Raw genomic sequence first — 140,540 nt, forward strand, 5'->3', positions numbered from 1 at the left:
AAACAGCCATCGACGTCCCACTTAGAGTTATATTGCAGAGGTCGCGAGCCTTCTTTGAGAGGAAGGTCTGCCCTGTTCATGGTGTATTTGGGTTTATCAACCTACAGGCCATGCACCTGTGCTGGGAGCCAGCGTGGTGTAGTGGTTAAGAGCAGGTGGATTCTAACCTGGAGGACCGGGTTTGATTCCCCACTCCTCCACCTGAGTGCTATTATTATTGTGTCCGTTTATGTTTACTTATTTTTCATTCTTTTAATTTTTCTTCCTTTCCTGTAGTTCTTGGTTGGTAAAAAAAATTATTTCAAAAGAAAAAAAAATATTACCAAACCAATGCCCGGGTGGATCTCTCTTTCAGCCTCGTCCGTTTTGCCAACCGGAGGCCCAAATTCAAGCAAATGTCTGTTTATTGACTATTATAATCTGGTTGATAACCATGTTGGTCTGGAACAATATTTTCCTTGACTCCTTATATCCCGATAACCCAGGTTCATTCTGCACATTCTCACATAATTTGGTCCAGTAAATTGTGAGCATGCACCGAGAGGCATTACACCACCTCAAGGGAGCATATGGGGTCAAAATGTCCCCAGAACATGCATTTAGTCACAATGGGGAGGCAGGGGTTCCACCCCCACAGCCCTCCTCCTTCCCCTTCCGACGTGTGGCATGGACCATTACTGTGTTCAGATTTGTGAGTTGGGGCATGTTCTATAATGTGATGGTGACTTTGGGGATAGCCCTGGAGTGCAAAAGCATTGTTTTGGTCATGGTGGGGGGGGAAGACAGCCACGCCCATACTGGTGTTAGGGAGTGGAGTGGAAAACTCCAGAATTTTGCACTGGACTTCATTTTTTCCCTAGATACGCGTGCACCAACCTTCTGCCTTGAAGGCAAAAACGCAGCACCCATGCTCAAAACGTAGCTGATTTTAAACAATCAATAACCTGTGCATGAAGACTCTCGGCCATGTTTTATCCCAGCAAGCCAGTAAATTGTGACCATATGCTTAAGGCAGCAGCTTCATGCTACCAGATGCAAAGCCGCTCTGGAAACCACTGATTTAAAGCAGCAAACTACAGCTCATTGTTCATGCCAGCATATGGGATTCCCAACTCGAAAGAGACGGGCTTTCGGAATAGAGCTCTCTCGGGTTCTGCTCATCTTATTTGCAAAAGAGAAAATAAAAATGTAATCATCTCTCTCTCTTTTTTTTGCACTTTGTATACCTCTCCACCCCCTCAAGAACTTAGGGCGAGGAGGCAGCGCATGGATGATTTAAAAGGTGGAATAAAATGAGAATTGCCTTGGGTTTTGTGCGCTCAGGAAAATGCTATGGCAAAGTTTGCCCTGGTTCACCTTTCGTTTTCTCGTCTCCGCACCGTTCCTGCATCAAGGCCGTTGCTTCAAACTCCACATCCCTTGCATTCAACGACTGTTTAGCACCTCGTCAATAAAGGCCACGCTTTGTTCGCCAGCTCAAAAGAATCAGAGATCTCCTCCACTGCCACAAAACCAGTGGGCATCTTGAGTACCACGTTATCTTATTGTCAGGCTGGAGCCTGGCAACCGGCAGAGGAGCATTGGTGGGGCGGGGGGAACTTACAAAACTGGCCAAAGTACTTCCTTTTTCCCCGAGAAGAGACTCACAGCTAAAAGACTCTATCTCAACTTCTCACCGTGGGTTCATCTTACATTCCTGCTTTTTGGGCTCCCTGTAGTATGGGATAGTATTATGGGCTAGGGATGGGGGAGGAGGAATGGGGATTGATATGCTGCGGTTGTTTGAAGGTTCTGGCAGAACCAGCTTTTTCCCTCTTACCCAAGCACTAATAAATGCTTCTTAACAGGGGCATAGCTGCAATAGAGACATCTGGGGCGGCTTGCCCCGGGCACTGTCATTGCAGTCATATATTGGGGGTGGGGCGTGTGGGCTACAGGCATTTTGGGTGGGGCGGAGGGGCAAGAGGGGGTTCTCGGGCAGTTCATGCCCTGGGCACAGTTCCCCCACCCTTCGTCACTGCTTCTTAACCTTCAAACAGAGACTGATTTGGATCATAGGTTCAGGGTTTGACATTAAGTTGGCTCTATAATTAATCCACCCTGGCTTCCATTATCTTTGTCAGTGGAGCTACAGATGGCACCAATGGGGCTGGGGATCAGGATCAGACCCCTGGTACAGAGTCTGATTTGGATCATAGGTTCAGGGTTGTACATCTTGGAGAAACGGAAAGCCAGGACGGAAAGGGTGAAATGGTTTTTGATGACGCAGGAAACCAAAGTATCCTACATGACCGAAGCCCTGACAAAATGGCCTTGAAAAACCTACTTTAAAAAAAATTACAGCAAAGTTAAACCAAAAGCTATGCAGCCAACAGAGCTGAAGGGCCTCCAGCTGCAGAGGCAATCTACCTCTGAATTCCAGATGCTTAGGATGCAATGCCTCCGCAACCAGTTTTTAAACTATATACAGTTTGAAACAGGACAATCTGCGAGTTACTCTTGGTTCAGTCACGCATGCCTTTGGTTTGACTCAGAAGTGTGGAGTTTACAGGGGACTGTGGTGGTAGAAAGTGCCGTCAAGTTGCAAATGACTTATGACAGCCCTGTAGGGTTTTCAAGGCAAGAGATGAACAGAGTTAATTTGCCTGCCTGTCCCCGTATAGCAATCCTGGAATTCCTTCATAGTCTTCCTCCCAAGTACTAACCAAGGCTGACCCTGCTTGGCCTCTGAGAACTGACACAATCGGGCTATCCTGGGCAATCCAGGTCAGAGCACTGCGGAAAGTAGAGGAGAGGTTTGGATTTATACCCCAATTTCTCTCCTGTAAGGAGACTCAAGGTGGTTTAGAAGCTCCTTTCCCTTCCTCTCCCCACAACAGACACCTAGTGAGGTCGGTGGAGCTGAGAGAGTTCTGTGGGAACCGTGACTAGCCCAAGGTCACCCAGCAGGAATGAAGGAGTGCGGAAACACATCTGGTTCACTCAGGTGGAGGAGTGGGGAATCAAACCCAGTTCTCCAGATAAGAATCCACCTGCTCTTAACCACTACACCACTTAACCACTTAACCACTCTTAACCACTACACTCCAGGCCCACCCGCCCAACTTCCATCTTGCCTCCTTGCTTTCTCCCAAAACAAATGCTCTTTGTCTCAATTTCTGATATTCTCCATCTGTTTCACAGGTTTGAGATTTTGTCTCCGTCTCCAGGTGATTGTTCCTTGCCAGCCAAGGAGGCTTTGATTGATAGAAGCCTGGTGCCATTTTCATTTGACACCCAGCAAAGAGGGATGCCCTTGAGTTAGCCATTCTCTTTCTGCGCTGGTGCCAATTAGCGAGAAATGGTCAAAAAGGAGGTTACCTTTTCCCCGTGACTTTTTTCCCCACTGGATCAATGTGAAAGAACAAAAGCAGGGGAAAAAGGAAGCTGGCAGAGGTGTCTCGAGGAACGTTTGGAGCCGGGGCCAGAAGCCTCTTGGAAGTTAACTAAATGACTCTCTCCTGTAACCTCCTAACAATTTGTTACTCAAAGGTCCGTTGCCTCTACACATGGAGGATCCATTAAACCATCTTAGATATTAGTTGATAAGTAAATCATGCTTCGTTTCAGGTTGCTGCAATTCTCTTTGTGTCACACTGCCTATTAAATGTTTCATCCTTTTTCTGCCTCGACTTCATATTTGTGACTTTGCTCTCAGTCCTGTTACTTCTTATGTAGTATTTCCTGTATTGCGTAACACATCACATCTAATATTTTATGTTATTGTTACAGATGTCTGTAATCTGTTTCCTATCATGTTACTTGTACTATTGACAGCATTCAATGACACTGTGGAATCTGCCTCAAGTCTCAGAGCCGAGCGGTGTGTTATGGCAGCCACTGGTCTGACTTGGGGCTGCCACCATTTTAGAAAAGAATATGGCCATTGACAAATTCAACGAGGCTGCTCCAGCATTTGAAAAGCTGTGGGGGAGGGGCAAGATTACTTGATCCCATTGCTCCATGCTCATGGGATTTTAAATGGATAGAGCCTTCTCAAAAATTGTGACAGGAGCTGGACATGTGGCCACTGTGGCATCTACTTTGGTCTTTGGTGAAAAAGGCTGACATTCATTCATTCATTCATTCATTCATTCATTCATTCATTCATTCATTCATTCATTCATTCATTCATTCATTCATTCATTCATTCATTCATTGCACTTTTATCCTGCCCAATTCCCTATAGGGCTCAGGGGAATTGGCTCAGGGGAATTAAATGAAATAAACAGACGTGAAATAAGTTGATCCATTGCAGATACCCTACTCTAGAGCAGTGATCTCCAACCTATCCAGACTGTCGAATGACACTTAGCAAGTCAGGAAGAAGAGAAACAAGAATGATGACTAATGATTTTTCCCCATCAAGCCAAATAGAGATCTGGGAACAGCCAACAGAACTCGAACATCTAGAAGTGCGCCATAATGATGGGTGAACAAAGGGTCAGTACCATGGAAGAAGAAGAAGAAGAAGAAGAAGGAGGAGGAGGAGGAGGAGGAGGAGGAGGAGGAGGAGTTTGGATTTATATCCCCCCTTTCTCTCCTGTAAGGAGACTCAAAGGGGCTGACAATCTCCTTGCCCTTCCCCCCTCACAACAAACACCTTGTGAGGTAGGTGGGGCTGAGAGAGCTCCGAGAAGCTGTGACTAGCCCAAGGTCACCCAGCTGGCATGTGTGGGAGTGTACAGGTTAATCCACAGTGGGATTTATACCCCACTTCTCTCTATCTTTTAAGGAGGCTTAAAGCGGCTTACAAACTCCTCCCCTTCCTCTCTCCACAACAGACACCTCGTGAAGTAGGTGAGACTGAGAGAGTTCTGAGAGAACTGAAACTAGCCCAAGGTCACCCGGCAGGCTTCATGTGGAGGAGTGGGGAATCGAATCCAATTCTCCAGATTAGAGTCTGCCGTTCTAATTTCCAACCTCTCTCAGCCCCACCAAATGTACAAAGTGTCTGTTGTGGGGAAGGGGAGGTAATTGTAAGCTGCTTTGAGGTTCCTTAAAGCTTGAGTAAAGCAGGGTCTTAAAAAACGTCTTTTTCTTGTAGCTTTCTGGATTCTCCGGTATCAGCCAAATACCAGCCAACAGCCCGATTTAAATACCTAATAATACCCAAAATTAATGAAACCATTGCTCATCCGGTATTTAGCTTGGATGAGTCCTAGATCCTGTGCATTTATATGGACTTCACGCCATGTGTGCATGCAGGACTTCTTAACAAGGCAGCTGCAGCACCGCAGCTGATAGTCCTCTGATCTAGTTTTTAATTATTCCTTCTGGGAATTGGGCTTGTAAGGCTGTCCGCCTGCATCTCAATCAAGCGCAAGGGAGAACAGGAGCCAGGCTTGCTGCCCATTCACAAGGACCTCTCCCAGGAGCAGTGTGTTGTGGGTATGGGGAATTGGACCAATCACAAGTGCCCAAAGGCCCCGGGGATATGGAAATGGAGTCCCGTTACAGCCAAGGAGGAATGTCCCAAGACTTCAAAGGGTGCTTGATTCTCAGCATGCCAAGGGTAGGATCCATAAGCAGATTTACCTGGTTTCCATCAGGAACCAGACATTGCTCTCCCTCCACCTACAATTTACCTTAGCATAGTACAAAACTATCAGTACATATAATTAGCCAGTTATCTGCTGACTATACTACTGTGGATCACTTATCACATACAACCGTTTCTTAATCATTGATGAGGGAGGAAAGACCCCATTAAGAGCACTGTGCATCACAGAGGCCAAGAAGACCCTTCTCAATCTTGCCTAGAGAATGCCTGCCCCCCCGCCCCCCCAAGAGATTTCCCCTTTCGCTCCATTAATGGCGCTCTTCCGCCACTTCTTTGATCCAGGCAACAAGCAATAACAGCCTTTTGATTTCTGGATTTTGCTTTAGTTTTTAGTCTACTGTTTGGGCATTCAATGCATAAAACTGTCCTTCAATGGAAATTTAGTGTTTATATGCAGACACTGTAATTGTGAAGATATTACTGCTGAACACAAAGTTGAAAGGGAAGAAAATAAATATTTCTATTAATAAATTCCTCAAGGGGGCACAGGAGGGGAAAAGAAAACCACTGGTGCCATCTCTCGGCCTTCACAGGAATTGAAGAACGATCAACATTTGGGACTACGGATAAATATGGCCCACCATCTACCCTGAGCGTACATGCAGTTAATTCAGACACTGCCCCAGAAATGCTGAATTCTGCAATCCAATTCTGTAAGCTGTTCATTTTTTTGCTGGTGTGCTTTTAAGATTGTACAATTGGTGCAATTTGTCTGTTTCTACTGTAGGAAGATAACATTTTATGGATATGCATCGACACCTTATCCAAGGCTTATTGTGATGACTCAGCGATCTACCCTGGCGATCCTTTTCCATTTGCAGCCAGCCAGCTGGATGCTGCTCCAGCATTTCCAAGTGGGGTACAAAAGAGGAAGAAGAGTTTGGATTTGTACCCCACCTTTCTCTCCTGTAAGGAGACTCAAGGTGGCTTACAAGCTCCTTTCCCTTCCTCTCCCCACAACTGACACCTTGTGAGGTAGGTGGGGCTGAGAGAGCTCCGAAGAACTGGGACTAGCCCAAAGTTACCCAGCAGGAATGTAGGAGTGAGGAAACACATCTGGTTCACCAGATAAGCCTCTGCCACTCAGGTGGAGGAGTGGGGAACCAAACCCGGTTCTCCAGATTGGAATCCCCTGGCTCTTAACCACACCACGCTGGCTCACTTACAAGCATCTACCTCTTGAGTTCTAAAATGCTTGGGAAGAATTTGGTGTATACAGAAGTCCCATTTGGCTCAACCGAGAAGCATTTTCCTGCAGAATATTTATCTGGAATGGTGTCATAGATTCTGTTGCTTTGAGAGCCATTTTGGGGGGACTTAAAACATAAAGAAATAAAAAATTTTAATCAAGAGGGCTATTGCAGATTAGTCCTGCCCTGAGTGGCCTAGGATAGTCTGAGCTTGTCAGGACCTGGAAGCTAAGCAGGGTTGGCCCTGGTCAGTATTTGGATGGGAGACCACTAAAAAAAATCCAGGGTTGCTACACAGAAGTAGACAATGGTGAGCCACCACTGAACTTCCCTTGCCTTGAAATCCCTCAGGTGACCATAGGACAGTGGTAACTTGATGGCAAAAAAGGCGGGAGAGGTGTGGGGCTTGGCCAGGAATGGTGTGAGGTAGAATTTTTCTCAAAGTCACCCCTTTGGGTCTCCAACAGCTAAAATGGCTTCCAACATTCCCGCCCTCACAACATCCTGGTGAAGCAGGGCAGCTTAAACAGTATGTGTGATTGATCCAAGTTTGCCCAGCAAGCTGCTGGAGCAGAGCTGAGTTTCAACCCAGGAGTTCCCAGAGCCTAGTCTGATACTCCGACCACTATACAATCCTGGCTGTTTTTGGCCAACTCAACCAAATACCAGTAAGCAGACATACAGCAGAGCATAAGCTTCATTTCTGCAAAACGTATGTGCAAAACTGCAATTAAAAAGACAATTTCTAGCCCTTTCCCAGCTAGGCTCCCCTACCTGTTTTCTTCACGTGGAGGCATCGTCCTCCTCCTAATTCAAATTCTTAACAAGATCATCCTTCTTTCTCTCCAATCCCTCCTAGAACGCAGGAGCCATTAATCTGTCCCCACCTTTGAACTCATTTTGTCTGGATTTATTAATAGCTTCGGAAGGGCTCTACCTGATTTCTGTTTAACCTTTCTGCTAATCACTTTGCCCTTTCAGACAGGAAATAATTTGCAATAGAGGTAACTTTTAATTTGCCACCCCCTCAAGTCCCACCGATGGGGAGGGGGGAACAGAGCATCCTGAATCAGTGGTTAACTCACCATTCAGGCATATATAGGGTTTAGAAAGTTTGGAGTCTGAAACATTTAGTCCAATGACAATGCTTCATTCAGGGTTTTCTATATCAGAAAACAAAGCGTGTGAGACTATGGTTTTACATGGAGGGTGGGAAGAGAAGGGGCATGGGCTATTCTAAGGCATTGTTCCGACAGAAGTATAACTGGATAAAATTTGCACTATCCAAAATTAGGGCATACAAGGGTTCAAAGACAAGTATTTGGATGTGTGACCTCCCATGAATATCGGGTATGACACAGGGACAGACAATGGCAAACCACCTCCACACATCTCTTGCCTTGAAAACCCCACCAGGGGGTGCCACAATCAGGTGTGACTTGATTGTTAAAAAAAAGATATTGTAAGCATCAAACATGTTGATCAAAATGTGCTTTTGTTTGTTGTAACACTCTGTTAAGGCCTTTATATTTGACTGGATCTTATTAAAAAACAAAAAAGATGGAAAAAGAAAAGGACAGAAAGACTAACGAGGGACAAACCAAAGAAAAGGAGGATGAGCACAGGAGGCTGTTTCCGAGAGCTCAACAGCTCACTCACGCGGTTGATTTTAGATTTTTTTCAGAACTGGTGGGTCTGCAGTCCCCCTGTCAAATTTTAAGGTCCCCAAGAGCTCAGAAAAACTTGGTCTGCAGCCGGCAAAATAGCCTCTATCAGCAATGTGCACTGCAATGATAACCAATATCTCTACACCTGTAGAATGAACACACAGGTAGTAAAGGTTTTATAGCCACCCAGGTGGCCTGGTCCATTTAACTGGAGATGCCAGGGATTGAACCGGGGACCTTCTGCATGCCAAACGGATGCTCTACCACTGAGCCACAGCCCCTCCAGCAATGTGTAGTTTGGGAGCACTTGAAGGCTCAACCAGAGTGAAATGCCAATCCACCCAGAGTCATATTTGACTGAATCTTATCTGCTCCACCCAGCTTCAGCCTCTATCAGAGAGTTCCTGCTTTATTGCCTGAAGTGATATGGTCCAGGAAAAAGCCCTTCCCATAGGATTCCAAAGTATGAAACAGAAGTCTTTGCGTAGACAGATCTGTTGCAGAATCTCTGCCAATTAATCTCCCAACCTGTCTTTCACCAAGGCTGGAATTCATGGCAGCTGGCCACTGCTTCAAGAACTTTGTCCTGGATGAGCCTCTGTTGCGAGTGCCAGTTTTGGGGAACACCTCCACACTCCCTCCTCTACCGATCAACCAATACTTACAACTACAAAGACAGCCCCAAACAGTGCAAGAAATCCCCTGAAAAAAATAACAGGCTGCTTTATTGAGGATCAAAATGTGAATGGACAGATCTGAGGGAGAGTAATACACTTAATCCAGAGGGGCCTTCAGACAAAGCCAAGGGCCTTTGCCTCCTGAAGCCTTTTAAAGTGACATGATGCACCTTAAATAAATTAAGGGGACTGCGGCACTCTTCTTTCTTGCTTTCACTTCATGCTCTTGGCAAACTCCTCTCCTTTCTTGATGGAACCTTTCAGTTCCGAAATTGCGTCGGCCACCATCTTCTCTTCAAAAGGAGAGATCTTGCCGATACCCAGGTTCTTCTCAATGCCGTTTTTCTATTGCGGAAGAAAGTTGCAGATTAAGCACAGGGAAGCTGTAGAAGTATAGGTAACCTGATCTGAAGGGACCATGAAGCTACTTGTCCCTGATCTTCTAAATGCTTGGCCAGAACCTCTTCTGCCAGGTCCTCTTTTCAGACAGACAAGCTTCTAGTCCTTGTGGCTATAAAGGTACATTCAAAGCAGTGTTTGCTGTATTTCAGAAACCACAATGGTGGTTGCAAGGGATCTCTGTTGACTAGGAGGAATACACATGAAACAACCTGAGATCCTTGATCCAGACCTTTGATATCCTAAAGGTGATTGCCCACTCAGCCTATGTAGAAGCTACCTGATCTATCAAGGTCTATATAGTCTTGGCTGACTGCCAATGGATCCCCAGGACCTCAGGTGAAGGTCTTTTACTTCACCAACGACCAGATCCTTTTAACCAAAGATTGACTGTAGGACCTTCTGCATAAAAAGCAGATGTTCCACCATTAAACTGTGGTCCCGCCTCCTGAAGGCTTCAAATCCTGCCTTTTCCAATGACTTGGGAAAACCCCAAGTGGGCACAATGGTAACCGCCAAAGACTGAGGTACAACAGAAATTATGCAAAAAGCACCGTCATTTTTGCAGGTTGCAAAATTTTGCTTTTGGGGGAAAATCTGAAGTAGGCATGACAGAATTTCCCCACAGGACTTCCATGTACAGTTTGCATTGGAAAGCTCTTCTAAACTTGTCAGCCGGGAGTTTGGAAACAAGAAGGCAGCATTTTGATGAGATTCCAAAAGCATTTTGCCATGGGCCAGACAAGCTGAATCTACCCCCAGAGTCTCGTACCCTTGCACAATTCAGTTATGCCTTTCTAGCATTCTGCAGATAAACATAATGCAAGCAATGATTCACTCAGCTTACGCACCCCTAGCAGCAGCGGTGTGGAAAAGTACGTGCATTCTGTTTCCTCCGATCGGACAAAAGCACATTCGATAACCCCCTCCTTCCCGTTCATGGCGTCCAGGACGGAGAACACAAACCGGGCGCCTGCATATGCCATAGACAGGGTGGCGGAGCCTAGAAGGAAAAAGGATATTCAAGGAATGCTGCCTCTCCACAGTCCAATTCTGAAGTCGCTTTCCAAGAATAAAAAAGAGAACACCCTTGTGGTTGAGTCTGAAGCACCGAGGCTTCCCAAGATATGGATTGCAAGTGATTCCAAGATACAAAGCATGTCTACTGACTCGCCTAACCTGTGTCATCCCTCTCCCCCAAAAACAGCACTGGAATATTTTTACAGGGTTCCAGATACTTTCTAAATGGATGATTGTGATCCAGATGCACGGAGGCGGGATGAAGTCTCACTGAAATCAAGAGATTTGCTCTTTGGTACATGTTTTTCTCTCTCTCTGGCTTCCACACAACACGAGAACAGATACCTCACTCTGGATTGCGCCACATGGCTTCTAGATAGAAAGAAGGATTTCTGCCTTGTAAAGGGTGCGAATTTTAAACCACATGTGGCCAGCCAGGGTGCCAAGAGTGGCAAAAGTTGATGCTTGTGGCTCAATGGCTGGATAACTGGAGGCTGCGTGTGGACTGGAGGCCACGCTCGCACTTTTGGCTTGATGTGGCACAAGAAGAACACAGATCTTACCCCAACAAAGACATTGCTTATTTACCTTGCATAATTATTCCAGTACTGTGGAACTTTCAGGTGATCAATAATCTATTGGCCCTGGGATAAACTCAAGTCTGCAGATGGCAGACAGCAACATTAAAAATTACGGTCAACCAAAAGGAATCTTTTCAGCCATCCCTGGGATGGGGATCTACACCTCAGGGAAGTTGGCGGATTCCTGCACCGTCAGCACCTGCTATTTCGTGGTGGAAATCGTCTGTCAATCACAAGCCCTATTGGGCAAAGATCTTGCCCACATGAGGCAGGAGCCACACTGAGGAAGGGAGCTCAGAAGAGTCATAAGTAGCTTGCCAAAGAGCCACCAGTGGCTCCCCATGCCACTGAATGAGTTATCATCGACTCAAGCCAAACAAAAGCAGCATCTAAGATAGGCAGAAAGCGTGGATAGTGGTGGTGGCCCATCGGTAATACTAATTCCATTACCTGCAGGGTTTGCTGTCAGACTGTTAATTCACAATCCTGCCCCACACTGCAGTGCTTCCCAACTCAAAGAGTGCTCCACAGAACGAGGCAGAGAACCATCATCTAGAACCAACCTGCACCAGCTTTTGCTTTGACGACTTCTGTCCCTGCCTCCTGGATCCGCCCTACGAGCGCCGCCAGCTGGTCCTGCGGGAACTCCACTTTGGGGGTGCACTGCAAAGAAAGGGAACGTTAGCAGCCAGCCCCTGGTAGCCTTCATGTCTGCCAGAGTGCTATTCAGCAGCTGGGATCTAAAGTTCCTGTCCCTGCTGCGCTCCCAGCACCCTTTGACAGGCAGCAGTATGCCTACAACAGCTCAGAGCTTTGCTGCGAGGATAGTACAGAAGCCCGCTCAATATATTACCAATTTGCAGACTTGGGAACGTTTAGTCTGGAAAAGGTTGAGAGGGAACATAATTGCTCTATTTTAAGTGTCTGAAAGGCTGTCACTTAGAGGAGAGAAGAATGCAGTGGGTAACAGATACTGCTTCTGCACACTTCTGATTTTCCAGAAATTCTATTATATGAAATCCAAACTCTCTTCGCTCACATCATCTCCACAGATTCGCTTTCAAAGATGGCATCCTCCGTGCTGCCTTTCTAGCACCTGGCCTTACCAAGGCCAGAAACACTGATCCCGGAAAACGCTGGAAGACTTCAGAACACAGACCTGAGAGATAAGCGGGATGATGGTTTTGCCTGCGTGGCCGCCGATCACAGGGACATTTACACGAGCCGGATCCAAACCCTGCAGAAGAGTCACGTTTTAGAAATGCTGTCAAGTCAGAGCCTGTAACAATCCAACTGGCTAGCTGAGTCATTGGCTGCCTTAACCAGCAGTGTACCAATTGGGCTCTGTGACCAGGGGAGAATCAAGAAGTTTCCTTTTTAAAAAAAGCTCTAAATTTTTATATGGGCAAAACTGCATGTGCTCAGGACCCCAGACATTTTTTTCAACAGCTGTACTATTCCAATCAGGAATAGAAACATTAACTAAGCACTTGGGTTCATGCAGGGCCCAGGTCAAGCTGAGATTCCTTTTCCAATGGCGTCCGAAAAGAGAAACTTGAGAAGCCCATCCTTTCCTCCTAATCCTTTCAAATGTAAGCGGCATCTAAACCACTACGAAAACAGGCAAACGGAACAGTCTACAAAGAGCTATGCTGGATATTCTGAACTTACCTTCAGCTCAGCCACAAAGGTGTTTGCTCGGACAATGTCCAGTGTTGTAACACCGAAAATTCTGTTGGGGTTGTATACTCCGTGCTTCTTAAAAACCTCTGATGTGATGGGGATGGTGGAGTTGACCTGAAAGAGTACAAACAAGTAATGGTCTGACACATGTCATGGAATCGCCGGGCTGGCGGCAAAGTCACACCCACACTTGCTGTTATCTGTGTAGTCTTGGGCCATCTTTGTTTCAATTGATGCTTGTAACTAGAAAACCACGCATCCCCCCTCCTCCCCAGGACTCAGGGTGAGTTCTATCGCTGTCACTGAGTTATTATTAGTATTATTTATTATATTTCATAGACCACCCAATCCCCGAGGGGCTCTGGGAAGTGTTCAACAACAAATCCAGGTACAATACAACAGTAAATATTAAATACGAAGTACAAACGTTAAACATTAAAATCCCTTAAAATCACAAGCAACAGCATCATTAAACCTACATTAATTAAATTGAATGGATAGCGTCCGATCCTAAGGCTGGGAGGGGGGCCAGCAATGCCAAAGATGGTAAAAATATAGTGCAGAGGCAATGCCAGAGATGGTATGAAGGTGTGGTACAGGGCATCAAAACGCATAACAATGCTGTCTTCACACTGTCTTTTCTTATGCTGCCTATTGTGGGAACAGGTGGGAGGGGAGAATACTAGATGCGGGGAAACTGGAGATATATGCTAGCTGGAAAGCCTGAGCTAAGGTCCAGACACAGTTCAATAAAGCTCTTGAACTTTTCCTAGGTCTCAATTATTGACTGGAGTAACAGACCCCCACGACACAGTAGCATCTGTGCCAAATGCTTTTTTTAACTAAACATTCATGAAAAGCGGCTTGGGTTCCCCGATTCCAGTGGGAAGAGAGTTACATTTTTCTTACCGGATTTGCAATAATGCAGATCATGGCTTCGGGGCTATGCTTGGCACAGGCTGCTGCCAAATTAGCAACAATAGTGGCATTTGTATTGAAAAGGTCGTCACGGGTCATGCCTGAAAATCGGATTGGGAAGCAATTAGACATTTTCTGGTCTCTGAGCCTACCCAAACAAATCATATCACAAGAAAAATATTGTAGCTGACTATGTCCACAGCTGGCCGTTATATTGCATCAGCTTGCACAAAAGACACATCGCATTTAGGAAATCAGACAAGAAATCAATTGCTTTCGCACGTGCTGAATAATGCACTTTAATCCATTCTCAATGCACATTAGGGAGTGCAAGTGGATTTTGCTTTTTACACAGTAAAATCAGTGGCAAAGTGAATTGAAAGCGCATTAGCCAATATCTGTGAAAGCACTTTAAAAAAAAATAGGCTACAAAGAAAGGCTAATGCATCTTGGGGATTTAATATGTATTTGAGAGGCCAGAGCAGATTTTGAGAACAGGATGCTACACACAAGTCAGATTTGTTTAAATAACAAACCAGGGGGCATTCATTGAAAATGCTGGGAGGAAGAATTAGGACTAATAAAAGGAAACACTTCTTCACGCAACGTGTGATTGGTGTTTGGAATATGCTGCCACAGGAGGTGGTGATGGCCACTAACCTGGATAGCTTTAAAAGGGGCTTGGATAGATTTATGGAGAAGTCGATTTATGGCTACCAATCTTGAACTTTTTGATCTGAGATTGCAAATGCCTTAATAGACCAGGTGATTGGGAGCAACAGCCGCAGAAGGCCATTGCTTTCACCTCCTGCATGTGAGCTCCCCAAGGCACCTGGTGGGCCACTGCGAGTAGCAGAGTGCTGGACTAGATGGACTCTGGTCTGATCCAGCTGGCTTGTTCTTGGAGTTCTTAAACACATGTCCTAGTAAAAATGCCTCTTGATGTTGACAGTATAGCCACGATCAATAAGGAGGCTATCAAAAGAGACCTACTATTCAGAATCCTGGCCCTACTCCTACAACAACACAGAGGGCTGCAGTTGAGAGGAAAAGCAACTGTATTCCAGGCAGCAGATTTCAGGGTCATGCCCTGGCATACCCAGTTCAAAAATCTCTGGTAACAGCGTGGAAAAGACCTCTCTCTTTTGGAGAGCTGCTACTAGTTAGAGCAGATGGGTCAGCGCTCTGGCTCTGAATAGCAGCTTTGTGTTTTGTTTCACATTTCCAGATCAGCAACCTCAAACTGGGACACCGCTTTATCTAAAACAGGTTCCTTGAAAGGATTTCTAACATACCCGGCTTCCTAGGAACTCCAGCAGGGATCACGACGACTTCACAGCCCTTCAGAGATTCTGGCAGCTGTTCGGGTCCCAAGAAACCTGAAGTGACAAGACAAATAACAAATCTATGCTGTTCTACTGCTAATGAAAACAGTTAATGCTCAGGGGGAAGAAAACAGTCTCGCATTCCCTCATTGGATTAAAATGCTTGGCCAGTCAACTGAGAGTGCATTTTTTACCAGCCCTGCCTTAGGCAACAAGATTATAACTGCCCAATTATGACAGCTGAATATGATCTCCAAGGAACCCTTTGGTTCAGCTGTATAAAAAAGGGGGGAAAGCAAATGGAAGCAGACTGTGCATGTTGTACCTTTGACTGCCGCTCTTGTTTCGATGTGGCTGAGGTCAGCTGCGACGCCAGGAGTGTGGGCGATATCATAGAGGTTGAGCTGGCTGACCAGGGGGCTGTTCTTCAGCAACAGAGACAGAGGCTGCCCAATGCCACCAGAGGCGCCAAGCACGGCCACCTTAGCATTGTTCTAGATTGGAAGAGGAGAATAATAAAACAGGCTTAAAGACAGAGCAAGTGTGTTGGGACACATTCCTTTGTGTGTGGCGTAGTGGTTAAGAGCAGGTGCATCCTAATCTGGAGGAACCGGGTTTGATTCCCAGCTCTGCCGCTTGAGCTGTGGAGGCTTATCTGGGGAGCTAAGATTAGCCTGTGAACTCCAACACACGCCAGCTGGGTGACCTTGGGCTAATCACAGCTCTATGGAGTTCTCTCAGCCTCACCCACCTCACAGAGTGGTCAACCAATTGCCTATGCTGGCAGGGGCTGATGGGAATTGTAGTCCATGAACATCTGGAGTGCCATAGGTTGGCCACCCCTGCCCTAGAGGCTAAAATGACTGAGGCTATTGTACTTAGGTCACGTTATGAGATAACCAGAGTGACGGGAAAAGACATTAACGGTAGGAAAAGAGGAAGACCCAGCATGGATTGGCTCAATCAAGGAGGCCAACAGCCCTCAGTTTACAAGGGCAAGGCAGTTAAAGACAGGGCATTTGGGAGACCATTAACTGATAGAGTTGCTATGAGTCAGAAGTTATTTGACTGCACTTAACACGGAGAGAGAAACTGGCAGGGTGGCAGTTACAACACAGAACAAAGACTACAGTTCACAACCCAGGGCATCTTTTAAAAAGGATGGTGGTGTGGTTGTTTAGATGAACCAATGGTCTCACTCAGTAGACTGCAGTTTCACAGATCGATTTGAATTAAACTGTTTCCACATCACAACTCATTGTCGTCACCCTCAACTCCAAAAAAACCAGGGCTGATTCCGCATGGGCCAAAAACAGCAGTGTGGAAATGGTGTAAAAGGGTTTAAAATGGTGTAAAAGCGTTTATACTGTTTTCACACCGCTGTTTTTGGCCCATGCAGAATCAGCCCAAGAAACTAGACAGGGCTTCAGAACCCAGTGAAGTGAGCAGCAAACCCTTTATTGCCTACATGTTGGCACCAACATCTTAGGCTATACGGCAGAATATGTATCGTTCTGTCTAATTCTGCTTTTCAGTCACAAGGGCAAACCTCTATCCCTTTTCACGCAGCTTTGGTATGTTGCTGACAGTGCAGCTCTAGAAGCTAAAATGAATACTTTGTACTGTACTTTGGTCTCATTATGAGAAGATAAGAGTTGCTGGGAAAGACAATGCACGCTGATAAAAGAGGAAGATCCAATATGAGATGGATTGACTCAGTCAAGGAAGTTACGGCCCTCAGTTTGCAGGACCCGAGCAAGACAGTTAGCAATAGGATGTTTTCAAGGACAATGATTAACAGGGTTGCCACAAAGTGACTTGATGGCACTCAATGCTCGCATTTTCCCAATCTATGGATATTAACGTGTTTTCTCAATGAACAGATACTAATGGTATAACTGCTATTTTGTAGGGGTGTGTTAAATTTTTTGACATAAGAAGGACAGTTTGGATTTATATCCCCCCTTTCTTTCCTGCAAGGAGACTCAAGGGGGTTTACAATCTCCTTTCCCTTCCCCCCTCACAACAAACACCCTGTGAGGTGGGTGGGGCTGAGAGAGCTCCGAAGAACTGTGACTAGCCCAAGGTCACCCAGCTGGCATGTGTTGGAGTGCACAGGCTACTCTGGTTCACCAGATAAGCCTCCACAGCTCAAGTGGCAGAGCGGGGAACCAAACCCGGTTCTCCAGATTGGAGTGCACTTGCTCTTAACCACTATACCATGCTGGCTCTTGAATGAGACTGTTCTCCAAACAGTTGGAATTAACTATTTTAGAGTTCTGAAGCACCCTTTTATCAGGCAAGAGGAATTAAAAGAAAGGGAAAAGGGAGGGAGAGGCACTACTTCTGGTCCAGATCTTAAGGCATCTTGTCTGAATTCTGTACAGAATATGTTGCCGATATGAATAATTAGGCAGATGCTTGATGGAGCTGCTACTTTTAGCTTTCTGGAGTGAAGGAAAATTGGTAGCTCATAAAGGTCTCCCTTGTACCAAGCCAACAATTTAATGATAACTCAAGGCCATCAACCTCATAAAAGGTTCCCCAAACGGTCCCTTTCTTGCTAAAGTTGGTCATCAGCCAAAGAGGGAGACTGTGAGATTGCCTCATCTATCTTCACTCCTGTAATGAAATCAGCAGTGAAATTATCACTGTCCCCCTCGCTTACCGAGAGCAACGGGCAAGAAATAGCTTAGCTAAAAGGTACCATGGAAAGTTCTTTAACAACAGGCTTGGGCCAGAAAATCAGGAAACTTAATCCTAACTGGGATGGATTCACTTCTGCTACTCCCACGAGCTGTGATTCTACTCTGAGACCTGTCATTTAAGTTCTAGAAATCAGTGCTGGCATTCCACTCTAGGGACAGTCATTCCAGTTCCACAGTACTGATTCTACTACTGGGAACATCATTCCACTAAAGGGGCTGTCATTCCAGCCCCAGAGCACTGATTCTGTTCTCAGACACCACCATTCAACTCTGAGGGTTGCAGAGACCTTCATTCAAAATTCATTACACATTTTCATTGCAATGTCTGCATGCTGTATGTATTTCAGGGGATGCCATGCCAGCCAATTAGCACTCTCAGCTATCATTATATCTGGTGGGCAGTCTGGTATCTCCCATTGTTCCGAATGGGCAGTCCTGTTATTCATTTTAGTGCATCTGCCTTTGGACTGTACAGCAAACGCTCTTAGTGGAAGAGGAGATCTCATGCATCAGTTCCATAAGCCTCATCCACACTCATCAACTGTACTTTTGCAAGCCACGCTGCAAGAGACGGTTGCAAATGCAGAGGTGGAAGGCTTGAGTTATTTCAGGCCCCTCCTGCACATGCAGAATAATGCACTTTCAATCCACTTTGCAATTGGATTTTACTGTGCGGAATAGCAAAATTGACATTTAAACAATTGTGAAAGTGGATTGAAAGTGCATTATTCTGCATGCATGGAAGGGGCCTTAGAATTAGACCTGCTCTCCAGACTACAGAGATCAGTTCCCAAAGGGAAAAAAGCGCTTCAGAGAATAGACTATGGTATCATGACATCTTCCACCTTCTTTATGACAGTATCCTTGAATCTCTATGAAATTCCAAGGCTGGAGTTGACAACTATTACAAAATCTAGATAACAGAAAGGAAAAAAGGTCATATTAGGGTTTCTACACAGCTGCTGCAACACTTTTTAAAAGTCAGCCGCGCCTTAGCAGATTCTCTGCGAGTTCCCTGTACAGCGCCTAGCACACCAGCGGCTGGACACGGTGCGCATGCGCAGTAAACTTCATGCAACAGGCCTGGTCACGGCAATCTGCCGCCTCTTCTCAAATATCAGCTCTTCTTTCGCTTCCCCCTGGCCCAGATACCTGCGAGGAGGTAGCGAGCCCCCTGCGAAGTGCAGCCGAGGCAGGGCGGGTGAAGCGGGCGAACATGACAGGACCGGGCGACGCTCTCCCTTATCCTCCTCGAACGACCTCCAGGCAAAGAGGGCACGGCCAGGCACCAGTGCCAGAAATCTCGCGCCAAGTATCGTGAGAACCTCACTGAGCCATCCCCCCTCCTCTTCGCCGTTTATCCTCTCGCATTATTTTCTCGCGAGACCTCCCTGTCTTAACCCTTTTCGTTCCTCACGAGATTTCATTGCTCCTCCTGAAATTGAAGCGTAGTTCCCGCGACGCCTCCGCAATGTGCTGAAGAAATGTTGTCATTTTTTAGTTTTCCATCATTTAAAAGTAAAGAAGAGTATTGCGAAAGTTTTAGTTAGAGAAAGAAAACCAAATCGTGTTTTATTGAAACAAAAATCCCCAGAGCTGATTTGAGCTTCTCTGGAGGGGGCCATACATACTCTCGCGAGACTACAATTATTCCCCAACTCAATTACAATTTCCTCAATTAAAATTATTTATCCCCTCGCTTACTAATAATATGATTTTTTAAAACAAAAATCTGACTACAGGCAACTAAAATCAAAGGAGGAGGAGGGGCTTGCTTTTCTCAACTCTCACCAGTGTGTATCTCAATGCAAACTGAAGGACTGCGACACGAAATATCGCGAGACAACCAGTACTGTACGGGCGTTTAGACACAGTACCGCGATACATGTCAAATTTGAGAATCCCTGCGTGACGTCAGGCCTTGGTTACCCCGGGGTATCATGCTTAGCAACGACATGGTGATCGTGTGGATGCGGGATGGCCGGGGAGGCTGTGGAAGATGGATAGTCCCCATTTTTCTGACCTAGGACCTGCTCGGAGTCTTAGGAACCGGCCTCCGAGGTGATTGTGATGAAAGCATTGTAACAGCAGATGGCGTCATAGTGTATCATGGTTACCATGGCGACTGGAATTCAGACCCGCACATTCGAGAATCATTCCTAAAGGGTGGGAAAGTTTGTTCTTAATTCGTTCATTCATTCATAATAATAATCTTGTTGTATAATTCAGAAGTACACAATTATTTGTATAGTTCAGAAGCGCATTATTTAGCTGTAATTTTTTTTGCTGTTAAATGGGAGGTGTGTTATTACCCATGGTACAAAGGGTTGATGAGCTTTCAGTTATATTGCTTTATTACTTTATTACTTAAAGTTATAACTTAAAGTTATATTACTTTATTACGGTATCAGGTGGATACGAAATTGGCTAGCACCTACCTGACCATACTATTTGGATTGTCTTTATTAGCGTAGTTTAGTTTTGGTCTTTGGGTTTTTGTTATTCTATGCCTTTCCCTACTCTGTTTTGTACTCTAAGATAGGCCAGTGTTTTAGCTTCTGGATGTTTTGTTCTGGATGTTTTGAACTTAATGCTTCAGTGCCCATTAGGCATGCCAGCCTCCAAGTGGGCATCCCATGGAAGTAGAGCTCATCTTCAGACTACAGAGATGATGTCCCCCAGTACTGTATTGGCCTGTCTGGGTTGTTGCTGTTAATCGGTATAAACACAGCTGCTAATTTAAGTGGGTCAAGTGCCACATAGGCCCCCTCCGCACATGCAGAATAATGCAGAATACATGCAGAATAATGCACTTTCAAGCCAATTTCAATGCACTTTGCAGCTGTGCGGAAGAGCAAAATCCACTTGCAAACAATTGTGAAAGTGGATTGAAAGTGCATTATTCTGGATGTGTGGAAGGGGCCATAGAGGTTTTTCTGCTATAACCGCTGCAGCTATTTAGAGGATGTTATGAGTTATGGACCTTCAATAAACTCCCATGTTTTAACTGCTTGGCAGTTGCCCTTCTGAACATATTTCATCCCTGGAGAAAACGGATGCCTTGGAAGGTGGACTCTGGCATCGTATTCCACTGAGCTCCCTGTCTTCCCCAGGCTCCATCCCTAACTTGGCTTTTACTACCCCTCCCCCATCCCCTGCTGCTGGCCCAAGAAGACTAGGCAACCATCATGCATATCAAAATGGTTAGGGAATCAGGTATAACTAGCAAGTAAGAGAATAAACTGTGCCAGCGTGGCGTAGTCATTAAGAGCGGTGGTCTCTAATCTGGAGAATCAGGTTCGATTCTCCCACTACTCGTGAGCGGCAGAGTCTTATCTAATGAACTGGATTTGTTTCCACACTCCTATACGTGAAGCCTGCTGGGTGACCTTGGAACAATCACAGTTTTCTCTGGACTCTCTCAGCCCCACCTTCTTTACAAGGTGCCTGTTGTGGGGAGAGGAAGGGAAAGGAGTTTGTCAACCGCTTTGAGCCTCCTTACAGGAGAAAAAGGTGGGGGATAAATCCTAAACTCCTTCCTCTATTCCCTCATCAACATCACCCTAACTGCAATATTGGGATTATAATACTGACCTACTTTGCAGCGCTGTCGGAGGAAGTACAGCGAGATAATTTGTTTGCAATATTTTGGACATTGATAGTGCTGTATAGGGCAAGGCACTGCTATTAGTCAATGCTTTTCTTTTATTTTCAGGCAGAGTAGGAACCCTGACCTCTGTATTTCTGCTCAGCTTATGCTGTCTTGGTTTTCAGACTCCAAACTCAGACTGGAAAGAACGGCTTCAGTTTATGGTTGACCCCACCCCTCAAATGCAGATGTGCCTGCTAGAGAATGTGCAGATGTTCTACATAATTTTCATCCAGCAAGATGGCGGGAGTGAAGCTCTGTGAACCAACTGAACTGTATAACATACTGAACCAGGCAGTGAAGCATTCCAGGTTGACAGAGCCAAACTATTTATGTTTGTTGGGTAAGTTAATGGGCATGGCAAAGAAGATTTAAAAGGGGCTTGGACAGATTTATGGAGAAGTCGATTTATGGCTACCAATCTTGATCCTCTTTGATCTGAGATTGCAAATGCCTTGACAGACCAGGTGCTCGGGAGCAACAGCCGCAGAAGGCCCTTGCTTTCACATCCTGCGTGTGAGCTCCCAAAGGCACCTGGTGGGCCACTGCGAGTAGCAGAGAGCTGGACTAGATGGACTCTGGTCTGATCCAGCTGGCTTGTTCTTATGTTGTTATGTTCTTAAGATGGTATGCCTAGAGTTGTTATGAAGATAAAATGGAAAGGGATGTTAGAAGCTGCTTTCAATCCCCACTGGGGATGGGGGCAGTGGTGGGATCCAAAAAATTTAATAACAGGTTCCGATGGTGGTGGGATTCAAACAGTGGCACCACCACACACACGAACCTCCAGTCCCTATTGGGCAGGGAGGTTGCTTTAATAACCCCTTCTCGGCACTCAGAAAAAATTAGTAACCACTTCTAGAGTGGTGAGAACTGGTTGGATCCCACCTCTGGATGAGGGGAAAGTAAGGTATAAACATCTAAATAAAGGTTAATAAATAATAGTGAAGGGACGCGATTGTAGGATACGCCTGTGTGAAGTACCATCAAATCACTTCTGAATTATGACCACACTATAATTAGTAACCTCCAAAACATCCTATTATTAATAGCCTTGCTCAGGTCTTGCAAACAGAAGGTTGTGGCTTCCTTGATTGAGTCAATCCGTCTCGCGATGGGTCTTCATCTTTTCCTGCTGCCTTCCATTTTTCCTGGCCTTCCTGTCCTTGTAGGATTATAGGAGACGAGCTAACAATTAGATATACTTTGCTGTAAACTAGTTTGAAAGCAACAGTTTTATTTAAAAAAATCACACATGTTCTGTTCCCCAAGCAAACTAAAATCAGGTGCCTTGCACTTGGCCAGAACAGAGTATTAGATCCACAGATAAATAGGCAACAGTTCAAAAACGGTTTAATAATATTGAAAGTTTAGGATTCTGACTCCTCCCATAAAGTCTATCAAATAAAGAATACTTGCAAAGCTGGAAATGTTTGGAAATTGTTTGAAGAACTTGCAGACACTAACTCTTCCTTAACTGCTTTTAAGAAAGTCTGCGCTGTTTGTGCCGCTTCTGAGATCTCCCGGTGTCCTCTATTTGGACTCTGTTTCCCTGCAATTCTATTGGAACTTGATTGCTCAAATGCTATGGATCTTTAACACCTTAAACGCAGAGGTGGGATCCAGCAGGTTCTCACAGGTTCCCGAGAGTAGGTTACTAATTATTTGTGTGTGCCGAGAGGGGGTTACTAATGGGTGATTTTGCCACGTGATTTTTGCCTTAGTTACGCCCCTCCTCCGCTCCTCAGTAGTAGCGCGCAGAACTTGAAGCAGTCTAGCAGGAGGTGCACCGGCGTGCGTGGCAGCCTGCGCCTGGGTGCATTCGTTTCTTGCCCAAGGTCCGGCGCAGCGGGTGTGTCCTTGCCACAGCCCCGCCCAGGAGTGCCCCGCCCCTGAAATCCCCGGCCACACCCCCGTCATGTCCTGCCCAGCCCCATTGGCGCTATGCCACAGTTTGAATCCCACCTCCATGGGAACCTGTTACTAAAATTTTTGGATCCCAGCACTGCTTAAACGTCTGAGATATTGCTGTCTCCAGCCTTCCCTAGACACCTGAAAAACTAAACAGACTGTAAAACAGGAACTGCTAAATAATAAGAATGCTATAGTGCTCTTTCCTCTGAAGGGCTTCTTAAAGGGACAGGGTCTAACTAAGGTTCCCTCCTACAGAATGCTGTACAAAACAATTAAGCCCATTCTAACTAAGGGTACAACTGAGGCTTAAATAAGGAAAACAGTGAGGGTATATAGGGGCATGACAATACACACATGAATTGTGGAGGTAGAATTGCCTGGTGTTCTGGCTGAGCTCTCCTCTGCCCCGCCCCAAAGTTCTGAATCCCCTCCAAGATTTGTAGATCACTTCACTAAGAACTGTGCTCTCTAGCAAAGTTCCTCCCCATTCTGCTGCCTTGATCTAAGCTGGGGTTTGAGCTGACAAAGATAGATAGATATTTATTATTACGGACCTTTGGCCAATGCAATGGTTAAAATCAGGTACATGTGAATGAATACATAGCCTCCTTATACAAAAATATAATATAAATTAAAATCCATTATAAAATCTATTAATAAATAACATTAGCTTCAGGCATTATTACAGTCCTCATCACACAGTGCAGCTCTTTGTTTTAATAAGGAACTACGCTTGTTGTGCACCAGTATACAAAATTTAGCAACTTTCTGTGAAATGGCAGAAACACGATCTTCTAATAATATTCTTACAGAATTCGTATCTGAGTTATCTATGAATGGATATACATGACGTGTTAACAATGGTTGGATCAACAGCTTCCTTTCACCTTCATGTAACTTGCAATGCAGTAAGATATGTGACATTGAGTCTACTTCTGAGTCGCACACACAGGTTCTCCTGTGCCTTGGAATATTTTGGAATCGTCCCATCAGATTGGCTGACAGGAAGGCATCGGCGGAGCCTAGAAAAGCCCATGCGGCTTCTTGCTGATGTTATTACGAAGAGATAAGGTGCAGCTGAAATACCTATCCATGATTTTAGTGGTTTATATAGAACAGGTAGCCGGGGAAAATCTGTTTGCATCTCAATGTCAGTAAGACGTTGGTGGACCATACCCATTGCTCGGCTGCTTCCAATCTCCAAAAGTTGCATTGGATCAAGACCACACTGTCTAAGTTTTGATATAATCTTTTCTAGCTTTGAGCTGACAAACATCTGTCTGAAAAGCCTGTTTCAAAAGCTTCTGTACATCTGTTGCCTCTCCCCAACATGTATCGTGTCTTCACCAGTCTTATCTGCACTTACGAGTTTAGTCCCCAGGCCCAACCTGTCTTTGCTTAGGTCGTCTAGTAAAAGAGTTATTGGAAAGAGTTATCAGAGCAGATCTTTCCCCACCTTTTCCGAGTAACCGGCTGTTTGTCTCAAAGCTCTTCTCTGAAACTTGGAAGGGATTTCTAGTCAGAACACGCCACAGGACAGGCTGCTGTAGCAAGAATCGCTCTCTGACTTGCGATTTGCATCAGGAGAGGGAGGCAATTTTACCTTCTTCTCGCTCCAACTTCTTATCCTGTGGTGCTGATAAGGTTTATGAGGTTCTTGTGGTCCTCCAGAGAGGTGTTTCAGAATGAAGGGAAGGGCAAGGCGGAGAACCATGTCTTCTGCCAACTCATATCATGGACTCTTCACATGGATTCATTCTTTGAACAAGAAGGACATCTGTGCCAAAGTCAGATCTGCTGTTTCCTGGGTAGCAGGACAGAGGCCTGTGCCGGGAAAGAACTGCCACATCTAAAACTCTGTAGCCCCCTCGCCCACACCCATTGTAGTTTTCAATGGTTGTATTGTGTGGACTGACTGTTTTCTTACAGTCCTTGGATTGCAAGGACAAATGCAAAACTGGGGAAATAAAGTCAGATGCAAAACTGGAAAAATAAAGTCAGTCAAATTGTCCAATCATGTAGAAACAAAGTGGGCAGGTAAAATCACAACATAATTCGTTGAGGTTCTGAGTTGAAGAAATGCTTTTACCCAGTGTCTGAAACAAAGTGGATTCAGTACCTAGTGCATTTCAGGGAAGAGAGTGTTTCCAAGGTGAGGTGCTACCACAGAAGATCCGTTAACTTTACTGCCTTGTTACCACTGAATCCTCCCCACTTTTTCTCAATGTAACAGTGGTGAGGAGGATCTTCACAATAATTTTTGCATAAAAGGGTAGATGTGATCTTACGAAACCCGACCTGTTCCAGTGGGAATCCAGCTCAAGTTCCACTTGAGTTCCAGCTCAAGTTCCACTTGAGTTCCAGCTCAAGTGTGCAGTTTAGAGCACTACCACTTGTGGGAAAGCGGGGAGGGAAGGCAGTGGTCTTTGTGAATTGTTTTTCAAAAGCAACCTCACTCTCAAAGCAATTTGCATAGTTTTAAACAGCAGCTGTCGCATCGAAAGTCCCAAAGCCTGTTTCTCCATTTCAAAGCACAGCGTCACCCAGCCTATAGCCGGCCCAGTCCACATTAGTAACTATATTCCATGTCACCAGCCACAGTTGTCCCCAAAGAATAAACATGACACACAATCCAAATATCTATCTGTCACATCAGGGTGGGGTGTGTGTTCTCACACATTCCCGCTGTCCCTATTTACCAGGGACCGTCCCTGTTTTTATGGATCCAGCCCCTGCAACATCTGTGTGCAAATGTCGTTACTTTTTCTGTCTTTGGGGAGGATGCCTTGCTGAAATGCTGTTAGCATGGGCTTCCTTGTCATTCGTCAACCCTCTCCCCAGGTGCTCTAGAAGTGAAACCTGTGAGTGGGCAGGTGGCTGCCTCTCTTTTCTAGTGCCTGTGCGTGCGCGCCCACAAACATTCAGGCACCACGCTGCAGTACACAACTTGTCAACTTACGCCCTGCAGCTGCTGTGGCATGTTCAAATCTGTTGATAAGGTGTTACAGGGCAATTATGGTTTTGCTAAGCATATCTTTACCCGAAAGAGAGAGAAAAAAACACCCTTCTGGCTTTGAGATCGCTGGAAGAACGAATTAATATGACTTACAGAAGTGAGAGCAGAGCCTTGGTTTTATTTACTTAAGTTGTACCTTGCCTCTTTTCCCAAATGGGGGCCCAAAGAGGGTTACATTGTGGAAGACTGTGGACTATTTTGGTGGGAAGTGGGGAAGACTGAAATAGAAGACCGAGATAGACAGGCTTCCCCAGGTGTTGAACTCGTTTGAAATGAGGGCTAGACATGCCATAAATGGTCTGTTTGTTGGTCAGGCTGGGGAGGGGGGTGGCTGCTTTGTGGTGAGTTCATCAGGACATATTGGGAGCAGTAAGGTGGGTGCCTAGACTGGCCAACTTGCAATGGACTCACCAATCAGATTGGGAGTGTAGGTGGGGTGGGCCCCTGGACCAGTGGGTCCACAGCGGGGTGGAGTGGGTGTCTGGACTGGTGAATCTGCAGTGGGTTCGCCAGGCCAGATCAGGAGTGGGGTGAGTGGGTGCCTGCATTGGGCTCCCCAGGCGAGATTGGGACTGGAAGGGGGAAGACGTTATTTATACCTTATCTTCCTCTCCAGTGGGGACCCAAAGGGGCTTACATTATTCTCTCCTCCATTTTATCCTCACAACAACCTTGTGAAGTAGGTTGGGCTGGCCGTTCATGGCTGGTCTAACATAAGCCAGCAAGCTTCCAGGGGCAGAATGGACACCATGAAGGGGGATTCATACCTGGGTCTCCCAGATCCTAGCCTGTCACTTTAACCACTACACCAAATAATGTATAAAAGGGAAGCGTAGACAGTGACAGATATGAGAATTAGGGGTCAAAAAAGGTATCGTTTATTGGAGAGGAGCAGCAGTGACGTAGTGGTTAAGAGCAGGTGTACTCTAATCTGGAGGAACCGGGTTTGATTCCCCGCTCTGCCACCTGAGCTGTGGAGGCTTATCTGGGGAATTCAGATTAGCCTGTGCACTCCAACACACACCAGCTGGGTGACCTTGGGCTAGTCACAGTTCTTCGGAGCTCTCTCAGCCACACCTATATCACAGGGTGTTTGTTGTGGGGAGGGGAGGGAAAGGAGCCCGGCATCTGGACATGGCCCACCCACCCTAATGAAGGGAGGGGAGAGGGAGGGAGGGGTGGTATGCAAGGGAGGGGAGTGAGTGAAGGGTGGCATGCAAGGGAGGGGGTCTCCTATAGGAGAGAAAGGGGGAATATAAATCTTATTATTATTATTTTATCACCACAACATTATGGATTAGGTTAGTGTCCAAGAGAGACCCAAAGGTCTAAGGTTACCCAGCCACCTTACCTGAGCATGGATTTTAACACTGGTTTCTCTGGTTCAGCGGTCTGTCCGCTGTGCTGCACTATCTTAATCGATGCTGTAACCGAGCCTTGGCATTTGTCCAGAGGTCCCGACGTGCCTCATTGTCTGTGCCACTGTGATTTCCTGATTGTATCAGAGAGGACATCCTGGGGTACGATTAGTGACTTATCAAAAGGGCGTAGGAATGCTCCGGAAAGGATGACCCTGTCTTCTCCCACTCATGCATGCCGGTCACCCCATAAGCTTGTTGATGATCCCTTGCAGGCGCTCAGACAATATAGTTTACAGGCCCACTAAGCTGGTTTCTTCAGCTATGGCCAAAGCCTCAATTTCAGATGTGTATTGGGAGAGAGCTGCTGGTGCTCTGTGAAAAAAGTCATTTGTTTGGGTTTTTTTTTTAATATAAATTACTTACTTTATTACACTAAATGTGTCCACAGTTTTTTTAGTTTTCAAACCAGTTTACAACACAGTGTCCTAATTATTGCTTTGTATCCCACCATCTGTTTCCTTTATTATTATTTCTTTATATATTTATATCCTGCTTTCCCCTTCCTGTGGAGACCTATAGCATCTTACAACTTCATTCTTCTCTTCTCTGTTACACCCTCATTACAAACAGATTTTTGTATTTATAATTTGTAATGCAACTTATACCCCACCCTACCCCGGAAGGGCTCAGGGCGGCTGACAGCATAATTAAACAATATACTTTAGAACAGAATAAATACAATAAAATGCATAAACTGAAAAATAACAATCAAATATTAGATGGCGACTTACACACTTCAAACCTAACGATTTGCGAATAACAGTAACAGCAGCCCTGCATCAATACATGTCAATACATATCAATACTACTACATACTATCAATGCATTAACAATAAAGCAGTATATTAACAGCAATACAATAACAATACATTAACAATCTATCAACATATCCAATATCAGTACATAGACAGTATCAATGAGCAATATATCAATACTTTAAACCACAGGTTCACAATGTATCAGTACATTAACTCTATCTCAATGCATTAATTTAACAGTAGACTAAAATATTAACAGTAAGACTGAAGCTACTCCACATTAAACTAAAACTGCTGTAAAAAGGACAACCAAGCAATACTACCTGGCACTCCAAAAGGAGCTGGCTACACCTCTCAAACCTACACTCCCTGACACTATACAAAAAGGAAGCTAGCTACACTCCCTAGCAATATACAAGGAGGAAAACTAACTAACAATATACAGGAAAAACTAACTACTCCTAGTAGCCCACACTCCTAATAGTTAATTACATTAAACAGTGGCAAATGGAGGGGTAATGGTACAAAGTCCAGATGAGGTAGATGCATCTGGGAGAAAGAGGTACTGGCCCAAGGTGATCTAGCAAACTTCCATAATAAAGTGGGGAATTTCATCTAGGTTTCCTAGACTCTACTCTGACTCTACGTGTTACAATGTAGTTTTTTTTTAAGGGAATCTTGATGGGAGAAACTCACCTGTCGTTTCCACCTTAGCATAGGAAGAGAAAAGGACTAAGTGGAATATTGAGGGGACTCAGATACCTTTAGTTACAGATGTGAACCAGATGTGTTTCTGCACTCCTACATTCCTGCTGGGTGACCTTGAGCTAGTCACAGTTCTTTGGAACTCTCTCAGCCCCACCTATGTCACAAGGGGTCTGTTGTGGGGAAAGGAAGGGAAAGGAGCTTGTAAACCACCTTGAGTCCCCTTACAGGAGAGAAAGGTGGGGTATAAATCCAAACTGTTCTTCTCCTTCTCGCTTCAGGGGATTGATCAGTTGACCTGTCTGCATTTCTGTTTGTGTGCTGTTGATTTTCAGATGCTCGTACTAAGCGGGAGTACTACGCAAGTCACCTGATAACAGCCATAAAAGTGAAACAGGCAAGTTGCGTTTTTGGACATGTTGGCCATCTGTTCATGTTATCTGTGGCTTGGCTAGAAATCTCAGTGAAGCAATATGAGCTTTTCAGCTAAGCTGGTGCTGGCACTGCTGTGAAGCGAGGCTGGGGGGTCATGAGCTAGAAAACAAAGCAATCTAATCTGTAAGTCCACAGATATTTCTCCTGTGCAGGCCCTAAGGCACCTAATCCACACAGTTCATTGCACCATCGGTTTGTATTTACCAGGAGTAGCCTCTCTTTTTTAGCCTTTGTCTCTGGTCTATCATCATCTTCATTTTCCCCTGTTTTCAAGAGGCCTTCTTCAAGTTGTGTTAGTGTGAAAAGCTACAGCAGGGGTCCCCAATCTTTTGGAGCCTGCACAGGCAGTTTTGGGATTCTGAGACAGCAGAGTAGGTGCAGCATACAAAATGGCGGCCACCGAGCTGAATACTCTTTGTTTTCTTGTGTTTTTGCTGTAAAGAACCTGTTGGGCAAATACACACTTCCGCATTCCGTTGAGTTGGAGTGTGTCCGATACTGTGTGGTGTATGATGGCAATACAGATACGTTGGAAGCTGCTTTTGACATGGATTATGACTTACCAGAACTGGATGAAGAACTACAAGGTATTCTTGTTCCTGCTGTTCCCATTGCGGCTAAGAGGGTCAACTGATTTTATGTATTCTGTGGTGGCCAATTGGCCATGCTGGCAGGGGCTGATGGGAATTGTAGTCCATAACATCTGGAGTGCCAAAGGTTCGCCACCATTAAATAGGCCCAGGACCAGAGAGAGAGGTAATGGTGCCCGGGGCATGCCTGCACCCTGCGCCCGGGGCGTCACACCTACCCCCGCCCTGCCCCATTGGCGCTACACCACTGAGTAGGCCTCATTCATATACAACTCTGCATGGAGCCAGTTTTCATTGAGGAGGTGGTACGGTCTCTCTTCACAGTCTTCCAGCTCCACTCAGCCAGAGGCATATCTAGGGAAAATGTAGCCTGGTGCAAAAACTGAGTTTTCTGCCCCACCCCACCCCCATATGGGCGACCACCCTCCCCCACCACGACCAAACAACATTTTTTTGCACCAGGTCATCTCAAAGTCACCAGCACATTATAGAACAAGCCTCAACTCACAAATCTGAGGAGGGAAGGAGGAGGGCTGTGGGGGCGATTTCCCGCCCCCCACGCGATTAAATGGCTGCAGCCTGGGAGCATTTGACCCCATATGTCCCCCTGGGCGGTACACTCCTGCACTCAGCATACATCTTAAGAGGGACAGGTGATGCTCTGTTCTCTTCCCGCTCCCGCCCGCAGCAGGTCTTTCCAAACAGTTCCTAACAATTTCTTTTCCTCTGCTTAGACTGCGAAGGAGATCCCGAAACCTTGATAGAAAAACGCAGATTGTCGCCTAAATTTAGTAAGTTGACAGTTTTGTTTCACTACTGCAACGTCAGGCTGAGAGCTGTTCAGGAGCCTGTGGTCTGAACCAGATGTGATATTTTGCCATATGACGTGTCTGGATTCCCCAGTCCCAACTCCTGTGCCCTCACAGTCAAACATGAGGTGCAGGACACTGTGTTCCCAAGTGCAGAAGAGACCTGCTTGGATCAGGACTGCGACATGGCAGGGAGAAGGGATTTGGGACCGAAAATGACTATGGTGGGGGCTGTTTGTCACAGCTGTGGGGGAAAGTAGCCAAGCAGTGGGGCGAAAGTGGCCCATGGACAGGGGCTCATTGAACTCTGCAGCATGCCCTGTGGTTAGCAAGAGGTTTTCAACATAGTTGACGTGAAATGCCTCTCCTAGTTTTTTTCTTGCCAGTGGAGGAGCAGAAGGGGTTGCTGGGTACAGGGGCGGTCATGATGCTAAAGCCTTACCCAGAGGTAGGATCCAGCAGGTTCTCACAGGTTCCCGAGAGTAGGTTACTAGTTATTTGTATGTGCCGAGAGGGGGTTACCAATTGGTGATTTTGCCACGTGATTTTTGCCTTAGTCACGCCCCTCCTCTCAGCAGTAGCGTGCAGAACTTGAAGCAGTCTAGCAGGAGGTGCACCGGTGTGCGTGGCAGCTTGCGCCTGCGTGCATTCGTTTCCCACCCAAGGACCGGCGCAGCGGCTGCGTCCTTGCCACAGCCCCGTCCAGGAATGCCCTGCCCCTGGAATACCCGGCCACGCCCCCGTTGTGCCCTGCCCAGCCCCATTGGTGCTGTGCCACAGTTTGAATCCCACCACCATGGGAACATGTTACTAAAATTTTTGGATCCCACCACTGGCCTTACCCCCGCTCTCTGGGGTCTCTGCTCTATTTGTGGCTTCTTTTACAGCAAACCTTTGTGGAGCCTGCTGGAAAGGGGCACCCACTCCTACTACCACTTCTTTGCTTCCTTCGGCAGATGCCAAAAGCGGATCTGCCGCACGCTGTGCCAGAGTCTTGCAGCGGTTTACCCGCTTCCCTGTGTGGGTCCTGAGAGGCGGGTATGAGCGCTTCACCGCCTGTTATCATTTCTTGAAAACGGAGAAGGTATCCTGGATGCCTCGGGTGAGAGGGAAATAAATTTGCTTTTGTGTTTCTGTCGAGCGAAGGGGGTTTCTGAAACAGAGTCTTTCCCCCCGTCTGCTGAGATGCCGTCGTCTATTTTATCGTTCTTTATGTCTGTTCCACGTCAGACGAGCTTGTGGACTTTGCACCCCTTGAGGGGGACATGCAGAGTTCCAAACTAAATCAAGCCCAGGAAGAGCTGACAGTTCAGGGTGCTGATAGGCTAGCCTTGGCAATAGTCATGAGACTTTTCATCCAGCTGTACAGGCTGTTGATTGGCTGGACCAGAGTGCCAAATACGTGTGTCCTCAGTGGCCATATTTTATTTATTTATTTATTTTGATTTGTGCGTCAGAGCGGCTGACAGTAGTAAATAGCAAATCAGTTTGATTAAAACAATTTATCGTTATCATCATTTATTGTATTTCATAGACCGCCCAATCCCCAAAGGGCTCTGGGCGGTGTACAGAAACAAAGACAACCCAGCCATATACAATACAATAAATATAGAAGAGTTTGGATTTATATCCCCCCTTTCTCTCCTGCAGGAGACTCAAAGGGGTTTACAATCTCCTTGCCCTTCCCCCCTCACAACAAACACCCTGTGAGGTAGGTGGGGCTGAGAGAGCTCCGAGAAGCTGTGACTAGCCCAAGGCCACCCAGCTGGCGTGTGTGGGAGTGTACAGGCTAATCTGAATTCCCCAGATAAGCCTCCACAGCTCAGGCGGCAGAGCTGGGAATCAAACCCGGTTCCTCCAGATTAGATACATGAGCTCTTAACCTCCTACGCCACTGCTGCTCCTAAATATAGGTAACAAAACACATTAAAATCCCGGAAAAAACACAGCAGCATCACAATACCCACATTTAATAGCGGCGCCTGATCCCAAGGCCGGGAGGGGACCGGCAGATGGTACCCAGCATGATATAAAGGGCATCAAGAGGGGGCGGGCAATCTGCAGCCAGCCTCCCCAAAAGCCCGGTGGAACAACTCAGTTTTGCAGGCCCTGCGGAACTCACCAAGGTCCCACAGGGCCCTAACAGTTTAAACCATTTAAAACAATTATAGCTGTTAAAATCTAATCTAATCTGGTTTAAATCCATTTAAATTAAAATCGACTGCAATCTTGATTTCAAATCAAAGTTAAAATAAGGCCTGCGACAGATGCCGTTTAAAGCAATTGGGATTCAGGATTTGTCCACCTGGAGATGTGGGGAAGCGGCCGGAACTGGGAAATAACACTAGTAGTACTCGCTACAATTGTGACCAGGCCCAGGGATCCTACTTTCCTGCTTTTAGCAGGAAGGGTCTGTAAGGGATTGCACCTAGTTGATTGAGATGCATTCCTAGCTTAATGGAGTTGGTACAAAGTATACGGGCGTAATCGCTACAAGATATATGTATCCAGCTGTATGTTACCACTGCTGTCATGGGACATTCTTCCCTTGGTCGATTCTTTATGGTTTCACACACTTTGTAGATAACTAGGCTTACCCCTGACACCTTCTGCTCCCAGGGATGTTTCCGTCACTCTGTGGGAGGAGGCGGCCAGTTGCTGACCTTGGGGCGCCTCGGCTCCGAAGCAACTCTTTCTCACATTCTTTGTGAAACAGGAGGGGGGATTGTTTCTGAATAAAGAGAGTAGCAAAAGCCAGGTTTGTCAGAACTGGCTTTCTACAAGCTGGGTGCTTCGCTGCCTTCCAATAAATGCTGCTGATCAGCAATCCAGAGTTCGTTTATTGATTCAAGGGTCGAGACCTAACAGGGTCCAACCATCCGTCCCAGACCCCTGCTGCTGCTTGAATGTTCAGCAGGAGAAAAGGGGGGAGGGGAAATAGTGTTGCGCAACGCATGACGTGGGAGGGAAGGTGGCGTGGTGGGATAACCCAGTCTTCTCAGATCTCAGAAACTGAGCAGAGTCAGCTCTGGGATGGGAGACGACCATCTCATCAGCTCCCGGAGGTGAAGCGGGAGGAGTACTTGGCGGGGAGACCCCCCAAGGAAGACGCTGCAGAGGAAGGTGCTGGCAAGCCACTTCTGCTTCTCCACTGCCTGGAAAGCCCCTTGGTAGAGTCGCCGAAGTCGGCCGCTGCTTGATAGCATTTTACATGCACACACACAATGATTGTCGTCACTTCTGGGCAAAATACAGGAATATGGTAACGTTACTCCTTCTTCTCCGCCTCCTCTCTGGAGTTCAGTAAGGCTCTTGCAGCCAAGGAATGCCAACAGTAAGCAGGCATCCTTCCGCAGAAGGAGGAGGAAGAGTTTGGATTTATACCCCCTTTTTCTCCTGTAAGGAGACTCAAAGGGGCTTACAATCTCCTTTCCCTTCCCCCCCGCCCCCAACAGACACCCTGTGAGTTAGGTGGGGCTGAGAGAGCTTGGTAGAGCTGTGACTCACCCAGCTGGTGTGTGTTGGAGTACACAGGTTAATCTAGTTCCCCAGATAAGCCTCCACAGCTCAAGTGGCAGAGCGGGGATCAACCCCTGTTCTCCAGATTAGAGTGCACCTGCTCTTAACCACTACACCACTGTGGCGGAGGAGGAGGAGGAGGAGGAGAAGAAATAACAACAACAAAGGAACAGTGGTTGATTGGGGTGGAGACTAGAAAGCAGGACCATCCCTCATCAGCGAGGGCAGTCAGAGTACAGGTGCTGTCTCCATCACGCTCCAGATGCAGTCCCTGTTTCCCAAGCAGCTCCCAGTTCAAATCCCATCCTCCCCAGACTTCCTGAGGGACACCCTGTAATTTGCAAGCTGGGCAAGGCCGTAACAGCAGCCTCATCCAATTAAGTCATCGCTCTCGGCCGTAGCTTCTTTGATCACTTTTGTTTGCTTGAGTCACTCTTACCAAAAAGAAAATTAGCTTTCATTTTGGATGTTTGTTCTCACGCTTTCAGAGGCAGATTGAGTAGCTGCTTGAGGTTGGAGCTGGGCCAGAGGACAAGGGGGAAGGAATCCGCATCCTGTGCCAGTCGCATTGAATTAAGTATACAAATGAGCCTCAATTTGCTTGTGTTGCTTAATTCATGCTGCTGTCGTTACTCACAGGGAGGTACACAATTTCGTCTTCCCTAGCGAGGAAATTGCATGCAGGAAAGTTGCAACGTGGGGGGGAAGGGAGGCGAAGGGAAGGCAAAGGTATGCTACTTTGAGACTCCTTATAGTAGAGAAAAAAGGGGGTATAAAAACCACCTGTGCTTTTTTCTTCCTCTGTGGATGAATTTACGTTTACTCTTCAGAGTAGTGAATCAAGGGGGGATGGATGGAAGGCAAAGTGGTAGACCGGGATATGCTGCCAGTGTTAAATTGCATCAAGCATCTGTTTCCTGCTCTTTCAGTCTTGGACTGAAGTCAATAAACAGGCTCTGGATTCTTGATCAGAAGTCTTTATTGAACACAGCTGGTAGCTGGCTAGGCAAAGCCAGTTCTGGCAGGCTATGGTGAAATGGTTACATTTATCCCCATGGTTTTCCCGACAGAATCCCCCCCTCCTTGGTTCTCATGAAATGTGGGAACGTTACAGCGGAAAAGAAGATGTTTGGGAGTCGAGCATCTCAAGGACATCTCCAGATATCTGCCGCCTTCCCTGCTGGGTTGGCACCAGGGTTGCGTCTGCTTTGGCTATAGTTGCAAGCATCAAGCATCATTAAGAGCTCGTGTATCTAATCTGGAGGAACCGGGTTTGATTCCCAGCTCTGCCGCCTGAGCTGCGGAGGCTTATCTGGGGAATTCAGATTAGCCTGTACACTCCCACACACGCCAGCTGGGTGACCTTGGGCTAGTCACAGCTCCTCGGAGCTCTCTCAGCCCCACCCACCTCACAGGGTGTTTGTTGTGAGGGGGGAAGGGCAGGGAGATTGTCAGCCCCTTTGAGACTCCTACAGGAGAGAAAGGTGGGATATAAATCCAAACTCTTCTCTTCTTCTTCTTCAAAGAAAACTAAAGAGCAGGAAAGGTCCGTTAACATATCAGAGGCGAAGACAGCTTCCCCTTTCCCCCCAGGCAGGTGTGAGTCCTTGCACCTCAGCCCCAGGTGTTGATGTCAGGACCCATCCTGACAGAGGGACTGTGGATTTTTTTCCCCATGATGGAAGAAGTGAAGCAGCAGTGGCTCAGGGCTCATTTCCAGCTTTCCATGTTGAGGGTCCCGGTTTCAATTGCTGGGATGTTGGGAAGCCGGTGTGTTACTTATACTGGGTATAGCTCTGCTGCTCTAGCAGAGCTATCTTTTCACTGTTCCAGGTCTGACTTATGCCTGCAATAAAGAAACTTTTGTACTCCTACAAGGGTCTTCATTGTCTGGTCAAGTGGATCTTGACACCCCCATCATTTTGCTCCCTGGGATTCTTTTACTGGGTCATTGTTGCTGGGCGACAGCTCTCCTCAATCAAAGGTTAGGCAAGAAAGGCCCAGTGTTTCCCTTTTACGAACCCCGATGCTGTCCATTTAAGCAGCTTTACAGCTTTTGAGTGCATTGTGGTGTGGTGGTTAAGAGCAGGTGCGTTCTAATCTGGAGAACTGGGTTTGATTCCCCACTCCTCCACCGGAGTGGTGGAGGCTTCTCTGGTGAACCAGGTGTATTTCCACACCCCTGCATTCCTGCTGGGTGACCTTGGGCTAGTCTCAGTTCTTTCAGAACTCTCTCAGCCCCACCTGCCTCACAAGGTGTCTGTTGTGGGGAGAGGAAGGGAAAGGAGCTTGTAAGCCAACTTACCGGAGAGAAAGGTGGGGTACAAATCCAAACTCTTCTTTTTCTTCTTCTCATTGTGCACGAGTTTTTTAAGCAGGGTTTCCAACATCAAGGTGGGACCTGGAAGTCTCCCCCTATGACAACTGATCTCCAGACAACAGAGATCAGTTCCTCTGGAGAAAATGGCAGCTTTGGAAAGTAGACTCAATAGTCTTCTACCCCATTGATGATAATGATAATGAAGAAGAGGAGGAGGAGGAGGAGTTTGGATTTATACCCCACCTTGCTCTCCAGTAAGGAGACTCAAGGCAGTTTACAAGCTCCTTTCCCTTCCTTGAAGTTCCTCCCCTCCCCAAATCCCATCCTCCTTAGGCTCTGCCCCTAAAACCTCCAGGTATTTCCCAACCCAGAGCTCAACTGTACTTTTAAGCCCACAGACGCAGCCCAGAACTTTAACTTTTATTGTTTCGTGACTCTTCTGTTGTCAAAGGTGTGCCCATCATTGTTCCTTTCGATTCATCTTCAGGAGCTAGAGGAGATCCTGCCTTATCCCGTTGAGATCGTTCCGAGTAAGGTTTACATGGGAGACTACATACAAGCCTGTAATCGGCAGATGCAGAAGGATCTGAGAATCGTGGCCCACGTCAATGTTTCCGGGAAGATGGACATACTGTGAGTTTCATGTTCTCAGGTGATATCACTGAATAGGGCTTCTCTTGCAGACTTCAGTAGGAGCCAAGAAAAGCGACTAGGGCAAAATAAAATTGTGTATTGGCCCATGCACCCACAGAAAAATAGCCAGATGCTGTAAACCCAGAATGTCCAACTCTGACCCTCCAGAATAGATGTTCATGGACTAAGATTCCCATCTGCCCCTGCCAGCATAACCAATTGCCCATGATGGCAGGGGCTGATGGGAATCGTAGTCCATAAACAACTGGAGGGCCAGAGTTGGACAGCCCTGCTGTAAACCATTATCTGGAGCTTGTTCTTTCAAATTAGCAATGCACTGGCTCAAGGCTGGTTGTCAAAAGGCTTGCCACTTAAGTCTGCTCTCAGCTGATGGCTCAGTTGACAAAATCATATTTCCTGTTGTCTGGGGCATCTTTGGAGGTCCCAAAAGCTGCCCTGGTTCTTTCTCTTACAAGCCAAATAGAGCTTTGCTGTCACAAAAATATCTGGAATCTGATCTTTTTACCCACCTGGTGATTTGTTTGAAACCTGCTTGAGACTCCTTGCTTGGATTTTGCAAGCATCGGGAAGAGACGGAGGAGGAGGAGGAGGAGGAGAGATGGGTTTTATACCCCAGTTTTCTCTAGCATAAAGAGTCTCAAAGTGGCTTACAACCGCAATCCCTTCCTCTCCCAGCAGTAGGCACCTTATGAGGTTAGGTGGGGGCTGAGAGAGTTCTGCAAGAACTGTGACTGACCCAAGCAGGAATGTAGGAGTGCAGACTCACCCACATCTGGTTCACCAGATAAGCCTCTGCCACTCAGGTGGAGGAGAGGGGAATCAAACCCAGTTCGCCAGATTAGACTCTTTAACCACTACACTCTTAACCACGACACCACGCTGGCTGTCATATCTGAACTGATCTTCTCTCTGCTTTTTCTTAGCTTCCCAGAAGATAGTGAGAACATCCTTAATGTACCCATTCCAGATTCTCCAGAGGGGAATATGCTCCCATACTTTGGTAAAATTAGCCACTTCATCGGTGAGTTGATCGAAATGAAGAGCTGTGACTAGCCCAAGGTCACCCAGCTGGTATGTGTTGGAGTGCACAAGCTAGTCTAGTTCACCAGATAAGCCTCTGTCACTCAGGTTTCTCCTCCCCAGTGTCGTAATTGTAGTGGGCAAGGGACACAGATACCGCATGATGAAGAAAAAGAAGAGTCTGGATTTATATCCCCCCTTTCTCTCCTGTAAAGAGACTCAAAGGGACTTACAATCTCCTTTCCTTCCCCCCTGCCCCACAGCAAATACCCTGTGAGGTTGGTGAGGCTGAGAGAGCTCCAAAGAACTGTGATTAGCCCAAGGTCACCCAGCTGGCATGTGCTGGAGTGCATAAGCTAATCTGTTTGCCTTTGCCCCCAGCCATTGGTATTCAGAGATATACTGCTCCTGAACATGAAGGTCCTATGTACATCTCGTGGCTGTAGTTCTCATGCAGACTTTTTTTTCACTGTACGAGTTGCATTTAAAACAGAACCCCTCTTTTGTTCCTTTCAAATGAGCGCCTGATGGATGTAATAAAAGTTTTTCTTTCACTTCTTCGTCTAGATCGTCGTGCGCGTCATGGAGGTGTCCTGGTTTTCTCTGAGTTAGGAATAAGCCGGTGCAGCGCTGCAATATTGGCCTATCTTATCCATTCGCACAACCTTAACTTAAAGGTAGTGCATCTACAGAGGTGTGGTGTTGTCTTTTTTGGTTTACGCAGTGCTGGAAAGTGCCATCAAAACACAGCCAAGTTATGGTGACCCTTGTGGTGCCACACCCAGAGGGGCCGGGAGTGGAGCAGTCCCTGGCAGTTTTCTCAACTCTTTGCTTAGCCACTGGAACAAACAGTATGAACTAATGGGGTCAGAATTGCACTAATACTTGCCTTTCACTTGTGATGAAATTTACCACATTTCTTAAGCAGAATTTGCTGTCTGAAATTGAAATCCTATTCATGCTTTCCTGGGGAGTATGTGCCCTTTAATACAGCTGGACTTTGTTCTGTATATACAGACATAGGATTGCACTGAAAATTTACTAGAGTACTAGACAAAAAAGACTTTGGGCCAAACTAGATGTTACAGTGTGCAGGGGGTACAAGCCATGGACTGTGATGTCATCTTAGAGCTGAACTCACCTATTTAACAATGGCCCCTTCCGCACATGCAATGCGTTTTCAAACCACTTTCACAACCGTTTGCAAGTGGATTTTGCTATTCTGCACAGCTTCAAAGAGCACTGAAAGCAGTTTGAAAGTGCATTATTCTGCATGTGCGGAATGAGCCAATGCTGGGAAGGTTTCCCACTTTCTGACCCTTTTCGAGTGCCAGTGTTTAAATGGTATTGTTGTGCACACCATAACATCTTTGTTGACCCTTAAAGCATCGTGACTCACCTTTATTGTCTAGAGAAGGATCACCAGATTTGTTCTCTGAGATCAGGAGCTCTTGCAGAGTTCGATGGAGAAACTGTTATGCCGTCCCTCATGACCAATCCACCTTCTCTGTCTTTGCAGAATGCTTGGAGCTGCCTCCAGAAGTGCAAAATGAACATGCGGCCAAACCGGGCACTTGTGCAACAGCTGTCAGCGTGGGAATCCAAGTTGTTCATGACAAAAATCACGAATATCTCTGAGCCATTTTACTGACCAAAGGCAGCTGGCAAAGAAGGGTTCCAGAATACTGATTGTAGGAACAATTGTCTTGTGTCTGTGTGTGTGTATGGGAGGGGTGCTTTTAGGAATTTTTAAAAAAATCTCTTTACAGTCGTTTTTATGATTTTATCATGAATCATTTTGAATCTGTGCTGGAGGCAGTATTAAGGTTGAGTTTTACGGAGGAATAAATGGGTGAGCTTGGATCCAGACTAAATTTTTCCGTCGATGGAAGGCTCCTCTGCCAATGGGATTAAAGTTTGAAACTCCGCCCCCCTCAAAAAAAACCTTGCTCCTGAGGGACAGGGAACCATTTTGCAGAGCTCACAGGGCTACAGTGGAACTGAGGAGGCAGAAAATGTCCATTCCGTTGGCAGACGTCCCTGACTTGAGCGGAAACCAAAGTTTGGCTCCACCAATGAGATTTTATCTTGATCACGATTACGAGCGGGAGGTGGCTTGGCCCTCTGCCACTGGCCAGAGGGTCAAGGGACATTGAGTAGCTGCAGCCAACTTCAGATCCAGCAGGGAGAGATCTTCTTAGCTTCCTGCTCAAACTGATCTCATTCTATGTCCTTTTCCATCTTGCCTTTCATTATAGCCTGATCATAAGGGCCTGTGTCATTTCTTTGCGGCATTCCAAATTTTAAATGGCATAAACCACTTGGGGAGAGGTTTTTCATTGGAATCAAAATCCATCCATCCGTTGTGCAACTTGTTGAAAAATATCTAATAAATGATGTTGTTTTGAGAGCATGGACAACTCCGAGCAGGCATGTTTGTTTACTTTTATTTATTTTTCGCATGTGTATCCCACCCAATTTCCCACAGGGCTCAGGGCGGCGTACAACCACTAGAAAAGAGAATGTATTTAAAACAACAATAAAATAGTGAAGTCCAATAAATACATTAAAATACGGTATAGTGAAGAACAACCTAGTAAGGATGGTGCCAAATACGCTTGCGCACGGGAGGCCAACCATGATGAAATCTAACCCGGCTGGCTTGATGGAAACACCTGGTGGAATAGCTCTGTCTTGCAGGCCCTGCGGAAATTATTGAAATCCCGCATGGCTCTGATCTCATTAGGGATCTTATTCCACCAGGTTGGGGCCAGGACAGTAAAAGCCCTGGCCCTCGTAGAAGCCAGCTGGACATTTTGGGGGCCAGGGGATCACCAGATGATTCCCCTCTGATGAACAGAGGGGCCTAAGAGGGCAACACGGGGAGATGCGGTCCTGAAGGTATGTGATGAGAAAGTCTGTGTATTAAAGATTCCTAGGGATGGAAGAGAAGGTGACCATGTGGGACTCATGAGCTGATATAGCATAGTGGTTAGATTGTCAGACTGAAAAGACCTGGGTTTAGCTCAGCCTTCTGTAACAAAGTTCATTAGGCGGTCTTGGGCCAGTCACTGTCTTGGTTTAGCGTACTTTGCAGGGTTGTTGTGCCAATAAAACAGTAAGGTGAGAACTGCCTTGAGCTGTATGGGGAAAAGGTGGGATAAAAACATAATACCTAAATAAACTGTGGGGCCAGGATCGCGTTTCTGGTCCTACACAGCTGAGTTAGTTTAAGAAAAACTTAAAATTAGCAAACACCCAAGAAGCAATTTTGAGAAAGATATGTTAGAAATAAATTCCCAAATAAAAGCACGCTAATCTTCTGGACATCAGAAACCAACAGACAGTTTTTACTTAGCAGAATTTAGAACATTACAGAATGTGAACACTCCCGAGGGAGAGACACGCCCCAGTGCTCTCAATTGAGAGACACGAATTTGTGAACCATAGAGGTAAGTTGACCTCTGCCGGTGGTTTCCTCGAAGAGGCACGCCCAGTCGAGGAAAACCCTTAATTTTTATAGATGCAAAAAACGCCATCAATCCATCCTAATTTCAATGAGGTTAACCCATACTCCTTTCACGTGCTGCAAGCATGTGTGGTCAAACCCCATTGGTCAGAATCTATCTCCTTGTCACATGAAGATTCTGTTACTCAAACACTACATGGTGTGAGCTCGTGGCCCTCTAGGCATATGCAAAGGGCTGCCATAAAACTAGCTTGCTGTCTTCAAGAATAACCCGTTTTGCTAAGTTTCTCCCAGAGAGAGCTATACCTCCAGGGCATGCAGGATTCCTTTGGCTCATAAAACTTACTTTTCCTAGCATGAAATGTTTCTAACATTTTAAAAGATTTATGCAATGATTCTAAGACAATAGAATTATAGTGAAATACTAATACATGTGAATTTCTCCTTATCATTTATGTTTTCATTTAACTATACAGAAAAACACTTTGTAATTTAACTAATCACATTCTATTTCGAACCCAAAAACCAAAGTTATAAAATGTCACGTAGTAACCTGCAGTTACAAGATGCTAAAGATGTTATCTTGCTTGCCAGCATAGTCACCAGCAAGCTTTGACCTACTGCAAAAATGCAGGCTTTGGGTCACTTACACAGAAGCTCCCATTTTGATTCTTTGCAATTCTTTGGTTCTATAACTTAATCAAATACAAATTTATACACATTCTGGCCTGTTCCCACAGAACACATTTCAGAACTGATCCCTAAACTGCAGCTACGAGGACATTGCATAAAATTATTCCATATTAGATCTGAAATATTTAGGACTAAAGAACAGTTGGTTTTTATACTCCACTTTTCTCTACCATAACGAGTCTCAAAGCAGCTTGTGATTGCCTTCCCTTTCCCCAGCCCCCAAAACAGGCACCTTGTGAGGTAGGTTAGACAGAGAAAGTTCTGAAACAACTGTGATTAGCCCAAGGTCACCCAGTAGGCTTCATGTGAAGGAGTGGGAAATCAAATCTGGTTTTCCAGATTAGAATCCGCTGCTCCAGTTTTATTCAGATCAGTTATTCATTTAGGTACTGATTGAACAGATTTCTCTCCTGCCAACAGGCTGTTGGCTTCCGCCAGGAACTATAATCTCAAAGAAAAATTTTTCTAAAAATATCCTATGAATAAAAACGTGTATTTTTTTTTAAAAAAAAACCCTACTGAATTAAAACAATAAATGTTTAGCCCTGCATTAAGCAAACACGATAAAAATGAGCTTTTATACACACACAAAGACTTAACGGGTTAATACGTCTATAGATCGCCTGATCCTGTTGAGCAACTTGAGAGTGCTTTAATGGTATCATCCTATATGAGTTCGCGTGGCTAATATACAGTTTCAGGTACATTCACGTGTTCATTTTTTCACACGTAGCTCAACCCTACGACTCAACCCCTTCCAAGGCAAAAAGGCATTCTCTAAGCCCCGCCCCAATCAAGCCCCGCCCTTCTAGTATCGGTTGCCCTTGGAGACGACCCTCCCGCGAACGGTCAGGCGGCCCCGCGCCCTCGGGCTCCTCGCCCCTCTCCTCCGCTGATTGGTCGAGACGTCTACCGGAAGCACCAGCTCTTCCCTCCCCTCTGAGGAGGGAGTGACGGACGGGCAGTTCCATCGCTGGCGGCGCCCACCGGCGTGCCAAACGACGCCGACGAGGCTGCCGCTGCCACCATGAGCCGCCGGGCTTCGTTCAGCGAGTGCCTGCGCGACTGGGAGGAGCTGCAGGACGGCTTCCAGCGGGTGCAGGTACCCTAAGGAGGGGGGAAGGGGGAGGGGAAGTGACGTCATGGGGAGGGTCTTGAAGGGGGGAGGACCTGTGTTGGGGGAGTCGGGAAGTAAAGTGGAGCTGGCAGAGTAGCAGCCCTGGGAGCAGCTGCCTCTGAGCACCTGCAGAGTGCTTTCCCTGCCTCCTTCCCTCCCCTTAGGTGATGGGGAGTGCCTCTAACACACACAGAGTGCTTTTGCTCTCACCAGGCTCAAAGGTGGGAGAAGAGGGCTCAAATCTTTTGATGGGGTCGAACCCAGTAGCTCAGTGGAAAGGGAAGAGTTAAGAATAGGTTTGGGAGCTTTCCAGTAATTCTTCCAGATACCATGATTGGCTCTGCCAGGCATGGTCAGCATGACTACAATGGCCATTCTGGCAGGGGCTGATGGGAATTGTAGTCCTTGAACATCTGGAGAGCCACAGGTTGCAGATCCCTGCAGTAGGAAGAGGAGGCCTTGTCCTCCACTATGTCCATGCCCATTGGGTGGGCAGGTTTCACAAGGTGGTTCTGGAAGCTCAGCCCCATGATACCTAAAATATGGGGGCCCTGGAGGTTCAGTCCCGTGATACCATAATACGTGGCCCCGTTCTGTTTCTCATGCTGCGGAACGCCTACATGAAACTGCTGGGAGAGGTCACCAGGAGGTTTGGACCAGTGTGTCATCCATATGGGAATGCCACCCAAACTTTGTTCTCCTATTCAATTGAGCCAGATGGCATACTTTGCTCCCTTGTCTGGAGGTGGCGCAATGGGGCTGGATGGGGACAGGTAAACTGAGGTTCAATCTAGATGATTTTGACGGACAAAAGCTCCAAAGGTCTTCTATTCCCTGTTAAGAATCAGACACACCACTTGGAGTTCATTTATGTCCTGGATCACAAATGAAGATCTCCTCTAGAACCATATAGCCGTTTCTTGTGAAGCGTGTTGGCCGCTATTATTCGTGTCCTGATAGCGTCTGAGTTGGATTACTGCAATGTGCTGTATGTGGGGCTGCACTTGAAGACTGACCAAATGCTTCAACTGGTCTAGAATGTAGTGGCAAAGTTGCTGGCAGGCACAATTTGTGGTAACAGCATTTCTCCACTGGCTGTCAGTTTGGACATGACTCACAGCTCTGATCATTAACTCTAAAGCTGTCATGATCTGGAACGAGACTACCTGAAGGGAGGAATCACCTCCTGCTTTATGAACCCACCAGCCCATTGAGATCATCATGGGAGGCCCTTTCCTGCGTAAGCCACTTCTAGAGCCTCAACTAGTCATTAGTAGAGACTAGATGGGTGAGCACCAGAGACATGGCATCCAAATTCCTGGCTGGAGTTTAGATCTGTGGTTCTTAAAGTGGGCTAGATGTCTCCTGTTCTGTTACCCAAGCAAACTGATATCAGGAGCCTTGAACTTGGCCAGAACAGAGTGTAAGACCCATAGACAAGTGAGCAACAGTTCAAAAACGGGTTTAATAGTATTGAAAGTTTAGGACCCTGACTCCTCCCATGAAGTCTAACTAATAAAGAATACTTGCTATGCTAGAAACAACTGGAGATTGTTTGAAGAACTTTCAGACACCCATTCTTCCTTAACTGCTTCCAAGAAAGTCTGTACTGCTGTACTGCTTGTACTGGGTACATTTAGCAATTTAGGTAGCTCTTCCCATTTATGATGGCATCTGTTTGCTGATGGAGGAGAGTTGGACTAGGTGGGGGCGGTCCTGTGAAGGGTTTCCAACTGCACATTTGGCAGTGTAGCTTTACATCCGCATCTGTAAAAAACCTGGGTGTGACTTTGGAATCCTCCCTATCAACAGAGAACCAAGTCACAAGTGCAGCAAGGAACTCCTTTTATTATCATTGGCAGACTGGGCAGTTGGCCTCTTACCTATCCTTTCCTGATTTACCCTTAGCGATCCATGCAACGGTCACCTCCAGGTTAGGTTACTGTAACTCGCTCCGTGCAGGTCTACCTCTGAGGCTGACACGAAAGTTAGCGCCGGTCCAGAAAGCAGCTGCAAGATCTCTTGCTGGAGCGTCAGTGAGAGAGCCCGTAACACTGGTTGCCGGTGGAATTCTGCGTCAGGTTAAATGTTTTGGTTTTAATCTTTAAGTCTGGGATCCGTGTATCTGCCGAACCGCATCACCCCAAATTGCCCGCAGAGGACACTCTGATCAGCTGATAAAAACCTGCTGGTGGTCCCTGGTCCCAAGGATGTTTGGTTGGCCTAAACCAGAGCCAGCGGTTTCTCTGCCCTGGCTCCAGCCTGGTGGAACTCTCTGTCAGCAGACACCAGGGCCCTGAGGGACCTTAGGCAGTTCTGCAGGGCCTGCAAGACAGAGATGTTCCACCGGGACTTTGGTTGAGGCCACACGTTTAATCCAATTCTATCCATCGACCTCCTGACAACCAGCCCCCAATACACCATCATCAGCTGGCGTTGTCCCCCCTGTAAACTCTTCCCACACTCAGAAAATTAGGAGCTGGAATATGTTAGGCTTTTCCGATAAATTAGGAATTAATTCATCAGTTTCTGTCAGCATGGCCAATTGGCCATGCTTGTAGGGGCTGATGGGAATTGTAGTTCCTGAACATCTGGAGAGCCGCAGGTTCCCTACCCCTGTGTTAGGCAGTTCTCTTAGGTTCAGGGTGTTGTTTTGCAATCCGAATTTTAGTTGATGGCAATGAACTGATTTTATTAATGATTTTATAGACTGTTTTAAATATGTATGTGCGCCACCCCGAAGCCTTGCCTTGGTCAGGAAGGGTGGGATATAAATACTATAATAATATTATGCCGATACATTACCACATCCTAGGTCTCTGGGTGAGGCTCGAATTGTAATGAAAGGCCAACCACCAGCTAAAGAACTGGCAGCTATGATACTAAACCAAATTAAATGGTAGTACTACTGTGCACCCCATCCTGAAAATACAATCCCAGATTTCTCTGCCCAGGCTCTTAAATTGACACACACCCAAATGGGGATTGATTTACATGCTGAGGAGTTTGCTAAGAGTCTCATTGAATGCATACCGAAGATTACTACATCGTATGCATATGTCATAAACACAGGTATATAAATAAAGTTGCCGCCTTTGAAGTGCTGTTTTATGTTCCAATTTTTTTCTGCTTGTTGGAAGAGACTCCCAAGGGCCATCAAGTCCACTCCCCTGCCATGCAGGAACACACGAAGCACTCCTGTCAGATGGCCATCCAGCCTCTCTTTAATAACCTCCAGACTCCGCCACACTCCGAGGTAGTGCATTCCACTGTTGAACAGCCCAGACAGTCAGAAAGTTTTTCCTGATGTTTAGGTAGAATTACCTTGAACCCATTACTCCCGGTCCTAGTCTCTGGAGCAGCAGGAAACAAGCTTGCCATCCTTTCAAATAACTAAACATGGCTATCATGTCACCTCTTAACCTTCTCTTCACCAAACTAAACATCCCCAGCTCCCGAAGCCTCTCCTCGTAGGCCATGGACTCCAGACCTTTTACCATTTTGGTTGCCCTCCTCTGGACCCGTTCCATCTTGTCAATATCCTTCTTGAATTGCAGTGCCCAGAACTGTACACAATATTCCAGGTGAGGTCAGTGCAGAATAGAGAGAGACAATTACATCCCTCAATCTAGACACTGTACTCCCATTGATGCAGCCCAAACACACTGGAGTGTGTTTGCTGTGGTGTACTTTGCAGGTAATAACGAATTGAAGGTTGTGAACGCTGGCTTCAGTACTCCCGCTGGAGTTTTATCAACTATTTTGAGTTTACGCTGCTATTACTTTAAAGTTTTTCCTCCTTGATTCTTATACTGTGACCTTTTAAGGATTTTAAAGACCTTCCTCCCGTTTTTTTGTTTTGGTCTGATGTCATTTTAATGGCATATATCTGTGTTTATCTTTCTGTGTTGCTTCTGTTGCTGTTTTGATTTCATTAATATTATTGATGTTAATTTTTGCTACAAGCCACCTCCAGGCTATTTGAACGTAGGTAGCATCAAGAGGTGGCATTGAGAAGTCATTCAAAGGGGTGTTACCCAGCTTAACAGTATGAGAACTTATTTTTAAATAGCAATGGGGAATTACTCAGCTTGGCAATGCGAGAGGCAGGCTGGGAGGGAATCTTTTAGACAGCTATACCGGAAAATGGTTTGAAATGTATCTGCAGAGAATTCACAAGAGACCAAATTGCAGTTTAAATATTTTTATATAAATTTTGGTTGCACAAAACAATCACACAGTGAGACGTTAAGGCTCATACACACAGTTCCTAGAGATATAAACAGGGAGGAAGGGTAGATTTTGGATGATAGAGTAGGAGATTGGGGGGCAGGGGAATTATATGTTACCTAAATCAGCTGATGAAGATCCAGAAGAAGGCAAGGATTTCTACGCCAGCATAGAAACCTTTGTGAAGACAATATCGTGTCCCAAACTAACGTGGCCAAGAGAGGTTCAGGCCAGTATTGAGCGCTGACTCTGGGGTGCACAGTACTTTTATACCCTTTAGCAGTTTGGGGCGGGAGCAAGTAAGTGTCTATTCCTGGATGTCCAAGTAAGTTTCTGTTTCCTGGATTTTCTAGTAAGTTTCCATGCTGGACTGGTTGGCTTGAGCTAATTAGCAGCTCTATCTATTGTTACTACTTCCCAGGACAATGGAGTCAATTGGTCCTGATTGTATCAGTAAAGCCTTGATTGGCTTTTGAATAGAGAGTCTTCTAAAGACTTTGCCCAGGTATTCAATTTGGCTGAGGCTTTGATTGGATCAGGAAGGGATCGTTTTGTTAGAGAGATGGTATCTTAAGGGGAGAGGAAGTATACAAACCTTGTGACAGGGAGTACCGCAGAATCTTTTGTGTTACAGTAGCTCTGATGGGGTGTGGTATTCAAGATGCAGTCCATGATGCATGAGGCTTCCAGCTTCCATTCACTGGAGTAACTCATTCATTGATTTAATCTTGCTAAACAGACCTTCTTGCCTTAGGCCTGCTTTTAGTTTAGACACTGTGCTACCCACCCACACAAATATGGAAACTGGCATTTTGTAGCACACAGTGTAAGAAATAATATGAAATCCAATATTTCATAAGGCAGGGGATGAAGGCCATGGTAACAGGGGGATCCACAAAGTTTGAGGCAAAGCTAAAAGTGGGGACAGAGAAGGCTCTGAGGATGGAGGGTGCCAAGATTTTGCAGTGGTTGTTTGGGAAGGATTATAATTCTGGGGGCGACAGGGGGAAAACCTGCTGAGTTAAAAGGCTCATCATGGGCAGGAAAGGGCAGTGCTCCTGGAAATGCAGGACCAAGGGAACCATGGAGAGAGAGACACAGTCATTCGATTTCCAAGGCATGATTTATTAAAGTGGAACTCAAGTCTGAGACTAGAGAGGTTTTCTCCCCATTGGGCATGTGACTGCTTAGTGCGGGGGATGGGATACCTAGGTCTCCCAGCTGCGAAGAGTTTTTATGGCTTTTGTTTCTCTCTGGCTGTTGCTATGATCTGACTTCTAAGCTTCATGTGCAGATTGCTGGGTCTCTGTGCCACAACGTGGTGCATAGCCGAGAGTGCGAAGATCTGACGTTGTTGTAACTGTGTGTCCCCGGGGGTTTCCTCTCTGCCATTTACACCTGGACCTGCACTTGCACACTTCAGTTGCATCCTTTGTTCCCAGGGGGTTTGGAGGAGCCGCCCTTCATTTCCTTCAAGCCCCACCTGTTTTGCAAAGCCTTCAGTTTTCATCCTCCTCCCTTTCCAAAATCAAGTTGACATACTTATGTCTGCCTGCTTATGCTAACCCTTGCATTGCTTTTCCCAAAATGGAAATTCCTTGGGGCAGGGACCTGTTCTTTGCGTTGTCACCTCCTTCCCTTCTTAAAGGCGGATTGCTTGAAAGACGGCAGAACTAAATCTTGTGTGTGGGGGCCAACCATGCTTCCACATTAGAATATAGTCCTGAACAAATATGAGAATTATTATTCATTTTTACGCACTCCGTCAAAACCTTTACTTTGTGCATTATTGAACATGGTACTTTGCTTTTTTTAATTTCAGCAGATGGGGGGAGCAGGACCATGTAGGCACTAAGACCCAGATGGAGCAGTCTGCAACAAAGAGGGCCTGGCATGCTTTGTTCTGTGGCGGAGGAGTATACAATCGACTATTATCTTTATTCGGAACGGAGTTTAGCATGTTAAAAAATCAAAGTCTTACATTGCGTGAAAGCATAACAAATGGAGGGGACGCCGATTCACATGGCAGGGCAGTCTCTCCCATATGACACACGCAGTCTCTGCCTGCAGACCTGGGTCACCCAGTCCTAAGACAGACGCCCCTTTCAAGGGTACACCAATGCTTGGATAGTGAAAGATTTTACTGCACCAATGTGCTGTTAAATGTCCCCATTGTGCCCTCTTGGGACTGGCAGAAAGCTTATTTTTCTTGCCCAACGCAACGGATTGAGTAACCGATTGAGCAACACCTCCATATATCGAGAATGAAAGCGGCTCCACTTACAGCCGTGCCAGGCAAGTGCTGGATTTATTGTGGGTTGCTGTCAAACCGCTGGATAGTGGTGAAACAGGGCCCTTTTCAGCAGCAGGCACAGTCTTTCCCCTGCTTTCTGTTTCCTCTCCTCCTCCCTGCCGGGCTTATTTATGATCTTTGTGCCTGGTTGGGGAGACGGCGCTGTGAGTGCAAATGGCGGCCAGGTGGTGGTCAGCATGCGCAAATGTCATATATGCTGTATTGCACTTGATGGGCACTGACCCCTGGTCTAAGAAGGGAACCAACAGTGAATGTGCAGTTTGGGTTTCTCACACAGGAAAGGCCAGTCCCTGTGGCCAAGAACCTCCAGCCTTTTATTTTAAACGTTTATTTATTTTTATTTATTTTATCGCACTTATAGACTGCCCTCCCCCAAGAGCTCAGGGCGGGGAAACAACAATGAAAATGCAATTCATAATTATTAAAATCAAGTGATAAAACCAATTCACATACTTATAACATTAAAGCTGAATGGGTGGGACGGGGTAGAAGAATGTGCAGGGCGGATGGACGAAGTTAATAAGTGTGCTTGTAATATGGATTTTTAAAATATATATATATATTTATCGAAAACAGAGTTAAAATACAACCAGAAAATAAGCATAATAGATTTGAATAAGAACATAAGAACTAGCCTACTGGATCAGACCAGAGTCCATCTAGTCCAGCACTCTGCTACTCGCAGTGGCCCACCAGGTGCCTTTGGGAGCTTACGTGCAGGATGTGAAAGCAATGGCCTGCTGCTGCTGCTGCTCCCAAGCACCTGGTCTGCTAACGCATTTGCAGTCTGAGATCAAGGAGGATCAAGATTGGAAGCCATAAATCGACGTCTCCTCCATAAATCTATCCAAGCCCCTTTTAAAGCTATCCAGGTTAGTGGCCATCACCACCTCCTGTGGCAGCATATTCCAAACACCAATCACGCGTTGCGTGAAGAAATGTTTCCTTTTATTAGTCCTAATTCTTCCCCCCAGCATTTTCAATGGATGCCCCCTGGTTCTAGTATTTTGAGAGAATGTATCAATAAAGATATCCGTAGTTAATTCAAAATATTATGTCATATTATTAATGCATCAAAATTTGTCTCCAGACAAGAAAAAGAAAATACTTATTTGTATCAACTACTCAGTAAACGTATGATCATTATTAAATAAAACTTCGACGGGCTTCTTCTTCGGCTATCTCCTAAGGGGAAGAAAATGAGTGAACTAACAATAGAATTGTTGAAACTATTATTAAACATTTTCATTGTAATGTGGATTTCTGATATTTGTGAGTTGACTGTAACGAACAGAGGCGCTCTTTCTGAACGTTGTTTTATTTGTTCAATACTGGTTTTGATACCTGCTCTGTTTGTACGCTTGTTTAACCATCAATTGTAAAAAAAAAACCCAAACCAATCAAATTGATTAGATAGGTTTTTAGCTCATTCAGAGTGTCAGCTTGATTGAAAGGTTTATTTTTTAAATAAGGAGAACGCCAAATATTACAAGCCTGTAAGGGATCCAGGTGGGTTGTTGGCTAGCGGGACAGTGGTGTGTGTTAAATAGAGATCAGTTCAGTATCCTAAAGGAGAAAGAACCAAGCCCAGGGCTTTGTGGGAAATGCTGAGTTCCAGGAGGGAGTTGAAGGAAAAGGAAGAGATCTTGCCAGAGTACAAATGAGTCATCTTGGTGAGTGGGAGTAGAGCCATTAAGGAAAGTTGGAAGTGGGTAGGTTGAAGAGACAAAGGTTAAAGGCAGGAAGATGAAGACAGAAAAGTAGGGCAAAGCAAAGTCACAGAGTGTGTTCGAAGTCAGGACAAAATGCTTGTGCTAAACGCGGAAAAGGGTAGGCTCAGCTTGTTCGGTGGTGGTTATTTATTTATTTACTCGCTTGCTTAATTCCCAGTCTGCCTTTCTTGCTGAGATTTGAGGCGAATGAGAAAAGAGTGGAGCAAGTAGCAGGGAAAGGCACGCTGTGTCACTAGTTCAGTTTAGTTTACTAGATTTGTGCCTCGCCCTCCATTCACAGAGCTGGGCTCGGGGTGGCTTTTCATCGTATTAAATATGCAGCATTGGCCAGTGTGGAAATATTAAAAACATAAGAAACAGTGCAGATTCCAGATTTCAAAAGCTGGGAAATGAGTAAAGCCTAGATCAGTGATGGCGAACCTTTTCAAGGCTGAGTGCCCAAATTGTAACCCAAAACCCACTTATTTATCGCAAAGTGCCAACATGGCAATTTAACCTAAATTCTGAGGTTTTAGTTTAGAAAAAATAGTTAGCTCCAAGGCGTGTGTTACTCGAGAGTAAGCTTGGTGGTAGTCAGTGGCTTTGCTTTGAAGCAACTGTGCAACTCTTCCAAAGGGTGAATCATGAACCTAGGAGGGTTTACTCAGAAGCAAGCCCTATTGCCGAGCTTACTCCCAGGCAAAGGCTCGTGCTTTAGTTCTTTGCAAGAAAATCAGTGGGGTTTAACAGCGCTTAACAGGGTTACCTACAGTGATTCCCCAAAATTAGGTCTTAGGTTTAATGCTAATAATTGAGCCTAGCGGGTCAGGCCAGCCTAGATGTGTGGGGGGGAGGGGACTCTGTTTGCACGTGCCCACAGAGAGGGCTCTGAATGCCACCTCTGGCACCCGTGCCATAGGTTTGCCACCACTGGCCTAGATAATGCAGAAAAGAAACAGTGAACTGAATTGCAACCAGCCAGTGAGTTGCCTGCTGTTAAGTGGAAAGTACTAATCCCACTTCAGTTTGGAAGTGAAGCTGCTGAGCTCAAGAAGCTGCAAAAGGGTAGAATCTACGAAGAGCGGGGAGCGGGGGCTTCTCGACTTTGCCATTCCCCAAACAAGGAACTTCGCCCTCTGTGGAAAAGTCTTAATCCAGCTCAAGGCCCACAAAAGCAGAAGGAGACCCAGATGTGGTCTTAAGGACATCAGGATCAGGGCGAAGGCCAGCCCGCCTTGCGGCACCCCTGCAAAAGGAAAAGCCAAGCCCTCGAGGTGAAGAAGCCCAGGGTGTCGTCTGGCCTTCACCTCCTCTTGGCCGGCCTCATGAATAAAGGTGCACAGCCTGCCGTTATTATCGTTCGGAAGGGACTATGACTTCTTTGAGTCCCTGGCATCTCTGGTAACAAAATGACAGGGAGCAGATGCTAGGCAGGTCTGGTCTCTGCTTGAGACCTTTGAGGTCTTTGCCAGTCAGGGCAGGCAGTGTTGAATTAGAGGGAGGAGTGTTCTTATTTGAGATAAGGCAGCTTCACAGGATCTTTGATATTTTCCCAGTCCTCTTTTACGCAGAGTCTCCCTAGGCTGCTGGTCCACTTGATCGTGTGAATCTGACTTATACTGAGTCCCTGGTCTGTCAAGATCGATGCCGTCTGTTCAGCCCCTGTTTAGTTTGGTGAAGAGAAGGTTATTATCATTATTATTATTAATTAGGTTTCCTATACCGCCCAATCCCCGAAGAGATGACATGATAGCCCTGTTTAGATATTTGAAGGGATGTCATGTTGGTGAGGGAGCAAACTTGTTTTCTGCTGCTCCAGACACTAGGACCAGGAGTAATGGGTTCAAGGGGAAGGAAAAGAGATTCCACCTAAACATCAGGAAAAACTTTCTGACTGTCAGGGCTGTTCAACAGTGGAATGCACTACCTCGGAGTGTGGTGGAGTCTCCTCCTTTGGAGGTTTTTAAAGAGAGGCTGGATGGCCATCTGACAGGAGTGCTTTGTGTGTTCCTTCATTGCAGGTGGTTGGACTTGATGGCCCTTGGGGTCTCTTCCAACTCTATGATTCTATGATACTTGACCAGGGGATTTGGCTTGATTGACACTGCATCCCGCCCTCCCAGCTCCATCTCTCCTTGCTGCTGCTGTGTTGGTTCATTCTTGCCATGCCCTGAAACCAAGAGGGATCCCAAACTAATGACTTTTCTCATTCTCCTTTTGTTGTTTTGGACCAGGAGACCCACAGGTTGTACAAGCAGAAGTTGGAAGAGCTGACGAAGCTCCAAGATGGGATCTCCAGCTCTATCACGCGGCAGAAGAAACAGCTGAAGGAGCTATCGCTGGCCCTCAAAAAGTACGTCTGTGGCAGCTGCGTGTGACTCTGCCAAGGGAAGCTGTTGCAAGCCACAGTGCATGTTTACCATGGAGCTGTGGGAAACCGTTTTTCTGTTGTATTTTCAAAGGCTTTCATGGCCGGAATCACTAGGGTGTTGTGGGTTTTCCGGGTTTTATAGTTGTGTTCTAGTAGCATTTTCTCCTGACATTTCGCTTGCATCTGTGGCTGGCATCTTCAGAGGATCTGTTAGAGAACAGAGAGGGTGTGTATTGTCGAAGGCTTTCACGGCCGGATTCTGGTGGGTTTTCCTGACTGTGGCCGTGGTCTGGTGGACCACCAGACCATGACCACACAGCCCAGAAAACCCACCAGAACCAGAGAGGGTGTGCTTTCCTGATCTGCAGTTTTTCCAATCTCCATGTGTCTTGGAACAATTTCTCCCCATAGAGATGTTCAATGTATTGTTAAAGGTTACCATCAGATCCTCTGAAGATGCCAGCCACAGATGCAGGCAAAATATCAAGAGAAAATGCTACTGGAACACAGCCATACAACCCTGAAAACCCACAACACTCCAACATATCTTTAATCGCCGCTTCCATTTCACCTCCTTGGACTAAATCCAAGTGTGACATGGCCTGGGATGGTGATTCCCCCATGCCTTTCCCATCGCTCATGACTTCGGTTTCCTCTGTTAGGAGCTGCATGGAAAGTTCTATGAACTGTTTGTTTTCCTCCCACAAGGTGCAAGTCTTCCCTTCTTGCCAATGAGGAGGAGACTGTTCAGGAGATCCAGGATATGATCAAAGAGCGGCAGAATGTCTTCTTTGAAATGGAAGCTTATTTGCCCAAGAAGAACGGGTAAGAGTTGAATTGGCTGCATAACTTCCGCAGCAGGGCATTGAACAGGGCTGGAGCCCCATTCATAGCAAACGAGCCCTGTGTGGCCGAATCATATCTTCTCATAGTTTTATGGGGTTCATCGGGGGACGTGTGCAACACAGCGTGCTTCTGCCCAGGAAGAAACAGGTCTCTAAAACATAACACCAATTTGGGGGTAAATCCTGTTGAGTTTGGTACCAAGTGCTTCCAAGTAAATCAGCAAAAGCTTGGGCTGTTAGCGATCCAGCAAACAGCCACATAAGTTAAGAACATAAGAAGGAGCCTGCTGGATCAGGCCAGAGTCCATCTGGTCCAGCACTCTTCTACTCGCAGTGGCCCATCAGGTGCCTTTGGGAGCTCCCATGCAGGATGTGAAAGCAATGGCCTGCTGCTGCTGCTGCTGCTGCTTCCGAGCACCTGATCTGCTAAGGCATTTGCAATCTCAGATCAAGGAGGATCAAGATTGGTAGCCAGTGATCGACTTCTCCTCCATAAATCTGTCCAAGCCCCTTTTAAAGCTATCCAGGTTAGTGGCCATCACCACCTCCTTTGGCAGCATTTTCCTGTGGCAGCAAATTCAGCATGTCTGACTCCCTGCATGATGTGGCCAATTTGTGCAAGAGATCCAGGAATCCTTTGCGTGACAACAGACTTATGCGGGCATCCTGAACCTCTTCTCTTTTCTGTGGCAATCCAGGTTGTACCTGAACCTCGTCCTGGGGAACGTGAACGTCACTCTGCTCAGCAAGCAGGCTAAGTAAGTGCTCCGCTTTTGTCGCTTTGGTTTCGTCGCCCATGCGCTGTGTAGCAGCGAGGACTTAAAATATACTTTTGAAACCAACATTCTCAGCATGTTGAAAGCTGAATCAGGTTCCACTCTGTTCTGCACCCCTTCTCCCCCCTCCCGCTCCACATCTCTCCTGATGGGGGGATTGCGGAAGGTACACAGACCAAATTGAACCATGTGTATTTTGCTGGGGGGAGTTGTCAGGAACAGCATGTAGGGAAATGGGCGCAGAAGCAGGAAGAGCATGTAGGGAAACAGCCACTGAAACAGAACTCGTCACTTCCTGCGGTTTTGCCAGTTACAATAAGGTACACACATGCACGCACTGTTCCCCAGATCCCTGTCAATCTTCCTCCTCTGCATTTCCAACTCCTGCACTTCAAGCTACCAACTCGTTGCAAGCATCTCTCTACAGTCAACAGGCTATTGACTTTCTAAAAATGCGCTGCCATTTAGATTCTCCCGGAGCCCTTTCCTCTGCCCAGTGGCCCATTCTGGACCCTTCTGGCTCTCCCAGGTGGTTGGCAATATACACACAGCTCCGACCTTGAGTGACAGCAGTTGCTGCCAATGTTTCTTGAGCAAGTCTTATGTGGGGCTCCTAAAAGAACCTGAACAGCCGCTTTGACCTCGCTGTGCATCCGTAATACAAGTCCCATGGAAACTGTCACAGTAACAGACAGGTTCCACTCCCAGTCCACACCTCACCCCAGTGGCCGTCCCACCTAGCCTGGCCTCGGTGCAGCCTGTTTTGAGAAGTGGGATCCTTCTATGAGTCCTCCTGGGATATTCAGAGCCTATCTTCTTCCCTGTTTCCAGGTTTGCCTACAAGGATGAGTATGAAAAGTTCAAGCTCTACCTCACCATCATCCTCATCATTATTTCTTTCACCTGCCGGTTCCTCCTCAACTCCAGGTAAGTTTACAGTCCCTGGACCAGAGCAGTGTGCACCCTATCCCAGAAGGCATGGCCTTCTTCCCAGTGCCTCAGAGGAGTTTTTCTTATTTATTCTTGTAATGCTCAGTTTTTCTTGTAATGCTTAGTCCTCTTCCTCAGCCCTGTCTCTTTCTCAGACAGCTCTTCCTGTCCCTGTCTGCAGAGGTGAAGTGTGTGTTGACCAAAGTTGGGGCTTTAGCAGTGATGGTAGCTCCCATCTGACTTACCATCCCCAGTGTGGCTTTCCTGACTCCTGACTTACTGTCAGCTAGGTGCCTGTACAAACCATTTATCTTCCAGGCCACTTAACTGATGTCCCTTCCGCACATGCAGAATAATGCACTTTCAATCCACTTTCAATGCACTTTTCAACTGTGTGGAAGAGCAAAATCCACTTGCAAACAGTTGTGAAAGTTTATTGAAAGTGCATTATTCTGCATGTTCGGAAGGGGCCTGAGGGATTCCATCTTTGTTTCTAGTTGTTGTTTTTTTTAAGAAAAAGAAGAAGAGTTTGGAATTCACCTGCTCTTAGCCACTCCCCCATGCTGGATCTCTTTTTTTACTCATGTACCTCTTTGCAACTCCCATTTCCCTAAGGTTGTACACCCATGTTAGCAAACCCATTACATATTTTTTTTCATGTACCACCAAATGTCTGGCACGTACCCCAGGTTGGGAACCGTGCATGTAGAGCAGTGTTTTCCAACCTTTTCAACGTCACGGTACCCTTGACCTCACTCTTCATATTTCACAGTACCCCTGCCACCCTCCCCCCACCTTCCCCTCCCAGTTCCGCTGCTTGCCACCCCCCACCTTCCCCTCCCAGGGTGAAGGGAAGCACGGGGGGTGGGAAGTGGCTGCTGACCTTGTGGCAGACCCTGCCCCCTGGGCCAGCTCCATATCATTGCTGGTGCCGGAGGGAGACACCGCTAAAGTGAGGGGGGCCGGTAGCATTACTGCGGTATCCCTGGGACATGCTTACCACATGATGTAGAGGAACTTGGAAAAGCTCCAGCCCCTCCCCTCTTAGGTGGAATGGTACAGTCCATCCTCTCACTTCAGTGCAGCCTCCTTTTGCCATCTTGGAAGATGTCATACTTGCTTTTGAGGTACAACCTGGGAATGGGACAATCTATCATCGACCACTTTAGAGCATCTTTTGAGGCCGGGTTGCCAGTCATCTTAAGTTAGGTAACATTGAATGAATACCAGCCTCCCGTTGGTCGGACCCACCCCCTGTGACAGCCTTTGCTTCTGCCATCACAGGGTGACAGATGCCGTCTTCAATTTCCTCCTGGTCTGGTACTACTGCACGCTCACCATCCGGGAGAGCATCCTGATCAACAATGGCTCCAAGTAAGCGGCTGTCTCCCAGAACCCCTCCCTCCGGTTGTTGCAGAGTTCCTAACAGCCTAAGAAGCTGCCTTCTGCCCAGCAGACCTGCGGTCCATCTCAGCCATAACCGAGACTAGCTTTCCAGGGAGGAGACCATTTGTTCTCCACAGTTAGGGTTGCCATCTCTGGGCTGGGCAATACCTGGAATGTGGGGGATATAGCCAGGGGAGGCTTGATGTCATCCTCACAAGCAAAGCCTGCCTTCTGCACTGAGTCAGACCCTCTACCCCCAGGCCCCTGGTTACCAGGGGAAAAAATGGTGTTTGGGGAAGAGGAGCCCTCCCTTCTGTTAGGGGTACAGCCAGTGGCTTTCTTAAAGAAGTCAGACCAGAGCATCAGTTCTTGCCAGCTTCTTTTGCATCTTGCAAGAAACGTTTGGTGAGCCTGGCTGCTCTGGCTCAGCTCCTAGGCCAGCGATGGCGAACCTTTTCGAGACCGAGTGCCCAAATTGCAACCAAAACTCACTTATTCATCGCAAAGTGCCAACATGGCAATTTAACCTGAATACTGAGGTTTTAGTTTAGAAAAGAACAGTTGGCTCCGAGGTGTGCGTTACTCGGGAGTAAGCTTGGTGGTAGTCGGTGGCTTTGCTTTGAAGCAACTGTGCAACTCTTCCAACGAGTGAATCACGACCCTTGGAAAGTTTACTCAGAAGCAAGCCCCATTGCCAGCAACTGAGCTTACTCCCAGGTAAAGGATCGCGCTTTAGTTCGCATGAAAATCAGTGGGGTTTAACAGCACTTAACAGGATTACCTACACTGCTTCCCCAAAACTAGGTCTTAGGTTTAATGCTAATAATCGAGCCCAGCAGCCCAGGCCAGCCTAGATGTGGGGCGGAGGGGACTCTGTTTGTGTGTGCCCACAGAGAGGGCTCTGAGTGCCACCTCTGGCACCTGTGCCATAGGTTCGCCACCACTGTCCTAGGCTGTGCTGCTGACTGTGTCCTGGTTTTCTAAGGAGGGTCCACCGTGATGGTAGCAAAGGGTTTGTCTACCGTTGCAAAATAAAGCAGAAGTCCAGCAGTACCTGAAAGGCAAACAGCATCTATGTGCAATATGAGCATTGTTGAGTCGTGGACCTCTTCTTCAGAGGGATTTGTTAAGGTACCCGCGGGCTTCGGTTTTATTCCTCCAGGGAGGAATGGCCAGGCCTTGCTGACAAAATAACCCTCCCCTCTCACCCATCTGTTTTGCTCCTCCAGGATCAAGGGCTGGTGGGTTTTTCATCATTACATTTCCACCTTCCTTTCTGGCGTCATGTTGACATGGTGAGTTGAGCTTGACTTCTTTGCCTTGTTGAGTGACGGTAGCCAACCGATCTTGACACTTTGTTGTTGTTATGTGGGGTGAGTGTATCGAAAAGGGGGCTTGTGCGTTGAGCAAAAGTTTCCGGCTCTTTCATTACTGTTTTTGAGAGGCTGGCTGTGAATACTACTTTTGTGTTTACTCAAGCTTTTAAATCGGATTCCTGCCCGAATTTCTGCATCTCCTGCTGCGATACCTGCTGCCTTTCCAACGTTCTGTTGTGCTTGCAGTTTAAATTTTCTTTAATTTGCCCTAGTAAAACAAAGTTGCACTTAACCTGTAACTGTTGTTCAAGAAGCGTATTCTGTGGAGGCACGCATTGGCCAGTGCCTGTGCCGTGCTATGAAGCTGCGACGATGAACAACATTGTTTCCTGTTGTAGCACGAGACCAGCGTTTGATCACAAGTTTTTAAAATAAATAGATATGTTGCAAGAATCACCAGCAGGAGGCAGGACCGCACAGCTTTGATCTCAGCTGTTGATTAACCAAAAGTGGGCCACTCACCCCCTCCCTCCCCAGGGACTTTTCATTCAGTTCTGAAGCTGTTTAAATTTGGTGGGAACCTCAGCCTGCCTCCCCACCTGAAAAAGTCAACCATTTGAGGGCCATTAAAAAGCAGAAGAGTGGAGGGGAGACCCAAGGTGGCCTACAAGCTCCTTTCCCTTCCTCTCCCCCCAACAGACACCTTGGGAGGTAGGTGGGGCTGAGAGAGTTCTGAGAGAACTGTGACTAGCCCAAGGTCACCCAGCAGAAGTGTAGGAGTGCAGACTCACATCTGGTTCACCAGATAAGCCTCTGCCACTCAGGTGGAGGAGTGGGGGAATCAAACCCGGTTCTCCAGATTAGAATCCACCTGCTCTTAACTACTATACCACGCAGGCTCTCGAGTAAATTACATATCAATTACATGCAAATTTCTCCCCCCCTCCCTCCCTCCCCTCCTCTTGCAGGCCAGATGGACTCATGTACCAGATGTTCAGGAACCAATTCCTTTCTTTTTCCATGTATCAGAGTAAGTGAGGTTGTATGGCATGAGTGGTGGGGGCAAGCAGGACGTTTGCGAACTACGAAACCGCATGGAGGATGTGTTGATGTTATTACGTGGCCAGAATACACGTTCAGTCTAGGCACCACCAGATGTGCTCTGTATATATTCAGCATCCGCCCCTATAATGAGAGTTAGGAACTTGCTTTTTTTAAAAAAAAAGTCAGGCTTCATTATTTCCAGTACTTGAGGTGGCCATTCGAGCCACTTCGAGCCACTTGCTTTAAAAGAAACACAAGAATTAACTCAAACCCAATAAGGGTAGGGAGATAGAAAGGAATTCTGGATCTGTTCCACCTCTGGTACGGTGGATGTTTGTACACCGGAGAAAGCAGATCTTCATACGCAGGAAGCCCTGTTGTAACTGGGCAGACTGTGCGGCTTGTCGGCAAAGTCACAGAATTTATTTAATTATTAGAAGTTTTTATACCCCGTCTCCATTGTCCGTATTCAAGGCGGCTTACGGAATACGATACAGGAAGTGAATGTCATCACTGTGGCTCCGTCTGCTTTTTGGTTCCATGATCTCTTTACAACCCTTTGACAGGTTTTGTACAGTTCTTGCAGTATTACTACCAGAGCGGCTGCCTCTACCGGCTCAGAGCCCTGGGAGAGCGACACAACATGGACCTCACTGTGGGTAAGCTCTGCGTGTGTGTGTGTGTATCCTAACTTAATATTCTTGGAACTAATGCACATATTCTGCTGCCATGGGACATGTTGGTGGCCTCAAGTTAAAAAGGGGACCAGACTGCCCCTTTCTCCTCCACGATCCTGTCAACAGCTATTAGCCACAAGTCAGCCATCTTGGTGTAGTGGTTAAGAGCAGGTGGATTCTAATCTGGAGAACCGGGTTTGATTCCCCACTTCCTCCACCTGAGAGGCAGAGGCTTCTCTGGTGAACCAGATGTGTTTCTGCACTCCTCCATTTCTACTGGGTGACCTTGGGCCAGTCACAGTTCTTCAGAACTCTCTTAGCCCCACCTGCCTCACAAGGTGCCTGTTGTGGCGAGAGGAAGGGAAAGGAGCTTGTAAGCCACCTTGAGTCTCTTTACGGGAGGGAAAGGTGGGGTATAAATCCAAACTCCTCTTCTTCATTGCTGCCCCAGTCCTGTTTAATAGCAGCACAGCCAGGAGACTGCCCATGCCCATGCTCCCAGAATGCAGACTATTCCTGTATCAGGATTGGAGCCTTTCCTTCCTGGATTAGTCCCTATTTTTGAGCAAAGATGGCAGGAAACTGCCGTATTCCAGTCCCTGTGGTGGGGGGAATGCGGGACTGACTGCTACTTGGCTTGGCCTAACCCCTCTGTCCCCCTCTCTTTTGCCACAGAGGGCTTCCAATCATGGATGTGGAGGGGCCTCACCTTCCTGCTCCCATTCCTCTTCTTTGGCCAAGTAAGTGCACAGCACAGTGCCTTCCTCCAGTGGGGGGCGTGGACAGGAGGAACGAGTCAGAAAGTACCGCATTTGCCAATTTGATGTTATTGTGCTACGCTGAGATCCATCTTCCTTTTCCCGTCTGCAGTTCTGGCAGCTTTACAACGCCATCACGCTCTTCCGACTGGCGAGGCATCCCGAATGCAAAGAGTGGCAGGTAAGTAAGAGGAGGCGGGAACAGAGATCCCACGTTTCCCTGACTCCTTCACCTGGTAAAAGCTCCTGTTCGCAGTGAGCTTGGACAGAGAAGGTGCGGGGCTCTGGTGGGCACAGCTGTTGAGATGGGTATGATGTTTTTAACTTGGCTACTGAATTCCAGTGTCTCTCTTCGGCCCTTTCCGCACATGCAGAATAATTCACTTTCAACCCACTTTCAATGCACTTTGCAGCTGTGCAGAAGAGCAAAATCCACTTGTAAACAATTGCGAAAGTGGATTGGAAGTGCATTATTCTGCATGTGCGGAAGGGGCCTTAGCAAGGGAGCCGCTGTCACTCAGGTTTCAGAGGGTCTCAGGAATCTCTACTTTGCCAGGCTGGGAAAAACCTTGGAGAGCTGCTGCCAATCCAAGCAGATGGTGGCTGGCTAGAGGGACCGGCAGTCTGGGTGTCAGGCAGTGTCATTACTCAGCAACCCCTTGCCTGCAACATAGAGGCCTTCGGAAGTGCTGTGTCTGGTACCGAGTGCTCAGTCAGCTCACTGGAGGGCGCTGTGAGATCACGCAGCAGTCTTGAGTACGAGAAAGGAGAGCAGGGTGAGTTGACATCTTCAGAGGCACGCCACGGTAAAACCTTTTTCTCTCCGTGGCACAATTTGGAGTGATTTATATGGAGGGCAAAACAGATACCACACAGATCGCTCTGCACTGTGCCACGGAGAGGAACGCACCTTACCGTGAAATGTTTCTGAAGATGCCGGCCACAGATGCGGGCAAAGTATTAGGAGCTAAAACATCCAGACCACAGCCACACAGGCCAGAAAACCCACAACCGCCATTATGGGAAGAAGCCCAGAAATGTAGAGTTCCAGTCTGGGACTACCAACTCCAAAGGCCAGATTCAGAAATCCGGTATTTTCCTCCTGCCCAGTAGCCCTTCGCCTCTGTCTTTTGAGCGTTTCCCTGACCTGGCCTGTTGGAAGAAGAGTTTGTATTTATATCTCCGCTTTCTCTCCTGTAAGGAGACTCAAAGGGCTCCTTTCCCTCTCCCCCACCCCCACCCCCACCACAAACACCATGTGAGGTGGGTGGGTGGTGCTGAAGCTCCAAAGAGCTGTGACTAGCATCCCAAGATCACCCAGCTGGCCTGTGTTGGAGTGTACAGGCTTATCTAGTTCCCCCAGATAAGTCTCCACAGCTCAAGTGGCAGAGCAGGGAATCAAACCTGGTTCTCTAGAGCACACCTGCTCTTAACCACTACGCCACTGTTGTTAGGCCACATGGAGGCCTCAGATGCCGCCATGGGCGCCGGCATCCTCCAGCCGGGAGAAAACGGAGACTCCTCGCATGCGCATACCTCTCCAAGAAATTTAACGGCTCCGAATTGAATTGGCCAGTGGGAGACAAGGAGATGGGGGCCACAAAGAAAGCCCTTACAGCTTGGCGCCATTGGCTAGAAGGGGCAAAACACCCCGTCGAGGTTTGAACAGGGTCTGCATGTTTTAGAATCGGCTCGGTGGTGAAAGCCTGTTTTAATTTCTCAAAGGCTTGTTGGCGCTGTTCACAGTGTTCCAGTTTTGCCCCCGGTTTCCCTCCCCCTGGGCCCTTCCTTTTGGTGCGGATAAGGTTGGCCTCCACACTCCCCCCGTTCCGTCAGAAGGAAGTCTCACATGGTGCCTTCCTCCGACAGGTGTTGATGTGCGGCCTTCCTTTCTTCGTCCTCTTCACCGGCAACTTCTTCACCACCTTGCGAGTCGTCCACCAGAAGTTCCAAGAGAAGACTAAGGACTCCAAGAAGGAGTGAACCGCGGGCTCCCAAGCGCCTGTCCTCGCCAACTCCGGACATTTCACCCTCCGCCTAGTTTCTGTCATTCTCGGCCCTGAGCTGGGGAGCCCCAGTCCTGTGCTCCTGAACTGATCCGCTTTCGGCCGAGCGTCTTCTTTTTCCCTGCTCCATCCTCCCATGAACTGGTGGCAAAAATGAAGCTGAATGTGACCACTGCTGGCCAATCTGGCGTGACGCTTGTCCTCGGATGGTGGGACTCCAGGATAACAACCACAGGCCAGAGAGCTGCAGTGACTTTATTCCATGACTCTTGAATGTCATTCTGAATTTGCTTCCCTCTTTCCCATGACCCCTCCTCACCTGGGGACCACTACTGCTTGAAGCTCCCATCTACCAGGTGGGGGCATGTTCGGCCTTGACCATCTTGCAAGGCCACCTGAGCCTGGTTTTAGGGGCAAAGGAGTGTCTCGGGAGCTGTGTCTCCGCCGATCTTGGCTTTTGTGCTGCCAAGATCAGAGTCAACTTCTCCGATTTTGGCTTTTGTGCTGAAGTTTGATATCTACTGTCAGGCTCATGAGAGACCTTTTGCCTTGTGGATTTGGGCTCCACTCCTGTCTGGTAATTTTACTGGAGTGGGGGCGAAGGGCTGGCTGTTTGTCAGAGTCTTGTTCGTGTACTGCCTGGTTTCCTCTCCGTCGGTATCCTACAACCACCAAAAGGCACTCCTTGATGTCCACCCAAGTCTCTTGTTTGACCACCTGCCAATGAGAACCGATGGATGATCCCCCCCCCTCATTTTTTTGTGTCCCTCCTGAAGTCACAAGGGATCACGGCTGGCCAGAGAAGCTTAGAATGTGCGTGTTGTGAAGGCGGTCCGGAAAAAAACGGTTGTTGGGGGGTGGAGCACATTTGGTGCTCCCTCCTCCTCCCTCAGCTGTGGTGTCCCGTATTTTGAAGCGGTGTCGTGTGTGTGATGTTTGTCCTAGGAAAGCCGGAAGGAGCTGGCTGGCCCTCCACCTGTGTTGTTTCATCTCTTCTCAACATGTATGCTTGCCATTAAAAAGTGTTGAAAAAATAAAGGGAAATGAAGCGCCTTCCAAGTGGTAGCGGCTGCGTGAGGTTTCCTTGCCCTGAGCTTTTGGTGGTCAAGGAACAAACCTTCTGTGGGAGGAGGCAGTGATGCAGGTAGGTGGATCCCACATTTGCAGTGCAGTCCTAAAAAGAGTAACTCCAGTCTAAGGCCACTCCAGTTCATATCATTGTGCTTGTACAGGGGTAGGGAACCTTTAACACTCAAAGAGCCATTTGGACCCGTTTTCCACGGGAAAAGAAAACACTTGGAGCCGCAAATAATTTTTGACATTTAAAATAAAGATAACACTATATATATAGGGGTTTTTTTACCTTTTACTCCGCTCATTCTGAGAAGCGCATGGATGCACCCGCCCTGCTGCCTGCAGGGCAGGCTAAGGATGAAGCCAGTGGCTCGACCTCGCCGGCCGCTGGGGAAGCCCGCGGCGCGGCCCAGCCGACCGTGGGCAGTTGGTGCACCCGCCCTGTTGCTTCTCAGGGCGGGCAAGGATGGGGCCAGCGGCTCGGCTCGTGGAGCCACAGTGCAAGGGCAGAAGAGCCGCACGCGGCTCTCGAGCCGCAGGTTCCCTACCCCTGTGCTTGTAGAATTGTAAGAGTTGTAAGGGGCCTTACCGGCCATCTAGTCCAGGGGTAGGGAACCTGCGGCTCTCCAGATGTTCAGGAACTACAATTCCCATCAGCCCCTACCAGCATGGCCAATTGGCCATGCTGACAGAGGCTGATGGGAATTGTAGTTCCTGAACATCTGGAGAGCCGCAGGTTCCCTACCCCGATCTAGTCCAACCCCCTGCTCAATGCAGGATCAGCCACTGAGCATCTCTGATTTGTGTTCATCCACCTGCCGGTTACAGACTGCAAGAGAAGGGGAGCTCACCACCTCCCTAGGGAGCCAGTTTAACTGCTGAACAACTCTCACTATAATTTTTTCCACCTGATTGCCTGTAATTTCTACCCATTATTGTGAGTCATACACTGAGGTGGTTGTACTTTGAAGAAGAGGAGGAGTTTGGATTTGTACCCCACTTTTCTCTCCTGTAAGGTGACTCAAGGTGGCTTACAACCTCCTTTCCCTTCCTCTCCCCACAACAGACACCTGGTGAGGTAGGTGGGGCTGAGAGAGTTCGGAGAGAACTGTGACTAGCCCAAGGTCACCCAGCAGGAATGTCGGAGTGTAGAAACACATCTGGTTCACCAGATAAGCCTCCGCCACTCAGGTGGAGGGGTGCGGAATCAAACCTGGTTCTCCAGATTAGAATCCACCTGCTCTTAGCCGCTACACCACGCTGGCTCTCAGTGATCATAACTGGTCACATAACGAGAAGATGAGTCACGGGAAAAGACAACAATGCTAGGAAAGGTTGAAGGCAGCAGGAAAAGTGGAAGACCCAACATGAGCTGGATGGACTGAATAACGGAAGTCACAAGCCTCAGGTTGCGAGACTTGAGCAAAGCTGTTCTCGACGGCATGTTTTGGAGCAGACTGATGCAGAGGGTCCTCATAAGTCAGAAGCGACTGGAACGGCATTTAACACTCACAGCATACAAACATTGTGAGTCCTTTTCTCTTCTGCCAGCTTAGGACACTGTACTGTTAGTGGACTTGGGGTGCCCCATGCAGAGAAATGGCTGCAGCCCCCTGCCCCCGGCAACTGCTCTTTCGGCTGCAAACTACCCTGTGGAGCCATTCATAAAGCTCCATTAAAAATGTGAGTTCTTGCCATGGAGCAACAGCGCATCTTGCAGACATGAAAACAGGAGGAAGAGGCTAAATTTGCTTCTTCATGCCTGCTGAGGTTGGGACCAGAGACATGTGTCTGGGAAACACAACACTACCACTGTATCTGTGCTGCAAAGCTTGTGTTCTTCCCCACGTCAAGATGGAGCCTAAGAGACTCAGCAAAGGGCCCAGGCGGTGGGGGTGAGGGGGGTACAAAGCTCAGCTTCCTAAGAGTCTCAGTTCTTCATTTAAAGAGTTTTTATACCTTGCTTTTCTCTGCCATAAGGAATCCCCAAAGCAGCTTACGATTGCCTTCCCTTCCCCCCCCTCACAACAAGCACCTTGTGAGGTAATTGGGGCTGAGAGAGTTCCGAGAGGACTGTGATTAACCAAAAGTCACCCAGCAGACTTCCCATGGAGGAGCCAGGAATCGAACCCAGTTCTCCAGATCACAGTCCGCTTCTTTAAACCACTACACCATGCTGGCTCTCGACAGCGGGAAAAGAGTTTGTTTTTTATACCCTGCTTTTCTCTGCATTTCAGGAGACTCAAGGCATCTTTCCTTCCTTTCCCCGTGACATCTTCGTGAGGTGGGTGGGGCTGAGAGAGTTCTGAGAGAACCGTGGCGGGCTCAATGTCAGCCAGCAGATTTCATCTGGAGGAGCAGGGAAACGAATCTAGTTCACGAGATTAAGAGTCTGCTGCTCTGAACCATTACACCAAATAAGCACGGCCCCCAATCTTAAAGAGTGGTGCTTTGAGGCATACGAGCGATCCCCGCTAGGATCTCCGAACCGCTGCAAGATTTAGAGGTTACAGAGTGAGCTTCGGTGTCCTCAGCCTTTCTGGGCCCAGCGAAGTCAGGATTTGTTTAGGTGGCAGAATTAGCCATTCTTGACAGATGGAGGAAGGGGACAGAAAGCGTTTCTGACCCACAGATCCCGCTTCTCCCCCCCACCCCGGAGAAGCACTCTTCGTGCAGTTCCCCCTTCCCAAAGCAACACACAGCCAGAAAAAGAGAGACTACAAGATATAGGGGTTTTATTCCAAGAGCAAAAAGTCAACTTTAAATTATGTACATTCAATGGACAATCTGCTCGGCCACCTCCCAAGTGAACCAGGTATTGGGGGGGGGGGCACACCTGCCAGCAGCTTCAATGTTAACCATTAACTGGGGGAGGGGCTGTCAGATGTTAGGAGCAGCTATGAAATTTAAGGAAAAAGACCATTTTCTCTGGAATTCCACGCCATAGAGCAACATGTGCCAATTGTAATAGCCCTTGGGATGGGTGGGAGGAGGGCAGCAAAGACTGGAACGGTTCTCCAAGGATAGGAAGCGGTAGTGGGGGGTCTCTCCCGGAGGTGTAGCTGGGCCAAACGGTGCCAGGTGCGCAGTCTGTATTTTCCACCTCCCATGCCCCCCCCTGCACACACCCCCTTCCCACACCTTAATTCCTATCGTTTTTGTAGAACTTTTTCAGGCTGAAAAAAAGGCCTATTCACAATTCAGGCTTAAAAACGGCCTGATGGGAACTATACTTCCCAGAAGACATTGTGAGCCCCACGGTCTCCTGGGAACTGTAGTTTCTCAGGCCGTTTTTCAACCTGAAAAGGTTTTAGGAAAAGGAAAGGAATTAAGGTAGGTGTGGGAAGGGGGAAGGGGGGGGTCACGAGAGAAAGGAGGATTTTCCGCCCCCAGGCATGTGCTCGGTGCGCTGCGCACCCCCTGTCCCCTTGTAGCTCCGCCACTGGTCTCTCCTCATCCAGGCCAAAATGCCACAATGATTCAGCGTCACCACTGCAGGCAACGTAGGTAGGTGAGGATTTCATCCAGGTCAGCAACAAACATGGACCAGGCTGTGATAGGAAATTCTGCAGCTCAAGAATGGATTCAGAAGTGAGCCAGCGGCTCCGCAAGGCTGTGTCTTCGATGCAACAAGGCCAGACTGAAAGGGGAATCTCCCCAGCCAGGGGCAGTCTACCCCATCCCCAACACCAGGCTTTACCAGAGGAAGGCCTCTCTGCACTGCCCATCCAACCGTTCATGAAACAGGATATTGGGTGATGGACCACTGGTCTGATCCAACAGGGCTCTTTGGACCCTGCTGGGAGCCCAGAGTCCCAATGAGGTACTCGAAAGGATAGGTCCAGTGGGGGGCAACTTTATTGCCCACGCCACAGCAGAAAGAACTGTTAACAGGCTGATTTTTCTAGGAGACATGAGGGTTCAGAGTTCCACCTGTGGCAGCTGATCCCACCTGTGTTAGCAGCTATATAGAGGGGAGGAAGAAGTGCCCCCTCCCCAAAAAAACACTACCGCCTTGATCATGCCCTCCTCCAAACTACTGCTGAAGCCAAGCCCCTGGTTTCTTTTGCAAGCCCCCTTCCTCCCAAGCACTCACCCATTTTAGAGATCTGGAATTAACCTGCACCCCAATTCTCTGTAACCCCACCCCCCTTCCTCCAAATTAATTCTAACTGGCCATTTCCCTCCCTGCTTTCCCAACACAATGGGAACCTAGAAACGGCCTCTTCTGGAAAGTGGCTGAAAAAAGGGGGTCTGGGGAACTGCCCCCAATTCCCAGGCCCATTGGGAAGGGCTCCAGTTATCATCCAAGCCCCGTTTCCACGGCTCCCCCAGGAGGAGGAGTGGCTTCCCAGCGCAGAGGAGACAATAGGATGGCCGAGTGCAGAGAGAAGGGGCAGCCCATTCCGTGGGGGTCCCTTACCCTCCCTCCCCCCAGAGAGCCTCCCAGCAGCGGTCCTCGCGCAAGAGACGGAGAAAGCCGCTGATGTTCGCTGGTGCTCTGGGGGAGCTGGCTTAGTCTTGCTTGGCTTCAGGGTCAGCCCTGCGGCCCCCCCACATTCTGACCCACCATTGGAGGTGGAGGAGGAAGGCAAAGGAGAGGAAGGCACAGTCTCACAGTGGCAGCCAGCCGAGTCCCCCCCGCCCCGCCCCGCCCCCTGCCCTCCCCGCAGTGGCTCTTCCTCCACCCAGACAACCCCGCTCATGCCCCACCCCCTAACTCCAGATGTCCAAGGAATAGCGGCCTTTGGTCATCAGTTTCTTGACATAGTCCACGGCCTGCTGCTGGTCCATCTTGCCGTATTCCGCCACAATCTCGTAGAAGGTGTTCTGGACGTCCCGGGCCATGTTGCGGGCGTCGCTGGAAAGGGGGAAAGATGCAAGCAGGGTGAATTGGGGGCTTTCAGCAGGCCGGAAAAACAAACAAACCCTGCTCTGCTGCTGAACCCTCCCCCAGAAGTTCTCTTCTGCGAAGAAAAGGAGTTTGAATTTATGCCCCCCCTTTCTCTCCTGTAAGGAGACTCAAAGGGGCTTCCAATCTCCTTTCCCTCCCCCCACCCCACAACAAACACCTTGTGAGGTGGGTGGGGCTGAGAGCTCCGAGAAGCTGTGACTAGCCCAAGGTCACCCAACTAGCATGTGTTGAACAAGCTAATCTAGTTGCCCAGATAAGCCTCCACAGCTGAAGTGGCAGAGCGAGGAATCAAACCCGGTTCCCCAGTTTAGAGTGCACCTGCTCTTAACCACTACACCACTGCTGACGCATGACCTTTAGTCTTTCTGGATGAGCACAGACTAGAACTTTGGATTGATACCTCCCTTTCTGTCCTGCAAAGAGACAGAATTACAACTTCCTTTCCTTTTCTTCTCCCCAGAACTGGCACCTTGTGAGGAAGGTGAGGCCGAGTGCTGAGAAGATTGTGACTGACCCAATGTCACCCAGCAGACTTCATGTGGAGGAGTGGGGAAACAAATCCAGTCCACCAGATTAAAGTCTGTTATTCATGTAGTGGGAAATCAAATCTGGATCTCCAAATTAGCAGTCCACCACTCTTAACCTCTACACCTTGCTGGTCAAAAGTGAAACGGGGCCTACAGATCATAGACAGGATAACTCCAGAGCGCAGGGGGCGGGGTTTCAGTGTCACTCACCCACACACGTATATGTGGCAGTTTCCTTCGTGGATCAGTTTCCACACATTCTCCTTGTTTTTCTTAAGCAAGTGCTGAACGTAAATCTAGAGAGAAAGACGCAGGGTTGTAACAGGAGCTCTGGCCTGCATCCAGATTAAGACCTTTAAAGGCTCTAAGCACTGAAAAGATTATGGTATCCCCATATTGTGGCACACTGGGGGCACTTTCGCACATGCAGAATAATGAACTTTCAATGCACTTTGCAGCAGAATTTTCTGTGCAAACTACTGTGCACGTAATCCAAAATAAAAACAATAGTAAAGCAAATTCCTTTCCTCTTCCTATTCCAATGAATAAATAAATACATACATATTCCAACGAATTTTAAACAACAGTTGACGAATACTTTGTTTACACTTGAAGAAGAAAGGTTTGGATTTATACCCCACCCTCCTGTAAGGAGACTCAAAGGGGCTTACAATCTCCTTTCCTTTCCCCCCTCCCAACAAATACCCTGTGAGGTGGGTGGGGCTGAGAGCTCCAAAGAACTGTGACTAGCCCAAGGTAACCCAGCTGGCGTGTGTGCACAAGCTAATCTGGTTCCCCAGATAAGCCTCCACAGCTCAAGTGGCAGAGCGGGGAATCAAACCCGGTTCTCCAGATTGGAGTGCACCTGCTCTTAACCACTACACCATGCTGGCTTTCTGCCTTATGCTGAATCAGACCTTCAGCGTCAGCATCGTCTACTCAAACTCGACAGTAGCTCTTCAGGTTCTCAGACAGAGGAATTTCATATCACCTTCTGCCCAATCCTTTTAACTGGAGATGCCCGGGACGGAACCTGGGGCCTCCTGCACAATAAAGTAAAGATTCTTCCACTAAGCCATAGCCGCTCCCTGCAAGAACTGGCTATTATATTATAACCAGTTCCCAAACTCCGAGAGGACCTGTCTTCTTATTCTAGGACCGCTAAGTGTGGTCTGGAGTCTTCAGCAGGGGTTTACCTTGTGTTCTTGGTCTCTTGAGAAGGCCACGTGCAGACCGGTCAAGGCCCCCTCCTTGAGGAACTTGGCCAGCTCGTCTTTATAGAGGTAGTCCTCGTTCTCATGCCGACATCCATAGTAGAGCACGGTTTCACCCACCTCCTTGCCTGGGACACAGCAGAAGAATGCAAGAGGGACCAAATGAGCTTTACTGGCTCTCGAGCATCCTCAGTAGGAGGCTGTTTGGTGCATCTCTGCAGAAGTCACTGCTCTGGCCTTGCCTCCTCCCTCAGATCAGTGACTCATTCAGAAACACCAAGGGATGGGGGAATCCTGGTGCAGAGGTGGGTACAATATACCAAACAGATCTGATAGTAGAAATGAAAGACCACTGGAAGTTGGATATATATCCCCCCTTTCTCTCCTGCAAGGAGACTCAAAGGGGCTTACAAACTCCTTTCCCTTCCCCCCCATAACAAACACCCTGTGAGGTAGGTGGGGCTGAGAGAGCTCAGAAGAACTGTGACTAGCCCAAGGTCACCCAGCTGGTGTGTTGGAGTGTACAGGCTCATCTGAATTCCCCAGATAAGCCTCCACAGCTCAGGCAGCAGAGAAGGGAATCAAACCTGGTTCCTCCAGATTAGAGTACACCTGCTCTTAACCACTACGCCACTGCTTGTGGCAAGTAACACCATGCAGGTATTAGGACCCCTTGTAATTCAGCAACAGAGTTTCCCATTTGTTGCTGGTCTGGCCAATCAGAGTTCACCAAAGGACAAAGCCTGCTTGGAACGGGACTCACCTTGCTGCTTGAGCCAGCCTCGCTCCTGGATGAACCCAACGAAGGGCGCGATGCCGGTCCCCGGCCCAATCATGATGACAGGAGTGGTGGATTTGAAAGGCAGCCGGAACTGTGATTTCCGGACATACATGGGCACTGTGGACTTGTGCCCGTTCTCATTGGGATGCTTGTTCTTCAACCAGTTGGTGGCCACGCCTTTGTTCACCCGGCCCGTTTTGGTTTCGTACTCCACCACTACGGCACAGATGTGAATGGAGTTTGACTGCACCTGGAAATGAGGGAGAGGGAGGGGAGTGTCGGAAATAGCAATGTCGTGCATGCAAAACGGGATGTCTATTATCAGTGCAGCTACTGTGAGGGAACTGAAAGGTCAGCTTGATTGGTACATCGGGAGGAGTTCAGGAAGCTACGGGATGTCAATTATCAGTGCAGCTACTGTGAGGGAAATGAAAGGTCAGCTTGATTGGTACAATGTAGGAGGGTGCGGAGGAAGGCCCACCCACAGAATAGTCAATTATTAGGGCAGCCACTGTGAAGGAAATGAAAGATCAGCTTGACTAGTACAATGGGGGACGGGTCGAGAAGAACTAATTTCCACATATATTGGATTGTAAAAAAACAACGCATCCGGCCTCGGGGAAATCATGAGATCTCTCCCCTTAGGCTTACCTTGGAGGATGAAGCGATGGAGTAGTAGCGAGCCTGCAAGCGCGGCAGCAGTTCACAGAGGTGATCGATGGGAGGGCGCAGCGAGGGAGTGTCTTGCAGGATGGCCAGGATGTTCCTCCGGGCCTCGACAACCCAGTTGAGGTACAGCGCCTGCACAAAAATCAAGCAAATGCTGAATCTAAAAGTTACCACCCCCAAAAAAAGTGCCTCTGTGTCAAGCACACCGATGATGCAATTGGCGGTCTCATGCGACACTCCAGCCGCGGTGAACAGCCCGGGACTTGGTCAGGTTCATTTACCCCGGCTCCAACCCGCTCAGAATTTGCTGTGTGGAAAGGGTCTAAGAGGTTTCACCCCACCCTCCACCCCCCCGTGTCTGAATGGAGATACACACTTGGAAATGCCTTACACCATAGGTGTGAAACTTGTGCCCCTCCAGATGTTATGGACTACAGTTCCCATCATCCCCTGCCAGCAGTGGGAACTGTAGTCCATAACATCTGGGGGTCAGCGAAGCTTGACACCTGTGCTCACGCTAAAACCAAGCGATCAAGGCCTGCACGCCCATTCGCTGGAAACAGTTCTTCTGGCGACTGTGGCAGAGACCTTGCATGTCACCTATCACCTAATCCTTTTATCTGGAGATGCCGGGGGCTGAACCTGCGGCCTTTCGCATGCCGAGCGGATCCTCCGTCGCTGAGCCACAGCCCGGCCTTTTTGTTGGTGATTCTGTGCCTGTTTGAGGATGCCGCACAGGCGAGTCGGCACCCACCTTGCCTTCAGCGGAGGAGGAGGCCATCTTGCGCATTTTCTCCTGCTCGGGGTCCGTGTAATGCCACTGGGCGCCAGCTCGTGAGGACGCTTGGTGCGGGGCGGGTTGGTGATGTCCAAGTAGTAGGTCAGAGCGGAGCGGTAGGAGGTGGGGCAAGGGAACGGGTGCTTCTTGTTAGACTCCTCTGGGGAAGGGAAGAGAAGGAAAGAGTTCAAACATGCCATTCTTGCACTTGTCACTCCGGAGACGGGGGGAGGAAGGCAAGGACAGGCCCACCCATCAGAGTCCCTACCCGCAGATACGCCTCAAGAGGTACTGGGCCTTAAATACGAGCAAATACATGCACAGGGAGCATCACACTGTGCAGGGCCGTACCACCAAGGGTCAAATGTCCCCAGGCTGCGACCATTTTGTCACGGCTGTTAGTCTGCCCCCCACGCCCCTCCTCCTTCCCCCCGAATCCATACACTGACTTCAAGATCTGGTGCAAAAAAAAAACCCTCGGTGGTTTTTGTATGATGTATTTGTGTTTTGACTTGTCAAAACTTGGTATTAAATCTTTTATTTCTTTTGGGATATTTACAAGGTTTAAATAGAAGGTGTATTTTTCAGTCACTGTTTATTTTTCCTGGCATATTACACTTCTGGCAGATAACAGTTTCTTTTGTTTTGCAGTTCATTTTCAAACTTTAGCAATATGCTACCTTTTGTGAGTGGCCATGGGAGAAATAACTGTGCAGTTCAGATAAATATAGGATAATAGTCCGTGCTTGCTTTTTTTGAATCTCTCCTTTCATACATTTCCGCGTGAGAGAGAATATATTTTGGGGTGCTGTGTGGTTTCCGGAACACGCCTGATGTTCTAACAGCAACATTCTCTCTGTGTTATACTGCATCTGCTGGCTGGCATCTTCAGATCCTCTGGAAGATGCCAGCCACAGATGCAGGCTAAACTGCCAGAGAAATGCCAAGCCTAGAACACAGCCATACAGCCCGGAAACCACACAGCACCCAAATGATTCCGGCCGTGAAAGCCTTCGAGAATATACTTTATTTGGGCTGCCTCTCTGCTTTCTTCCTGACTTCACACTCATCTCTCCTTTTTCCTTGTTCATTATTTTAGTCTTCCTGAAGTCTACATCAAGTCTTGGTCAGTGTATGGACCAGATCTTGTTTGGTTGTGGTGGGGGAGGGCGGCTGCCCATACAGAAGCCAAGGAGGGGGGGGGGGAGACATTCAGATGTTGTATGGGGCTACATTTTCCCTAGATACACCTCTGCCACTGTGCAAACACCTCACTTCCCAAAACAGAACCAGAAATGGGAACCAGAAGTGAGAGTCATGCATCGTTCTATTCTCAGGTTGGCTCTATGGGCTGAATGCTACGCTGCCACCATGTGTTTATTTTGGCGAGGAGGACTTCATTGGAATTTTATTTCCGTTTCAATCCCTTTGGCTGTAGATTGGTAAGATCGTAAATAAAACAAAAACGAGGCGAATACAATAAAACGATGACTACGGTCACTTTAAAACAGGGGCGTCAAACTCACGGCCCTCCAGATGTTCATGAACTACAATTCCCATCAGTCCTTCCCAACATGAGCGTTGGCTACACTGGCAAGGGCTGATGGGGATTGTAGTTCATGAACATCTGGAGGGCTGCGAGTTTGACACCTGTGCTTTAAAATATATGCATGTAATCTGGCTACAGCTCTTAGCCAGCTCACCACTTTTTTTGGGGAAAAAAAGATGCTGGACAGTCCCAAATCCTAAGTCCCATTTTAAGATACAGACAGCTCAAGGATCGCTAGGAACACTCATCAGATCTCTACGTGGTAATGTCACGAGTTCCGCTGCATCAGCCTCTGCTAAAGAAGACCTTGAGTGACTCGAGGCCACCCACCGAGCCGCACAAATTGGGATCCGGCTGATCAAAGAGACAGTCAACAAAAAAGGACAGAGGGAATCGCAGAGAAGCGTTGGCACATCAGCAAAAGCTTCAAGAGATGCAAGCCCCCATGAGCCAATGCCAACAACAGGGGTCACGGGAGTTTGAATGCTATTGACTGTCCTTTTGCAAAGTCCACGCTTGGATGACACCCAAGCTTGGAACCCACCTGAAGAATGATGGGGAAACTCTGCGGTCGTATCGGGCAACGCGTGGACAAGGGGGCACGGTGGGAAAGGCGCAGTTTAGATTGAGGTCCTGTGTCGTCAAACTAATACAAACACAACCAGCTTTGCTAGCTGGGCAAACCGGACTGAGCAAACTGCAGGGCCCAACGAAAAACTCTTGAACTCTGTGTACTCTCGAACAAACTAAAGGAGGTGGAACGAGATCTTGGAAAGCAAGCACGAGGCTTCAGCAAACTGGGGCAACCAGCTTAACTGCTTTCAAAATGTTGAAGGAGAGATATTCCTGCTCCCCCTCCCCCCCCCCCCACACACACACACTGAAATAACCATCAGAGGTCAGGAAGGGAGAAAACTGCTCAGAAGTGGAGAAGTGTCTGTCTTGGCAATTTAAAATCCCCAGCTGCAATGGATCCAGACTAATCTTTTTTGCTACAGGAATGTTCTTCCATCAGCAGAACAGGGCTTTCCTGCCACCTGTATCCTCCCTGAAATCCTGGGGATACAAATGGCATGTGGAGGTCTACAGCAGAAAGTGGAAATACGGTGGCAGTTACACCTCCTTTTCCAATAGAGGAAAAGTTAGCTTGAATCCAGCCCAGTGAATCTAACACAGTGGTGAAGAAGAAGAAGGAGGAGGAGGAGGAAGAAGAGGAGGAGGAGGAGGCTGGGAGAGTTTTGAGAGAACTGTTACTGGCCCAAGGTCACCCAGCAGGAATGTAAGAGTGCAGAAACACATCTGGTTCACCAGATATGCCTCAGCCACTCAGCTGGAGGAGTGGGGAATCAAACCTGGTCTCCAGATCCACCTGCTCTTAACCACTGCACCACACTGGCTCTCAAGGGTTTTCTGGTGGGTGGGACAAAAAAAATACTCACCATCTAGATTGTTTAGGGAGATGACTGTATCCAGATTTGCCCCGAGGATTTCACCCAGCTGGTTCACTATTGAGGTCTCATTGGCTGCGTACACAGCAATGTGGTCTCCAGATTCATACCTAGGGGTGGGGAGAAAAAGATCAAGGTCTTGTCTCTTGTTTTAGAGCCTCCATCTAATCTAGTCACACAGTTTGGGGGACTCTGCTCCGACTAAATTTAAACTCTCTAATCTTTTGGAGGCTCTGACCCAGATAACTCCAGCTAGCCCAATCTCATCAGATCTCAGAAGCTAAGCTGGGTCAGTCCTGGTTAGTACATGGATGGGAGACCACCAGGGAAGTCCAGGGTCTCCATGCCGAGGCAGGCAATGGCAAATCAGCTCTGAAAATCTCTTGCCTTGAAAACCCTATGGAGTCACTACAAGTCAGCTGTGACTGACTTGGAGGATATGGAGTAATGGATTCAAGGTGCAGGAAAAGAGATTCCACCTAAACATTAGGAAGAACTTCCTGACTGTCCGACAGTGGAATTCACTGCCTTGGAGAGTGGTGGAGTCTCCTTCTTTGGCGGTTTTTAAACAGAGGCTGGATGAACATATGTCGGGAGTGCTTTGGTTGTGTGTTCCTGTATGGCAGGGGGTTGGACTTGATGGCCCTTTGGGGTCTCTTCCAATTCTATGATTTGACAGCGAAAAAAAACTTTGGAGAAATCTCTTTATACATATGACAGACATTTATAGATATGATGGACATTTTCTAAAAATGTGGGCATAAATTTAAAGCACACACACGAGGAAAATGGTTAATAGTTCCTCATCGTATCAATAACAAGTGAGAATTTTCACCCTGCTGAGGAATTTTAACATTCACCGCCTTGGATGGGCAAACCCTTTTAATTAGGTCTGAATCTAACATCCTTTTAGTGAAATCCTCCAACTAAACCACAGAGCTTGAAACTCTACAGGGCAATTCGCCCTTTCACACTGTAGAAAAACACATGAAAAGCCTCAAGTGGGGTGGGGGGAGGGCTGTACATTATATTTTTTCTCCCTTTCTCAGGTCCCTTATGGTTCTGAGCGCAAGGAAAACCAATGGCACAGAAGCAGAATCCACACGAGGAAAATCAAAATTGTGTGCTGGGTTTCTGAGTCATGCAGCAAACTCGGTATAACCTTCAGAATAGAACTCTTGGCGGCCAAGTCCTCTGTGCCCGACTTACCGGATTTTGGAACCATTGATGTCCAGCTCCAAGTGCATGAAATGCCTGTCTCCACCTTGATTTAGCTTCCGGTTCACAGAAACTGGAGCCAAGAAGGGGTTTTTGGCATCAAATGGCCTGGAAGGGGAAAAAAAAGACACAAGACCACTTGGGATTGTTTCAGAAGGTCGTTGTTTTGGTCCACAGTAGAATAGCTAGATACGAGCAAGGGGAGTACTTTAGAGACCAGCAAGATTTTTGGAGTACAAGCTTTTAAGAGTGAATGCTCCCTTCATCAAATACGAGTCGGAGTGGAAGCCTCTGAGTCCTTACATCCCAGTCAGAAGTTGGGAGGGGAGCTGCAAAGACAGAACTCGGCATGCAGGGGACAACGTGCATTGTAACCACCTTGATTGGAACTAAGGGGAAATGTCACTCATCGTACCACAGCAGGGATTTTTAAACTTGACCAGTGACTGTGTTTTTCTAAAGCAGCATCTTTGGTCAGCAACTGTGTTGACCAGCTGCACACTTGACAGGGATAGTGACGAGCTGCCCACGTCCCCAATGGTCTGATACGATGTCCCACTATGTCACTAGCCTCTCCCGACGTCAAAGTGTATTACACCCAGATTTTTGACCTTCCAACTGCACAAGCATTTTTCAGGCAATGAGGACAAGAAATTGTAGCCTTAGAAAAAGATCCAGAATATACTCACAGCTTGACAGCAATGGTCTTTCCCCACCCCTCACCCCACCCCATGGAGTTTCACCCTCCAGCTTCTCACCAAAGCTGCCTGACTGAAACTTACGGCTTCTGACTCTCGTAGCTCTTGAGACGGCCCATTTCTCCTGTGTAAACCTTGTTCATATTGATGTCTTCAAGGATAACCAGCTCATACTGACGGATGCTGTGGAAAAACAGGAGAGGAAGGAGAAGAAGTTAACTGCGAGGCCAAAAAGGTGTCAGCAGCACCCACTGGTTAGAAGGTTTGGGACTGCACTGAAAAGCCACAAGGAGCAAACCAAGTCTGTGTACGGTGATGGAGAAGCAGGATCCAAGGAAAAACAATGTCACATCCTATTCCCACTTTATGCAGGGAAACGCCTAGAAAAGGCTTCGCTGAGACTTCAGACAGAGGCTTCATTTGGCCCCAGAAAGAGCTTCAGAGATGGGTTTGTGCCTGGTTCGTAATCCGAAAGCTTCCCGGCGTGTAACAAGCCCGTTGATGCACAGGGAGCCACCAGCATAGCTGCCGGCTATAAAAATGTCTCCTGGATCCAAATCAACTCTATTGACTGGAACCGGACAATTTGCATGCAACACCACCTCTGCCACCAGCTGTCATCCCTGAACTCACCTGGATTCGTCTCCTGTGGCCTCCACGCCGAAGTGCTCACACACCGCTGGCCAGAACTGCTCCCGCCATGTGATGAAATCCTCTTCCAGGCTGCCGGAGGGAGGGGAAAAAATGGCTATCATGTCACCTCTTAACCTTCTCTTCACCAAACGGAACAGGTAAGGCCGCATACAGCCAGGCAAGGGCTATCCCAAACCTGGATAGCCCAGGCCAGCCTGATTTGGCTAGATCTCAGAAGCTAAGCAGAGATGGCTCTGGTTGGTATTCGGATGGGCAGCCTCCAAGGAATACGCAGGGTTGTGACACAGAAGCAAGCAACCCCAAACTGCTGTATGTCTCTTGCCTTGAAAACCCCACCCGGGGTCACCGTCGTTCAGATGTAACTCCGCAGCAAAAATAATACACGCTGCAATTAATATTTCATCTAGTCTTAACTTTTAGCTTAGAAGAAAGCTTTAATTGTGAGTCACATGTTGAAACCTTGAATGGCAAAAACAGAAAAGCAAGGCTAGGATCACTGCTGGGTCGGCCCGCTAGCCAACTGGCAACCCCGGATTCCCACGGCCACTCACTTCCCATCGTCGTCTCCCAGGCCGAGCTCAAAAATCCGCTGGGCGCCCAGCTCCTCCAGCCGCTTGTCCACGTATTTCCCCATGGCGTTGAAATGTTCGTATGTTTTATTCCCGAGTCCAAATACCTGGAAGGCAGTGGGAGAGGGTTGTGGGTTCAGATGCAGCCAAGGGTGGACAATATCTATTTGAAGAAGAATGGGTGGCCAGATGGCCAGGACGTTGTGACAGCAAGGAACTTTGGCAGTAATCGAAGAGCCAGCAGGGTGCAGGAGCTAGAACATCAGCTAGGATCAGGAAGGAAAGGTGGGATATAAATCCAAACTCTCCTCCTTATCATTCCCCAGTGCTGCGTGGAACTTTCCAGACGCGGCATGAAACTGAAGGTTTCCCCCTGCTGAGCGGCCCATTATCTGCGCAGCACTGATGCGGTGGCTGGGCAGCCGCTCAGATTACAGGGAACATTGGTGTCGTGACAGTACAATATCCCAACGATGTGTGGGTATAGCCTCAGCTTGCAACCTGGCCGTCAGTACACTATTAGTGCAAGCTGAGGCTGGGACTGAGCAGGCCCATTCAATATGCCAGGCCTGAACTTTTGACGACTGGAGATGACCCAGCCCACCTGCTGGTTATCCAGAGGGGAAAGGAAGACTCAAAACGGCCCCACCACAACACTGCAGACACCATCCTGCAGGGGCAGCTGACAGCTGCTATCATCCTGGCATGGATGAGATTCTTCAAGCCACTTTCCGGCGAGGGGGTGGGGCTGGTTGCGCAAAGCCCCCTGCACCCCGACCCACGCCCAAGTGCCAGCTCTGATGAAATTCATCAAAAGGACTAGTACGACTGTAATGGTGGCATAAGTCCCGCCCAGGGACTGGGGTGATGGGCGGGTAATAAATATACAGAAAATAAATATATAAATCAAACAAGGACCGAGGGAGACTTGGGTTCAAATCCCTGCAGTGCCAATAAATTTATTGGGGCTCTTTGAGCCATTCTCGCTCCCTCCCTCTCTCTCCAGCCCTCTCCCTCTCCTCCTCTGCCAAACCAGAGTTTTTGTGAGGATAAAATTCAAGAGGGGAGAACCATAAACAGCACCCTTGGATGGAAGGCAGGAATTTAAAATCTAATTAATAAACAAGGAGGGCATTTTCTCTGCGGCCAGGAGCATGCTCAGGTTCTGCCAGAGAGAAGACAGAAGTGGAACGTTCAGTGCCAAATTCACATTCCGTTGAAAAGGAGCAAGTTTCTAGCCCTTAGTTAGATACACCCGAAAGTTCAAAGAGGTCTCAGTAGCCAAAGGGGGGCTGAAAGGTTTCAGCGGTTGTGAGAATAACTGTGCCTCTCCGGTGTATCTCTCGTGGTTCCTCCCGACCGCCAGCAAAATCAGAGCAGGACAAAAATACGAGAAAGGACTCAAACGTACCTAACTTGCACTCTGAGCTTTTGACAGGCCGGGATTTGGATTCTCAGCTTGTGACTGTTTTTGTATCGGATCCAGAAACTGGCAAAAAACTAGCGTGGAAAAGGGCCTTAAGTGGTCAGAATAAGGAGAACAGGGAAGATGACCTCGGAATTTGGGGTCAGGAAGAAATCTTCTCCTCCTGAAGAGTTTTTACCTCCCTCTGGGTATGGCGCAGGGGTCACTGGGGGAGGGAGGGAGGAAGTTCGGACTTTCCTGCATTGTGCAGGGGGTTGGCTAGATGACCCCTGAGGTCCTTTCTACCTTTATGTTTATTTTAGGAGCAGCAGTGGCATAGTGGTCAAGAGCAGGTGCACTCACATCTGGAGAACTGGTTTTGATTCCCTGCTCTGCCACTTGAGCTGTGGAGGCTTATCTGGAGAACTAGATTAGCTTGTGCACTCCAACACACGCCAGCAGGGTGACCTTGGGCGAGTCACAGCTTTTCGGAGCTCTCTCAGCCCTACCCACCTGACAGGGGGTTCGGTGGGGGTGGGGCGGGGAACAGACAGGAGACTGTAAGCCCCTTTGAGTCTCCTTACAGGAGAGAAAGGGGGGTGGGATATAAATCCAAACTCTTCTCTTCTCCTCTGAAAACTTTGGGGGGCAACATGCTGGATAATTGTGGGGTGAGGCATGGCAACCATCAAGGAGGAGGACGAGATTGCAGTAGTCAAGGCAAGAGAAAGCCGGAGGATAAGCCGGGGCTTCCTCCAAGGGGCAGGGAGGGAGGGCTACTTTATTTTGTGGATCCTGGCCTGCGATCAAGGCAAAGGAAAAAGAGAGCACACAGAAAGCCAGCCAAGTTAAGCATCTGGGTAATTTCTGGCCAAGCATTAGCAGCTGGAGGCATAAAAGGCAGACAGTTACATCTCGTAATTCAATTGTGGTACCGGAAAGGAGCAAATTCCTCTGGACAGGCAGACTGGATTCAGAAGGGGGAACGCTGGCCAAAGGCTTCTCAAACCAGCCAGTTGAAGAACAGAATAAGAGTTTGGATTTATGTCCCCCCTTTCTCTCCTGCAAAGAGACTCAAGGGGGCTTACAATCTCCTTTCCCTCCCCCCCCCCCACAATAAACATCCTGTGAGGTGGATGGGGCTGAGAGAGCTCCGAAGAACTGTGACTAGCCCAAGGTCACCCAGCTGGCGTGTGTGGGAGTGCACAGAGTGGTTCACTGACTCCTTTTAACATTCATGACTTTGCACAGGTTTGTTGCTCCAGCATCGTCAGTGCTCTGCGTTCTACCCTCCAGGCTCACCTCTCCTGCCCTCCCGGCACTTGCGCTAGAGTGAGACTGGCTGCCATTCAAAACGCCCTACAGTCACGTCTCCAAGGCAAAAGCAGCCGAACACAGCTGTCAAGAGACTCACTGCAAATTTGATGCCGGAGAGGTTGGCGTCTGTCTCCTGCAGCCAGTCGTAGAAGTCTTGGGCGTTGTCCGTCGGGTCTCCTTCCCCGTAGGTGGCCATGCAGAAGACGGCCAGCGCCTTCTCGATCTCGGCGAGGCGACTCAGGTCAGACTAGGAAGGAAGGGAATCAAAAGAAAGGTCAGCTCCGGAGATCCTGGTGCTTCTTTGCGTCCCGAAATATCAGATCAGCAGCCAATTCTAAGCTTGCTTTTCCGTCATGACCTGTGTTTCCAATTGGCTACTGCATGTTGTATTGGTTGTATTCAAGAGAACTTTGAAAATCTTTTCCATAGAGACCCAGTGAGGTCACATGTCCTCGAGTACATGCCAGCTGATCACGTGGGGGGTGGAGAACTGCCCCCCACACCCCTCCCCTCGGCCCTGCCCTGCCAGGCTGCTCCTTCAGCCGACGGAGCTCATGCCATCCGAAGGAGCAGCCTGGCTGGGTCGCTGCAGCCCAGTCAGGTAAGTGGGGCACGGGGGGGGGGGGGCACCCGGAGCAGGTGTTTCCCCAGCTGCCACCCCCCCCCCCATCTCTGTTGAGACCTCTGATGGTGTCTGAGTATTTCTTTTTTTTGCTACAGGTTAAAATCACTCGTGATTATCTCTCTCTTTGATCCACTCAATGGTTAATGATTGCTGACTATTTGCTATGAGATCATCATCTGAAAAATGAGTCCAGTCTCGTCAGCACTAAACATCACCGCACACGCTCAGGCATCGGTCAAAGTTTGGGTAACTAAAGGCCAGCTTGTTGAACTCTGCAAGGCTCTGTTTATTTAGCCTATGGGCAGGCTTCCTTTTCTCCGACGGGGCTGCCAACTCGAAGGGGTGGGTGGAGATCTTCCACTGTTGTAACTGATCTCCGGGCAACAGAGTTCAGTTCACGAGGAGAAAATGTCCATACCAGAAAGTGTGGCTGCAATTCCCACCCGCCTCTTCCCCTTGGACCATGTTTGCTGTCATAGCCAAGCTGGAGGTTGGTGCACGGGAGCTGATCTGATGGTGAGGGGAGCTGGGGAGCTAACCCTCTTTGGCGGAACCTCCTTAAGAGGTTTGGGGTAGAGCAAGCCATGGGTCAGGATGCCCAGGCAGGCGTCCTGCTTGCGCCCCTTAGCAGTAAAATGGTTTTTCAGACAGGGGCCTGAAGCCCAGCTGAGTTCCATTATTGCTGTGCTGTGCAAAATGGATCTCCAGAAAGGGGCCTTCCACCCGGCTGGGTTCCATGGTTGCTGCGCTAGGTCCACGGTTCCCTCCAACAGGAGGGTCGGAGGAAGGTTTCACTGGGGGACAGCACTCGGGCTGCCCAGTGTACACATCAGATCCCATGTTGCACCTCACGCTTCTTTTCGCCCTTGGTCAAAAAGCGGTTTGGCCAAAATTTTCCCCACAGACAAGTACGTTGTGTGATTAATTTTGGTTGGGGACTCTAAGCAGTACCGGTCCCGCCCTCGGGTGGCCAAGTGGATTCTATGGCATTACACCTCATGTAGGGTTGTGTATTTCTCCGCCACAGAACCCAGCATGCCAGATCTTCTTTGCTGTAGCATGCCCTGCCTGGATTCTAGTTCTTACCTAGCCCTGCTCCCCCGCCCACCCCCACATCTGTTTGAAAGCAAAAATACAAGTATTGGTGATAGTCGTTCAATGAACTATAAGAACATAAGAACATAAGAACAAGCCAGCTGGATCAGACCAAAGTCCATCTAATCCAGCTCTCTGCTACTCGCAGTGGCCCACCAGGTGCCTTTGGGAGCTCACATGTAGGATGTGAATGCAATGGCCTTCTGCGGCTGTTGCTCCCGAGCACCTGGTCTGTTAAGGCATTTGCAATGTCAGATCAAGGAGGATCAAGATTGGTAGCCATAAATTGACTTCTCCTCCATAAATCTGTCCAAGCCCCTTTTAAAGCTATCCAGGTTAGTGGCCATCACCACCTCCTGTGGCAGCATATTCCAAACACCAATCACACGTTGCGTGAAGAAGTGTTTCCTTTTATTAGTTCTAATTCTTCCCCCCAGCATTTTCAATGTATGCCCCCTGGTTCTAGTATTGTGAGAAAGAGAGAAAAATTTCTCTCTGTCAACATTTTCTACCCCATGCATAATTTTGTAGACTTCAATCATATCCCCCCTCAGCCGCCTCCTCTCCAAACTAAAGAGTCCCAAACGCTGCAGCCTCTCCTCATAGGGAAGGTGCTCCAGTCCCTCAATCATCCTTGTTGCCCTTCTCTGCACTTTTTCTATCTCCTCAATATCCTTTTTGAGATGCGTTATTGAACGTTATTGAGATGCGTTATTATAAATGCCCTTGTATTAAAGTACCATGTTCAATAACGCACAAAATAATGGCTTTGACAAAGGCAGCACATAAAAATGAATGATAATTCTCATATTCGTTAAGGACTACATTCTAATGCGGAAGCATACCATTTTCTCAACCGCTGCCTCTCAACTGACCGTTCTAATGTCTTTTTCTGAGACAGAGGATAGGAGGATCCATTTGGGTCTGACCCGGCAAAGTTTAGACAGCTTAAACAAAGGGATTTGCTTTCAAGGCAGGTCAATCGTCAAGGCAAAGAGGTGAAGTGGATAGCAACGTACCAAGTCGTACTCCTCCGGGTCGGCAGACATGCCCCGCATGCCGTACCGATGGGCGTCTTTGGCCAGGCGGTTGGCAAACTCTTCAGCGGTCCCTGTCTGGGAGCCGTAGAAAACCACTATATTTCTTCCCTAAGGACAGGAGTTAAAAAAAACAAAAAAACAGGAATTAGCAACATGTCAAAAAATTAAAATTTATTGTAAGCTGATTTGGGCATGTGTTTAAAGAAAATGTGTCTAATGTCCAAACAGTCACCCCGAAACAAGGGAACTGGGCTTGAAAGTGATCCCCCCTTTCTGGTATCAGCCTAGAAAAAGAACACAAGGAGCCCAGACTAACGTACCGTCTTTTTCATTTTTTCAATAAAGCTGCCCTCATTGGTTGATTGTGTTCTGCAAAACAGAAAACAAAAGAAAAACATTCAAGCTTCTGTATCCATGCCACTTATTCTGTATCTTATCCATGCCAGCCTGGTAGTGGTTAAGAGAAGGTGCACTCTAATCTGGAGAACCGGGTTTGGTTTCTCACTCCACCTGAGTGACGGAGGCTTATCTGGTGAACTAGATTAGCTTGTGCACTCCAACACATGCAGCTGGGTGACCTTGGGCTAGTCACAGCTCTTCAGAGCTCTCTCAGCCTCACCCACCTTACAGAGTGTTTGTTGTGGGGGCGGGGGAAGGGAAAGAAGATTGCATGCCCCTTTGAGCCTCCTTACAGGAGAGAAAGGGGGGATATAAATCCACACTCTTCTTCTTATTCTTCTTATTTCTATTTCACATTTTTGTAAACAGTGCAAAGTGCCAGACAGTCATTTGCCTTGTCTCCCCACCACAAGCATATAAAGATCAGCGCTTCCTCAAACAGCCGTTCACCTTGTCACCTGTGGCGCACGGAACATGACTGCCAGGTGATCAGATACGGACACTTTTCTAAATTGGAGAGACTATTTCTCGTTCTGCCCCCTTTTCAATCTGAGCAAGTGCCACTTGCTCACACCAAAGATAGCTGGTGGGTTAGTAAAACCCATTTGCAACATAACTCTTGTAACTGAAGGTTATCACTACAGTGACATCTACGACTGAACATCAGAGGCTCAACATTTCTGCCAGAGGTTTCCAGAATTAAAAACCAGAGGTTTCAAGCAGCTGTTCCCTTGTCGCAATATTTTCCTCCTAAGTCTATGTAACCTTACTCTGGCCCTCTGGAGCAAGCAGTCAAAGCTCGAAAACTCCACTCTGGATGAAACCACTAAAGGCCAGCTGCTGACAAGCCGTGGTTCTGATGGCACAGATGAAAGACAAGCTGTCTCATGGCTCTCTAACAGCTGGCCTTCGGCTGTAACACATCTGGCGGGGGCGAGCTGGGCCTTGAGAGCCAGGGGGAGGAGGAAGGAGAGCCGGCTTTATTTGGTCCCGCTTCAAAAGACAAAACCAGCAGCAAGCCAATTTCCCCCTTCCCTTCTTCTAATTGGAGGAAAGTTCGCAGTGGAGTCAAGAGAAGGAACATAGGACAATGGGATGGAATGGAGCAGGAATGTGTGGTTGGGTTTCCAGCAGGGAGAAGGAAGGAAACAAAAGGAGGAGGACCAAGTCTGGATTGAAGGGCGGGCCACCCACGCTGAATCAGGGAGCCAAGTTCAGAACTCAATGGAGAGGAGTGGAGCCTGACTGGAAAAGGGAGGGGCCAGGGCATAATTTTTGTGGATTCAAGGGTGGCTACAATGCAGGCCTGGGACTGGGGAGACCTGGGTTCAAATTCACCTACTCAGACACAAAGCTGATGGGGTGATCTTGGGCCAGTCATAAGCCATCAGCCTCAGCTCCTTCAGAGCACTGTTTGGAGGGTGAATATGAAAGCAGGGAGAAAGCACCATGAAAGCTGTTGTAAGCTCCTTGTATAAGAGGAGATAAACAGGTGTATCTTATCTGGCTAGTGCCTCAAAGTCCTCAGCAGGGATTCTGGCTCCTTTTCCTCGAATGAATGAATGAATGAATGAATGAATGAATGAATGAATGAATGAATGAATGAATGAATGAATGAATGAATGAATGAATGAATGAATGAATGAATGAATGAATGAATGAATCTCCACCCCATCTGAGTCATGGTAATAGAATGTGACAATGCTGGTGAGGATTTTAGCTGATTTATTCAAAGAAATTGCATCTGCTGAGTGCAACTTGATACAACTTGACAGCAGCCATTCAATGCAGGGCCAGATCAGGGGAGGGGGGATTCAATCCAGGCAGCACACAGAGCGAGGAAGGCAGCAGCAGATAATATAAAGAAAAAACTGGTACATGATACATGGGTCGGGGGACATTCATTTCTACTCCCCCCCCCCTTCAAAAAAATGTAGATCCAGATCCGGTTCCACACGTCTGCCGTTCAAAATTCCAACCAGGATGCTTGGCAGCGGTCAATTGGTGGCTGGGTATTTTTGCAGCGTAGGGGGCCTCATTAGTAGAAGGTCCCCGACTTTTCATCTCCGGGATAAACACCGAGGTCAACTTGGCTGTGATTCACAAACTGCCATTAAAGCGCTCCCCTCCAAACGGAAGCAATTTCACCCCACTTCCCAGCAGCTTGGGTTTGCTGCCCAGTTGATTTGGAGAGCCAGGATGTTCCACCCACCTAAGCCATCAAGCCCTTCCTTTGTAGTGATGAAAAGCCAACGCCACTTACTTCCCTCTCCCCTCTCCAAGCCGCCTCAAGAGTCTCTCTTCCAGCCGATAATGCCGACATCACTGTCACGCAGGCACACTTGAAACATGGCCCTTTAGGCAGTCTCAGTTCCTAAACTGCATCAGAACGCCTCTGCAACAAGCCCCCTCTCCAAACCAAAATACTAGAGACAGCCAGAGTGGTGTAGTGATTAAGACTGGGGGACTCTAACCGGGAGAACTGGGTTTGATTCCCTACTCCTCCCTCTGAAATCTGCTGGGTGACCTTGGGCTAGTCACAGTTCTCTCAGAACTCTCTCAGCCTTACCTACCTTAGGTAAGAGAGAGAGAGGACTGGACTGGCATCGGCAGTGGCCCGGGCTGACCACAATTGGTAAAGCACGCTGCAAACTCCATGAATCAACATCTGGGAAGGGTCTACCGCCAATGGCAACATCACAGGGAGGCTAAGAAAGCGAAGCCTCTTTCCCCACCCCATACATACGACAGTCCAATGCCAGCCATGGATATCCTAGCCAGCTTTACGCCTATCTGAAGAACGAGATGTGACTCACAAAACCTCGAACCAAAATAAATCCTGCTAGTATTTGAGGTGCCGCGGGACTCCTGTTTCATTTAGCCTTAACCCTTTACATCAGTAAAAATTGGACAGCAACACCAATCGCCCTTATAGGGCTGTCGGGAAAACGCAAGCATTTTTTATGCACGATAAGTGTTACTCTGGCTGAGGGGAGAGGCTCGGAGGCTGAAATGTGAGATACAGCCGAAGTTGTCACTTTGTGGCTCATAAATTTGGAGACACGTTCCTTTTCCCCCTCTCTACACACCCAGAAGATACTTTGAAGATTTGGGGGGGGGGGGGGGTTGCAGGAAAAAGAGAAACGAAAAACTAAGTCATTCCCAGGGCATGCCATCATCTATGTGGCCTCCCCCAGGCAGAGCTTTCCCAGACGCCCTCCTCCCTTCCCTCTTGGCTGAGCAGTGTTCGCAAACCAGCCTGGCGCGGGAAATGGGTGGCGCATCGTCCAAAGCACTGCCAGGACAGCAGCTGTACCATTCGGTGGAGGCTGAGGGGGTGCTTGGAAACGAACGAGAGACTCACCTCCCTGGAGAAAGTTCCTCCTGCAATCCAGAGTACGCACAGCCCATGGTAAGTTTGGAATCGTGGCAGCGGCCGGGCTCCCAAGACCGCACCGTTTCATGCCAGCAGTAGGGAGCCAGGCACGGCTACGCTCTGCTCTGCAAAGGGATGCGTGCCCCGACTCCCATCCTATTCTCTCAGCCGGCAGCAGGCCTCCTTTCGTCGAAAGGCAGCGGGGCCAGCATGCCAAGGCACTGTGGCAACTCTGTCCTCTAGGACTCGGGCCGGCTGCTTTCGAAGTTACCCGGAGGGTCCGGCAGAGTCCCAAGAACTCCAACATCTGGCAGCGGCAGGAAGGAACGAGGAGAGAGACTCGAGCATGAAAACTCCCAGGGTTCCTTGCCACGCAAGGCAACACCCCCCCCCCTCGCGCACACACTTTTCCCATTCAAAAGGGAGGGTGGGGGGAGAATAGTTTCCCAGCAAAGGACTTGTGTTACCCAGGAAACACCCGCTTCCTTTTAATGGGAAAAGAGTGCTCTCTCTCATTCTCCCTTTTAATTAAAAGCAATTCTTTTGCTCCAGTGGTTAACATGCCGGCAAAATCTGTTTACAAGAGGCCCAAATTGATTTTAATGTATTAAGATACAAAGATGCCTTATTGTCTGCTCCGCTTGGCAGCACCTGCCAGAGTCTCTGGGAGGGAAGGATGTCTGGAAATGCCAGATACTGAACGTGGAAATATTGTAGGCAAAGCAGACTTTCTACCAGTGATCCAAAGTTTCTTTCACCGTTTGCGGAAGGGAGAGGTTTACATCTCACTTTTCTCAACAATCACTTCCCCCACCACTGCACAATAGGCACGTACTGAGGTATATGGGGATGACAGTTCTGAGAGAACTGTGACGAGCTCAAAGATGCAGGAGTGAGGTAACAAACCCAGTTCACCAGGTTAGAGTCAGCTGTTCATGTGGAGGAGTGGGGAATCAAACTCGAATTCTCCAGGTTAGAGTCCGCCACTTTTAGCCACTACACCACACTGGTAGTTGACCAAATTCTAGTTTGTTCTTCTCTTGCCTGCCCTCCACCCCAATTCTCACTTTAGAAAAGCCCTGTTAAAACAGATTGGGGCGGGGGGTGTGTGTGTGTCAAAGAATGAATCCCACTCATTCTCTCTATACACCTGTAAGGTAGATCAACAGAACCACATTACCTGGCTTTTTAGAAACAGCCTGTTGCATCTCTGCATGAGTCAGTGCAGAATGCTGCTTTCAGTCGAAGCGGCTGAAATTCAGTCTGATCTGTGACCGAACATTCCCTTCCTTGAGGGTATCAGCCCAAAAGCAACGGAGCTCCCTAGATAATTATGCTTTTTTATGACCCAGCAAAGCATAAGACAAAACAGTAATTGCCGCAACAAACTCATCAAGGTTCACGCTCACACGCTTTTGTCAGAGCCAGTTCAAACATTTAGAACTGCACATGGCCAGCATAGCAATGCAGCTAAAACATCAGACTAGGATTGGTGAGATGCGAGTTCAGATCCCATCTGCTTATATACTCTGTTCCACATGAAGATTATAGTGGATTGTACATTCCTCTGCCATAGAACAAAGCATGCTGGACCTTCTTCATTGTAGAATGCTCCATCTGGGTCCTAGTGCCTACCTAGCCCTGCTACCCCCATTCATTTGAAAGTTTGAGAGTAAAATACATCTTGCCACAAACGCTTTTGTATCAAACCACCGTGTTCAACCATGCACAAAATAATAGTTTGACAAATGAATGATAATTCTCATATTGGTTCAGGACTGCATTCTAATGCGTACAATTTTCTCAACCTCAACTGATCGACTATCATCTTTCTGCGGAACAGAGAAGAATTAGGGCAAAATGAGGGCTAAACACAGTTGCCTGAACACCTTGCAAGAAAAGAAGGCTAAAAATTACATGTGCGTAAATACAAGGGGTGGGGTTGTTGTTGAAAGCATGAAGCCCAGCAAGTCTGCCCTTGTCATGGGGGCACTATCAGAGAAAACAATCCCATCAACCCCCCTGTCCCCAGCACAATACATAGGGTGTCTGTTGGGAGAGGGGAGAGGAAAGGAGATTGTAAACCCCTTTTGAGTCTCCTTACAGGAGAGAAAAGGGGGTGTGTGTATAAATCCAAACTCTTCTTCTTCTCTTCATCTTCTCTTCTTCTTCTCACTTGCTTTGAAAGCTCCTTGCAGGGATCACCAGAAGTCAGAGGTGACTTGATGGCACTTTGCACATACTTCATTTGAACTTTTAGCTAATACCATCAACTATCCTGATAACCCTAGAATGCCTCTGCGTAGGTGGGCACCTTCACTTTTCAATTTCATTCTGGTTGCGGTAATTAGTTTGCCGCACCATGACACCCCACCCCCCATGGCAATGGGGGCCGACCAAGCAGCAGAGCACAGCTCCTCCTGCTGGTTACGTGTCAAAACAGCAAGCTCCTCCCAACTGGAAGAGCTTGGCTTGCCGCCATATTGGCACAGCTGCCTTGCAAAGCCGACTTCCGTGTTTCATCGGCAGGTGCTATTTTTCAGCATTCCACCAACAGCTCACTGTGCTTTATTTCTGTACAATTTGGCTTTTAAAATAGAGTGGAATTGCAACTGAAAGCTGACTGTTGACCGAGGATAAAAGCCAAAAGACTTTCAACCTTGCACAATCGTAATTCCAGAACGGACGTCTTGCGCTTTGTCACTGCAAAATTCAACAGAGGTTCCGTGGTACCCTAAAGAGTAACAAACTTTATTACTCTTGTAAACTTTACTGGATTTCTAGTTAGGCTCACAGTAAATGGTTAACCTACTCAGGTATGAGTAACGAATCCACTAATACTTAAAGCAACTTTTTTGTCCCTTTAAGTCTGCACACATTATATATCTATATATCCATATATATGTATGAATATTATCCACAAAGGCACATATATTAAATATATGTGTGTGTGTATATATGTATATGTGTGTATATGTATATATGTATATGTGTGTATATATCTATAAATGTTTGTGTGTGTGTATCGTATGAAACTACCTTCTGCCAAGGAAGTCTTATCCGTCTGCCTAGCTCAGTATTGTATTCTCAGCAGGGACGTAGCTAGGAAAAATGGAGTAGACTCCTGGGCAGGCTCCAAGTTTTCTGCCCCCCCCTCCAGGACTGGTGGGGCGAGGGGGGGAGGAGGAGGGGTGTGGGGGTGATTGCCCGTCTCCCATGTGACCCCAACAGTCTGCCCAGGGCGTCTGTCCCCACCTTGTCCCATGGTAGCTACGCCACTGATTCTCAGACCAGCAACAGCCCTCTGGGAGGCTCCAGAAGACACAAGCCTTCCCCAACCGCAGGCGATCAGGACCCTTAAGCTGGAGATGCCAAAAACTTGAACTTGGAACCTTCAGCATATAAAGCAGGTGCTTTGCCACACAGCCACAGACGCTTGCAATTAACCCAACCTCTTCTGACTGCTCAGAATCCACCCCTGCGCCGACCACTTACACTGTTGGCTGGATTTTGGCGAAATCCGGGACCTCCTCTTTTTTCTTGCGGAAGAAAAACCAGTAGGTCAAGAGGCCAATGATGGCAGCTATGAGGAACATGTCTATTATCATGCTCGAAGAATCGGAAGCTTCCAAGCCCTGCGCAGACTATGATTCTTCAGCGGCTGTCCTCTTGGCGGATGAGAAGCTGAAAAAGGGAGACAGAAACAGGCTGTCAGCTTTGTCCGGCAAACTTTCAAGCTGCCGAAAACGTTATCGATTGAACAGCAACAATCTAGGTAGAGCAGGTACACCCACTTACATGTTATCGGAATTCCTACAGACTGAGCTGGTAGAATTCACCCCTACAAGCTGTGAGGGTGGCCAGCGGCTTAGATGGCCATCAAGGCAGTTTAGCAAGTTAGCCAAGAACTTTAAATAGGACCTCCATGCTCAGAGGGAGTGTACCTCTAAATACCAGGAGCTGGGAGCAAAATGGAAATAGGACGATCACCTTGATACCTCACTTGTAGGCTGAAAACAGGATGTGAGGTTTAGACCGTCCTTTGGCCTAATCCAGCAGGGATCATTGTAATGGATTTCCCTCCATCCCCGCCCCCCTATAAGCAAGGTGGCATTCTTGGAGGACTAGATGTAATCTGCTTCTTGGTTGGCCAGATTACTGGCATCACCACACCCCAAAGTCTCTTGCAACAAGGCACCAGGGAGTGGGCATTGCAAGAATGCACTAGCAACCTGACCTTTCCACTATAAGAGAAACTCACATACACCCTGATTAAGCTTCCTGGGTGCTGCTGTTTCTCCCAACGCCACAAGCAAAACGAACACATATTTCTATCCTGTTTCACTGCCCGTGTCTTCAAGGCAGCTAACTTAAGTTTACAAAATAAAAGGAAAGGCGAAACAGGGGGCAGTTGGCTAATGCATCAAAATCCCACGGAGGGAGGGGAAGGCACACCAAAGGATAAGTGTTCAAAGCCCCATTGCAGTAAAATAGTGATATCTTGCTCCAATTTAGTGCTTTCAAGTATTCCAAGCACAAGTTTAAATGTACTGATACGCCTGAATCACAGCCCTGTAGGGGAAGTCAGGAAAATTTCCCCCATATTGCAGACTGCAGGTGGAATAATGCTTCAACCGGAGTCCTGCCGAGTCACTTTCTGAGATGCTGATGTTGCAGATCTAAGGAGAGTAACTCCCTTCCAAAACCAGTGATCTCAGTGGATGTGTCAAAAGACACATTATGCTTTATAACAATTTGGGTCCGGGTTTCCCCACAGCTGGAACAGAGTTGTAAAGGTACTCCAGGGTCCGATTGGGCTTGGGACCATGTCACATCAATTGAGCATTTCAATTTCAGTCTACTTTCAATCCTGGGGCTTCTGCCTACTTCCATGCAAAATTCCCCTTCTTGTTGTAGATTTCCCCGTTAGCCCCCTCTGTAGGGTTACAGCAGTTCAGCCAATGGGCTCTCCGGTCTTCAGTGCCCTTCTGTGACACTGCAGCTGCCTAGCCAATCACTGGCAGAGACTTGATTACTATTAAACACAGAGGTCTGAGAGAGAAAAAATATTTCCCATGATTTGAGAAAATACTCCAATGTGTCACAATCTTTTGGCTTGTACCCGAGAAACTGGGACAAAGGGACGGCAGATCGTCAACCCAAGTTCACAGAAGAGTCAACACTTGAACCCAAAACTCCAGGGCCCCCTCGGGTCTGGGTTTCAGTAAAACCACCCAAAATTCACAGCCTCTCTGCTGCATTTTAAAACTGCAGAAAATCACAGCAAAGCAGAAACCAGTTAAGCAGCATTCCTGACTCGTCTCTTCAGAAGAAATGTGGGTTGACTCCAATACCACTTGTCAACTTAGATATCAGGGTTATTCAAAACAACATGAAGAAGATTTTCAAAGAAGCAACAGATTACTAGAGCCAAAAATTAAGGGGATAAATCTGCCTGATTTTTAAAAACACTGTCCTTCCCAAAACAGAATGTAAACCGTTCCAGAAGCTCCCCTCCCATCAGCCCCAGAATTACCAACTCATCCTATGCTTGGCTGCCAGGTCCGGATTGGGAAATATCTGGAGATTTTGGGGGTGGAGCCCAAGGGGCGGGGGGGATTTGGGGAGGGGAAGGTCTTCCATGGAGTATAATGCCATTGAGTCTACCTTCCAAGGCGGCCATTTTCTCCAGGTGAACTGACCTGTCGCCTGTAAATCCAGGAGTGGAGGGGCTGATGGGAATTGTAGTCCATGAACATCCTGGAAAACAGCTATTCTGGCACGTCCCTGTTCTAGACCTGCACACACCTTGGCTTTACTCCCAAAGCTCACAATGGCCTCGAATCTGCCCCCTTCAGCCTGTCTGCTCTCCGACTCCAACATTCCCCTCCTTCTTGCCTCCAGCTCCTTCATCCTTAGAAGGTATTTCCTGCTCCCCAGTGTAAATGATGGTATCATTATGTTGTTGTTGTTGTTGTTATTATGTTGTTGTTGTTGTTGTTATTTAGTTTTGTATACTGCCGTTTAGTATATTCTTTGCCAGGTGTATTGTTATCTTGTTGTTTATCCTGTTACATTTCATGCTATTGTGCTATGGACACAGTGTGGAACAGACTTCCCTCTGTGATACACTTCTGAAGATGCCAGCCACAGATGCAGGTGAAACGTTAGGAACAAGATCCACCAGACCACGGCCACACAGCCCGGAAAACCCAAAACAACAACCAGCCATTATGCTGTGTTTATTGGTGATGTTACGCTTACGATATTTTCACCATGTGAAACGCTATGATGATGGTCATTTACTGCTTATATTAAGTTTATTGCTGTTCTTATTTTGCAATGTTAGGCCTATTGATGCTTTGTTGATTGACTACGACCCATGATGTTTGCTGCTGATATTATTGTTGTTTGCCGCGCTGAGCCCTACGGGGGAGGGTGGGTTATAAATCAAACCACGAAATGAAATGAAATCTCTTCCCTCGTTGCACCTGAGGCATGAAACTCCCTCCCAGGACAGCCTGCCCTTCGTCGCCCGCTGGCTTCTTTCAAACTTCTCCCCAGAATCACCCCAAAGGTCTTTATTTCTGCCCCAACCACCAGCTCATCCCCGGACTACAGAGATCTAGGCCAGGGGTAGGGAACCTGCGGCTCTTCTGCCCTTGTACTGCGGCTCCATGAGAAGAGCCGCTGCGGGCTTCCCCTCTCGCCCGCCCCTTTGGAACGGGGTGGGCGTTTTCCCGGCGGCCGGCGAGGCCGAGCCACCGGCTTCATCCTTGCCTGCCCTGCAGGCAGCAGGGTGGGTGAACCAATGGCCCGCGGCTGGCTGGACCGCACTGCGGGCTTCCCCTCTTGCCCGCCTCATTCGAGCGGGGCGGGTGCTTTCCCGATAGCCGGCGAGGCCGAGCCACTGGCCCCATCCTTGCGGACGCATCCATGCGCTTCTCAGAATAAGCGGAGTAAAAGGTACAAAAAAACCAATATATATTGTGTTATCTTTATTTTAAATGTCAAAAATTATTTGCGGCTCCAAGTGTTTTCTTTTCCCGTGGAAAACGGGTCCAAATGGCTCTTTGAGTGTTAAAGGTTCCCTACCCCTGATCTAGGCCAAACACCAATAGTGATCCCAACAGCCTTAACAGGTAGGCCTGTAGGCCAAACACCAATAGTGACAGCAGGTAGAAGGGGAGGGGCAGAAAGGGAAGGGGGCTAATCCTAACCCAAACTCCCTGTGCCCCCGAACCACCCACCAGGGCACCCCCGGGATATTGGTTCCAGGGGAAAAGAAAAAAGAAAAAATGGACTCTATCGCACTGTGTCCTGCTGATCCCATTCCCAGACCCCACCTTTCCCAAGTATTCATCCCCCAAACCCCCCGATGTTTCCCAACCCACAGCGGATCAACCCCACTCCCTCCTGTTAAATTATCCTCCTCGTGGGGTATTATATTTATATTTAAAGGGCCATTATTAGTTGTTTATTGTTAGCTGTTTTAATGTTACGTTTGCAAGCTGATGTATTTTACTGTTTGCATGCGATTGATGTGGATCCCCCTGAGCTAGTTACAACATGGGACGATGGCACAGAAGCCTAATAAATAGTAATCATCATCATCCCCTGACGGATTCAGAAGGCAGCTCTGCTGGGATCCGCACGAATGCTACGCCGAGACATTACAACATCTTAGGCCTTTGGGTGAGGCTTGAATTGTAACAAAAGGCCAACAAATAGCTAAAGAACTGGCAGCTGTGATATTACACACAATTTAATGATGATAATAAAACTAATCTCCAGAACTGGGATGAATGCAGAAATTTATCTCAACCCTTCCTGTGTCCTCACTGTGAAGTCTGAGGCTGTACAGGCCTTGGGGGAAAGACCTGCTCCTTGGACGATGCAGGAGGATCTGTTGAGGCCTCCTCACCTCTGACCCAAACTCCCTTCCTACCTGCCAAACATCCACCTGCTTTTTAAAAAAATCCTCCCCCTTCCACAGCCTGGAGCCAGCGTTAACTTAGGGGCAAGGAACTCCCCAACCAAGTCAATATATGACCTCGACAACAAGGGAAGGGAGTGCAATCAGGGTGTAGGTGCTGGGGTGAAAACGATGAACTAGATCTGGGGGGGGGGGGAGGAGAGAGAGAGAGGGAGGGAGAGGGAGAGTTTTTGCCGTCAAGGCACAGCTGACATAGGGTGACCCTGTACGGTTTTCAAGGCCAGAAATGTCCAGAGGTGGTTTGCCAACATCTGCCTCCTCGTGGGCTGTCCTGACAGAACTGTGCCTAGCCCAAGGTCACCCAGCAGGCTTCATGTGGAGGAGCAGGGAATCAAACCCCCTTCTCCAGATTAAGAGTCTTCCGCTCTTAACCATTATACCACACTGGCTCTGGAAGAGCCGGCTTCTCCATACTGCCATGACAGCTAACTGGACAAGCCTGGGCTTCTCCCTTCTTTCAGTTGTTGTGGGGCGGAGGTGGGGAAAGGAGAAGTATCCACCCTGCCAAAGGACAAAGGATAGATATAGAGGTGTTCAAACAGACAGAGACGCTGTCTTTTGGACAGCACTGGTTTTAGATTCATGGGCAATTTGTTGCAATAGCTGAAACAATTGGGGTGCTGAACGCAACTACCTGCAATGTGCATACCTTTGGAGGTGCCAAGGGCTGCAAGGGAGAGAAAGAGGAGTCACTTGAGGGAGCAGGAGGAGACTTCTGCGTCCCCAAAGGTGGCGGAGAAGCCGAATCAATCAAGCAGGAGGCATAAATAAGAGCAGAGGAATCGGCTGGGGTGACAGGTGCCGCGTTGGATGCAAATAGGAGAAGACTGGGTAACACATTTTGCCTCCTGAAGGTGAGTTACACAATGGCTAAGCTCTTCTGCCTCCCATAATCCAGTGCAGCAGCTAAAGTTGGCCTCTGGTTTTAGGAAAAGACGCTCTAGACCACAGGTGTCAAACTGGATGACCACAGGATGGTGCTGGCAGGGGATGATGGGAACTGTAGTCCATGACATCTGGAGGGCCGCAAGTTTGACACCTGTGCTCTAGCCAAATACTTCTGCCAAGGAGCGGTAAACACCACAACAGTGCCCAGTTCCCAAACCACCACACGCCCTCTTTCTGATCCAAATAAACCACCACCAGGTCTTCTGGCAATGATCGAAACGAGGGTTGGCAGATGTTTCTGTAAACCCCCCCCCCTCGGCCACTGGCAGGGGATGGGGGTTGCCATCTCCAGGTTGGGAAATTCCTGGAGATTTGGGGATGGAGCCTGGGGAGGGCAGGGACCTCACAGGGGTGGCCAGCCTATGGTGCTCCAGCTGTTCAAGGACTACAGCTCCCATCAGCCCCTGCCAGAATGGCCAACTGGCAGGGGCTGATGGGAATTGTAGTCCGTGAACATTTGGAGCACCGTAAGTTGGCCCCCGGCCACCCTCCGAAACAGCCATTTTCTCCAAGGAAATTGACCTCTGTGATCTGGAGCTGAGATCGAATGTGGGGGAATCTCCAGCTTCCCTATCTGAAACATCAAATGGTCGCTGCTCGGATATTAATGTTGCACAGTCAGCATTGACGGGGTCCCCGCTTGGAGGAGCTTACAATCTGAATGCCCCACTTCACAGGAACTGGAACACACCCGGCAGCGAATCAGCAGCGTTCGTATCCCTCGCCACTCCGGAATCCTAACTTATGGGGAGGGGTGTAGAAATGAACCACTTTGGGTGACACCCCTTTCCCCCCCTGCCAGCCTCTGGCTTTTGAGCTGCTGATGCATTCATGACCAAACCTTGCATGTGATTGCATGTGCGGACAGGAACTAACGCAGAATAGGGAAGTGGAGATGCTGAGAGTGCCCCGGAGCTGATGGGCTGCCAAAGATCTTTCCTATCTGTGTGCAGGGTCATGTTGATTCAGCAGAAAGGATGTGCAAGACTTAGCAGGCTAGGCCATTCACACATAAAAAGGAGACGTCAAACGGCGACAAGTGCTACTTCCTAACCCCCTAACAAGTCAGGATTCCCTGGTGGACCAGATTATAGTGTCTGTCTGCTGCTCATGTGGAGGAGAGGGGAATCTGTTCTCCAAATTAGAGTCCACCTTCTTAACCACTACACAACAATAGCTGTGGACAGGAGGAACAGCTATAGCACAGGTGTCCAACGAGCCATCCACAAGTCAAACACGGCCCACCTGTTCCAAGGAGAGCAGTCCACCTGAAATTTTCACACACACACCCCCAAAATGCTACAGCTGTTCCAATTTAATTCCACTACACTTATATCAAGAAACTGGGGAATTATGAAGAATTACTGACAAATGGGAAATGCTGAAGGTATAAATCAGGGGTGTCCAACTCTGGTGCCCAATGTTCATGGACTATGATTCCCATCAGCCCCTGCCAGCATGGCCAATTGGGCAGGGGATGATGGGAATTGTAGTCCATGAACATCTGGGGCTCCAGAGCTGGACACCCCTGGTATAAATACAGCCTCCAATGCACTCAACTCACATTTGAGTCAAGGTTACCTAACATCTATCAGCCAAGGGAAGACCCTCTTGACTCTGACGTTCAGTAACAACGTTGCCATGGAGTTTCTGAGTGCCTAAGATTGGGTGTGGACGCATGACAGAGACCCTCATAGGTCATGCACCCACTAAGGAAAGAGTTTGAGCTGAGCTGGGAGTATTGGGTCCACTACAGTCAACATCTTGAGTTAAGCAAACAAAGGTATTTCCAGACATCTGCTACCTGACGCCCTTCAAGAAGAGATGCCAGGGACTGAACCTAGAATCATAGAGTTGGAAGGGGCTATACAGGCTATCTAGTCCAACTCATGGCTCCATGCAAGATCAGCCTAAAGCATCCCTGATGAGTGTTCATCCAGCCATTGATGGAACACTGCCACTGAAGGGCAGCTCGCCATCTCCTCACAACCACCACCTGGGATCTTGTGTACAAAACAGATGTTCAGATGCTGAGCTACAGCCCTTCCAACTGCAGTATAGAAGAATAGGCTAGGAGTTTTCTGCTAACACCTTATGCTTTTCTTAGAAAGTGGTAGGTTCCTGTCCTAACAGGCAACATTGGAGGGCTGTTGAGAAGGCCAAAAACTGGAACGCAACAAGAAAATAGCGAACATACGTGCAAGTTTAGCTATAGCACATGTGGCATTTGCAAACGCCAGCCTCTCCTCTTCCCTGCAGCCATTTCCACAACAGAAAAAAGAAAGAGAGAAAGAGAGAAAGAGAGAAAGAGAGAAAGAGAGAAAGAAAGAAAGAGAGAAAGAAAGAAAGAGAGAGAGAGAGAGAGAGAGAGAGAGAAAGAAAGAAAGAAAGAAAGAAAGAAAGAGAGAGAAAGAGAAAGAGAAGAGAGGAGGTTTGGGTTTATATCCACACCTTTCTCTCCTGTAAAGGGAGACTTCGAGAGTGACTTACAAGAGTTTCTTTCCCTTCCTCTCCCTCACAACAGACACCTTGTGGGGGGGGCAGGTTGGGGGGGGGACTGAGAGGAGGTTCTGAAGGAGGCTTCTGTGACCCCAGCCCAAGATCACCCAGCAGGAATGTAGGAGTGCGGAAAAACATCTGGTTCATCAGATAAGCCTCTGCCACTCAGGTGGAGGAGTGGGGAATCAAACCCGGTTCTCCAGATTAGAATCCACCTGCTCTTAACCACTACACCGCGCTGGCTCTCAAGAGAAGGGGCCATGGCTCAGTTGTAGAGCACACCAGCTTTGCCCAAGTAAGGTTCAATTCCTGGCACCTTCAGTCAAAATGATTGCGTAAGTATGAGACGTGAGGAAAGGCAGAATGGTACAGCCCGATCCTGTCAGATTTCGGAAGCTAAGCAGAGTCAGTACTTGGAAGGAAGGCCACCAAAGAAGACTCTGCAGAGGAAGCCAATGGCAAACCACCTCTGCTTCTCACTTGCCTTGAAAGCCCTTTGCTGGGGATGCTGGAAGTCGGCTGCAACTTGATGAAACTCTACAAGTAGGTGATCGAGTAGGCGATGCAAAAGACCGGGAGAGCTGCTGCCAGTCACAGCAGATAATACTGACATGATAGGCTAAGGATCTGACTCAGTACAACGTTGCTTCACATGTTTGTGCATGTCCAGCATTCCAGTAAAGTAATAAGGCCGGCGAGCACTCAGCAGTTTTAATTATGTGCATTCACGAGAGTCATTAGACTAATGCGAGAGGAAACCAGTTTGCGTCCATTTCACTGGTATTTAGAGAATTTCTAACGTGGCTTGCCACTCACAAAGATCCCCAAAGTATTTCAAAAACAGGACCTAAAACTACGATGACCTTGCACCCCATGATTAAGAATGGAGAGCATTAGCTACATACAGGACTCGCAAAGATGGGCTTATTTTTATTTTATTTATTTTAAGGAGACATCGTGATAATCCTCGGCACCGTGGAGAACTGGAAATAGCCTCACAGTCTGAACTCCTAGAATCGGAAATCACTTGAGAAGCCTTGTGTGAGAGTAAGCTATCATCAAAATTGTTTGACAAATAAGGAAACAAGGGCAAAGGGCACGGGACTTCTCAGTTTACACAAAGGCCCCTAAGGGTCTCAGAGCACCTGTCCAGAGAAGGCTTCCCCCTGTATCTCTGCATGAGTCACCTTCCTTCCCCTTCCAGTCTGTACTCTTAAGCAGTTCCCATTAACTCCAGGCACCTAAGACTCTGTATATGTAGCATACATTGTTGGCAGGAGAACGTCCTTAACCAACTGTGCTTTGCAAATCATATCAAATTGTCGGATAATAAAGTTAGAAGAAGATTGGATTTATACCCCAATTTCTCTCCTGTAAGGAGACTCAAGGTGGCCTACACGCTCCTTTCCCTTCCTCTTCCCAGAACAGACACCTTGGTAGGTAGGTGGGGCTGAAAGAGTTCAGAGAGAACTGTGACTAGCCAAAGGTCACCCAGCAGGAATGTAGGAGTGCGGAAACGCATCTGGTTCACCAGACAAGCCTCCACCACTCAGGTGGAGGAGTGGGGAACCAAACCTGGTTCCTCCAGATTAGAATCCACCTGCTCTTAACCACTACACCACGCTGGATCTCTTAGGCCACTAAGTCCAACCGTCTTGCTCAGGACAGCAACCCCCACCCCACCTTTCTGCATTTTTCAGCTGAATCTTCTCACCACAGTATCAGGAAGGGAGAAGAGACCACCCTCAATGTTGCCCCCAGAAGGGACTCTTGGGGAGAGGAGCACAGAGGCTGACAGAACAGGTCAGCAATTCCCCTCCAGCGTTCCACAACTCACCATTTGCCAGGCCCTTTCAGATCTGTGCCGGGGTTAACTTGCTTATTGCTGCTCTCTAAACCAGGGTAATTGCATGCCCGGTTGGCAAATAGCACACTGCTCAGCAGCGGCCCCTCCTAGATAATAAACAGATGAAGCTTCACTGAACCCATGAAGTTGCCTTACTGTCACAACCCCAGACTGGCTCAGTGAAGGAATTAACACTTCAGAAGCGAAATTCTTATTTATCACTGACAAGCATAGGAAAGTGGTTGACTTGTATTGTCAGAACGGAGTACGTGAAAACAGGCAAAGCATTATATCCCCCTGGAACAGACATGTCAGGCACACTGGCCTTCCTTCTCCAGAAGTGGGAAGGCACACACACACATACACCCTTTCCTTCTTTGGAAGAGGGAAGGTGGTCTCATACACACACGTGCACACACATTCCACAGATGGTGAGAGCTGGGATGAAAACAGCTGCAGAGATATGGTAGGTAGGAGAAAACATTCCTGGGCCTGCTTAAGCAGGAAGCATTCAGCAGGCAGAAATATGGCAGGACCCAGGCTAAGACATTAGAGGGTCATGTCAGTTATATTGAATCAGTATTGTCTACTAGACTGGCAGAGGCTTTCCAGGGCCTCACATCACCTGCTGCCTGCTCCTCTCAACTGGAGGTGCCAGAGATCGAACCTGGGACCTTCTGCATGCCAACCAGATGCTCTACCATTGAGCCATAGCCTCGTAGCTCATCTCACATCATACTATGGATCCATATGGCACTAATGGATTCTCCTGACAGAAGTTATCCAGGCTCTCGAATAGGAAAAGGTCTTTCCCCAGAATCTGCAACCTGAGATTCTGTACCAAGAGAGGCCAACAATGGAGTTTAGGATCTTTGTATGGGGCAAAGGGGATTACAGTTTGCTCTTTGCACTCATGGCCACTATAAGTGGGAATGGAACCCAAATCTGGGCTCCATGGAGGGTTAGAATCATAGAATAGAATCACAGAGTTGGAAGAGACCCCAAGGGCCATCAAGCCCAACCCCTGCCAGGCAGGAAAACACAATCAAAGCACTCCTGACAGATGACCATCCAGCCTCTCTTTCAAAACCTCCCAAGAAGGAGACTCCACCACACTCCGAGGTAGTGCATTCCACTGTTGAACAGCCCTGACAGTCAGAAAGTTCTTCCTAATGTTTAGGTGGAATGTCTTTTCTTGCACCTTGAACCCATTACTCCTGGTCCTAGTCTCTGGAGCAGCAGAAAACAAGCTTGCTCCCTCAGCAACAGGACATCCCTTCAAATATCTACAGATGGCTATCATGTCACCTCTTCACCTTCTCTTCACCAAACTGAACATCCCCAGCTCCCTAAGTCTCTCCTCGTAGGGCATGGATTCCAGACCTTTTACCATTTTGGTTGCCCTCCTCTGGACCCATTCCAGCTTGTCAATGTCCTTCTTGAGGATATTGCCAACTTTCAGGTGGTAGCTTTCGATCTCCTGGGATTACAACTGAGGTGATAGAAAACAGTTCACCTGGAGAAAACGGCCATTTTGGAAGGTGGGCTCTAGGGCAGTGGTGGCGAACCTTTTTGAGACCGAGTGCCCAAATGGCAACCCAAAACCCACTTATTTATCGCAAAGTGCCAACACGGCAATTTAACCGGAATACTGAGGTTTTAGTTTTAAAAAAATGCTTGGCTCCGAGGCGTGCGTTACTCAAGAGTAAGCTTGGTGGTGGTGGTTGGTGGCTTTGCTTTGAAGCAACCATGAAACTCTTCGAACGGGTGAATCACGACACTAGGAGGGTTTACTCAGAAGCAAGCCACATTGATAGCAACCGAGCTTACTCCCAGGTAAAGGATCGCGCTTTAGTTCTTTGCATGAAAATCAGTGGGGTTTAACAGTGCTTAACAGGGTTACCTATACTGCTTCCCCAAAACTAGGTCTGAGGTTTAATGCTAATGTCCCGAGGCCCAACTAGCCCAGGCCAGCCTAGGTGTGTGTGGGGGGGGGAAGTGATTCCCCACATGATGAACTCTGTTTGCGCGTGCCCACAGAGAGGGCTCTGAGTGCCACCTCTGGCACCCGTGCCATAGGTTCGCCATCACTGCTCTAGGGCATCACTCCCCATTGAAGTCCCTCCCCTCCCCAAACCCCACTCTCTTCAGGTTCCGCCCCACAAATCTCCAGGTATTTCTCAATCTGGAGCTAGCAACACTACCTCCGTCAGCCCTTCCGAATGCTACTTTGTGTTTGAGGGGTTGTGTGAAGAGCAAAATTGTTCTCTGACGAACTCCCTGAACGCTTCCAGCATCTTTCCTAAGCGCTGGCTGACCTCTCCAGAACCCTTGGGAAGACAGAGGAGCGCCTTTGCCAAAATTCCAACACTACAAGATCATTCGACTGCACTCCTCTGGGAGAGAATTAGTTCCCCCAAAGAGTCCAGGGAACACATGACGGACGGCACAATCGAGTCACATTAGCAGTGGCACTTCCAAGATCCCCCCCCCCCTCCCACTTCCCCAGGGCTCTGGAAACAATAAAGGAAAATAGAGTTTTTACAAAGAGAATGTGTTCAGTTTCTGGAGCCGGGAGCAGGGCCCAAATTCTATTTGAACGCAAAAGCCAGTCTAATCAGACTGGGCAAATTCTATTTCAATGCAAAAGCTAATCTAAACAGACTTATGAAACCATCCCTACTTTGGCATCTAAAGCATGTGCTCCAACCACCAAGCTTGAGGAACTCCCTCATGGCCACCTGATCTTGCACACCACCAACCTTAATTAGGAATTTTCTCTTAACCTGCTCTTGGTCTTCTTCTGTGTTATGGATAGGGATTTTTTAAAAAAATACTGCCTATGATCCACGGCTTGCCTTTTTTAACGGCTTGCCATTTTGTTCCCTGTGTTTTTTTAATTATAAGCTTCCTTGAGCGGGACTCTGAAGAAGCTGTGCGGAAATACATGGAAGGAAGGAAGGAAGGAAGGAAGGAAGGAAGGAAGGAAGGAAGGAAGGAAGGAAGGAAGGAAGGAAGGAAGGAAGGAAGGAAGGAAGGAAGGGAGGGAGGGAGGGAGGGAGGAAGGGAGGGAGGGAGGAAGGGAGGAAGGGAGGAAGGGAGCAAGCAAGCAAGCAAGCAAGCTCATTCACTTCTTCGTTTCTGGCCTGATTTTTGCTTTAAGAATTGTTTGGATTTTTTTCTTGCTCTGTTTTGTACCCTGTTTCGTACTTTGTTTTATTTCTTGTGGGTATGCCTAATAAAGGTCACTTGAAGTTGAAATAAGTAAACAGCGTGGCAGTCCCGTCCCCCACGTCTCAACTTTCAGAATAAGTTCCCCAAACAAGCCACCACTTCGGGCATTTGGTAAGGAAAGAAAAACGAAGGAAGGGATTGCATAACGCTGACTTCTCTGTAGAGATTTGCTCCTGTTACATAAGAGCCTTTTTGCCAATTGGCAAGGAGGCAAACCCTGCACAGAGGAGCCAGAATAATGTCTTCAACTGAGAACCAAAAAATTCGCAACCCCTCCTGAAGTTACCTTCCTGCTAAGAGGCTGCAGGGATAAATCATGAATGTGGGACAGGAAAGGAATGGCTGTGTGGCAGCCAAGACCTGCATGTTTCGTGCTCAATCCGTGTGTTGATTCATTGGGGCCCTCCAATTTTTTTCAGCCTGCAGTCACATCTGGAATTCTGACAAGGCATGGTAGGTGCAGCAATAAAACAGCTGCCCCAAAATGGCTGCTGCAGGACGCAGAACCGGCCACGGAACGTTTGCAAAGATTAACTTCAGGAACGCAGTATAGATTCTGGTGTTATAGTGGCGGTGGCTGTCAAAGCAGGCAAAATAAAACTGCAAAGCCTATCAGATCTGAAATGGTCAATCAGACACCTTATGGGGCAAATGTCCCTCCTGGCCCCACCTCCTTACTAAAAACATCTGGTGGGAAAGGTATCAGCAGGTACCAGGGTGCCCATGAGCACCATATTGGGGCCCCCGGTCTAGATTGTGAGGTGCCAAGGAATTTAAGAACAGTAATATGAACCGTGGAGGTACGGACTCGGCTACCTATGGAGAGGCACCCGGAGTGGCTCTCTGACTGCTATTGGCTGGACTGCTGTGACCTCACAGAGGAGCAGAAAACGCAAAAGAGACCAAGAGTAAGAGGCGAACTGAGTGAAGTTCGTGCAGGCCAAAAGCCAAGGGGAACAACCCACAGGTGTAAGGAGAGAGTCAAACAGTGGAACATTTGGCTAGGAGACAGAATGAAGGAGAGATTCTGTTTATATATTGACTTGACAACACAATCAACTAATTGTTTAGTTGCAGGCCTTCGATCTGAGACACTCGCAAGCATCTCTACAATTATGAGGACTAGAAACGTGCCACGTCTTGCTTTAGAGTCATTAGGGCAGTTTCCCATATTAACTTTCTGCGTTCATGTTCCTACACGGTTGTAGGAAAGCAGCCATGAAGCATTTTAAGACAATGCCAATCTCAACGTAGGGCTGCAAGCTGCAGTTTGGGAAATGCCTGGAGGCATTTAGGGGCAGATTTAGGGGAGAATGGGATTTGGCGAAGGGAGAGACCTCAGCAAAGTGGAATCCCAAAATACGCCCTTTAAAGTTTCCATTTTTTTCCAGGGGAACTGATCTTTAGTACAGAGATCAGTTGTCATCGCAGGAGATCTCCGGGCTCTGAGAGGAGGTCGGCAATCCGAATCCCAAATGAAAGAAAGCTTTTGGGAAGCGCACCCGAATCCGTGACTGTTCACACATAGCGACAAAAGCCAAATGCCTACATGCATTTTCCAGCTTCAATCCTGTTCGCTGTCATAAGAATACTGGAATGCAGCCACTATTGTAAAAAATTATGTAGGATGGGCTACGTCATAGTACAATCTAGGATACGGATTTCACAGAGGGAACATCAAAGTATCAACAACAGCCCCAGGAAAATTCCAGGGCCTAGAAGTCTGATGATGCAATCTAGAAAACGAACATGAGTTCTATGATTATTTATTAAACGTCAGCTCTTTTTTAAATAATGGAACATGTACTGAGCCAGTGCTTCAAACTCGTACGTTGACTCAACACTACCATATATAGAGATGGATCCTTCAGCTTGAAGAGGTATTGACTACATTCCATTGACCTCTTCATCTCCATTTTATCCTCACGACAACCCTGTGAGGTAGGCTACGCTGAGAGAGTCCTCCTGTCCTCCCTCATCCTCATATCATCCTCATTAATATATTTACTGTATAGTATTGGAGAGCCAGCGCGGTGTGGTGGTTAAGAGCAGGTGCACTCTAATCTGGAGAACTGGGTTTGATTCCCCGCTCGGCCACTTGAACTGTGGAGGCTTATCTGGGGAACCAGATTAGCATGTGCACTCCAACACATGTCAGCTGGGTGATCTTGGGCTAGTCACAGCTCTTCTGAGCTCTCTCAGCCCCACCCACCTCACAGGGTGTTTGTTGTTGGGGGAAGGAAAAGGAGATTGTCAGCCCCTTTGAGTCTCCTTGCAGGAGAGAAAGGAAAGATATAAATCCAAACTCCTCCTCTTCTACTAGAAGCCAAGCCCATTTTATGGCTTAATAAAAGGGGGGGGGGGAGGCGCAGTGTTTTTCCTGCCTGCCCACCTTCTGTGCACACCCCCCCCATTCACCTCTTGACTCGCTGCTACCAGAATGTTACCCAGCTCGTCCCAGCTTGGTGCGAGGAGGGTGGGTGAAGGGGGGAGGCTTGTGCCATCCCAGAGTGGGGAAAGGCAGTGGGAATCCAAGGCTCCCAGCGGTCGGGCAGGGTGCAGGCAAACTTCTGCTGCCCCACTGGCGAGTGTGTTGTTGGGGGATTGGGAGGGCCCAGGAGAATGGGGAGGGGGCTGACGAGCAGCAAGTGGCCAAGCCGCCGCTGTCCCAGTGGCAGACATGTTGCTGTGGGTTGGGAGAGGACACGGGGGAATGGAGAGGGGGCTGGCAGCCACCGGGCATGTGGGTTAGGAGGGGGGAGGAGTTGGAATGGGAAAGACGCACTTCCAACAAATGGGGTTTTTTTGGGGGGGGGATTGAGGGAAAATTCCCTCAAGGCACTGAGCAGGTGCTTCAGGGCACCCCCTTTCATATGGGTGTATATGATACTGACCCTGGGGGGAGAGGGAAAGCTGGAGACAGAGGAGCTGATAAAGGTAGACTGGTTGTTGGATGGGAAAGAAAGAAGAAAGCAGGAAAGAGAGGGGTTATGGGGGTTTCAAGGAAGGGAAACAGAAAATAGCGGGGGAGGGGAAATGAGATCCCCCACAAGTCTTTGTGGGTTCCCAGTTGTTTACAAACCTTCTACATTGCCTCCTTCCAAACCAGGAAAGAACACAGGCATGCGGCGACAGATGGGCTAGTGGCAGAAATGGGCACGTGGAGGGCAACCAAACTGGTAAAAGGTCTGGAATCCATGCCCTACGAGGAGAGACTTAGGGAGCTGAGGAGGTTTAGTCTGGAGAAGCAAAGGAGAAGAGGTTTAGATGTTTGAAGGGATGTCATGGTGGTGAGGGAGCAAGCTTGTTTTCTGCTGCTCCAGAGACTAGGACCAGGAGAAATGGGTTCAAGGTGCCGGAAAAGACATTCCACCTAAACATCAGGAAAAACTTCCTGACAGTAAGGGCTGTTTGACTGTGGAATGCACCACCTCGGTGTGGGGTAGAGTCTCCTTCTTGGGAGGTTTTGAAAGAGAGGCTGGATGGCCATCTGTCAGGAGTGCTTTGATTGTGTGTTCCTGCATTGCGGGGGTTGGACTTGATGGCCCTTGGGGTCTCTTCCAACTCTATGATTCTACGAATTATATGGCGGAATGAACACGGAAGAGACAGGGATGGAAATCTATCCTGAGTACCCGGCTCCTTGACAGGACAGCAGAACTCCAGGCCCAAGTTCAAACAGCCCTTTCTTGCCACCTGTTTCCATCACGTTGCCTTGGCATGCCAGGAGCCAACATTACGCAAGCAGGGCTTGTGCAATCTTTGTGCAACATAATCAACGATTATCTTCCAGTGACTGCTTGGGAGTTGAATGTGGCCATCCTCCACATGACCAGGGACCAGGCCAACTGGCAGGAAAGTGCTCTATGCAATATTTGCCTTGCAGGCCAAAAGCCGGAATGGCCAACAGCTCAAGGAAGAGCCCGCAAGACCAACTTCTGGTTCTGGACTGCTAAGTGAAGTTAAGCAGCATCTAGCATTGGCAAACACCAGTGCTTTAAACTGGGATACTCCTACAACTCCCAAAGGATGAGCAGCCCACACAAAACAGCGCCAGTCATTTGGGTCATTGATATTATTGTGGGCAACAAACTGGGTCACAAAAGCCACAAAGCCAGGCTACACCCATAGACAAATAAGGAGTTTCTATAGACGTAGGGAATTTCCCAGTTTTGCAGAAAAATACAACTATGTAAAAGTTGACAAAGAAGAAGTAAGAAGCAGCAGCAGAAGAAGAGTTGGATTTATATCCCCCTTTCTCTCCTGTAAGGAAACTCAAAGGGGTTTACAATCTCCTTTCCCCTCCCCCACCCCCACACACAACAAACACCCTGTGAGGTGGGTGGGGCTTAGCCCCGAAGAACTGTGACCAGTCCAAGGTCGCCCACCTTGCACGTGTTGGAGTGCACAAGCTAATCTGGTTCACCAGATAAGCCTCCACAGCTGAAGTGGCAGAGCGGGGAATTAAACCTGGTTCTCCAGATTAGAGTGCACCTGCTCTTAACCACTACATCACGCTGGACTGAGCACACAGAAGGGGTACAGAAGATGGAGTGAAGCAGAGAACTAGTTAAAGGGGAAGTTGGGAGGAAAGAGAAATCAGCAAGGAAATCAGCAGTTGAAAGTATACAGAATTCCATTGAGGGGAATTTGGGGTTTGTGTATAGGTTTCCACCCATACCTCATTTTCTCTTTCCAATAACGAACTTTGCCATCAAATGGCTCTTCACAGGGCAGAGAAAGGGGGACATCCACAGAGAACATGGGGTTTCCATTTATTAGGTAGTATCCCCAGCAATATTCTTCTACATGCTATCTAGTAAAAAAAAATCTAGGGCATTAAGAAGGGTAAAAACAGAAATCATCTTCCAAGACCAAGGCATCACTGGGGGAGGACAGATTCGGCCTCAACCCCAAGAGCAGATCCATAAATCCCAAATGCAAAAATTCACTCCTGCCTGGGAAAGGAAAACTGATTGTTGGGGACACTAGGTAAAAGGTAAAGTTTCCCCTTCAGTTGTATCCGCCCCTGGGGTACCACTGCAAGCAGTGACTGTATAGGCAAGCCGTTTTTGTGGGGTAGTTTGCCATTGCTTTCCCTGGCTATTCTTTTCCCCCTAGCTATGAGCTAGGTACTCATTTACCGACCAAGGAATGGATGGATGGCTGAGTTGATCATGTGCCCACTGCCAGGATATCTCACCCACAGGGGGCTCGAACTCCTGACCGTGTGAGTGGCAGTGCAAGCACTTAACCACTATGCCACGCGGCTCTTGTTGGGGACACTGCCTCCCCCAAAATAGTCCACCATTCATGATGCTGGCTGACCCCTCTTGTACCCTGAGAGGATCCATACCTATGTCTCTCTTGCACACATTCTTCTCCGCCAGGTACCGGCCTTCCTCCTATTACCTCCTCCACACTATAAACAGCCGTTTTTCATTCACCTTACAAATCAGCCCTAACCTGATCAGCATGTACCAGAAGTAATTTCCATGAAGCTCATTTCCAAAACCAGCGTTGCAAGTCATTTCAGGAGTCTACCCAGTGTACAGATAAGTCACTGGTTGAGCTTATGCCCAGATTTTTAAAAGGATTAAAGCAGATAAGTGGGCCACAGGTAGTGATTAGTCATGCCAAATGAAGCTTCCATGCTCAGGTGGTTCTGAGTCAGAACAAATAAATGGAACCTCGGCATCCAAGTAGTTGTTAGGAGAAACAAATGGAACTGTCATGTTCAGAGACAGTCTACCTCTGAACACCAGATTTTGGGAAGAGACTCAACAGGAGGAAGGCTGTTGCCATCACTTCCTGCTCAAGGCTAGCTGTCATTGGGAACAATGAACGGATCAGGCATCCACCAAGTATTTCCAGAAAGTGGATAGGGTCAGCTTGGGCACTTGCCCAGGTCAGCTTCTTACTGGTCACTGGAGATTTGATTGGCTGGGCAGATGAAAACAGCATTTCCGCTCCAGCTGCCAGTATAGTGTTGGTTTTATTCTCTGTCATTGTTCTTTTCCAGTGCATTTTTAAAAAACATTTAAATTCTCCCTCTTCTCCCCTGCATCTACACTTCCTCCGTGTGTATGGCCCCGCCTCCTGTGGCAGCCATATTATGGTTAGCTCCGCCTCCTGTTGTAGCCGTTTTGTGGTCGCGTACAACACCCTGCGTCAGAATTCCAATGGGGACCGCAGGCTCAAAAAGACCGACTGGATGGAACTTGGGCTGATCTCGTACTGGGCTCAGAGATGGTAAACCATAATACTGACGGCATCTGGAATTCAGTCTTTGCTTTTTCTTCCACTCTTACCCCACCCCCAATCCTACGTGGCTATGGGTCAGATCAGAAAGGGAGGAGAGAAATGCGCAGGTGTGATTGTGACAAAAATAATTGACCCCACCCAAAGGACAAGCACAATGCAACAATCCAGCAAGAAGCATAGAGATGGGTGGCAGAAGCACATGGAACAAGTCCTGCCCTTGGCCTGAATGGGAGCATGCCAGCACAATAGGTGATGGAACTCCCTGCCACAAGGAAAGGTTCAGTCCAAGTCCAGCTCCCTGCTTATCTTCCTAAAATGCTCAGAAGTACCTCAGGGACATCTTCCCGAGGGCTTCAAGCCCTGAAAGCAAGTAGAATTGCGCTACTTACAGCAATTGACTAGGAAGCTTACTGCTTAGCCAAGGAATGTCTGAAGTGGGTTCATCCATTCCCAGATGAAATGAAGCCCATGTTTGTGTTCTCACATTCCTTTCTCCCACAGTGCAAAATGGAGGCTGCATTCACCTTGGGGCAGAGGCCTGCCTTTTTGCATGCGGACAATAACAAAACCGTGCAGAGGCTAAGCACAAGCCAACTTGTGCAAATTAAGCAGAACACCTTTTGGAGTTACATTGTTTTTGTATTAAAAGCTATTAAATGAAATTATATATCCTAGTTAAACAATAATTAAATATCACGACGTGTAATTTTACTTGCATAATGGCCATACAAGATAAACAATACAGCAGCTGACAAATGCAGCAAATCTATGTTTGTAAAACAGATCAAATCAACAAGCCGAGACAATTATAGTTCGATTATAGTTTTGTTATTGTTCCTGAGACTGTTGTTTAGTTTTAGCTTATGGCTCCACAATAGTCAAGCTCTGTGGAAAGTCATGTTTATCCTTTAAAAATAAAGGTATGTAAAGGTATGTAACCCTAAATGTGTCATGTGCAAGTGTTCGATTATAGTTCGATTATAGTTTTGTTATTGTTCCTGAGACTTGTCAACTGTTGTGTAGTTTTAGCTTATGGCTCCACAATAGTCAAGCTCTGTGGAAAGTCATGTTTATCCTTTAAAGATAAAGGTACGTAAAGGTATGTAACCCTAAATGTGTCGTTTGCAAGTGTGAAAGCGCAAAGCACTTTTGCATACGATCCTCACAAGAGCCCTATAAAGTAGACTTAACAGGCTGCCCTGAGACAACTTCCTGAGCTCAAAAAGACTTTGAACCTGTTTATGAATACACAACACGACACTGCGTCGGAACTTGATCTATTTTATCTCAACTTTGATTGGCGGCAGCACCCCGAAGTCTCAAGCGGAGAAGAGGGATCTACTTGGGATCCTTTAACTGGAGATGCCAGGGATCACACCTGTGATCTGCTCCATTAAAGGATGGTGCCGCCCCACTAAGCAATGGACCTGTCCCCAGATGCGACGCCCTGTCAGACTTCAGATTGGTATTCCACTCACAAAGAGCAGGATCCTACCAGTTGTACATTTTAACAGTGCTATCACAGTATCATGTGAATAGGGCGACACAATGCAAGGTAGCTTCCATTCATGCCGACTAAAACTCCATCACCTCGGAAACCCACAAAGGAAATGCATATGTTGCTCTGTCCGTAGTATGTGGAGACTGTTTGTACCCCGTTCCTGAAACATGCAACCCAACAGCTGAAGAGGGCTAGATAAAGAGTCCGGCACGTTCGCCACTGAAGCAGGAAAGCCCACATTACTATGGCCCCTTCTGCACATGCAGAATAATGCTCTTTCAATGCACTTCGCTGCTGGATTTGGCTGTGCGGAACAGCAAAATCCACCTGCAAACAACTGTGAAAGTGGACTGAAAGTGCATTATTCTGCATGTGCGGAAGGGGCCTATGAGGGCCCGCAGAGATGGGCAGTCTCTTTTACACCTGTCTGAACCGGTGAGCGACCTGCCTCTTGAGCGCTGCTCTTTCTGTGTGGATGATAAAAGGCTAACAACTTTCAGCTGAAGTGACGAGAACTAAGATGCGACATAAAAAAAAAGGGGTCCCAACACGTGCTGCCAGGCAGCCGGGAGTCACAGCGTCCAGGAACGCCAGGAACGCTCACGCTGTGGGTGCATTGACAGGGCAGGGCGTTTCATAACTATAACTCTCACCTTTGAAAAAAAAGCACACTGTTCTGCGTTCCCGTTCAAATCAGGACAATCAGGACGGCGCACCTTTCAATTGGGTACTCAGGACAATCTGCCTTTCTGAATGCTTTTTGTTCAAAGATTACCTTAAGCCTGCTATCGAGTTACCTTTCTGGCTGAAACAACTTACACAAGAGCTATTCGCTTGGACTCCTTGTTCAGCAGTTGGGTTGTTGTTGTTTTTTTACAAAAACAAACTGCGCTTGCTTTCTTTCCCTCCCCTCTTCCCAGAGGCAAAGTTCATCCGAGACAGCCAGAGAAAAGCGAGAACGCGTTCTCTGAGTTGCAAATGTTCCCAAGGGGTAATTGCCTTTTGGAAGAGAGACTAAGAAGTGGGAAAGGGACCTGAAAGTCCGGAAGAACGTCTGCAGGTTTCATGCAGAATCCCTTCCCTCCCAAACGGGTGTCAAAGCAGTTGTCACCTCCCTGGGCCTGAAAGTGGGCCCATTTCAGTCCGGTTTCTGACCTGGCTGCGGGACAGAGACCATGTCGATTGCCCTCACAATCTTCAGAGGCAGATGGATCAGGGCAGATCAGCACTGCTGCTGTCACTTGATTTGACAGCGGTGCTCGACGCAATTGATCACGACTCCTCACTCACTGCCTTGCCAACCCTGGGATTTGTGGGAAAGCGTCGCAGTGGCCGATCTCATTTCTCCAGGTTCAAGGACAGAGAAAACATAATTTCCCCCTAGAAAAATTTTCCATCTCTAAAAACATATCGTTTGTATGGTTTCAGAAAATGAAGCAAGAATGAATGTTGGCCGTTGCCAACATAACATTAGGTTAACTTTTTCAGGCAATTTTATCAGGGTTTGAGTGATACAACTGATTTGTTAACCAGGATTGAGGAGGAGAAGGAGGAGGAATTTGGATTTATATCCCCCCTTTCTCTCCTGTAGGAGACTCAAAGGGGCTGACAATCTCCTTGCCTTTCCCCCCCTCACAACAAACACCCTGTGAGGTGGGTGGGGCTGAGAGAGCTCCGGAAAGCTGTGACTAGCCCAAGGTCACCCAGCTTTGGCATGTGTTGGGAGTGCACAAGCCAATCTGGTTCACCAGATAAGCCTCCACAGCTCAAGTGGCAGAGCGGGGAATCAAACCCGGTTCCCCAGATTAGAGTGCATCTGCTCTTAACCACTATACCACACTGGCTCTCTGTTGAAATAAATGGGTGACATCCACATTCACAGCCTATGACACCCAGATCTTGAGTTGTCAAGCAATTTATAGGGCCTTTTCTCCCTTACATTTAAACTATATAAGTGAAGCACATGCAATACCGTCCTGGCATTTTCTACACAGAGAATTATGCCAATAAAAAGTCACTGCCCCATAAAAGGTTTGAATTTGCTCAAATGTCACATTTAAACCACACGTGATCTGTGGGGCTTTTTCCTCATCCAATACTTTTGAGGCAATCTGCTGTCTCTTCGCAGAGATGCTGAAGAAAACAGACCAATGGCTCTCTCCTAGGGTGGCCTACTCAGAATCCTATTTGGATCTATTCAACGGGACTTAACCCCATTGGAGCAGCAGTGGTGTAGTGGTTAAGAGAAGGTGTACTCTAATCTGGAGGAACCAGGTTTGATTCCCCGCTCTGCCGCTTGAGCTGTGGAGGCTTATCTGGGGAATTCAGATTAGCCTGTACACTCCAACACACACCAGCTGGGTGACCTTGGACTAGTCACAGTTCCTCAGAGCTCTCTCAGCCCCCCCCCCACCCCATCTCACAGGGTGTTTGTTGGGGGCGGGGGGAGGGAAAGGAGATTGTAAGTCTCCTACAGGAGAGAAAGGGGGATATAAATCCAACTCTTCTTCTTCTTACTAACTTATTTATTTATTTATTATTCCACTTATATACCACCCTTACCCCCAGGAAAAACATTCTTAGGATAGGTCTGCAATTCTTTTTAGACCTTTTGCTCCTGATGGAGACACAGGTCATTTGATTGCACATCTGAGCAGATAAAATGGACGAGGAAGAAGAACCTGAGCTTCCGGGCAGCGGGGTGGGAGGAGGAGGTGGAGTCAAAGGCGTCTTATGTCACTTACGCTCCATGGGTCCAATAATGAAAAACATGCACAAACAAGGGACGGGAACATCTGTTGGCTCTGACACTTCTCCAGGAAACCTCAACTAAAAGCCTGCATGACCACCCCTGAGATTATTATCTTGAACAATGGAATTTGGGAGTGGGGGTGGCCTCGGGGGGGGGGGTTGTCATGATGGCTAGGAAGGCTGTGAGAGTCCCTGGTCCCTCAAACACCCTTTTTACCTGTTTCTTTCCAACTCTGTTTGCAGCAGCAGCTTCCTCTCCTGACCACGGCTGTGCTCTGAATTCTCCCCCCCCCCCCCCCAAAAGCCATCCTTTCCCAGCCATGCCAATCTGTGACCCCACAAGAAATAAGTCTTGATAAACCTTACTGACTTGACTATTTACTTGATAAGCCTTATTTAGTTGACTGTTGTTTACTCGGCTGTTGTTACTTGACGATTGTTTCCGAGTCTGTTCTTTGTGGCAGAGAAAGAATGCAAAAATCCAGAAGAAGTCAGCTAGAGCACTAGTTAACAAGTGAAACGCAGAAGTAGTCTAGGTGGTATACAGGATTTTCATAACAATTCACTGAAAGAGCCGGCGTGGCGTAATGGTTAAGTTGTCAGTCTAGGATCTGGGGAACCCAGGTTCTAATCCTCACTCTGCCATGGAAACTTGCTGGGCAGCCTTGGGCCAATCACAGTCTCAGCCTCAACCCTGCCAAGTATTTGGATGGGAGGCTTTCAAGGAATAACACTGGCAAACCACCTCTGAATCTCTTTTGGCCTGAAAACCCTACAAGGTTGTTACAAGACAGTTGTGTAACTTGACAGCAAAACACACACAATAATCCACTCTCCCTCAATCCCCATGTCCACCTGCAAGCTTGACAAACCATCTCCTGCCAACCCTACCTGCCACTGACTATCTACCTGTAACCTTTTGACATGCTAGTAGTAACATTGGACAATTGTATTTCTCCTAATCACCCCTTCCAGTGTGCTATTGTGGTTAAGAGCAGGGGGATTCTAATCTGGAGAACTGGGTTTGATTCCTCACTCCTCCACCTGAGGGGCAGACTCTTATCCGGTGAACCAGGTTTGTTTTATTCCCTCCTCCACGTGCAGCTCGCCGGGTGATCTTGAGCCAGTCACAGTTCTCTCAGAACTCTCTCAGCTGCACCTACCTCTCACAATACTCACAATTTCTCACAATACTAGAACCAGGGGGCATTCATTGAAAATGCTGGGGGGAAGAATTAGGACTAATAAAAGGAAACACTTCTTCACGCAATGTGTGATTGGTGTTTGGAATATGCTGCCACAGGAGGTGGTGATGGCCACTAACCTGGATAGCTTTAAAAGGGGCTTGGACAGATTTATGGAGGAGAAGTCAATTTATGGCTACCAATCTTGATCCTCCTTGATCTGAGATTGCAAATGCCTTAACAGACCAGATGATCGGGAGCAACAGCCACAGAAGGCCATTGCGTTCACATCCTACATGTGAGCTCCCAAAGGCACCTGGTGGGCCACTGCGAGTAGCAGAGAGCTGGACTAGATGGACTCTGGTCTGATCCAGCTGGCTTGTTCTTATGTTCTCTCACAAGGGGTCTGTTGTGGGGAGAGGAACGGAAGCATTTTGTAAGCCGCTTTGAGACTCCTTACAGTTGAGAAAAGCAGGGTATAAATCCAAACTCTTCTTCCTCTTCCTCCCCCTGCCATCACAGGTTTCTCTGATCTGCCTCTTCCTGCTGGGATTATTTGCCTTGGATTATTTTATAATGTGTTGACTTTTACGGATTCATTTTATGTCCTGTTATTACTTTCGACTTAAGCTTCACCCCTCCTCTAGGTCACAAGGCTTGGGACAGCTCAGAACACTGTGCTTCTGCCCCACCCCACGTGTCTTGTAGCAGCAAAAATTAAAGTCAACAGCATCATCACAATTACCACCAATGGAAATATTAACTTTGTTTGCATTTTTTAAACCACAGCAATAAAATTTACTCCCCTGGCAATACTGCTGCAATTTTAACCCTATAAAACTTACTATAGATGACATATGTAATAACAGAATGCCCGCAAACATATGAATGTATCTCTTGGAAATGAGGGCCTTGTTGTTTATACCACGGTGGGGATCAGGTGCTTTGACCGAGTCACTGGTGGGATGTAAGATGTGGAAGGCTGAGAACCACTGAGCAAGACGTTGGCATGTCACAAAGGAGCAGCAGTGGCATCATGGTTAAGAGCAGGTGCGCTCTAATCTGGAGAACCGGGTTTGATTCCCCGCTCTGCCACTTCAGTTAGGGAGGCTTATCTGGTGAACCAGATTAGCTTGTGTACTCCAACACATGCTAGTTGGGTGACCTTGGGCTTCAGAGCTCTCTCAGCCCACCCACCTTACAGGGTGTTTGTTGTGGAGGAGGGGGAGGGAAAGGAGATTGTAAGCCCCTTTGGGTCTCCATGGGAGAGAAAGGGGGGGTATAAATCCAAACCTTCTTAAATAGAAAGGCGATAAGATGGTACTTAGAATAAAAGTTTTGGAAGCTATGTGCAGTAGCATAGCAACGATCCATAAGATACATAGGAACGTGAAGGTTGCATTCAGACACTGTGGTTAAGTCTCAGTTCGATCAAACCCTGGTTGGCTGTTGGCATCCAAATGCAGCTGATCCAAACCACCATGGTCACCGGTGGGTACCAGATTGAGACCGTGGCTTGTTGCAATTTGACAGAGTGTATGAATTGAACCAATCCCAAATCTCCCTACCCCCCACGACTTCCTGGTAACAGAAGCAGCAGTCTAAGGAGGATGCTATCCTTCCCAAGAGATTGGAAAGATGCAAAAAGCAGATAGACTGGCATTAGCTATTTGGTAGACCAACCCAGTTCATTGCACAAACTCCAGCTTATCAGAGCATCTGAACGCAACCCAAGGGAAGCACTTCCTACTACTCCCAACAAGCCGCAATGCCATCGTCACACCAATGCGCACAAGATCACACTGCTCCTCATTCAATGAGATTCCCCAGAGTTCCACTTTGCTTGGAGATAGAAACATTCATTAGAGTCTAACTGGAAGGAAGGGGGAGAGTTATTCTCCCCAGCATCAATTACCCAACAGGGCAATTTTAAAAGGTCAAAGGGATTTACCTACATTGAGAGGGCTTGAGCAGAAGGATCCACAAATATCTGTTGGAGACAGAAATCTGGAGAACAGAAATGAAGCAGCTTACCCTTGGGAAATACGACTGCAGAATTTAAATGTCTGCAGAGAGAAAACAGTTGTTCCCACTAAGCAGAGCTGAAGTCGCTCAGTGCTACCCTCCTGTGCCAATGGGTAAAGTTGGCACAGCATCACCGTGAGACAGTGCCCCCAAATGCCATCCTTACAAACTCTTTTCCCTTCCTCTCCGCACAATAGACACCTGGTGAGGTAGGTGGGGCTGAGAGCTCTGAAGAACTGTGACTAGTCCAAGGTCACCCAGCTGACATGTGTTGGAGTACACAAGCTAATCTGGTTCACCAGATAAGACTCCACAGCTCAAGTGGCAGAGCGGGGAATCAAACCCGGTTCCTCCACATTAGAGTGCACCCTCTCTTAACTACTACACCATACTGGCTCTCTGGTGGAAGGCCTGGTGGAAGGCCAAGAGGAGATTTGAGCTCATGAGTTTTTAGCCCTAGTTAGCACAATAAGCACTATATTACGTTGGCTTTCAACATCTTCGAATCTGCTGGGCCCATTGGGCTCAAGGTAACTTCTAGAACATCTGAATCTCTGCTCGTCACCTCTTCATATACACAATAACCGGCCTCCCACAAAATCCTGCCTCCGCTTCCTACTCTCTTCTGGATGGCCAACTTTACTCAAAGATCCACTGGTTGAATATTCAACTCCCAGCTTCAAGAGCAAAGAATCCAAGTACTTCAGATCCCCCCCCCCAAAAAAAACAATTCCAAGTGAGCTTGTAGCAATTCCTTCTTCTTCCATTTTAACTCCAACGCACCCCAGTTCTATCACCCACAAAGGTATGCTGGTCTCTCACAGCATGCATTTCCAAAAAGGAGCTGTCAATCCCACGGCCCAGCACAACAATACTCCAGGAAGTCCTGCAACCTTCCCGCAGCCCAGATCCTAAAATTGCTCAAGTCCCTCTTAAGTTATTAGAATGATTCTCAGAATCCCAAGCTCCGTAAAACTTAACCCAGAAGGATTCCAAAATTGGTCTGGAGGAGAGCAAGTCAACTGAAATCAAAATGACTTCATTCTATGATGGACATCATGGTTGACAATCCCCAAGGATGGAGAGAATCCAATCGAATCCATGCACTGCCATAGAATAAATCAGTGGCTATTAATTGGATAGTAGGGCCAGGGGGGGAGTGAATTCCAATCAAGACTCAGTCCTATTGGCCACTGGATGATCACCAGCCAATCCTGTCTCGTTTGAGCACAAGAAGAATGCTGATGGGTCCACGTATCATTTCACCTAGCCCTGCTGTCCACACTCATCAGTTAAAAGCCCCAAAGGTCCACGACACAAGTAATGAGTTCCCCCGTGCTCTCGCACACAGCAACTGCCATTCAGAGGTCCTCTGCGCTTCAACATGGAGGTCCCATTCTGCTATCATGGTTCACATATATGGATGGAATTTCCTTCTCAGCCGCACCTGCCTCCCGGGACGGTTGTGGGGACAAAACAGGAAAAAGAGTTTTCCCTGAATCCCTGTCCTGAGTTTCTGAGAATGGTGGGATAAAAGCCAGCTCACAAGCAGAAAGTAAACTCACAGAATGTGTTTAGGAGATGTATAAACATCTGTCATTTGAGAACTGGACACACTGAGAACACAAAGTATACAGGATTGCTCATATGAAATTCTTGGGAAGATCTCCTGGCTCTCGTATGTGTGAAGACTTTGCTAGGGTCAGCGTCCACTCGGAAGTACCTGCATGACTTGGAGAACCATTTATAATAGTTGCTTGAGAACAGACTTCGCCTCCCAACCTTTGGCACAGAAGAGCAGGCTTGAACCTTTAACTGTTTAACAGACTATCACAACTTGGCCTTTAAAAAAAAGTGACTGATTTTTTAAATCAGCTCATAACATAAACAACTCTGTGCAGTGCTTTTTTAAAAAAAAATCCCAAACATCCTTTTTCTTTTCTCCAAATGAATCCAGGAGTCCAACCAATTTCTCTGCCTTTCATTACGTGAGGGACCTATGAGTCCTGGTTCTATATATGCAGCACACCCAAGAATCCACCAATCCAAGTTCAGCCTTCTTAGCTGTTTCAGATCCCTAAATATGAGTGTAAAGGGCTGTTATGTAGTAGCCGACTTAAAGCAATCTAATAGGGATTTCAAGGCATGAGTGTAACAGAGTGCATAGCAAACCTAATATTCCCTGGTGGAATCCCATCCAAACGTCACCAAGGTCCAACCCTGCTTAGCTTCCAAGATCTGAAAAAATCAGGCTAAACTGGGTCATATAGGTCAGGGCAAGATCCCTAAATGCCCTCCATCAAATCAAGGCTCCAAACCATCCTGTACCCAAAGATTAAAGTGTTTGAGCTTCCTGACCTACCTGAACGGGCCAGATAGCCCAAGGTTATCAGATGGGGAAGCTACACAGGGTCAGCCCTGGTTAGTATTTGGACCATTTAAGGAATACCAGGGATGCTACACAGAGGCAGGGAATGGCAAACTATCCCTAAAATTGGTTCTGGTGGGTTTTCCGAGCTGCGTGGCCATGTGTAACAGACTTCCCTTTGGGATACACCTCTGAAGATGCCAGCCACAGATGCAGGCGAAATGTTAGGAACAAGATCCACCAGACCACGGCCACACAGCCGGGAAAACCCACCACAACCAGTTGAATCCGGCCGAGAAAGCCTTTGACAATACATTATCCCTAAAATCTGTTGTCTTGAAAACCCTAAGCTGTCTCCCGAGTCAACTGAGACTTGTGGGCACTTTACACACACACAAGCTTAAGGGGCCAGATTTTACCCTCCACCCCTTTTAAGAAGAGAACAGCAAAGACTTGAAACGACAATTGGTCAAAGTTAAAGCAGAATGCGTCAAAGCGCGAATGCAACTGAACATCCAGAACACAAAAGTAATGATTAATGAGGTATTACTCCACTTTGACTGACAATGATGAAACCGAAATGGTTCGAGACACTCTATTCCTGGGCTCCATCATCAACCAAAAGGGAAACGGCAACCAAGAAAGCAGAACGAGGTTGAGACTAGAAAGGGCAACGGTGAAGAAGCTAGAAAAGATCCTCAAGTGTAAGGAGGTGCCACCGGCAACCAAACTTAAGTTAATTCACACCCCAGTGTTCTCTATTATTACAAAAGGGGGTGAAAGTTAGACAGTGAAGAAAGCTTAGGGGAACAAAATTCCTCTGAAATGTGATGCTTGAGGAGAGCGTTAGGGATACCGCGGGCCACCTAAAAGATAAGTGAAGCGGGTCGTAGATCAAATCAAACCTGGAGGTTCCCTAGCAGTTAAAATGACTTAACCGCGGTAGGAGAAGACAAAACTCACAGGAAAAGACAATAACACTGGGAAAAGTTGAAGGCAGCAGGGCAAGAGGAAGAAGACCCAACATGGGATGGGTTGACTCCATCAAGGAAGCCATGGCCCCCGGGTGGCGAGATCTGGGTTGATAATAGGACTCTCTGGAGCACACTGATTTGCAGGGTTATTTTACATCTCCAGGATGGCCTTGAGTGGACGGCACTTAACACACACACACAGATTGAGATTAAAGCACTCCTGGGTTTTATAGGAACTCAAGAGTTTTAAGGAAGCCTAGAGTTCTGGCTTCCCAGGGGCTGCCTTCTTTCCTACACTGAAAGAACCCAGGAGTCCGAATTACACACACAGTGCTTAAAGCACCCCTGGGCATTGTTTAAAGAGCCCCTGGGCTTTAAAGAAACCCAGGAGTTTTAAGGAAGTCTGGAGTCCTGGCTTCCCAGGGTCGACTTCTTCCCTTTCCTACACTGCAAGCACCCAGGAATCCGAATTATACACACAGAGAGAAAGAGAGTATGTGTGTGTTTAAAGCACCCCTGGGCTTTAAAGGAACCCAGGAGTTTTAAGGTATCCAGGAGTCTTGGCTTCTCAGGTCGGCTTTGTCCATTTCCTACACGGAGAGAACCCAGGAATCCGAATTACACACACACAAGCAAAGACACACAAACAAGCAAAGGAATCCGAATTATACACAAGCAAACAAACGAACGAACAAACAAACAAACAAAGAGTTTAATGTATTGCCGAACAAACAAACAAACGGCGTTTAAAGAGCCCCAGGGCTTTAAAGGAACCCAGGAGTTTTAAGGAAGCCCGGAGTCCTGGTTTCTCAGAGTCGCCTTTCTCGATTTCCTACACTGCAAGAATCCCGGAGTCCGAATTACACACGCAGCCCACACAACGCACCCCATTACCCACCGTGGAAGGGACTCAGGCGTCCGAGCACCTTGGCCAGCGCCCCCTCCCCCTCCAATGCAGACCCGATCCCAGGGGTTCGAGACCCCACCCCCCCCGGGCCTCTGCGCCCCGCCACTCACCGGGTCCCCCCTCTCCAAGCGCCGTTGACCGAGTAGAACCGGCAGCTGGAGCAGCAGCCGGGCCTCGCAAAGGGGAAGAGAGAAAGAGAGGGCGGCGACGGAGCCTACCACTGCGCAGCGGGCAGGGGGGGGGAGAAGCCGGCAAGCCTCCCTCCTCAATCACGCCTCCCCGTTTCCATGGCAACTCCAGGCCCGTTTCGGCTTTTCCCGTTCTGACAGCGTGAGCTTTTGCAACACTATATCCGCCTTTCTCACCACCAGCCACCCCTGTTGGTCCGCGCGATGGTACATTCCCGGATTGCTCCTACCTGCTGGGAAGGCTCTCAGGGCTCTCTCAGGGCTGGCGCGTGCGCAGAAGGAAGGAGCGCGGATGGGCGCAGAAGAATGCCCAGAGAGGGGTTGCTCAGTCTGACTCCCTTGAAAGGATCAGGGAAGGAAGAGCGCCCCATTTCAGGCAGGGAGCCTAAAGGCTTCCTAAGGAGTCCCATCAGAGCTGGCTCTTCCAGGCTCTGATTTCTGCCAGTGCAAAGCAAGGTGAAGGGAGACGACACCTATTCGTCGTTCTTGCTGGCTGTTGACATCCCAGCAGTCTAGGGACAAAGATTCAGCATAAAATGACCAAATATTCTTGGTCCTATTGATTGGCTGCAGAGTACACAACCCAGATCGTCGGTCCATAATTTCTACAATGTTATGGACCACATGACGCGCAGCATAAATTGTTTTGTTATAATCCTCACAGCAGCCCTATAGGGTAGGTCAGTATTATTATCTCATGTTGCAGATGGGTCAGTGAGGCAGAGGCAGTGATGGGATCCAAAAAATTTAATAACAGGTTCCGATGGTGGTGGGATTCAAACAATGGCACTGCGGCACACACGCACCTCCAGTCCCTATTGGGCAGGGAGGTTGCTTTAGTAACCCCTTCTCGGCACTCAGAAAAAATTAGTAACCACTTCTAGAGAAGTGGTGAGAACTGGTTGGATCCCACCTCTGGGCAGAGGGGCCTGCTAGAGGCCACCAAAAGCTTATCTGTGACAGAAATGAACAGTTCAGATCGCAGCTCTTGCTACATGTTATAGTTGATTTACTTATTTGTTGTTGTTAGGTTTGTGTCCTGACCTTTCCCAACCAAGGCTAAGAGTTTGAGAAGTTTAAAACAGTCTAATAATTCATATACAATGAAAACCACAATTAAAGTTGTGGACTAAATTAATGGGTCTTTTTTTTAAACAAAAATCTGTTCGTTGTCTAGAATGGTACACTCTAGTTTGCCAGGCAGCATCTAGTTTTTAAACTGTGATTTAAAACAAAACGCACACACAAACGCAGGAAAACACAGATCCTATTAAATGATGTACACACTTTCAAAGGTCAGTACATTCCAGGCATTAAAGAAAGCAATATTTTTACTATTTCATAAATGAAAGCGCTTTTTTTTTGCAGTTACATACTATATTAAGTCCTATCTTGTTTAATGGGAATATAACAAATACATTTGACCAAAGAGTTGTATTCAGAGGACTTTGTCCCAATCTTTTTCAAGATATCAGGGATTCCTCGCAATTTTTAATCCCTCCCAAGGACCCTTGACCTTCACTTTCCCATCTATTTTATGTTAAGGAATCCAGGAAACTGGGCCACGTTGCCTTAGGGTTAACAACTCTAGATTAGGAAACACTGTAGATATGGGGACGGGTGGAGGGTGGGGCTTGGAGCGGGGAGGGAACTCAATACAATTGAATGACTCCACCCTCCAAATCAGTCACCACCACCACCACCCCTGGAACTGTTCTCTGTCACCTGAAGATGAGTTGTAAATCCAGAAAATCTCAGGATCCTTCTTGGAGACTGATTTGCAACCTTATTTCCCTTCCTTAGAGAATCCAGACATCCTGGCCTTCCCATCCCAAGAGAACACAGTTCCTAGCAGTCTCGTTTTCACCCCCAGGAAATAGATGCACGCAGCTCCCCCCCCCCCCAAGCCTTTTAAAGGAATCCAAAATGGCAGGCACTGCTGTAGAAATGACATTGCCCCTTCTCTACTTCTCCAGAGGGAATAAAATCCTTAACATCATCTCACCCCACATCCAAAAGTGTCTTCGGTTTTGCCATTCCTTGTCACCTTTGAGCTGTCAGGCTACCCCCCCCCCCACCTCCCCCAAACTAAGTTGGTACAGTCTGTCACATGAAAAAGGTTTTTAACCTTCAGTGTAAACCATTGCTATCTCCTCGCATTGCATCTAAAACTGCTTCTGTGATCAAAGCTATTATTAGTAGAAGAAGAAGAGTTTGGATTTATATCCCACCTTTCTCTCCTGTAAGGAAACTCAAGGTGGCTTACAAGCTCCTTTCCCTTCCTTTCCCCACAGCAGACACCTTGTGAGGTAGGTGGGGCTGAGAGAGTTCCTGTGACTAGCCCCAAGTCACCCAGCAGGAATGTAGGAGTACGGAAACACATCTGGTGGTTCACCTGATAAGCCTCTGCCACTCAGGTGGAGGAGCGGGAATTCAAACCCAGTTCTCCAGATTAGAATCCACCTGCTCTTAACCACTACACCACGCTGGTAGTGATGTAATACTTCCCCAGAGGCAGGTAGACAGTCAAAGACTGGTGACTGGTTCTATGTGCCACCTTCTCCTGATCACAGTCAAGTGTCTTGATCCAGTTGGAACCAGCTGATCCACAGTTGCCTCAACCCTCACTGGATCAGTGTGAAAATATGGAAATTATGAACAAATCCTGCGGCAGTGTATCTAATCCTGAAGGTTTAACAGTGAGAAATGTCAGTGTTCTGTGTTCTCTGTGATGGGGTAATCTTCCATTTTATCCAGGAAATCAGTTGAAAGAAGATGGCCAGATATAACCAAGGTGGCTTTGATCTGTTAAATCCTTGAATTACCATGTAATCTAACTTTAAAAGAATGCTACCCAGAGAATCTTATCTGATGGTGGCCTGAACACTTGACTTAGTATAGTCTGTCACCTGCTCTGGGGTGCACCTTTGAGTCAGGTACGAAATTAGAAACCTCAGGCATCAAGAACTAGCATCCAACTGGCAAATGCCACATATATCAGTTGAAAGGTCAATCCCAGTCAAGACAATACAAGTCTATACTGGGATTTTGTTGGACGTGGCAATTGTTAATTTCCTTACTTGCAGAGAAGACCTAGTGAAATCTAGTGGTTTCAGAGCTGGTAATTACATTTGTGAGTGGCATCTTACAGCACATTAAAAACTAGGAGATTCACGATGCAGTCCTAAGCAGAGTTACACCCAATCCTAAATTCTGCCATTCATGTACTAGAGCCTCTTCATTAGACCCATCAGACGATTGGTATATATATAAAAATGGAGGAAAATGTAATGACGAGGATCTAAAAAATTTACCACGTGTACCACCTTGTGATAGTTTTGTGCAGCATTCAGATGCCTACAAGTTGGTAGAGCTAGTGTGGTGTAGTGGTTAAGAGCAGGTGGATTCTATTCTAGAGAACTGGGTTTGATTCCCCACTCCTCCACCTGAGTGGCAGAGGCTTATCTGGTGAACCAGATGTGTTTCCGCACTCCTACACACCTGTTGGGTGACCTTGGGCTAGTCACAGTTCTTTGGAACTCTCTCAGCCTCACCTACCTCACAAGGTGTCTGTTGTGGGGAGAGGAAGAGAAAGGAGTTTGTAAGCCACCTTGTCTCCTTACGGGAGAAAAAGGTGGGATATAAATCCAAACTCTTCTTCTTCTTCTTGAACACAGAGACCTTTCATAACAGCCACGATGAATGAAAACACACCCTTGTTAGCTTTACAATGCTAAATTTAATCTAGAGCAAATGAGACAACCTTCGTCTCCATTAAGCCCTCCAGCAAAAACGCTGAACCATCCGCAGACAGAGAAAATCTTTGCCCCAATTTGAATCCAGATCAATGCAGTCAAGTTGCCCCATGGCTTTCTATAACAGACTAGCCCTGATCCACTGTACCCTGGCCCCTTCTGATGCGATGCTCCAAGAGCACAAAGTCAACAAAATGACCGCAACACTAACCTTCTTGCAGCAGAAAGTTTTTTTTTCACAAGCTGCAGAAAATTCTTGCACAATCCAGTTGCTATCGCTCAATGGCCCAAGGTTATAAAGTCCACAGTGGCAGAAAGAGACACCTAAGCAAGACGAGCTCAGCTCCTAAGTATTTGTTCCCGTCCCCTGCCAACCAGGAGCATGTGAAATTTTGCTTCTTGATACGCAAGCAGCTGAGTGCTTCTCGAGCTTTCTATTTATCCCCCAGGCTAACCCTGCCAGGTTCCACCTGTGGCAACCCCAGCTGTGGAAAGGGGTGGAGAGAAAAGGGAGGAGAATTTTGCTGGGCTGGCATCCTTGGCTGTCTCCCAAGGGGAAGGACAGAAATGTGATAAGGCTCCCAGGGTTCCCTGAAACCACTGCAGGGACAAAGCGTGCTCTCCCTTTGCTGTGTATGCTCAAGGGAGACCTTTGTTTGGCTCACTACCTTGAGAAGAGAGATCTTTCCCCTAACTAAGAAGAAAGGACTACACAATTCCGCTTAAAATAATGCCTTGGTAGTGTTAACTGCCATCGTTCAAAGGCTGCCGAGTGAAAAAGAGCTGTTTTAGTGTCACAGTTCTCTAAAAAGTGTGGAGAGTACTGAGGGCTCTGTAGAAAGCATAAATATTTGCTGTTTTGTATAGAACTTTTGTGGGTTCAGATTGCTTCACCTTATATTACTGGGTTATAACCAGTGGTGGGATCCAAAAATTTTAATTACAGGTTCCGATGGTGGTGGGATTCAAACAATGGCGCCGCCGCACACACGCACCTCCAGTCCCTATTGGGCAGGGAGGTTGCTTTAGTAACCCCTTCTCGGCACTCAGAAATAATTAGTAACCACTTCTAGAAAAGTGGTGAGAACTGGTTGGATCCTACCTCTGGTTATAACCTTTACAACAAGCCTGTAAGCAGTGTTGGGATTCAGATAATTTAATAACCTGAAGGTAAAACTGAGAAAGGGAGAAGTGTGTTTGTAGGAAAAGCAGGATTAAAATACATTAGAACATTATGGTGGGACTCACCTCCACATCTGGTCATTGCTTAGCAACAATGGGACGGCTGTGGGCATAGCAGAGAGAATTCCCTACAGTTTTGTGGGCATAGCAGAGAGAATTCCCTACAGCCTATAAGAACTGCACAGTTGGCAAAGGAACCCTTCTGCCCTCCAACTGATGGAAAGGAGGGCGAAGGTCATGCCTCAAATTGTGGATTTGGGGTGCAATTTAGGGGGAAATTTGTGGCACGAGGCAGCTATGTCTAAGAAACATTTTCCTTGTATGATGGTTCTTGGATGGAGCTCTATTGATAAGCAAAATGGCACCACCCACTGCATCCACGCTCTGCTGCTCCATACATTATTAGATTTCTTCTACCACCCTTCCTCAATAGAGCATATATATAATGAAACATGGAATTTTTTCCCACAATCTTGTGTGGTTGATTAAGCTGAGAAAGAGAAAGACCACCCTATGGTGATCCCGTGAGTTTAGTTAGTGAGCAAGATTTGAATCTAGGTCTCCACACTGAAGTCCCTCCCCAAACCCCGCCTTCCTCAGGCTCCACCCACAAAAGCTCCAGGTATTTCTCAACCCAGAGTTGGCAACCGTAGTCACCATGTTACCGCGCTGCCCTTGGTAACTTTTACTAACTCCGAGGTGCCCAGCTCTCGGCAGCACCCAGGAACCCAAGCAAGACCCGACACGGCGAGTATAATAAACAAAGAAGGTTTATTGAGATGCTGACCTAAGTGTCAGCACCTCCGTTCCACACACCAACTGCGCTGCCTAGCAGCCTTACAACATCTTAAATACACTTTCTCCCGTCGGGAGCCAGGGAGAACCCAAGACAGCCCACCACCATTCATTAACAAAATTCAAAACAACCAATCATGCATTTGCAACATGCAGGAACCAATCAGAGTTCGATAGGCATCTCCTTCTTGGGTTTCGCGCCAGAGTAGGGCGAGGCGATGACATATGCCCTGGCGGGAGAATCACAAAGGATCCTTCAGGTGTTCGGCGTCAGGAAATGGAGCTTGATGACGATGGCCCCTTATCTGCCTGCTGACGGGATTTGGCAGGGCGAGGTGCTTTCCCCGAGATCTTCTTTTGTGTGCGTCCATCAGGGACCATTTCAGCTATATTATCCCCTTGCTGCTGTAGCAAATGCCAGAGGGAGGCTAAGATGGATGACTAGAGTCAAAGGAGGCAACGTGGCCCGCCTACAACAAGGGTAAAATCCCAGATCTTCAACTTCTCTGCCAAGCTTGAAAATAAGACACACAGCAGATAAAAAATGACAGCTAACATGAATGAATTGCCTGCTGGCCTGCAGACTTAAGGTCTCGTTGAATATTTACCTGAAATCTGTGTATCCTAGAGATACATCATAAATATAGATAAATAAAATTGACTTCTCTGGAATACTGTTTGATCTCCTGGCCTGTGTTTTGTGAGGCATTTGATAATAACACTGCATATTAGTGCCTCATGTTCGAGGATCAGGTCACACTGCTGCCAATTAATGCAATGAGGGTCATGCCTTGGTATGTCAGTGCCTAACCCATTCCACAACACAGATAACAGAAGATGGTATCTGGGGATTTCAAGGGATAAGCACATGGCCTCTTGCACACAAAGGCACCAGCGCCCTGGGTGACACTGAATCATAAACATTTTCAAAATGTACTGGCAACATCTCAGATACAATTTTGACTGAGGGCTGTGAATTTTTACCTCAGCATCTGAAAGAGGGAGCCTTGGAGGAAGAGAAAGGAGCTTGTAGGCCACCTTGAGTCTCCTTACAGGAGAGAAATCCATAATAATAATAATTATAACAACAACAACAACAACAACAATAGAGCTTCAGCGTCTATGGCACAAACCAGCTGAGGTCGTCCCAGTGGTAATCAGCACGCTGGGCACCATCCCAAAAACACTAGGGCAGCACTTGAAACATCTTCGAATTGACAAAATTAACATCTGTCAAATTCAGAAGGCAGCCCTGCTGGGATCCACATGAATACTACGCCAATACATTATAACTTCCTAGGTTTCTGGGTGAGGCTCAAATTGTAATAAAGGCCAACAACCAGCTAAAGATCTGGCAGCTGTGAAATCTACAACAACAACAACAACAACAACAACAACAACAATATCATCATCATCATCATCTCCTCCTCCTCCAATGGTCTTCCTGTTGGTGGGAAGATTTAGGTGGGTCATGAGAGGGTTTTCAATTGCTATGGTGTTATTGTAGTTTGTTTTTAAAATTTTGCTATTCTATTTTTGAAAAAAAGTTTAGCAAAGTTAATGATTGCTTTTAATTTTTTTTTGTCTGTTTGACTAGAAAAGAACCATGTGGCAGAAATTGGCAAGCTTCAGTACTGCAGTTCAAGCTCTGCTCACGTCCTGAATTTGATCCCAAAAGGAGTTGTTTTCAGGTAGCCGGCTCAAGGTTGGCTCAGCCTTCCATTCTTCTGAGGTTGATGAGATGAATATCCAGCTTGCTGGGGGCAAACCACCCCACTGAAATAGTCTGCCTAGTAAATGTCATGATGTGACTTCACCCCACTGGTAAGTAATGACCCGGTGCTTGCACAGTGGACAACCTATTTAACTCACTTGGTAAACTTCCCTATATGCTTTTCAAGTAGAAGGACAGGACAAAGATCTTATGATTACATAAAATTGTACTATTTGGCCCTTTCCGAATGGGCTAATTAAACTGGATAACACCAGTAAAAAAATCTGCACTGGGGGGAACTTCGTATGGTCTCGATCCTAAAACAGATCTGCCTTACATTTCCCGCCCCACCAACCCAGGTTATTCAAGAATTGCGATTTCTACAATTATTTTGTTTTAATGTACCTTGCGTGGCTGCAAGGCACGTTATGCGGCTGCGTTTTCCCCCCCTCCCGGCTCCCACCTGCAGAGCCATGCAGGCAGTATGGGCTCCAGCAAGACTCTGGGGGAACTTGTGTGCCTGCCTGTGTAGCTGAACATTGAGGAGGTAAATTGCTGAAAAGTTACCCCCGTGTGAAGGCACACGCTCCGGCTGATGCACTGGCAGTCCATGGGACAGCCGGCTGTGCGAATGGCCCGGGGCTATGCCAAGTTTGTTTATCCCGGTTGCAACCCACTCAGAATTTGCTGCACGGAAAGGGCCTCTGTGGCAACTCAGCTATCAAACGTCAACGATCAAATCACAAATTCAGATACTGGACACTGGCCATTTATGCATGCACTACATACCCTGCAGCTGTTTGCTTCGCAGTGGGGGTTCCCCGCGGTTTTTTGTTTGCACAGGGATTCTGCCCCAGTGTAGTGTACCTAGATGAGCCCTTTGCCTGCCTTCTGCTTCCTTGTCATTTCTATGCCAGTTCCATTTGGGAAGGTTCTTTCTGCTGCCTTTAGCCTTAGTTTGCTAGACCTTGTCAATATCTTGACAATTTCAGCCTGAAAAAAAGAAGTCCTTCTGATCAGTGGTGGGATTCAGCCGGTTCGCACCACTTCGGCAGAACTGGTTGTTAAAATGGTGCTTGTAAACAACCAGTTGTTAAATTATTTAAATCCCACCACTGCTTCAGATCCTTCTGAAAATGGTGGCCTGGAGAGTGGGAGGATCTGTGTGGGCAGGAGAAGGCAGGGAGTAGTAGGAAAACATGAAGAAAACTTAACAAACGATGACCTCTTTTGCCTTCCCTGCGAGGGGAGAGGAAAAATCACACTTTCAACGTCATCAGAAATGGTGGGGATTTTCTGATCTGACGGTTCAGGCCTCTCTCAGCCCCACCTACCTCACAAGATGTCTGTCGTGGGGAGAGTGTAACCAGAGGGACAGATAATAATTATTTTGCTTTAATACAATTTTTGATAGACGCATAGTGTTAGTAGAATTTAGGTTTATTCTGGTTTTCTGTAAAAGGCTTTCCTTCCTGCTGTAAAATGTATTACTCCCTGAAACCATTGTCTAAGTCACAAGCTTGCAGAAACAAAAAAGATTAGATTATGCTAGAGGTGGACCAAGAGAAACAGGATGCAGATAGTTAATGAATCAGGCAAATCCCTTTTGCGATTTTTACACAGCCCCAAGTAATTGTCACACACAACCAGGAAGAGACCACAGCCAATGGCAGAATTTATGTTAAGTAATTTCCTCCTAGTTTGGGAAGAATCACTAAAGAATACTATCCCAAAACTGCAAGTTTCAAAACAAAGCATTAACAGCCAGATGCAGAGCAGAACATCAAGGTGAATATGCAAAAGGTGGAATATGCAAAAGGTGGAATATGCAAAAGAGCCAGCAGGCAAACGTCTGCATTATCACAAGGACAACTATCCAGAGGTATTTCCTCACAAATGATAAGACCTGGACATCTGGGAGGAAGAAGCTTGATGGCCCCAGATGGCCCAGTATTGTCGTCGTATAATTCAATCTATGATGTAACCTCTAAAATTTACTATAAGAAGTCTGTACTTTTCTGTGTTCAGGATGCCTTTTGCCAGGAAAGAAAGTGGGGATATAAATCCAAACTACTCCTCCTCCTCCTCCTCCTCCTCCTCCTCCTCCTCCCCCCCTTCTTCTTCTTCTTCTTCTTCTTCTTCTTCTTCTTCTTCTTCTTCTTCTTCTTCTTCTTCTTCTTCTTCTTCTTCTTCTTCTTCTTCTTCGAGAATTTGGAAGTTTTCCTAGGCCAAGCTCCCATTTTACCTTTGAGAACTGCCCTGCGCTGATGAATCCAAATGTGAAATGCAAGATATCTCTTTTTCCTTAAGGCAATTAAAAAAATTGTTTTATTGCAAATTAAGAATGACCTGTCAATCACAACCGTGCATAACAATCTGATACAGACTGCAAAGTCAACACTCATCATAAAATTATACACCAAAACCCCCTTCCAAGCAGAAAAAAGAGAAGAGAAGAGAAAAGAAAAGAAGGGAGAGAAAGAAAAGAACACAGAAAGACAGAAGAAGAAAAACAGAAAGAGGAAGAGAGCAAAAGAGAAAAAAGAAAAAAGAAGTTAAGTCCTTGAGGCAATTTCTCCCCTTAAATTGCACAAGCTTTAACACTCATTTGGCATCAATTGCAGATAAATGATGTTAAAAAATGGAAGGAAATGGCATTAAAACGCCATATAAGAGACAAATGAATCAGCAACGCTATTGACAAAAATGGAGGACAGGAAAAGACTGACAATAACAGTATGAGAATGAACTCACAGAAAGGATGTATTTGTACATGTCCAGGTCAGAGGGGATTTGAGTACCTTGTCCACATACACAATTGAGCATTATTTACCCAGGCTGCACCTGTTTCCAGACCAACTTGGTCATGGAGCCATTAACACAGGTGATGTTACCTGACAGAGCTTGCAAGGAGAAGCTATTTGAACAGTGGGGAACAGCTGATGGGCAGGGCGACTTTCAAAGCGATGAGGTTACAACCATTGTTTTGTGGGATTTATCCAAGGAAGGGGACTGTCCTTACCCGCCACCTGCATTAAGCAGTCAAGTTTCCAGCTTAAGAGCTGTTCTCCATCCCAGCCTCCTCTGAAGACTGTAATGACGGCTGTTTTGCACCCACTTGAAGGTAAGAAATGTATACTTTTCTGTTTGGTGTTTACCAATGACACACGAGATCTCACTGCCAGCATGGTGGATTAAAAGCAGTGGACCTTAATTTAGAGAACTGGGCTCGATTCCCCCCTCTTCCACATGAAGCCTGCTGGGTGACCTTGGGGCAGTCACAGTTCTCTCAGAACTCTCTCTGCCCATGTGGAAGCAGCAATGACAGGCCACCTCCAGACATGTCTTGTCTTACAAACCCTGTGGGGTCACCATAAATCAGTTGTAATTTGGCAACACATACTTCATACAAATGTGCCATTTTAAATCTGATTTGTCAGTTTAGGGGAGGATTTCAACATCAGTTTATTCGTTTATTGTGTACATTTTCATCTTGCCCTTCCACCAAGGGACTTAGAGTAGCTTGCCTCATTCTCTTGTCCTCCATTTTGGTGTGGAACATTCTTTCCCTTCCTCCCAATATTCTGTAGAAACTTTCCCCCCTTCCTCCTGATATTTTATGTTCAATAGCCTGATAGTCACCATCACATAGGTTATCAGTCCTTTGTGGTATACTATTCCTTTTATCGATCCACAAAACAATTTGGGATCCTACTTGATCTCTGATCCTGTAATATTATTATTCTGTCCTAAAACATCCTGTTCAGTTCAGTAGTTAGTTGCTCAATCAAGTAGTTAGAGAGAAGAGGGGAGGGACCAGACAGAGTGGTAGGGGCGAGCTACCAGGAGTGGGCTATCCTGGGGTTCCAGCAACTATCAACTCTCTAGATGCAACGTTAAAACTCACTACAAGACACAAACGCGTTGCATCAACCGCTTTTATATATGTGCATCACAAACAACAATAAAGTGCATAAATAGTGAAGTTCAGTGCAAAACACAACAAACAGTGCAATTCTTACAGCAATACAGCTTATGGTGGTTACAATTGCAGCATTCACTTATCACGCCTTTAGTACGTCTCTATAGTGTCCTCTTATATCTTTAATTGTCACGAAACTTTGAGGATTATGGATACGGAGTTTCGTGATGCACACATAAAAGCGGTTGATGCAACGTGTTTGTGTATTGTAGTGAGTTCCAGCAACTATCCAATGATCCCTTACCCTGATACCAACCCTGCTCATGGAAGCCCACCTAGGTCCAGTGCAGGTATCTGAATTTTGGATTTCAAGACCTTAACAAAAGGCAAAAATTACTAAGAGCCCAGTCCAGAGTGAGTGTGTGGGGAGGGCAAATCGCCTTCTGGTTGCAGTGCGGGCTCTCACCAACATGGGTGCCCATCCCACCTGCATAAGGGGCACCTCCACTTGCAGTGAGGGCACCCACACCTCCAGGGGGTGCTGCGGAGCTCCATGGTGCCTGCACCTGGAAGTGCGGGCTTCTGCGGTGCCCGTATGGCGCAGAATTTTACGCCAGTAGGAGAGGGGACATTTTAAGGGCAGGCCCAGGGGTGGAGCCAATTGCAGGTGGCTTCTACCAAGGTTTCAGCCCCTGGACAACAATGCAGCTGCCCCCCCTGGAATTTCCTGGGGGCAGGAAGATTTCACAGTTTTTCTCCTACCTGTGCTGTTGGGGAACCCGATAGGAGGACAGGGCTGCCATTCAGCCATACCTGATCACCACCCACCCACCCACCTTGATTGGGCTGCCTGTGCTGAAAGAAAGAAATATTTTAATGCTAGCCTCATTCCAGCAGCATTTGCCTGAGCAAGTTCCCTTGCCGGTCACATGATTTTCATCTGTTATATATCTTGGCCGGCAAAGATAGGTATGTAGCTTTGTTTATGGTAAAGTTTATATTTTATGGTAAAGTTTATATTTTGCGCCCTCAGAGAGGCATATGTTAAAAATACCCCTGAAGTTGGTTTATTTTTTTTCCCCATGTAACTTTTTAATTAAAAACCCTGTGGAAGCTGACCAAAGTTAGCTCCAATCCTGGGAAGGCCCCTGGAACGCCACCGCCTGAGCTGGCACAGGCTCCTGGAGGGGAATTCGCACCACGACAGCTTCTGTGTTGGTACCACGGAACTATCAATGGCCCATTTTTTCAGGCGCTCTTTCAACTCGTTCCACCCCGTCGGATCGCAACAAGAGCTTGTGCATTTGAGCAACGACGTGATCGTTCAAGGTGCTGTCCTGTCGAAATGGATGGGATTTTATGAGATGTTGTTGTATGTAGTATGATGAATGTTGTATGATGCCCTGAGTCCTTTGGGGAAGTGAGTCTCCTAAACCAAATCAATCAAAATAATTCTGTAATTCTTTTGTGCATCACAGGATCCTGACATGTCTACAGGCTTAGAAAGCTTCTGAAATCATTACACACACGCATGAGAATAGATTGCATATGGGAACCTCCTAATCCAGAGGCAGCATACCTTTGAAAATTAGATGTAGGGGATAAGCAAGATGGGAGGGGCCTTGCTTGTAAACTTCCTGGAAACATACGATTATTTATTTATTTATTTATTGGGTTTATAAACCGCCCTCCCCCGAAGGGCTCAGGGTGGTGTACAATATGTAGATAGAGCACAATCAGATTAAAATACAATAATATATATAAGTTAAGATTGCTCTAATAAAAATAAACCCTACCCCATTAAAATACAACTTGTAAAATTAATATTAATATTAATGTTGGCTAAGATGGCGCCTGCTATCAACTCCCTCTACAAACATACATCAAAAGGGAAGGGCGGTAGGGCCACATGATGTTATAGCAGCAGAAAAGGATTAGTTACTCTTGGTGAAAACTTACTGGATGAAGTTGGCCTTTGTGCAGTAGCTCTCATGAATAATAGGTCCATGCATGGTTATGTGATAGCTAAATGGAGCCTCCACTTTCAGAGGCAGTATATCTCTGAACTTCAGTTGCTGTGGGGCAACAACATTGAAGACAGTGACCTTCCTGGGCTACTTGTTGGTTTTGCTGGGAGATAGGGTTGCCAATCGTGCAGCCAGAATGGTGTAGTGGTGAAGACACAGTGGATTCTAATCTGGAGAACCGGGTTTGATTCCCCACTCCTCCATCTGAGTGGCAGATGCTCATCTGGTGAACCAAGTGTGTTTTCGCACTCCTACATTCTTGCTGGGTGACCTTGGGTTAGTGCAGTTCCCTCAGAACTCTCTCAGCCCCTCACAAGGTGTCTGTTGTGGGGAGAGGAAGGGAAAAGAGCTTGTAAACCACCTTTAGCTCCAATCCTGGGAAGAAAGTGGGGTACAGTAGAGAAAGTGGGGTATAAATCCAAACTCTTCTCTTCTTCCTCCCTGGCCTCCCTGGGAACAGGATTGCCGGGTCCAGGTTTGGAAACTCCTGGAGATTTAAGGGTTGGCCCTGGGGAGGACAGGGACCGCAGTGGCGTACAAGACCACAGAGTTCACCCTCAAAAGCATCCATTTTCTCTGGGGGAACTAATCTCTAGTCTGGAGATGAGCTGTAATTCCAAGGAAATCCCAGGTTTTAACTAAAAGCTGGCATCTCTAGTTGGAGAGAAGCAGCTGGGTAACCTCTGTGGGACACTGAAGACTGAACTAGAGGAGCGTTAAAAATGATCCAGGTAGATCCTTTTTAATCACCAGTCTGCCCATCACCTTTCTTGCTGAGAACCAGCATAGTGTAGTTAGAAGTTAAAAGCAGGTGGATTCTCATCTGGATAACCAGGTTTGATTCCCCACTTTTCTACATAAATGGTGGACACTTATCTCAGAACCTTTTCAGCTCCACCTACCCCACAAGGCGTCTGTTATGGGGCATGGAAGAGAAGACAATTGTAAGCCACTTTGAAACTCCTTGCACAGGTGTCAAACTTGCGGCCCTCGAGATGTTATGGGAACTGTAGTCCATAACATCTGGAGGGCTGCGAGTTTGACACCTATGAGGGGTACGAAAACCAACTCTTCTTCTTCTCTGCAAATGTTGGGACAGAGCTCCAAAGTCAGTGGTCCCATGTTTAGTCTCCCTTGGATTAGAGAACCTTGGAGATTTGGGGCATCTTTGTTGTGCAATTAGGGCTAATCTGAACTAATATCTTTTTGTTTGTGTGATCGGGAGCATCAAACGTCTACAGAGGATAATGACATACAGGCACGGTGTAATTAGCATCTAAAGTACAGGTTGCATATTTGGCCTTGTTGCTTTGTCATTTCCTGCCTTTGGACTCTCTTTCCTGTTTGTTCTGAGGATAGTTTGGCTGTCTAAAGCCCAAACTGTGGGATGGATCCCAGGTTACCTAAGGGGTAAAGGCTAATAATTCGGGGTGGAGCCTGGAGTATAGAAGGGCACAGTCTGGTAACACCTGGCTGAACTCAGTGCCTGGGGCAGAGGGGGAGCCCATAAAACAAGCAGAAAATATCCTACCCACAAACTTTGCTCTCTCAACCTGGTGCTTCAATTTATATAGGGGCACCCTCTCCACCCTCTGTTTGGCCCATCTCACCCTTGGCATTCCCCCACACAATGCCCTAGCCTGCAAACTAGTTTCACCTGTTAGGATAGTCTTGTGCTTTGTGTAATCTTTGTTTTATTTAAATGTGTACAAGTGTAGCACAGTGGAGATCCACTATTTATTTACCTCATTTATACCCTGCCTTTCTCCCCAGTGGGGATCCAGAGCCAATGACATCATTCTTGTCCCCTCGGTTTTATCGTCACAAATGCCCTGCACAAAGTCACCAAGTCACAAAGTCACAAAGACTTCAGTGGCAATTCCATACTGGTAATATGCAGTGGTAATTTTATAAACATCGTTTTATAACACTACACCCCTGATGGCTGCTTTGGAGGGTGGATTCTATGATATCACTTCCTTGTTGACTTCCTCCCCAAATCCCGCCCTCAAATCTCCAGGAATTTACCAACCAGGAGCTGGCATTCCAACGGTGGTTGATACAACACTGGAACATGTATTACAAATAACTACAGATGACTTATCTCATTCCTTAATTTCAGCTGAAGTTGTCTCCAGAAAGTCCTTCTAATCCTTGCCAGCACCATCTCTGTTTCTGTCGGTCACTTGATTCTTCTGCAGAAGACCCGGACAATGTCGAAGGTATCGTCATCGCACAAGTTTGTTATGGGAGTAAAAACCACAATGACTCGTTTTTGTGTCCTCCGTCCTCCACTTGGGTGACCTGCGCTTCTCCCAGAGGACAGCTTGTTTGGCTCTGACTGTTAATGGTCTTTGTATCTAGAGTCACCAATGGGGGCTGGGAGCCACTTGTACATCTGTGGCAAACAATGCTGGAATGCTGTGCAGTCCATTTAAATGGATTGTTGCTTCTGCTTTGGTCACCTTGAGTCTCCTTACAGGAGGGAAAGGTGGAATATAAACCCAAACTACTACTACTACTACTACTACTACTACTACTACTACTACTACTACTACTACTACTACTACTACTACTACTCCTCTTCCTCCTCTTCCTCCTCCTCCTAATCCTCCTCCTTAAGGTCTACCCTCCAAGGCTCCACCTCAAATCTCCAGGTATTTCTGAATCTGGAGTTTGTTTGTTTGTTTGTTTGTTTGTTTATTAATTATTTGATTTAATATACCGCCCTATCCCCGAAGGGCTCAGGGCGGTGAACAATATAATATATATAAAACATACATATAGATTAAAAGCAGTTACAGTCTAAAACAATATCCCACGAAACCCATATTCAACCCTCCCAACGGAAAATAATGGGTCCCGATGATGGTAAGGACCCCTAT

General features: G+C 47.5%; 4 protein-coding genes across 8 annotated transcripts; 2 read left to right on the forward strand and 2 right to left on the reverse strand.

Annotated features, from left to right (window-relative positions):
- Nucleotides 1-9,157: 9,157 nt before the first annotated feature.
- On the reverse strand, nucleotides 9,158-19,079 carry MDH2 (malate dehydrogenase 2). The gene is made up of 9 exons (XM_048519452.1): nucleotides 18,923-19,079; nucleotides 15,388-15,556; nucleotides 15,033-15,116; nucleotides 13,729-13,838; nucleotides 12,808-12,933; nucleotides 12,296-12,373; nucleotides 11,700-11,799; nucleotides 10,387-10,538; nucleotides 9,158-9,481 (listed from the first exon to the last, which is right to left on the reverse strand). Exons 1-9 carry the CDS (start codon nucleotides 18,986-18,988, stop codon nucleotides 9,350-9,352), a joined length of 1,017 nt encoding a protein of 338 aa, XP_048375409.1. The 5' UTR covers nucleotides 18,989-19,079; the 3' UTR covers nucleotides 9,158-9,349.
- A 549-nt stretch (nucleotides 19,080-19,628) lies between these two features.
- STYXL1 (serine/threonine/tyrosine interacting like 1) lies at nucleotides 19,629-41,013 on the forward strand. Of its 5 annotated transcripts, none has more exons than XM_048519514.1 (10): nucleotides 19,629-19,936; nucleotides 21,545-21,762; nucleotides 29,569-29,630; nucleotides 30,111-30,255; nucleotides 30,993-31,049; nucleotides 32,024-32,151; nucleotides 37,394-37,539; nucleotides 38,484-38,581; nucleotides 39,148-39,257; nucleotides 40,100-41,013. In XM_048519514.1, the coding sequence occupies exons 2-10, from the start codon at nucleotides 21,660-21,662 to the stop codon at nucleotides 40,229-40,231; spliced, it is 981 nt and encodes a 326-aa protein (XP_048375471.1). In that variant the 5' UTR covers nucleotides 19,629-19,936; nucleotides 21,545-21,659; the 3' UTR covers nucleotides 40,232-41,013. The 5 variants fall into 5 exon arrangements, with proteins under 5 accessions (XP_048375471.1, XP_048375469.1, XP_048375468.1 ...); XM_048519512.1 differs by having other exon boundaries at nucleotides 19,630-19,936; nucleotides 21,486-21,762; nucleotides 32,024-32,169; XM_048519511.1 differs by having other exon boundaries at nucleotides 19,630-19,936; nucleotides 32,024-32,169.
- A 2,643-nt stretch (nucleotides 41,014-43,656) lies between these two features.
- Nucleotides 43,657-65,277, forward strand: TMEM120A (transmembrane protein 120A). The gene is made up of 12 exons (XM_048519466.1): nucleotides 43,657-43,844; nucleotides 54,350-54,468; nucleotides 55,195-55,311; nucleotides 56,030-56,089; nucleotides 56,939-57,034; nucleotides 58,322-58,411; nucleotides 59,653-59,718; nucleotides 60,708-60,769; nucleotides 61,350-61,442; nucleotides 62,136-62,200; nucleotides 62,331-62,399; nucleotides 64,088-65,277. The coding sequence occupies exons 1-12, from the start codon at nucleotides 43,770-43,772 to the stop codon at nucleotides 64,199-64,201; spliced, it is 1,026 nt and encodes a 341-aa protein (XP_048375423.1). The 5' UTR covers nucleotides 43,657-43,769; the 3' UTR covers nucleotides 64,202-65,277.
- A 3,347-nt stretch (nucleotides 65,278-68,624) lies between these two features.
- On the reverse strand, nucleotides 68,625-124,299 carry LOC125445870 (NADPH--cytochrome P450 reductase). The gene is given in 17 exon segments (XM_048519289.1): nucleotides 68,625-70,159; nucleotides 70,951-71,036; nucleotides 71,937-72,082; nucleotides 72,718-72,985; nucleotides 73,387-73,536; nucleotides 74,159-74,230; nucleotides 74,233-74,342; nucleotides 77,171-77,289; nucleotides 78,389-78,505; nucleotides 79,180-79,278; nucleotides 79,729-79,818; nucleotides 80,301-80,425; nucleotides 83,138-83,287; nucleotides 85,780-85,908; nucleotides 86,121-86,169; nucleotides 93,071-93,259; nucleotides 124,183-124,299. Coding segments are annotated over 16 exon segments (1,968 nt in total). The 5' UTR covers nucleotides 93,184-93,259; nucleotides 124,183-124,299; the 3' UTR covers nucleotides 68,625-70,014.
- Nucleotides 124,300-140,540: the final 16,241 nt, after the last annotated feature.

This window comes from Sphaerodactylus townsendi, linkage group LG16 (assembly GCF_021028975.2).
Source record: "Sphaerodactylus townsendi isolate TG3544 linkage group LG16, MPM_Stown_v2.3, whole genome shotgun sequence".
Taxonomy (NCBI): domain Eukaryota; kingdom Metazoa; phylum Chordata; class Lepidosauria; order Squamata; family Sphaerodactylidae; genus Sphaerodactylus; species Sphaerodactylus townsendi.

Excerpts from the sequence above, each read along its gene's own strand:
- STYXL1 (XM_048519512.1), top strand. The coding sequence starts at position 21,660 with ATGGCGGGAGTGAAGCTCTGTGAACCAACTGAACTGTATAACATACTG. Across the intron at positions 31,050-32,023 it reads CAGATTGTCGCCTAAATTTA|ATGCCAAAAGCGGATCTGCC; the intron begins GTAAGTTGACAG and ends TTCCTTCGGCAG. Across the intron at positions 39,258-40,099 it reads CGCACAACCTTAACTTAAAG|AATGCTTGGAGCTGCCTCCA; the intron begins GTAGTGCATCTA and ends CTGTCTTTGCAG.
- TMEM120A (XM_048519466.1), top strand. The coding sequence starts at position 43,770 with ATGAGCCGCCGGGCTTCGTTCAGCGAGTGCCTGCGCGACTGGGAGGAG. Across the intron at positions 54,469-55,194 it reads CTATCGCTGGCCCTCAAAAA|GTGCAAGTCTTCCCTTCTTG; the intron begins GTACGTCTGTGG and ends TCCTCCCACAAG. Across the intron at positions 62,201-62,330 it reads CATTCCTCTTCTTTGGCCAA|TTCTGGCAGCTTTACAACGC; the intron begins GTAAGTGCACAG and ends TCCCGTCTGCAG.
- MDH2 (XM_048519452.1), bottom strand. The coding sequence starts at position 18,988 with ATGTTCGCCCGCTTCACCCGCCCTGCCTCGGCTGCACTTCGCAGGGGG. Across the intron at positions 11,800-12,295 it reads TCATCCCGCTTATCTCTCAG|TGCACCCCCAAAGTGGAGTT; the intron begins GTCTGTGTTCTG and ends CTTTCTTTGCAG. Across the intron at positions 10,539-11,699 it reads CAAAGCAAAAGCTGGTGCAG|GCTCCGCCACCCTGTCTATG; the intron begins GTTGGTTCTAGA and ends TTTTCCTTCTAG.